Here is a 144,179-nt window from a genome sequence, read left to right as displayed (position 1 = left end):
AACATAGTGGAGGATGCAGCCAAATGGTAGTTGAATTTTCTAGATTCTCATTGTAGGTTTTCTATGCGCTTTAGGGTCTTCTTTCCTCCTGAGAACTTCATTGAGCGTGCAGATACTGTTGAGGAATTGCCTTGAAGAAGATTCAGACCAATTAGAAATTAATTTGTATTCCTATCTAAAGATAATGAGGAGCTTTCTGCACTACAAATGATCAGATTGAGTTCATTCCTCACAGAAATGAGTCTGGCAGCAGAATAAAGCACTGTCTCGAGGGGCAACAAAGTTGATGGTGGGAATGCTAGCAATCTTCCTTAAGCCTCATTGAAAAAAGGGAAAACTAACATTTGTACCACAGAAAAGGTCACTAAGGTTGAGGAATTTGTTTACTTATGTTACAATGTGAGATCATGCTTTTTAGCGTAGGGTGAATAATGGCTTTAGAAAGCTGTTGATCAACCCAGAGCCCCACAAATTAGGCGCCAATAGAGAAATTTAGAGTGAGGCCACTGATGTTCAATTGTGAGCGCCATGCTTTATTGAAGATTCAGATTTTCTGCATATAAGAAGAATATTTTTTTAGATGGAGACTAGGAACGTTTAATGTCCAGTTATGGAAAGTTGGTATATAGGTTCTGAATTAGGAATGAGGGAGATTATTTCAATGTAAACCTGAGTGTCATTGGCATATTGTATTGTTTTGGAGCGACCCTGGAAATGGCCACAAAGAGCTCCAATTTTAGTAAGCTCCTGGGACCTTATAGAGGTGTGAGATGTAGGATTGGGTCCATGAGTTTCAAAGACATGCTCCAAAAATGGTACAGTGCAGCACAATAAATATACATGAGGTGATGTGGAGATTGTGACAAGAGGCACTATTAGGAGTCCTGACTGCTCCACTAAGGTGCTCAGGGACTCCACTTTCAAGTTGAAAAATGTGGAATCTAGGATCAGATCCTGTGGGAAAACAAAAGTGAGCAGGACAATCTTTTTGCATCTTCTCACAGGCGGTGGCTCCTCTGGTAGCTTATCCTCAAAAGAATGTAGGTTAGTGAGAGGGTGCACCATTTAAAACTGAGGACAAATGATGAGTGAACAAATGGGTATATTGATGAACGAAAGGTGGCTTAAGCAACTAATGGTCATTTAGATGAGCAAATTATTGGTTACATAAATTAGTGGATGAGCAGCACAGCTGTGCAGGGAAAAAATAATGCTCTCATTTTGCCAGCTCCTATTGGAAGTCTCTTGTAGTTGGGGGGCCCTCCATCACCATACATTGCAGTATCAAATCAGACTCCTGGCGTGGGCATTCCTTCTGGGCTCACATCAATTTCTTAGCATGCATTCATGGATGGCTGGATGGATGGATTGAGAGGCAGATGGCTAGATGGATGAGTTGACAGCCAGTTAGATGAGTGAGCCCATGATTAAGTAAAGACATGGATTCATGAGGGGATGGTATACCAAATTAATGTGATTTTGTGTTCAGTGTGCTCAAATTTCTCCTTCAATCTTCAGATAATATTTCTTTTCCAGGGTTGTACTTTTTCTGCTGCACAGCCCCAGCAAGTCGATGATCATAAAGCCACAGACTACTATTGGGAAGATCTCATACCTAATCACCCAAAAGGTCCCTGAGAGCACATCCTCCAATCAGACGTGGTATCTGAATGTGGCACAGGGCTACCGGATAAAGCTCCACTTCACTTACTTTGATATTGGTAGAAATGAAGAAATGTGCCAAGACTTTGTAAAGGTGATTTTATAAAGACAATTTTTCCACCTTTATCTTGTGATTCTTTCTCATTCCTTCTCTCTGTCCATCTGTTCAAGATGGTTCCATCCAAAAATCAATTCCCTGTCAAGGTGACCTCTTGTCAGAACATTCTGCCTAGCCCCCAGGATTAGATTTCTCCTCATCAAATGATTCTCCTCATAATTTCATCAAGGTGATCTCCTTTCAGAACTTTCTCTTTTTCCATACCTTTGTATCTGTATCTCTCTCACTTCCAGAACCATTCCCCTTTCTCTAGTGTTAAGATGATTCCATATTTGAATATTCTCCATATCCTCTCCTTTTGTACTTCCGTCTTCTGCATCTGACTTCAGAATTCCTGAGACCAGGCTCAGCAAGGCCACTGCTGTGTGTACCAAAGACTCACCCAGTTGTAGTTATTGCTGTGACTGTGTAGTCACAACTGACATCAAGGTCCAAATCCTTCCCCTACTGCCTTCCCTCAAAATGATCTTCTCCAATGAACCAGTCATGTTGGCCCTTTTAATTCTCATTTAGAACATTCTTCTATCCCTTCCATAAAGAAGATGCCAATCTAGAATCTTCTCTCAATCACCTTTACGGGGAGATGTTACTGTCAATCCAGTGTTGTTAAAACAGGTATCATTTTTACAGTAACAAATACCCTGTGGGAAGATTTTTTTTTCCAGAAATTGTTTCTGCAGAAGAAATTACATCTAGAGATATTGAGGAGAAGTGGATCAATGTCTGCATCACATAGATGGTTGTGTAGCATGGCCCTCACTATCTTTCTCTCCTCATACAGGTGATGGATGGATGGAACCCGTCTATTATCATCTGCGGCAAGCAAAATGTGCCCTCTGGGCAGGAAAACCAGGCTCCTATGGTCTTCTTCTCTTCTTCTAATACAATGACAGTGGCTTTCCATTCAAGCAACCAACAGAGAGAACACCTGGGAGGTTTCTCTGCTCACTACACAGCAATCGGTACAATCCCTACTTTGAGATTCCTATTTTAGGCATTGAGTGGAGCACCTTTGATGTGGCATGTTGAGATTGATATTTCACCTTATAATCAATAGTGTTGCTTTCTTACTTCTATGTTATTCTTTATTATCTGTAAACATTTCACGTTCTATCTTTTCTTCAGTGGCATCAGACTTCAAATTTAAATACACATCTTCTTACTCTATAAATTGGTTACCCTCCTCGTAGCGCCTGATAAATTCCGCAGCAGGGTCATGTAAAGATCCTGTAGAGCTCAGTGAATGAAAACATCTGCTATTAGAGATTTTGTAATATGGCGGACACTGATTTAGCTTCCAGTGGGTTGTCAAAGACTTTCATCCTTCTGATGTCCATAAAATGAGTACCATTAAAATGGGTAATAATTAAAACTTGCTATCAATGCTTAAATAGTTGGCAAATTCTAGGGTGTGCTTTAAGAGTGTTATTGTTGCCAAAGGTTTCTAACAAAGAATTAGAGTTCTACCCTAGCACAGAATGTGCCAGCACGGTCAGCAATGAAGAAGAACCAAACTGTTTCAGAATCCTTCACTTTCCTCTGCAGTCGACTGAGGGTCTGTTTTAGAACTTGTCAGATGGGTTACTCCGTCACAACAGTAATGATGTCCCGTCTGACGAAATCTATACTAGGATTTAGATTTCAGAGAACGGGCTATTCGTCACCGTTGTGACAGAGTAACCTGTCTGCCTAAATCTAGATCAGGCCCTGAATTTTTTGAATAAAACCATTATTTGTTCTTCCCTGAGCTGTTCATAAACATGTAAGCTTTTTGCAGTCAGTAAAATGTTTTGATTGTACACGCATGCGCACTTAGGTTTCTCCAACAGCCAGGTTGGAGAAACTGCACAGATTGCCATGCAGTGTCTGAGCAGCAGACCAGGCCGCTCACATCAATCCCGGTGTTGCTGTCATGCTAGCTTCAGCATGAGTATAAAATATAAACCACAGAGGGTAACCCAAATAACCCCAGGTTGCTGGGTAGGAACTTGTTACAAAAACTACAATACCCCGATAGGAGACCAAATTAACAACAAAAACATTCCTTCACACTAACAAGCAGCATGGGTATATAATTAGAACACTTACTTTATTATTATATACACAAACAATAAAATCTAAATGACATAAAAAACACTCCAAAGGAAGCCCCTATCAAAACACCCCAAAACTGAAGGACAGAAAAAAGTTCAAAGATCAAGTGCTCGTGATCAGAAAAGGAACAAGGAGTTAATGAATCTCACAACAATCCATATACCATACACTAAAAAGCAGCCTGTTGGTTACTCTTTTTCTGCATTGAACCAATCTTAAATTCAAAAAGCATTACATTCCCATTTTAGTCCTTCATCAACACTACAAACAGTAACCAAATCCTGGCTGGAGCATCATCATCGACGTTTCGACCCCCTTTCCGCTCTTGGGACAATTCTAAGCTCCTCAACGGGTCTTCTTCAGGACTAACCAAAAAGGACCCCTAAAATAATCCAAAAGAATCAATCAGTCCAACTAAAAATCACACCACTAAGCTGCAACCAATCACCATACATACTTACCCATTATTTCAAATTAAATCATGTAACAACAATCTTCTCCAAAGTTACTCCAAATCAAACCAAATCTAAAAATACAATCAAGAACCAACTTAATTAGTCACCTCATCAACACAAAATAACCTTCAACAATATTTCCCTCAAACTCTTACCCACATTTATAAGATTACCTTTTCGCTCCTTAAATGTTAATCACACGAAAAACATCCCATGTATCACTCCTTCAAAATCGTTTTCTCCTTCAAACAAATATAAAATAAACCCATTGACTAAATCATGCTTCTCACCAAATAAGTTCCCCTCTCCTCTTATGGGTCTCAAAAAAACAACCCCCCCCCATCAGCTTTAGCATGAGAGCAGTGCCAGGGTTGCATGGGGATTCTGTGCTGGTGTCCCAGGGACTGCAGGGTCATCAGAAGGGAAGAGGGGCGAAGTGGCAGGTGGCGGCATCGAGAACTGTAAGTTTTAAAAAAACTTTTTTTTTTTTTTTTTACCCTGCACATCTCTGACCCCGTGCATTGAGTGGACAATCACTTATTTATCACCACTATTCAATTTACTTCAAACATAGTAACGCGTAAGATGTGCAGAGAGACATAGGTCTTTGTAAGCAAAATCCCTTTTCTACGTTTGTTCCGTGTAGACTTCTATATATGCATCACTTCTAACTAAATTATTTAATATCGTCATGCCAAAAAGGATTAGAAAGGGAATAACCAAGCTGAAGGAAAGCGGAAAGGTTAGAGGAAAAATAATTGGAAAAACCAATGTGAGTTGACTTTCAAGTGGTGATTCATGCAAACACAGACATGGCAAATGATCACCGACTGTGTCACTATGTAACCCCCTGAATGGCAGCGCACGCTTTTCCCAGGAGACGTAGGTGGCATAGAAAGAGGCAGGGCTATTGATTGTGGTATTGGTAGTTTCATTTTCTTGTGTGACATTCTGCAAATCAGGCGATTTCCGACCGCTAAAAAGCTTTGATCATCTGGCCTTTCAAACATGGCTGCCTTTGATGTCACATACTCTATGATAAAACAACAACACCTATTGATTTCGTTGATGCTACTTTGGCGTCATACTACCCCTAGGCTCCCGGCTTCTTATTCGCTGATGCTTCCCTCTTAACTCCTGAGGTTTATTCTATTTCCACCCCTGTAGATATTGATGAGTGCTCCCTGGGGAATGGCCATTGCAGTCAATTCTGCCACAATTACCCCGGAGGCTTCTCCTGCTCCTGTGACATTGGATATATTCTGAAGGAAGACAACAGGACCTGCGAGGTACAAGGTAAGTGCTTCTCTACTTAAAAACATACATCATTTCTTTAATGTGGACTTTGATGAATTAACCTCACAAAATGAGCCATTGGTGTTAGTTTGGTTACCAAAGCCAACTGTACAATTGTGGACCATTTTAAAAGAATAACATTCTCATCTTCCTGTTGAGACAGCAGCTAGTAGCCCACAGCTTGTGCAAAGAATTTGTCTCTCTTACACAGATTTTACAAAGCCTCAGCAGAGGAATCGAGAAGCCAGCCTTGGTGTGAAACCTATGTTGAAGGCACATTCTTGAGAAAATCATATTGTGAATACTTAGATTTGTATATGTGCTGATTTTAGAGTCCGGTTGGACTCATACTAGTGTTTGGTAATGACGTGTTCCCACCAGCCACTCCTTGAGGGCTGGTTTCCACACTCACTCCACACCTACGGTGACCCTGCTAATAAAAGAGGCCGGGCTCTCGTGCCCTGGGCCAGTCATAGCAACCATAATGCTGTGTCCGTGTGGCCATTCTTTAGGTGGCATGAGGGCCTAGGTCCCCCTACACGTCATTAATCATGTTCTACTATCTGCCCCATCATGATCTTAATTGTCATTTAACAATCTCTAGAGTTGAGAAGTTAATTCTTTCATACACAGTGCAGCTTTGTCAGCATAATGAGGCAAACTCTGGCCCCTGGAACAGAGAGGACAGTCAGTGGCCTAATCTAAATTAAGACAAGATGAAGGGGGAAACATAAACTCAATTGACAACATATCAAGATATTGAAAGGTGTTGAAATTCAATGCTGAGAAATTTAGGCAGTCATTGAAGCTTTAGCTCAAATGCCTTTGCATTCTGGGAATTGTAGCATTGCCTTCTCATCTTCTTCCTCATGCCAGTACTTACAAACATGTGGTTATCTTAGTGCACTTGAAATCCTCACAGCCATACCAAGCTTTTTACTCTTTCTAATAAACAGAAACCCCTCCTCATATACCCTGCTCCCCAAGAGCACTTCCTACACTTTTTGTTTTTATTTTTGTGTATCCCATCTTTCACAAGCAGCTTTAAGGATTGCTTGGGCACCCTTAATATTGCACTTTTTTTTTTTATTGTATTTTTTTAATGCCCGCTACAAAGAAACGCAAGCTTGCAGGTTCAGCATGTGGCCAGGGGTACACACAGTCAATTAATTCTGCATTCTTTAGACGGATGTAGTCAGTGCTTGTCTTAGCAGTGCTTGTGTTTGTTTTTTTAAATGAATTTCTATGTTTTTTAAAATTCTATTTCCTAACTGTAACATTCCTTTACCCTTTGTTTCTTCAGTGAATATATATACATACAATATATTAAAAACAGTGACAAATAAACTAGAAAAAAATATAAAACACATGCCAATTTATTTACACATAAAAAACAATATAAAATACATTTAATAAAAAATATATTACATATTACAAACACTAGTAATTAAATCAAATATAATTTCAAATACCTAAAAGAATAATAATAATATATCTTAACCATTATAACTCTTTATCGGATGTTGCCATGAGGGCATTATTCCTGGCCACATGTGGAGCTGTGATCCCTCTACTTATTATCAGTGCATCCTGCCCGATTTAAGGTACATTTTAATATTTCATTGTGAAATCTCACCAGTTTGTGCTCAGGCCACGCCCCCAGGACCTTGCTGAAAGAAGGATACTGACAGAGGAGAAAGACAAGTCGGTGTCCCTATATATCTCCTGTTTTGGTTGGCTGATATCTTGTTTATGTATTTCCCTATATTTAGACCCTTTTTCTGGGGGGGGGTATTGTTGGAATATTGTTTTTTTCCTTTTCTACTTGAAGTCAAGGTCAATAAACTTTATTCGGTCATAATAAATGTGAACCATAATTGTAATATAAACACATATACTGTCAATCACAAATTAATCATAAAACCCGCTAACACAATTGAATTTCATGTTGACATCCTTAAAAAAATAAAAGAAAGTTTAACCCCCCAGTAAAAAATTCTAAAGAACAAAGATCACAAAGTGCACAACTTTGAATGGCATTTAACTTGGGAGCCTGCCTCGCAATTTTCCAGCCTTGAACACTTGCCTTGAAGACATACACAGTCAACACAATTTCATCTAAGGCCAAGAATTACAAAAGTGCAGTGCTTCTGTACAATGATGCAGAGAATGTTTATCGGAAGGTGCTTGATAGTACAGAAACTATGATTACAATACAAAAGTACAAGAAAGACCTCAAATGGCATTCAGCTTGAGAGCCTCCCCAAACAAATTCTGTCCTGAATCCCCAGCCTCAGGAAGGTATATACTGTCAACACAATTTTATCTGAGGCCATGTACTGCAAAAAGTGCAGAGTTTCTGTGCAATGACGCAAGAAATGTTTTATCAAGAGGGGCTTAATGTGGTGTGGGATCTGCAGGAAGAATAAATATTGCAACACAATAACTATAAAGTACTCTGTACTGAATTCTGATTGAATGGACAGGGTAAAAGATCATGACCCTCATTACGAGACTGGCGGTGAGACCTCCAGTCTTGCGGTGGTGGTCAGGACCGCCGCTGCTATGGCGGTCCGACCGTCACATTAGGACCCTGGCAATTAGACTGCCAGCACCGCTGGGATCCATGATCCCGAAGGCCTAGAGGTGGTGGAGATCGCAATCAGCGACAGCGGCGCTGCATGGAGCGCCACCCTGCTGATTATGACCTCGTTCTTCGCCAGCCTTTGCATGGCGGTTTTACTGCCATGAAAAGGCTGGCGGAGGCCAGAGGCAGAGGGGCACGGGGGGGCCTGCACTGCCCATGCACTTGCCATGGGCAGTGCAAGGGTCCCCCTGTCCAGCAACATGTTCACCGTCTGCTGTGCACAATGGGTGTAACACATGGCTCAAAGTATCTTTTTACCCGTGGGATATGAGATGTAAATGGATCTTCAAACAAATCCCACCTGCCCAAAAGTAAAGCCATATCTCTAATTCCCCGCAACGAGGGAATCTCTTGAAGTCACTTTTCAGGTTGTTGGCCTTCCTTCAATTTTGTTTATGGTCCCCTTCGGGTTATGTAAGGCTCTTGGATCCAAGCGTTTTATCTTTTGTTGACTTAAGTGGAGTAGTCACGGGGGAAACACACTTAGAAGAGGCTTCATCCTTCTCTGCCACGTCTATTAGGAGAGATCCTCCTATGTGGGGTGAGAGGCCACTCCCAGGCTAATTTGCTTTCCTCTCCCGTGGCTGATAGGAGATTGCATGAGATGCTTTGCTCTCTTTCAAAGCCTTGTGACCGGTACAGAGGCACAGTAGTCTCTCCTCAATGTTTTTTTTTTCTTCTCCTTCCTCACAAGTTTCGGCCTCTTCTCCTTCCTCAATATCTTCCTAGGCATCGCTGGATTTTGAGGAGGATGATTGATATGGGGTTTCCTGACTGTTCTTCTTCTCCTGGAGTAAAATATTTATAAAAGGAGGAAATTAAACTCATTATTGCCTTCCTGTCTTCTAACCTACAATTGCCTGTGGATTAAAAGCAATCTTCTTCAAGGAGTGACTGGTTTCATCAATTTCAGAGGCCTTCAACTCATGTTTCCTGTTATTCCAGACCTAACAGTGTGACTGTTCCAAGGTTTATAGGCAGACTTTATTTGTTGGGTGAAAGGAAATCTTTAGTTGCCACAGACCTTTTCTATTGACCCTCTCTTGGCTAATTTATTGGCTCAGTCTTCTATTTTGAACCATATGATTGTGGTTGCTGATGCTGTTGATAAAAAGGCTGGAGGTGCTATGAAGAGAGAATATCGAGGTTCACGCCAGATTTGTTTAGGATGTGGTCTGTGATACTCTCAGATCCTTTGCCATGGCATCAGATAGGGTCGTGGCAGCCAGACGCCACCTGCATTTGAGGGGATGGAAGTTGAATCCTTACAAAAGACCTATTTTCTTTGCATGTCTTTTGCTGGTCAAAGTTGTTTGGGGAAGAATTGTAGGAAGACTTGTGAAAGCCTTCAGAAAATCCAAAACATGTCATTCTGATTCAGACATAAAGGGCCTTGTTACGAGTGTGGCGGTCTATAGCCAGTGCAGCAGTCTGACCGCCACATTACAACCATGTTGTAAAGCTGTAGCCTGTTTCCCGCTAGGCCATTGTGTGGAAACGTAGGTTTTGGCCCGCCGACCTAGCAGGAAACTCTTAATGACTGCGGCAGGGAGGTCGCCACTTAGCCAGCGGCCACCGTGTTGGGAGTTTGGTAGATGGAGTTTTCCGTCTGCCAAACTCATAAAGAGGCCCAAAGACTTTGATGAAGGGAAAAAGGGCTTTGACAAGAGCAAACATAGAAGATCTGGCTTTTACTTTAATAGATCTAGATTTCAGCCTAAAAATCGGGGGAATGACTCTTCTAAAGGAATTTCAGGGAGCAAGAATAATGCAAATCGGAGATCCTGACTATGCTGGGGAAGTTATCCCAGTATGGTGTTGTCTTCTTGTGTTTCAGGATCAATGGATTTCCAATATCTCAGACAAATGGATTGTGAGGGTTGTGTCTGCATGCAACACCATCATGTTTGCTTCTTTTCCCCCAGGGTACAGTTTTCCCCTAACTCCATTGCCAGTGAATCAGTTCAAGAGACAATAACTGATGGACTGAATTGCTTCTTTAGGGTTCAGTGACAGAATATCGAAACCACAAAAATCGTGATATTAAATTATCGAATCAAAAATATCGAACCCAAAAATATTGTTATTCCTATATTTATAATGTGAATGACAAAAATATTGAATAAAAAATTGTTATACACTAATATTGATACAAATAAGCAAAAATATTGTAATTTAAAATATATATATAATTAATAATAGTAAACATTAAATATATTAACATCAAACAGTAATTTAATGTAAATTAAATATATTTAAATAATAAAAAATATATATAAATATATATTTATTTTAGAAACACAAAGGTATATGTATATATTTATATTTATTTACATACACACATATAATTATATACAAACAACTATTTTTGTTTTGCTGATAACTTTGGCGCCATTTGATGAATCTTCACATAATTTCCCCCCAAAAACAGTGTTCACTTCAGCTGCTGTCTGAAATGTTTTGGGGTGATCCATCAAACGGTGGCCGAGAAAAAGAGGGGGCCCCTAAGCACTTTTTCCCCATTCCCTTTTCCACAGGGATTTTAAACAGTGATAGCGCCCGAACCACTGAATGAAATTACACCAAATTGGGCACAAAGATAGCTCTTGGTCCAGAAAGAGGCCGTTTTGTTATTTGGTATAAACCCATTCAGTGTTTTTTGAGGTATTAAAGAAAATTCAAATTTATATATATAGGGATGCGAAGGCTCCACAAACCCTCCCGATCTCATGCTGAGATCTGATTGGCCCTCGCCATGCACTTGTAATTACCCCACAAATTACGGCACTCATGACATCTTTGATAACATCACTGATAATATCAGTGTTATATTTGCAGTAAAGTTTTTGATGAAATAACATTGTATGGCGAGGCTACGGCTTATAGTTACCTTAGGGCACAAGTTATAGTTACTTGAGATAACTGTGACTCTAACAGGTGAATTTCTATAGTTTGGTACTTTTAAAATGTGTTTGTTTTTTTAAATGAATTTCTATGTTTTTTAACATTCTATTTCCTAACTGTAACATTCCTTTACCCTTTGTTTCTTCAGTGAATATATATACATACAATATATTAAAAACGGTGACAAATAAACTGGAAAAAAATATAAAACACATGCCAATTTATTTACACATAAAAAACAATATAAAATACATTTAATTAAAAATATATTACATATTACAAACACTAGTATTTAAATCAAATATAATTTCAAATACCTAAAAGAATAATAATAATATATTTTAACCATTATAAACAAAACATAAAAATTCTAAATATGATACATTTACTATTCCCACTCAAGCCTGTGCAGCAATAGGGAAAGCATTAGAATCGAAAGGGGTAAAATGTACTATTCCCACTCCAGTCTGTGCAAGAGTAGGGAAAACATTAGACTAAGGAGAGACAAAATGTAATATTCCCACTCCAGTCTGCGGAACAGTAAAGAAACTACTTCACTTCCAACACATACCTTATTTTAATACGATTAGTAATTTCATTTTTTTTTTTAAACTATTACAAATATATTAAATGCATACCTTAAAAAGCAATAAACAATTAAAATATTTTATAAATTTTTTAAATATTCAAAATAAAAAAAGTTATTTAAGGCATATTTCATTAGGTTATCACACTATAATCAAACATTTAACACACATGGAAATTAATACATTAACTTACTTACACAATTTACATTATTAATTATCAATTTACTAAATAGCAATCAAATAATTATTAATTTATCAAAAATAGTAATCAATAAATTATTTTATTTGATAAAATTCCCACCCTGTAAACCCAACAAACCACTCCTAAAATAAAACGTAAAAAATATTTACAAAATGTACATACTTAATGAAATAATTAATTAATTATAATTAATTTACATCCCACCCTGTATCGCTACAAACCTCGCCAGCCGATATGACACCATAAATTACTATTTTAAAATTGAATAAAAAATTTAAATAACTTTAAATTACAAGCTATATTTAAAAACATTAACAACGAGTACACAATAAAAGATATGCAATTAAAATTACATTCAAACACTTAAAGAAACTTTAAAAAACAATATTTCTTACCTTAAGATGACAATATTTCTGTCAGCGATATTTTTGCTTATGATATTTCTGTATCACTATATTAGAAACATGATATTTGTGCAACTCGATAATTTTGATTCAATGTTTTGTCCGAATACCCTTCTTAGTTCTAAAAAAGGCAATCATCCCAGTTCCAGTACTTTAAAGAGGATGCAGATGGTACTGAAGAGCTTTTCTGGTTCAAAACTCCTCTGGGGATTACTGAATGAATATAGACTTGAAGGATGAACTCCCTGCAGTAAGTAATTCCTTTGGGTGGCAGCTTCAGGATGGATTTGGGAAATGTTTTTCTTCTACCTCAGAGGCAAATTAAGTTATGACTCGATCTGAACCAGATTCTATAATGCAGCAGACTCCTGTTAGACAATGGACATGAGTCCAGTAGGATATGGTTATTATTTTTTATTCTCATAAATTCTGGCTTTGGTCTTTCTTGATATGTTTGTCAAGATGACAGTAAGTCCTGTGTTTTCTTCTTCTCTTTCCCTTTCTCGTAGGTAACAACAGTGTTTATCATACCTTGTAAAAAATGAATCATTACAAATATATGAAGCCATCCATTGTAATATTGGTCAACCATTCCTGAACAATGTCAAGCATATCAAGATGTGGGCGTCATTTTCACCTACCAGGAACACCAAAACTGGTTTTGTGGTAATTTATTCCACACACCCCAGTATGTCAGACTGGGTCCCCCAAATAATAATGGCACAGCCTGGCCCTTATTGGCCAGGTAAACATCTTTTCTAAATCTTAAATTTACAGGCTGTGAAGGTAATAAGCTTATTCAGTCAAACAGTGGCCCTATAAATGTGTGACTCAGAGAACATATACTGCAAAGCATTGCAGGCAGGGCAGTTCCAGTAGGATTTGTACCATAGGCACAGGTTGCCTATGAGTCCACAGTCTATCAACGCTATTATAGGTAAGGGTGCCTGTGAAACACAATGAAATTGCCTTCTGAATTGCTCGCAAGACCAGTTGGAAGCAGTCTATCCTGTACACAACACCCCAAGACAAGCATAGAATTCTGACTCACAACCTCATTTCTAATTGGCCACATGTGCAGTCATTTTTAACCAATTATTAATGGCACTTCATTTACGCTGTATTCAAAGAAAACCACATATTCAGAGAAAGATGTGATTTTCTGATTGTTCAATGAAATGGGCTAGTTTTGAAGAAAGTTTCTGCATCTAGCGATTGTTAAACCAAGTGCAAGTGTGCATGCTTTTATTTATTACGTTTTTTAAATATATCTTGGTAAGACGAGCCTTGCTTCTGTTCGTCCCTATATTTTGAGAGAGTATTTTGTGGTAGAGAATATGCCGAACCCATTAAAAGCTTATTAGGGCCGGGTTCCCAAATACCCTGTTAGGTACCATGAACATACTGCTCAAACTAAAGATACAAAGAAAAACTATTTTCTTTGACACATTTTGGTGCATATCCTTGTTATGTTTGGAGCTTGGAAGTCTGCTCAGCTGGTCCAGTGTGCAGTGGTTTACTAATTAAAAATATTTAAAACTCCTTCTATATATATTAACGTAGTATGTGTAGAAGCACAGCATCCCCTAAACAGCCATCTCCATCCTGGCGATGTTTTAATTGCTCTCCCTACCTTCTGCCACAAAAGGAGGATTGCATGAATAGAGGGTTGGATAAAAAAGTGCGGCACGAAACACACTTTTATTGCACCTTTCCCAAATTTCCACTCCACCACTGCGCAATTTAAATGAAGATTTTTCCACCTTTTGTGTGCTGCTGCAGATGGGGTTTGAATATGAGGGAAAAGTGCAAAGTCTGAAAGCTCTTTCTCTCATATTGTCCCCATTTGTATAGCACCTCAGCCAAGGATAAATGAGGCTGTCCGTGTTTTCCCCTTGGAAAGGTGAGGCCCATAGAGTGGTGGGGAAGTGTTTTTTGTTTATTTACACAGTTATGCATGTCACACCCTCATTAGCGGAACTACCGGATGCACTGAGACAAGTGCACAGTGAGCATGGAGCTGCACCTGGTGCTAGATCCAGGAATGACATTAATGGAAAAGTTTGAAACAGTTTACTCAATCATTCTGAGCAACATCCAGGGAGAAGCAGTGACGCTGAACGTACACCAGACACATGCAGCAGTCCCTCATCTGTTTCCCTCTGTCCTTACATCAGTTGTGCATCCAACACTTGAAACATTAGCAGCTATCCACTGGTACAACAATTTCTACATTGGTCCATATTTGTAATGGTTATTTCTCTGTCCTTATCACATTATTTGAGACCCTTACCACAGTCCTTCCAGGCATGGACTGCAGAAGATTCACTCATGCTCTACCTTCTGCACCCTAGATACAGTCTGGAGAGCAGGATCCTAGTACTGACTGTGGTAGGCAGACTACAGGCCTTATCCAAACCAATACCCAAACAGTAGACCTCTTCTTCACAACAGAGGACCCTGGGAAAAGTTGCGACTGAAATATACACCAAACCTCAGATAATAAGACTACTATCTCTGCCACCACATTGTTTCTGCTGTCTTACTTCATAAAAGAATTCAAGCATATGTCAACATTTCTCTGGCTTACAGTGGGCTTTCAAAAACAAAATCCCCCAAAAAAGACTTCTCCTTCTCAAGTTGATTGTTTGAAGATGTTCAAAGATCTTTCACCTTTATCCCAACAAGGAATCCTTCAACAGTCAGTGTTATGGACAGATTTGAATTGGGAAACTGACCTTAGATATTCCTTCCTGAAATACCCCTGTAGAATTTGTAAATATTATATAGAATCAATATGCTTGCATGTGTTTTCAGCTGCATCTGTCTATACTACAGGAATGTCAGTCAAATATGGAGAGATTGAGTCAATTTTAGGTACACTCTGTTGTGTATGCAAAAGAAGTGGAACTAATTTGTGCAGACTACCAAATAGATGACGGGCTGTGGAGCAGCAAGATTATACGTCTCACTGGTCCATATTTGCAATCCATCCCATTTAACCTGGCAAAATTGAATGATCACAGGTAAATAATTGCATCTCTCTGTGACCAAGATCCGCCATCAGCCAAAGTAGGTTGAAGATACTCCAGTATTGAATGCAATAGACTAGGCTGGCCTGAACTGCAATATGCATTATTAGTCAGCATGTTTTGCTGGTCTACTACTGTTCGAACATCCAAGAAAACAATCTTTAATGAGTTAAAATCATTACCAAGGTGTCCAGGCAACTAGGACACAGAAATGAAGGGTAGTATGTCTTATGTTTGTAATATGGAATGCGTTGTCTCTATTCACCTGTACTTGAAAGTACCACATAAAACCAACTCTCTTTTGCTCCTGTCCAAAGCGGCTCGTTGCCCACAGCCTGTCCCACTCGATGAGTTCAGCATCATCCAGCCTCTTGTTGCAGATTACCACTACCAGGACTCTATCATCGTGAACTGTCAAACTGGGTACAAGCTCATGGAGGTGAGTCATCATCAGAGTTGCCGCCCTGTCAAGTCACCCCTTCTTCTGGTCCAGCCTAATGTGGCTGTCTCATACCTGTGTTCTAGCTTCCTTCTTCATAACTTACATCAGAGATCGGTATTTCCCCGCTCTCTCTCTCCGGCCTCTTCTATTCATGTCTATCCTATTCATGTCTACTTTCACAGATTGTCATGCTTTTTGTATTGTCTCCTCCCTGCTGCTCTCAACCTTCCATCTCACCTCCTTTCATCTTTGAATCTATTATTTCTATTTTACCTGTTACTTTCTACCGCTGCATAATCCTTCTCTCTTTCTCAGTCAATTCTCCACCTTAATGAATTTATCTTCATCCTTCTATCCCCTCTCATCCTGACACTAAGGGGGTCATTCTGACCCCGGCGGTCTTAGACCGCCGGGGCCAGGGTCGGCGGGAGCACCGCCGACAGGCCGGCGGTGCCCCGCAGGGCATTCTGACCGCGGCGGTAAAGCAGCGGTCAGACCGGCAACACTGGCGGTCTCCCGCCAGTGTACCGCCGCCCTATTGAATCCTCCGAGGGGATTCCGACCCCCCCTACCGCCATCCAGTTCCCGGCGGTCCGCCCGCCGGGAACCGGATGGCGGTAGGGGGGGTCACGGGGCCCCTGGGGGCCCCTGCAGTGCCCATGCCACTGGCATGGGCACTGCAGGGGCCCCCGTAAGAGGGCCCCTACAAGTATTTCACTGTCTGCTTGGCAGACAGTGAAATACGTGACGGGTGCAACAGCACCCGTCGCACCTTCCCACTCCGCCGGCTCGATTACGAGCCGGCATCCTCGTGGGAAGGGAGTTTTTCCCTGGGCTGGCGGGCGGTCTTTTGGCGACCGCCCGCCAGCCCAGGGAAAAACTTAGAATACCCTCCGCGGTATTTCGACCGCGGAGCGGTATTTCGGAGGGGGAAGTCTGGCGGGCGGCCTCCGCCGCCCGCCAGACTTAGAATGACCCCCTAAGTTGTTCTTTAGTTTTCTTCTGATATCTTTCTCCCTAAGTGTCTCAATGTGAGTTTAGCGGTCCCAACATGGGACTGCCAAACTCACGGGGATGACACCACCGCCATGGCGGTGATGTTCCCCCAAGCGTATTACACTGTTGCCGTTCCTCACCGGCAAGAACATTGTAATAAGCATTCCGACCCTGCTGCCTGGAGGAAACATTGCTAGGATATTCGCCTAGTCTCCTTTATATCGTAGCACCCCAGCATCCTGGGAAAGTGCACTGTCTGCAAAGCAGACAGTGTGCATTCTGACGGTGCGCATTCCGACAGTGCTGAGCAGGGGTGCTCAGGCACTGGCTTTCTGCCAGCCTTTTCATGGCGGTGTCCCCTCCATAAAAAGGCTGGTGGAAAGTGGAGTTGTAATCAGCCAGGCGGCGCTGAGTTCTGGTTATAAACCCGACCGGCGTCACCCTGTTGGGATCTATGATCCTGGCGGGGACGGTGGTCTTTAGGCATGTCTGAAGGAAAGATGATGTTTTCAGGTTGTAAGGGGGCAGGAATGGATGGTATTTAGGAGTGGTGAGGGGTCAGTGAATTTAAAGCATCCACACACAAATTGTTCGACAATGTAAAAGATATAAATGGATATAAATGTCCTCTGAAGTAAAGCACTGAATTAAATACCTTAGATACAAATGTTTCTGAAAGTAAGACCTGAAACCATTGCAGTTTCACATTAAAAAATAAACACACAAAAGCAAATTTCAGAAATTAAAGACATTCTATGAGTTGGTTTCTATGAAATAGTAAATGCCATTCATCCTGCAAATTTCCATTAAACAGTTTAGGCAAAATGGTATCTCAGCAACGGTATTCAATGAAAGCGTTGTTTTTTAAAATCACATACGAACCATTTAAATTGATGTATTCAATAATCAACAGAAGGAGAAAGAAAAATTAGCCTATGTTTACAGAATGCAGCGCCCAATAAAAAACAGATACAATTAAGGATTTTTTTTTTGTTTGAGGGGAGCCGCGAATCATTGGAAGGTGTGCCAAAGGGTTTGAACAGATTGCTTACTACTGTATTATCTTCCTGGTAATTGAGAATATAAGGGCCATGATAAAAATCTAGGGTGATTCTCTTCAATATTGTGTTCACATTTCTGGCAAGTTGTTATTAGGTGTTCCTTCAATTTTCAAAGGAGTCTAGAAAAGCCTGTGAATTGTGGAAAAATTGCTGTTCCTCAACAGTGTAGATTTTACGATTCTGTATTGAAAATCACAGTATGTTTGACATCATTTATGAACTCCAATGGCGGCAAGCATTCACTCCATGGCTGTTTTGCATGTTCCATGTAAAGTTCCAAAATATTCTAGTACCATTCTAACAGTTCTTTTCTGGAAAGTGCATGAACTTAAGATATTTTTCCCATTCCTGTGCCAGGGTAATCTCTGGTAGGGTTTAATGGAATCAATCAAGGGTGGTAACTAGTGGCATTTAAACATAGAAAGAAAGTTGCACTTAGTTTAGAAAAGGCTTACTTGAAGTAGAGGGGACCATTTTCTGTAAGACCACCAACAGTTAAAAACCCTGATATTTTTAAGGGAAGATGAAGAGCAATGGATAAACAAAGTGGAGTTCCTGGCTACTCCTATATGAATTTAAACACGCCATAATAAGGGATCCTGGCAACCTTCCTGAGCTGTAAAGTAGTTCCACAGCCTAAATTAAAAAAAAATAATCTTATATATTACTTGAATAAGGAGCAATCTCTGGGCCTTGGTACAGGCATAAAGCAAGAGGTTTGAAATGCAAATCAAAATGTAGGGTGCAAAATGTGCAGCTGAGAGAGGTTCACTGACAAAGACACTAGCAGAAAGGGTAGACCCTGCAGTGCAATGGAGTGATAAACCTGTCCCTACATCTAAATTATTTCACCGCTGGCCACAGATAACCCCAATGTACACAGTTACAATTTTCTACCTGCATCTAATATATAAATTGCCAAATGTGATGAAGCATTACAAAGAACAATGATTTACTTAGAGGAAGTGTTAGCCAAAACTTTCTTGGCTATTAAAACACAGTAACAAAAATTGAATAACAAATATGCCAGTTATTCTATTCACTGTGTAAACGTTTCAATTATATACAAGAGACACCTGTATCATATTGTAGGTTCACCAACATACCTGTGAAGTGAAGGTGAATAGTGATAAATGTAAAAAGAATTGTGCTGAAGCTATACTCAAAGCTTATGTTCAATACTATGGGCTGACACCATTGCACATTGTTAGGATTATTATCGGTCCGTTATTCAATTGTTGATGTTTGAACCCTAGAGAAGTTATTTTAAAAAAGGCTCATCATTAGGTCAATAAATGTGATAGCAATCTGAAAAGAGAAAGAAAATGAGCAAAATGAATTAGCAGACAGCTTTAGACAATGGGTGTGAGGTCTGACAGAAGAATAGGGATGAAATCATACCAGTATTTGATGATGAAGCAAAGATGAATACAATGTTCATTAAGTCCAATGTTAAATTTTCGAAGGAGTCTAGAAAAGCCTGTGAACTGTGGAAAAATTGCTGTTCCTCAACAGTGTAGATTTTAGGATTCTGTATTGAAAATCACAGTATGTTTGACATCATTTATGAACTCCAATGGTGGCAAGCATTCACTCCATGGTTGTTTTGCATGTTCCATGTAAAGTTCCAAAATATTCTAGTACCATTCTAACAGTTCTTTTCTGGAATGTGCATGAACTTAAAATACTTTTCCCATTCCTGTGCAAGGGTAATCTCTGGTAGGGTTTAATGGAATCAATCAAGGGTGGTAACTAGAGGCATTTAAACATAGAAAGAAAGTTGCACCTAGTCTCTTGATGATGAAGCATAGATGAATACAATGTTCATTAAGTCCCCCTAGAGTCAGTACACTCTAGGGTTTTATCTGGAAGGGATAGAACTAAATGTTTATTTCAAAACTTAGTAGCAAACATTCATGCTAAATCAACTTTTGCGTCCTTTCTAGTTCATTAAAGAGGCGTTAGTATCTCTGTCCGGCAGGTTCCACCACCTACATTACCCCCATTTCTCCTTGCTGACAATGCTAGGCTAAATGCAGATTTGGATTTTTGTGGGAGTCCTGTCGGCCTCCTGTGTCAGCAGAGGCTATAACCTCCACTCCTGTGGCCTAAGACTTTCATATTTAAAGATACTCACCAAACAGGTGAGGATCTCTGCCCCTTCAGCAGAGTTCTAGTGGATCTGTCACGACTTCTGCTGCTTTAACCTGGAGTCCGCAGAACGAGTGGCGTGGATCTTGGTCTTGAATGTTCGGCCTTGGCCTGGATAGGGGCAACTCTTTCTGGTAGCCAAGGTGCTGCAGGCAATGGGTACGCCAAGAGCAGGCCGTGTCCCTCAGAAGTAGTGCCAGAGGGAAAAAAAACCTGAAAGGGGAAAAAAACTCCAAAAAGATCGATTCCTGCAACAGGAACAAAATGAATAGGTAACAGCAGGAGCAAAATACAGGAAAATACACTGGAACCAACGAGAACCAGCACAGGAATACGAGGAAGCAGGAGCGAAGACACCATCCAAACAGAAAGTGTTGCAGCGCAAGGAGAGAAAGAATCACAGCCCTTAAATACCAACAAACAAGAAGCGACCAACATGAAGTACAAGGACACCATCTTAGATAGGGAAAAACACATAGATCAGAATGGACTAGGAGCCATAGAGAGTAGGGAACAAGGAATGCTGGGAAGAGAAGGGTAATATGGGAAAGGGAGAAAAACATAAAGTAAGGCACAACAAGATGACAAGAAAAAGGAGAAGAAGAAAAGAACAGGTGAGTGGGGGGGGGTCAGACCTGCCTGGGAGCGCAGTGCGCTAAAAAAGAACGAGGCCCCAATTTGAGGCCTCGTAAGGTGCAGAGCAGGCTGGGGACACGGCGCGTCGTTAGACCGCGTGCCGTGGCCTGAGCCGAATGATTGGCTCGTGCTGTGCGCAGCGCCGCAACAGGATCTCCTGAAGACATGCCAATGGAAGGCCGACGGGCCGCAAAAACAAAATTTAGAAAACCTCTACATTCAACTTTCGCCCTGGAGAGAGGTCTTTCCGGAGAGTCCAATCCATCAGCAAACCCTTGGTATTGGACAGCAGTCAGCATGGAGAGGCCAGTCCCTCATCAAACCCTACTACACATAAACTTCCCCATGTACAGTAGTCTTTGTGGCAAAGCCAGTCCCTCACCGGACTGCCCTGTACACCGGTCTTCATGAAGAGCACACTTCCTCGCCAAACTCTACTACGCAAAGTACAGTGGACTTAGAGGAGAGGCCAAGCCCTCACCTAACCCTACCATGCACTGGCTTCACCCCTGCACAGTCGTTTTTGCAGATAGGCCAAGACTTCACCAACCTTACTCTCTACAGCAATGTCTGTGAAAAGGCATCCTCTCACCAGACCCTGTACAGCAGTCTTCATGGAGAGGTCAAACCTTCAACAAAACCTACTACACACAGACTTCTCACTGTTCAGTTGTCTTAATGGAGTGGCCAAGTCCTCACCAAACCCTACTACGCACAGACTACACCCTGTACAGCGGTCTTTGCAGAAAGGCCAAGCCCTCATCAAACCCTACCCATACATAATTTTTATCTTGTACAGCATTCTTTGCAAGAAGGCCAGTACCTCAATAAACACTACTACACACAGACTTCGATATGTACAGCAGTCCTTGTAGAGAGGCCACTCCCTCATACACCAAAGATACACACTTTGGCCCTCATTATGACATTGGCGGTGACTGTTAAAGTGGGGATAATACCACCAACAGGCTGGCGGTAATTATTGCCAAATTATGACCATGGCAGTGAAAACTCCTGTAGACAGCCAGTGTACCACACCATCCGCCAGGGCGTTAACGCCACTGACCATGACCGTATCCATCAACAGCCAGGCGGAAGACGAGGTACCACCCACCGTATTATGACACTGCAAACCGCAAGGATATCCAGGTTGGTACCAAAGGCATCAAAAGCCTGGGGGAAATACATCACAGAATACCAAAGACTCACCAACAGAGACACAGAGAAGACCAACGCAGCCATGGAACCAGATTTGCAAGTCTTCCCAATGCTCTTCTATGCCATGCTCCACCTGGAACACCAACTACGACGAAGACGACGACGGTGAGTACAGCCGCCTAGCACACAAGGGAGGGAGGGAGGAAAAGGAGAGTGAAACACACACACATGACGCACACCAGACACACACACACCATACACACAACCGGCTGCAGGCGTAAACCAATGGCACACGACGCATGGCATAATAATACAAGGACTATAGTTGGGAAGCACTGATTTTGTAATCGCAAGGCAACACCCATCTTATCAATCAATTTTAGAACAAAGATACATGAACAATTGTCCAGAAAGAGCCAATGCCCAGTTCAAAGTACATAAGGCCCACATGGCCACAGGGCACAGTCCAAGCCTCAACTCGATCCTGACGAATTCCGCACAACACTGTGCAGGGGCAACATCTCGGAAGTGGACAGGCACCTCAGAGGGAAGGGAGTTGGGGGCACCTCAGCTGAAGTCGGGATCTTGCCCACTGCTTCTGGAGGGGGCTCCGTGCCCATTTCACAATGCTGGGGAGTGCAAGGTCACAGTCTCTGAGGTGGGGAACTTGCCCACTGCTCCTCGAAGGGGTTCCATGTGCAACAGTCCCTGGAGGGTGTCCTATATGTCCTCTGCTGGAGGTGAGGGCTGCATTGTCTCTGCTGAGGGAGGTTTCTCCTGGGCAGCCTTTGCTGGAGGTGAGGGCTGCATTGCCTCTGCTGGGGGAGGTGTATCCTGGGCAGCCTCTGCTGGAGGTGAGGGCTTCTTGCCTGTCATTGGTGGTTGAGTGGGAACCTCTTCTGACATTGGTAGTTGAGTGGGAACCTCTTCTGACATTGGTTGTTGAGTGGGAACCTTTTCTGACATTGGTGGTTGAGTGGGAACCTCTTCTGACATTGGTGGTTGAGTGGGATTCTTCCCTTTCCTGGCTGGTGGAGTGGGATCCTTCCCTTTCCTGGCTGGTGGAGTGGGATCTTTCCCTTTCCTGTCTGGTGGAGTGGGATCCTTCCCTTTCCTGGCTGGTGGAGTGGGATACATCCCTTTCCTGGCTGGTGGAGTGTGAACCTTCACTGTCTTGCCTCCACGACCAGGAGGTGCCTCCACTGTCCACGTGGTCTGTTTGTCTGAGGTGCTGTGCCGTTGGGACCCTGCTCTTACGGGCAGGTTGGGGGTAGGAGGAAATAAGAGGTCAAGTATGGCGAGGAAAATCTTCTTAGGGATGGTAGGATGGGAACAGGGAGAAGGCATGGGAGTGGAGGTTGAGGGAATGGTTGTCGGAGGAGTACGTCTGCTGGACTTAGGTGCAGGTGCATGGGCAGTCTGCTGATATGCCGAGGATGGCTGTTGGGTGCCTGAGTGCCTGCATTTGTGCCCTTAAGGGGGGGACAGACAGGGTGGGAGAGGACACAGGGGACCCATGGATGGATGTTGTAGAGGTGTCTGCTAGTGAGGTGTGTGTGCTGCTTGGTGTTGTGATGCTGGTGGTGGCTGTTGAAGCAGTGCATGCAGGTGTGAATGTGGAGGTGACTGTGAGGGAGGTGGAGGATGAGGAGGGGAAGACATTGGAGGCAGTGGATGTGGATGTGTGTGCAACTGTCTGTTGTTTGTGTGAGTGCTTGTGGACTGAAGTGTGGTGCCTGTGTTTGACTGTGCCACTCTTTTTACAGCACCAACACCACAGTTGGCATACACAGCACCGTCATACACAGGTATCACGATTGAGTACTATGCATTGCACTGGCATTGAATTGGCTAGATGCCACAGCAAGATGAGGGACAAACACCACCAAGTGCACACCTCCTGGGACCCACAAAGCCCTGACTGACATGGCATGCAAACTAGCTAGGTTACCTGCATTTGCAATAAACCCATTACCCTTGAGCTTGACCACGCTGCAATGTCTGGCCTGGCATTAAGAGGCACCCACTAACTCACAACCACCACCCGGATCCCATGCCACCTCACAATTTTTGTAGTAAGGACCACTGTACTCACCCCCTTGTGGCTGCTGTGATGCCCTCAAGTGCCTATCCTGCTCTGGGTAGGCCACCGCAAGTGGACTATCAGGGGGGTCAGTTTCCGACAGGCACCCCTTCCTCGTTGGGAGGCCATCCCCAGCTGACCCTCCGCGGTCTTCAGTGCCCAGTGTCTCAGGTCCTCCCACCATTTCCTGCAGTGAGTGCTCCGCTTGTTGTAGACCCCCAGGGTCCGCACATCCTTGGCGATGTCACGCCACAATCACTTATTTTGATGGGCGCTAACCTGCAGAGGCAATACAGACAGGAGGACAGCATTACACATACAATCCAGATTGTCACACATATGGTCCACAAATCCCATTTCCAACTCCATTGGCACACACATCATCTGGCGCACACCATGTACACTACCACCAGACATACCACCCCACATATGACACGATGCCTGCACACACATCTCCATGGAACCGTCCCACATGCATCGTGGCCAAGGTGTACTCACCTGTTGGTCTGGAGGTCCGTACAGCTGTTCATACTGGGGCAGGAGCCCATCCACCAAGCGCTCCAACTCCATCGAAGTGAAGGCAGGGGCCCTTTCCCCGGTCACAGGGGCCATGGTATGTTCCAGACACAGATCACAGCAGAACATGCAGTGTTGGTGTTGTCCTGTGCAAAGTCAAGAATCAAGTGAGGTTCTAAACAGAAAATGGCGATCACGTCTGCGGCGGTATACACAGTCACCGCCAATGTTGATCCCCATTGGCCACTGTACTCCATAGAGACCCATGTTAGCCAATGAGGAATTGCATGGCGGTGTACGAGCACCTTCCACCATGATGCCCAACATCGGCGGAGTTACCTCACTTCCACCTGTCCATAGATACAGGACAGGCTGTCGCCATTTTATGGTGGTGGACTACATACAGATCTTCCATAACTGCGTAATTTATGGAAATCGCATATACATTGCCATTCCCACTGTCCCATCACATTAATGTTGTATGCACACTGAGGTGATGTTTCCATTGTACAAATTGTGACAGCCTACTCACTCTTATGACCCTTAAATACCTACCACTGCGGATGAATAGGAGGAGGAAACATGCCCCCATATACAGACCCTTTGTAGACTTGGCTACACTGAAGATAGGCACATTATACTCACCTATAGATTGGACTGCACCACAATCACAGGACTCTGTGCCCAATTGGAGCCTCACCTGATATCAGCTATCTGTCATCCCACTGGAATCCCCCCTCTGCAGGTTCTATCAGTGCTCCATTTCCTGGCAACTGGTTCTTTCCAAGTGACAGTGGGCTTGGCAGCAGGAATGTCACAGGCAATGTTCTCAATCCTGCTGGCAAGGGTATTGTCTGCCTTGGTAAAACACATGTGCAGCTATATTTCTTTCACCCAGGTGGAAGATTTGGCCACTGTGAAATCGGGATTCTTTGCAAAGGGACATATTCCAAATATTATTGGGGCTATTGATGGTACACATATTGCGTTTGTCCCCCCTCCCCTGCCAGAATGAACAGGTGTTCAGGAATCGGAAGAGTTTCCACACACTCAATGTGCAAATGGTATGCCATCTCTCACATTACTGCCAAGTATCCTGTGTTGGTGCATGACGCCTTCGTTCAGAGGAATATCAGTAACCAAATGTGATGGCGCAACTACAGAGGCACAGGGTATGGCTAATATGTGAGCCAGAGTCCCCATCCACTGTACGTCAGTGTATGCCTTAAAGTGTTATCCCCATAGCATTGTGTAAGGCTACATTTTGTCCCTCAGTACTTGCAGGTGACTCTGGCTACCCAAACCTATTGCAGCTCCTGACCCCTGTGAGGAATGCCAGGACAGGGGCTGAGAACCGTTATAATGATGCACATGGGTAAACCAGGAGAATAATCGAGAGGACCTTTGGCCTCCTGAAGGCCAGGTTCAGATGCCTATATCTGACAGGTGGATCCCTGTGCTACTCACCCGAGAAGGTCTGCCAGATAGTAGTGGCATGCTGCATGTTGCACAACCTGGCCCTCAGACAACATGTACCTTTTCTGCAGGAGAAGGGGACTGGAGATGACCTTGTGGCAGCAGTGGATCCTGAGGACAGTGAGGATGAGAAGCAGAGGAAGAGGATGAGGACAACAGAAAATAAGTTATATGACAATGCTTCCAATGACACACAGGTGAGACAGTGAAACTTACCATTGCTCTGAGTATTGATGTTTTCTGTGTGGCTGTAGCATGAAGGCTTTTCACTTCCTTTGCATCTCAAGTTACTGTCACCCCTGGCTTGTCCCTTTACAGATGTTGGTGATATGACAACAGTGTCCTGATGTGTTTACTGTAGACAGCTACAGGTCATTATCTGTATGCTATCACAGTGTTCAGATCATTTGCACTAGATGTGACTGTTTTAATAAATGCACATTTTCAACACATACAACAGTGTCACTCAAGTTGTGTTCAAGGGTGTTTATTGTAGCGCACATAATTGACTGAAAAGAGCAATGGAATGGGGTGATGGTAGACGAAAGTCCTGGGTATTGTTCCAGTCTGTTTGTGGCACAGGTCTAGTGTCCAAGGGGCCATTGGAAGGGGAGTAAAGGCAGTTCAAAATGGACAAATGACAGGGTGGGACACAAGGGGGACAATCAGGAGAATCTCATTTCCTGGCGGTTGTCTTGGTCTTGGCAAGTGTCTCTGGCTTCTGTCTGGGTGTTTGCGGGGTGGTTCACCTTCTGCAGGGGGAGGGGTGCTGGTGGCCTGTGGTTCTTGTGGCAGAAGTGGAGGGCTGGTCAATAGAATGGCTAGTGGTAGGAGCCTGCTGGTGTGCTGTCGATTCCATCATGATGTTGGTCATGTCTGCCAGCAACCCTGAGATCATGGTGGTGTTGAGAGCCTGCAAGTCCTCCCTGATCTCCTGATGGTGTTCCTCCTGCAGCCGCTTGTTCTCCTGCATGTTGTAAAGGATCTGGCCCATCGTGTCCTGGGATTGTTGGTAGGCCCCCAGGATCTTGGTGAGTGCCTCCTGAAGAGTCAGTTCCCTGGGCCTCTCCTCCCCTGGCGCACAGCGGTCCTCCCAGTGTTCCTGTTGCCCTGTGTCTCTGTCCCCTGAACGGTGTGCCCACTGCCACTGACCCCAGGTCCCTGATTGTCTTGGGGGTGAGGTGTGGACTGGGGTCCCTGTACAGATATGCAGACTGCTGATTGACGTGTCCTGGAGACAGAGGTGCTGGGAGGCTGGGTGGGTGCTGTGGTGTTGGATACTGAAGGGGGAGGCTCTGTGGTTGACTGGAAGTGGGCTGGGGTAACCGACTGACCAGTGGTCCCTTATTGGCCAGGTAGTTCATCCAGATCCAGACGTCCAGAGTTACTGTCATCACTGGGGGCATTTTCTGTTGGGGGACTGGTTTGTTGTGGCACCTCCTTTCTGCAGATATTGGCTGTGGCACCTGTGGGGATGTAAGTGGTGTATTATGCTTCACGTCTGTGACATGTTGTATATCCATAGCTTCCCCTCTATCGTTGCTGTTGCCCTGTCACCTTTGTTTGTGTATGGTGATGTATGTTGTGCTTGTTAGTTCTCCATGCTGTACATGGTTTTGTGATGGGTGTCCATGCAGGGCTGGGAGGGCTGTCCATGCATTGGTATTGCATGCAGGGCTTGCCATTGGGGTTAGTCATATCTGTAGGTGCAGTGTGTGGGATGGAGTGGGGGTGATAGTAGTGAGGGTGAGGGTGTGAGATGACACGCAGGTATGGGGGATGATAAGTAGTAAAAGTTGACTCACCAGTGTCCAGTCCTCTGTCAACTCCAGCGAGTCCCTCTGGATGCAGTAATGCCAAGACGTGCTCCTCCCATGCTGTGAGTTGCGGGGGAGGAGGTGGGGGTCCACCGCCAGTCCTATGGATGGCGAGCTGGTGCCTTGCTGCCACTGAACGCACCTTCCCCCGTAAGTCTTTCCACCTCTTCCTGATGTTCTTGGATGCTGTCCCATGGCTTTCACCCTGTCCATGATTCTTTGCTATAGCTCCATCTTCCTGGCAATGGATATTTGCTGTACCTGTGCTCCAAACAGCTGTGGCTCTACCCTGAATATTTCCTCCACCATGACTCGCAACTCCTCATCTGTGAAATGGGGATGCCTTTGTTGGGACATGGGTGTGGTGTGGTGTGGTGTGTGTGTGTATGTGGGTGTTTTGTACTGTGGTTGGGTGTGTGAAGTGGGTGTGTGAGGTATGTATGGGTGTATGTGGTGTGTGTGTGTGTGTCTAGTTGTCGCAGTGGTCTTGGTGTCAGTCTGGTGGTAATAATTTGTATTCATAAAGAGTTGTAGGTAATGTGGGTGTGTGTTTTATAGTGCTCTAGGGGTTGGTGGGTGTGGTGTGTGTATGAGTGCCAGGAGTGTGTTTTTGGTATTGGCCAATGTTGTGTAGTTTAGTATATGGGTGTCCATTTTGAGCACGCCGGTGTGTACTGCCAATGGTTTACCGCCATTGAATGTCTGCCATGGTGATTCGTGGGTCATTATTTGGAGGGCGTAGTTTTGTTGGCGTAACGGTATGGGTGTTGGTAACGCCACTTTAGCACTGACCTCTGGACTGGCAGATTTGTTTATGTGGCAGTATTCTGTCAGATTGGTGTGTGTGTCATAATTTGGTGAACGGATGTTCGCCTCTGCGGCGGTATGTTGGTGGCTGTCACCCCGGCGGTAAGTGGGATTTACCGCCAATGTCATAATGACGGCCTTTGTCTTGTACAGTGGTCTTTCAAGAAAGGTCAGGCCCTTAACATAATCAAGGTTCAAGGTGTTAGAATGATAAAAACTTAGTAATCATGTTAGAAATTTCCATTCTGTTGTTTGCTGATCATGGCATGTTTTGCTGCATTGCTTTTTCTTTCTGATTACTTAACTTTCATATTCTATGCACTAGATTAAGATTTTTAAATAAACAATTTAAAATACATATTAATTTCTATAATTCTATTTAGAGAGTGTTAGACATTTATGAAAGAGGGGTTGGAGTTTCACTGTGTCCCCAAATTCATCTTGGGGGACTGATCATTACCAGTCAACACTTCCTGCGCAGTATCTCTCAGTGGGTTGTGCATGGGTTGCAGTCCAACTAGATTTATGATTGGTATTGGTGTATTTACCAAGTCCTTGAGCCAGGGGGTTAGAAATCCGACCTCTGCAGCTCTGGGGAGACCAAGGTTGTATTGTTTTGACATCTTTATTGGGTACCAGATTATCTCAATCTTTAACTCGTTTTTTATGACACACTCACAAAATAATTATTACAAATATACTGCAAGGTTTCTTGCAATATTGGTTACCTCTTTCAGGTTAAATAGGAAGCCCCTGTTTCTATAGTTTTGTCAAGCTTGACTCTTAAAAGGTTATTCTCCACTCTGTTATTTCTTAATTTTGTATCTCATGTTGATTGAATGTGTTAAACAAATTGGTGCACCCTGTGCCTGTTCCAATAGGAGTAAAAGACAGAGCATAGAGGCATTCCTAAAATAGGGTGTGCAGTAACATCTGTTGAAAATGCACGTGCTGCATATGTCATTCATATGTTGTGCTCATGGATGGAATTTGATGTTGCATTTGCCATCACTGAGCATTTTCATGCTTATACATCTGCAGCAGTGCCTCAACATTATTAAGTTTATTATGACTTGGCAGCCCCTTTAACTTATCAGGAGCATCAAATTTGGTTTGGAGGTGAGTTGCCCCATACACCGCCGAATGTTAGACTGGGTCCCCTAAATAATATAGGGAACACTTGGCCTGTGTTGGCTGCGTTTACAACTTATCATAATCCAACAACTTTGCTGGTTGACGATATAGTAAGATTACTAAACCAGATAGTAGCCATCTACAGGCGACTCATACAATATGTGTTACAGATGACAGATTCCAGAGCAGATCCACTAGAACCTGTACCACAAGGTCAAGTTGCCACACAGATAACCAGTCCACTGACCATGAATGCCCATAAAATACAAACAAATGTAAGTCTAGGTTTCTCACAAGACAAACCAGTTTAAAGCTTTATATACCCACAAAACACCCCTAGACAAGCATATAATGTTGGCTATGTGTCTTCCCCTTTGGATGAGACCAACCATACAAGATTGCAACACTTGGGGAAGCACATTTACGAGTATCCATACTGCTACTAATGACACATCCTCATTTGTGTTCAAACACTATTAAAACAAATTCAAAATGAACATGGAACTGTATCTGCTCATGATTTAGTGATGATGAAATTAATGGGAAATGTTGAAACATTTCCTCAATCATTTTAGCAACATTTGCAGAGTGGCTGCAGCCTTGGCAGTATGCAAGAGGATTGCAATGGTTTCTGTTTAGGTTTGTGAGTGGGAGCTACTTAAGATAATTTCATTAACAGATGCCACTGTGGGCCGTGACAAATTGGGATCACAAGCTGTAAAACTACATCTCAAAACAAAAAGTGAGATTGAGGGTTCCGTCAAGGAAGATGCTGGGCCAGAGACCTGGAAGAAGCAAAGAATGAGACAGAAAAAAAGACTGGATATCCATTATCCCAGGAGTTCAGCTGGAGAGTTTAGAATTTGAGGGACCCTGGAAAAATAAAAAAGCTGGATCAGTATACTGATGGCCATTCTTCTTGTCCTTTTCAAGGAAAGGGGCAGGAAGGACTGGATGGACTAAGTATTGTAGAAAGGACAGCCATGTCAAGCAGAAAAGTGAATCAGGATGTGAAGCTGTAGTTAGTGTAAAGGAGGAATAGAAAGGTTCAGACTTTAAGTCACACTTTAAATAGAAGAAGTGGCCGGACTAACGTAAAAAAAAACATGGTCTGCAAACTACAGCTATTTCTACAGAACAGGACTTCGGCAGTAGTGCTTCTAGACAGTACAGCAAAATTAACTGTAGTTCACCAGACTCTCCAGAAGCATCTGGTGGGAAATCGAACTGATGTATGCATATAGGTTGAGACACAAGACGGACATGTAAACTCCTTAGTTAGAGTTTATAACGTAGAAATACAAATTGAGGAGGTTTCTATGCACAAATAAAGCAATATTCTTTTCACATTTATCTGATGTTGATGGCATTATTCCTGCAGACGATGACTCACAACCAATGATAGCATTTTCCAATAAGGTACCGGAAGACTGCAGGGAAAAGCGAGCATCCGGTACAGGCTTAACATACTATGAAGCCATAAGCAAAACGTAATATAAAAGCATTTTTAACTCAACTTCAATATCAAGGCATTAAGCACCTTGTAATTCTAAAATGAATACCCCTCTTTTCCCGGTTTTGAAAACTTGATAGATGATATTTAACAGTGTTAGACTATAGAAATTGTAACTTAAAGACCCATACTTATGCTATACAAAATGGTAATAGTATAGGGCTCATTACAAATTTGGTGCAGAAAAAGTGCAAGACAATGTAGGAATTCGCAAAGGGTCTTTCAGTCAGGACTTAGGGGGTCATTATGACCCTGGCGGTCCTGCCACGCCTTCCTAGCAGTGGCGCCCAGACCGCCGACAGCGTGGCAGTGCAGGACCGCCAAATTATGACCATTGCAGTGAATTGGCTACATCGCAGCCAGTTCACCGCCTGTTCCGCCAGGGGTGTGGGACTGCCTGGCCAAAGGTTGACCACCTTCAGCCCCGCGGTCCACCTAACACCACCCGTGGTATAATGAGTATCCTTACCACCGGGGATTCCTTGGCAGCAGCCCCGCCACAAAATCCCTGGCGGTAAGGATTCTGTCGACAGGAATACTAATTCCTGTTTCCACTACAGGACTTCCCAACCCCCCTTCACGTAGGAGCCCCCCCACCCCTGACCTCAGCAGGAGCCCCCCATCTTCCCAGGCAGTGATGTCCCCCCCCCTCCTGATCCCCGTACTGACTCTCAAGCCCCCGATCCCAGTGTTGGCCCCCCTACTCCATGCATGCACACACCACACATACAGACATACACACACACATTCACATATACACACATACACGCACACATCCACCCTCACTCATTTACACACACATGGCCACAACACTCCCCCCCTGCATACACGCATTCACACAAGCACACACATGCACACAAATGCACACAACACCCCTCCACCCCCACCATTCACACACACACACACACACACACACACCCATTCACGCACACAGTACTCAACACCCCCCTCCCCTGTCAGTCGATCACCTTACCTGGTGGTTGTCTGGGAGGGAACGGGGTCCATGGGGCCTGCTGTGCGGGCTCTGCCCCGTCACCACAACACAGCCACGCAAATTACAAAGTTGTAATACGGAAGGCGGTGTTGTGATGATATGGGGGTGCTAGCGGAGCAACCTCCACTAGACTGCCAACTGCCAGTATGGCTGCTGGCGGCTCTCTGCCCAATTTACGGCAGAGAGCTGCCAGGAGTCATAATATGGCGGTCTCAAGACTGCCATCACTGGCGGTCTCCTGGCGGGCGTGACTTCAGCGGTCAACTGTCTTGACCACTGAAGTCATAATGAGGGCCATAGTGCCTGAAAGAAAGTATTTAACAGCTCTCTCATTTGTTGGATTCCAGTTCTGTTTTAAATAACTGCCTGTGGGCTATAAGAATAGTCCAGGTTTATTTGCAGCATAGATCATGGGGATTTTACAAAAAGATTCTGAGGCACTATCCTATATTGATATTGAAATACATTATGGATGAAAATCTAAAGGAAGGCCTGATTAAGGTGAACTGGAAAATGCCAATGCTGAGCACACATGGCCATAAAAGTATCTTTAAAAAATCTAATATTGTTTACTTGACTGTGATTTTGTTTGGAAATGAGTTATCCAGTGAGGGTAAAGATCTGGCACAGGAGTTCCTGCAGAGGTGTGCCACCTTTCAGGCTCCAAATATGCTAAGGAATATGCTGGGCCTGATGGGTTTTTCACAACTTTGAGAGTATTTACTTGGGGCATTATGCTGAGTGAGTGATTTGATTTCTTCTAGATTTTCAGAAAAATAACACACACATATCCTAAATGGCCTGCAAGCCAACTTGTTAGAAACTAAATATATATAGCCCACGTACAACAAAACAAACCTAGTTATTAGAATTGTTTAGAGTTCTTCAGACTATACTTATGTAGTTTACAATGACCACTCCAGTAGCTTTCAAATCACATTTATATTCCTGGGCCAAATCACCTTAGAGTAAATTATTACTGCAGTGCAGACAGTCATATTGCAAAAGTGTTCTTTGGCACAGAGGAATATCATTATTATCATTGTTTCTCCAATTCCTACACTAGAAGCATCAACAAAAGCAAACATTTCTAATGCTCATGTTCTGCATCTAAATTGGGTGCAGTGGATAGCTTTGTTAAGTGCTGTTGATCTAAATCTGACTCGAATAAAATTTGACTCTCTGCACACAAGAATCATTACAATGCACAGAAAATATACCACAGATTTCTAGTATTTTACCCACTGAGGGCTACAAAGGTATGCTCTACATAGATGGCTCTGCACTGCCAGTGGTTGGTTCTAAACATAATTACTTGTGCTGCAATGCAGGATTTTTTTTAAGGCAGAGAATTTGAACTACTGTATACGCACACTAAAATTGTAGGTGATTGCAATGCATAGCCAGCAGAAATATATGCCTTGTTGCTTGCGCTACAGAAGTCTGATGCACCAGTTCCAGAACTGATAGTGTTAGGTAATCTATCTTTGTGCAAGGTTCATTGTTGACTTAAAGCAATGGCAATTGCACTGATTCAGAGATTCAAAATGGAAATCAATACAAAATTAACAACTGTGGGAAAAGTAGCTGTTTTACAAGAAATTCATCCATTAGTACATGTTGAACACACCATGACCCATAAGAGTGAAGGAATTCCTGTGAAAGGGAACTCTGCAGCCAACTGTCTGCTAAAAGCAGCGGTATATACCCCTAAGGGGCTGAGGTAACCGGATCTGAAACTATGATCAACACAAATATTTTGGAAGCAATTCAAGTAACAGCTAAGGGAAAGAAGCCTCCTGACAACTTTCCTTGTAAGTTCTCCCACCCACTTACCCATGATAACACTCCATTGGTATCTGTAGTCAGAGTGGGAAATTGACATGTTCCTAATTACCTGATTATATCAGATCAAATTATGTTAGCTCATGAAGGGTTACTATCTACTCAGGTTGCCTGAGTTCCTCAGTAGCCATGCTACACCAAGATGCTGATGGCCATATTCACATAAACAAACTAAGAACTATGTAAGGCAATCTAATATTTGCCAAAAACAAAAACATTCTACCATTTTAGACCAATGCTATCGCCAGTGGCTTGTTCGCAGTAACTTTCTCTGACCATATTGGCCCAGTCATCTCAATAAACCATACATATTGCTTACTGTTCATTAATGATCCAGATTCCTGTGGGTTTGACCAGAAAGAAATACTGATGTTGAATGATCATAAAAGACTTGCAGTGCTTAGTAGCAATGAGAGCAGTTCATACCTTTTATTCAGACAATAGTCCTGTATTTGCCACAAAGGCCTTTATGGATACTACTGGCCTGATTACGAGTTTGGGGGACGGTTTAGGCCGTCCCCCGAACTTCCGATGGGTAGGTTGCCACCATAGTGGCTACCTCCCCACTGGGCCCATTAACAGTTTCCCGCTAGGTCAGTGGGCGGAAACCTGAGTTTCCACCCGCTGGCCCAGCGGGAAACACCCTACAGCATTGTCTCTGGGTCATAATTGAGCCAGCTGCAATGCTGGGTGCACTAGCACCCTTAAAATGTTCACTGTCTGCAAATGTCAGCAAACAGTGAACATTGTGATGGTGCTGGCCAGGGGGACCCCTGGACTGCCCCTGCCAAGTCCATGGGCAGTAAAGGGCCCCCTGCACCTGTTCTCCACCAGCCTTTTCATCTCTGGCGGAGAACGAAGTTGTAATCCCCAGGGTAGCACTGCTTGCGGATTAGGACTGCTGCAGCCGTGCTGGCGGTCCGACCGCGGGATGACTGCCGTGGTCATAATATGGTGCTCGGACCTCCGTATTGGCAGCGGTCCAACCGCCTCCACGAGTCTGGTGGTCTAGTGATATCGGGCCCTACGTCTGTTCAGGGAACATATCTGCAATACTTGCGCCTACTTTGCCCTGAAAACAGGTTAATAGAGTGCCCCGATGGTATACTTACAGAAGCCTTGACTGTCATGGAATAACATAAAGATTGAGTTGGCTACATTCTCTGTATGGAGATTATAGAGCATTAAATAATTTGCCTATAGAAGTGTTAGGTGGTTGTGTTCCATATGTGATGCTGTGCATCTATGTATTTACCTGATCTTGCTAGTGCTAGAAAGGTTGCAGAAGAGACAAAGTTCGACACAGACAACCATTTATCTGTCTTACAGAACAATGAAGAATGCAGAGACAAGCTACATAACTTGAAGTATTCCAACTTCGCCATGAAAATAAGGTTATCTAAAACTGTTAAGGTGTGACGCCCCAAAGTGAGGGAGCTAGATAAAAACGCAAGTGTTTGGAATATCTTAAAAACTGCCTATTACAATTCTTAGGGTAGAAGGCACATGAACTGTAACGTTGCTTTGACAGTTTGGTTTGAAGAACAACAGGAAAGTGTCTTGTCACCATATTAAAAAGCGTTATGTCACCAATTCTGTTCAGCAGAAGACCCTTGCCTTCAGAGTGGCATCTCACACTCTCTACACTAGTCTGAATTAACTAACCCTAGAGGAATACAGTCACCAGAAGTCTTGCATCCCATTTAGAGAATCATATAGCATGCTGTGTCTTCAGCTTTATACCAAACACCAGTTTTCATGGAGTAACCTGATGCCGAGATTTGTTGTAGTGTATTATGAACCACCCCTGAGCCAACATCCATTGAGCTATTACCACTCCAAGAACTTACATTATATAAAAATGATTTTGCTTTAGATTTTGAAGTAGGTGACACACCACATCCACAGTTGTACAATACCACAAATAGCTTTTTATTTACTACTGGTCTAATACCACCAAAGCCCTATTCCCGGATTGCAGCTGTAATGCTTTTTACTCTTAATGTAGGTCATTATGCTGATTACAGGTTTGATGCACTACAGATTTCAAACCACCATCTATTCCAAAAGATAATTCAACCCCGTTTTCAAATTGGAAATGCTAAAACCATATTTTAGACAGAATTTTTAATTAAATGAGTCATAATGGTGGCTACAATTCATCCACATTGACTTCTGAAGGAATAGCTGTATGGCCAACTCTGCAAATGGTTCCTTGTTCAGTCTTGCTGGGCTCTTTTGCTGCCCCTTGTGGCTTTTTAGTGCTCTCCTTAATCCTTAACCACATTAACATTGGATTTTTTTACTTGTTTCTCTGTATACCCCTGGCCAATGGCTGTCAAATACCACACACCATCTTTGTTTTTCTGAGTGCCAGGCATATTAGTAGAACTCTTAACCATTAGTACAAGTTACCTTTTACCAGTTTTGTGGTTGTAACTTTTCATAAAACTTTTTCAATGCATACCACAGTCTTGCTACCAACCATGGGCAGTTAATTTTGCCTCTCCTCCAAATGTTCAGTACCATTTATAAATTCAACAGATTCTAGTATTTAAACTTTCTTATCAGTTAGTGACATTTGTTTTCTTACCAGATCATTTTACAACCATCTGATCACTTTACAGTGGTTTATTAGAGTTCTTAAGTTCACATACATCCCTGGGTGCTACCATATATTAACCATTGATTTCTCCTGGCTGCTCCTTCCTTGGCATTTAGTGAAAATTGTGGTTCCAAGTGGTCATGGTTGATACCATTGAGCCATGTTTTTATTATTTTTTGCTTTGCCTTTTTTGCAAATAACAGGATATATCTTGGGTGGGTCAGGCTCAGGTAGGTGTTGGAAATCCATGTATGAAGGCAGTGTTTAAGGTACTGGATGTCTAGAGCAGAGGAGACTTTCAAGAACGTTTGGTGTCTCGTGGCATATTGAGGAATCTTGATGAGCTTTCTATTAAGATAGCCCTCTTGTCTGCGTAAAGAGTAGTATGGATCCCTGGGGTACTATGCAGGTGATAGGGAATTGTTGGGCCCAGAGGTGTCCATTTAAACGAACTGTCATTGATTAGAAAGGTAGGTAGAAAACCAGTGAAGAACATTGAATCACACTGTGACTCCAGGATGTGGAAGAATGTTGGATTGTCAAATGTGTTGAAGGCGGTCGAGAGGTCCAGCAGTATCAGGAGACAGGGCTCTTCTTCATCTATGATTAGGAGGGCTTGGTCTACAATATGTAAGGTAGGAGGAGCCTTTAAGCTGCAGCGTGATCTGGTTAGCATTTATACGCTCTTTGAGTTAAACATGGACTGCTTTTTCTATTATTTTTCTGGTGAGGGGCAGACGAATGAATGGCCAGTGCTGGCAAGGTCATAAGAGTTTACTGTTGATTTCTTTAGCATTATCTGGCCTGTCTTGAAGTAAAGTCTCAGTAACTCTGCAGTAGGAACCATCTTTAATGAAGGGAGCACCATTAAGATTTATTTTTGTATGGCATTGCTTAGAAAAGATAGCTGTGATGACCTGCTGTGTTCTTTTGTTTTGATCCCTTTTGTATATACTGCATGACTGGTAGCGCGGCACTTTAAATGGTTTCTAGAGTACTAAGATAACTGCTGGGGACAAGACGTTGGCTTGTTTCTGAAGATCTCTCAAAATTCTTGTCAAGATTTCTTTTGGGTGAGAGAACTCTTTCGTCCATTGTCCAGATGAGACCTCTTTATGGCCTGCTCTCACATTTTGTCTAATAATTCCTCTCCTTTAGATGGTGTGTGTGAAATTAAGGCTGGACATCATAGAGTTAATCGTTTATGGATCATAGATCACCTATGGACATCCCATTTATAGACTAAAAAGACACATTTGTCTCACCAGTTGTGTGGTTGAATGCCAGATCTCCATTCTTTATGACCACTTTTGCTATTTCCCTCTTATTCCCCTAGGCAGCATTGACGTTAGCAACTGGTTTTGCTCAACACTTCCCATTTACAGGCAAACAAAATAGGTGAAACATTTAAAGCAGTGCCTGTGAGGAAGCGTGTTGCTCTCTTTCCTTGTAGCTGAAATCATTGTTCTTGTCATTTTCCTTGTCCATGTTACTGAAGCAAGGAGCCAGCGGTCAGAGTGCCTTGCAGTAACCACAGTTACACGGAATCTGGAGATGATTAACCAGCAAAGAACAAATGTGCATTTATAGAAGCTCTCTACTTCTTATGAACCTTTGAGCATCCATATCTCCCACATGATTTACTATTTAGTTGCCATTGATTCTCTTACTTTTCTTTTATGCCACAAAAAATGTTGTGGCTCTTTGTGGGTTCGAAACAAATTGTCTGCCTTATCCATTAGGTTGTGGAAGAAAGGTGCAGTGTTTGAAAGTGATACTCAAAGAAGTATTATTTTGTGCCTTTCATCATTGTGACACTCCTCCTCCTCATCTTGTGTGTGGTGATGATTATCATGTACAGCAGGTTCCTCTTTTCCATCTGCTCCTTTGCATTCTGGTCCTTGTTCATACTCTTTTCAACTTTCTTGCTTTAGTTACAGCTCCTTCAGTTTACTATTTTGTCCACCTCTCCTTCCCTGCTTTCTTCTACACCTTCTGATGCCTCTAATTCTTACCTCTCTTTTCCGCTTTCTCATCTCATACGTACCCACTCAATTCCCTCTTTCCACTTGCCCTATCTTAATTGTCTTTTCTTTTCTTTTTCATTTATTCTATGCTCTTTTTGCTCTCTTCATTCACATTCTTTTTTCTCTTGTTCTCACTCCATTACCTCTTCATCACTTTTGCTATTGATTTTCTTCAATGAGAAACTAGCCCCTTTCTCCTTCCCTATTTGTTGACCCATGTCACAGCTCCAATCTCTACTAACAAACCTGATGACAGGTGAAGAACACCTATGGCTCTAGACTCGTTGTTCGGGTTCGGCCATTGCTTCTTATGTACATTTTTCTTCTTCTAGAATGGTGTAGAGCTGATGTCCTTCACCACCATCTGCCAGCATGATGGAACATGGCAAAGGGCTCTCCCTCGATGTGAAAGTGAGTGTAAAGAAAATTATTCCTCCTCTTCCTCTTGCCTGTACCAAAATCAGTTCATTGCTAATGCAACAAGCCCCTCTGAGGTGGCCGAGACAGGGCAGGTTACGAACCGGAGTGCGCTCGACAAAACCCATATTCTAACCCGCATGTTTAGTGAGATCCCTGCTATAATTTGAGGGGTAAAGCTCTTGACCCAAACTGGGCTGTTTTTATGCCAAAAGTTGTGACATTTAGTATACTGCATATGTTTGGGCACCATTGATTAATCTCCTACATTGTTTCCCCAACACTTTGTAGATTAGGTAACTTTGGTCCTGATGAATTGCCTCTGATTGACAATGACTTATACGGCAACAAACATGTTGACCTATTGATACTGCTATACCTAGAGTTGGGACAAACTATTATCTCTGGTCCAAGCCGTTATCACTGCAGTTTTTTATCTATGCAAGAGGACCCCTAGCTTAAAATTGATAGGGTACCACTTAGCCTACTTTAACTCTCTCACCTATACACATACACCTTTACCACTTTTTTCACAAAACATAAAGAAAAGATCTCCATTAAAGAGATCCCATGTGGGGCCCGCTGGGCATTGCAGTGCCGGCCCAAAATGGAGCACGCCCGATGATGAAACATGACTCCCCTTCGGTTGTGTGAGTGCTCTTGCTCCTGATCCATCAGATGCCTCTTTCTTTTTTCTCAGTCTGTAATCGACCTGTTCACATTCAATATTCGTTTTCTAAAGGTTTCTAAAGGAACTGCTTACTCTAGTGTTGAAATATTAGATGCAATAAGCCAACAACAATTTTTTTAATTGACATAAATATCACAAGCAGACATGAGTGATATCTGTCAACAGTGAGTCGATTCTATATAACCACTTCTTACTCATGCATGCACCTTCTGCTTCACATGCAAGTCTCACAGGAACCTTTCTTATATATCTAAAAAGATCTGTGTGTGCCCCCTAAGCTCCATGATCCCATGAATCAAAGGAGTACTCATTTTCTATGAAGATCTTGTGTCTCTGTTACATGGTCTATATACATACATATTACAATGGTGGTGATAGAGCCAGTGTAGCAATGGTTAGGACAGTTTCCTTGAGGAAGACGTTTTTTGTTTTATTAAGCTTGGCGCCATTTGACATATCTGTACGAAATTTCCTAAAAATAAGTTTATCTTCTTTGGATTCTTTGTGTAACGTGTTGTGCTGATCAATCTAACAGGAGCAAACAAAAAGGGGAGAGGGTGACAAAAGTATGATTTGCCATTTTAATAGCCATGGGAAGGTTAGTTCTCTGGTACAGAAAATAAAGGCTGGATGGCATTACACTAAGTTACTACTTCACCCAATGACTGTGATTTTGTTGGTTTGGTGTTAATCTGTTCAATTGTTTTCGAGAAATCATATTTTAAACAGAAGCTCAGTTTGGGCATGAAGGGATAACCTTCAGCAAATGTTAGAGAAATATCAACAGATATATTGACAATTGTGGATGAGCCTTGATCCCCCAAAAATTAAAACCTATTGACCAATGGAGCTTTTCTCCCATTGACCATTTCAGATACCTGGATAAAATAATGATCCACAGATCTTAAAATGATCCGATTTCTTTTGCCACAACATTGAAAGAAAAAATTGTGTCAGCCATTACAGGACTCAGAGGACTTGGTTTCAGTCCTGAAAAAAAATTCAAAAGGCATATAACAGAGCACTTTGAGCACATGCTGACCCCAGGCCCATGTGGTAGGGTCTTAAAGGGAATCCCCCCACATTTGATTTTTTTTTTAAACCTAATTTGTGTTGCAAGATCTGCAGATCCATCACCTGGATTTGAGAATCCCAGTGAGGACCTCCAGTCAGATTTGAGGATACCCACTTGGGTTCAACAAATCTACAAATATTTTTTTTTTAAATTTAGAAGATGACCTCACCCTGCAGGCAACTGCCATTGCACAGGACAGTGCAGTGGGTTTGGCCGTAGGGAGGGCTAGTTCTGCCTACTCATAGACCACTTCCTGGTTCAGACTTCATTTACCCAAAAGGCATGTGACTGTAGAGGCACTAATGCCACTCACCCATTACACCACCACCCACAGGGTGCAACCTTTGCAGATTCAGGGCCCTGACTGTGGAGGGGTTAGTACCACCTACCTGGTACTCCACTTCCAGGTGCGAGATTTATAGACCAAAGGACCATGCTACAAAACTGCCAACAGGTAGATTCTCCAAGCTCACCCCACCAAGTTTAGGACAAGCTCTTCGGACAGAAGGAGAACAGCCTGGAGAACAGCCAAGCCCCCTCCAACCCAAGAACACCAGCCAAAGTCACCCACCACACTCCCCACTACTGCAAATCTCTAGGGCAAGAGCAAGCTTCCTGGACTGTAGGGTCCGGCACCCATAGCTGCCAAAAGGTGAAAAATCCCCATTTCCTCCTGTGCCACAGACCGTGAGCACTGAGGCGACTTTCATAGAATGAGTGGTTGTCAAGCCGTACCCTACCCGGAACACCACCCACTCCTTCATATCTTCAGGTCACCTCCAATATGCATCAAATAATCATTCCAATAGTATACTTGATGTAGTTTTCAAAAACAAATACAAGGTTGCGCTTCCCAAATAAATTTACTTTGATTTTTTCCACAGTATGCCCTTCATCTTCCTGAACTGGTGGTCAGTCAAATTGGTAAGCAATATATTTATTGCTTTACGAGCTGCTTGTCCCAGAACTACTGACACATTGATCACTTGTTTTTTAATACCCTCACAGAAGTTATTCCTAACTCAATGCATCTGTGCACACTTTATACCATGTAAAGTCTTTTCCACTAACAAACACCATACTTGTCAGAGTCACCAGATCCTCGGGGTCTGTGCACGTTCCCAACACGTCCACCACTGAATAGCTCCAAGACTCTGATAGAGAAATCACAGAGAATGAGAGAGTTCAAGAGGGGAAGAGGAGATTAGGAAGGGAACAGCTGGGAAGAAGACCTGTAGTAAGACAAAGGATAGAACACACAATAAGAAAATTATATCTCCTGAAATCAATACTAGACTATGATTCTAAGCCTAGTCACTCTGAAAACATGAACAATCTAAGAGTTAAGTTTAAAATGGCTAAGTTTCAAGATGGCAGGATGCCTGTAGGGGAATCAAGATTAATTAAATGAAAACTTTCTTATTTAAGTACTTTCCTTTACATGAGAATCAGAAAAACATTCTGATAAATTTTAAACCAGTTATATAAATCCAGTCTAGAGAATGCATACTAGGACCATACAATATCGCATCTAGAAACTCTGGCCTTCTGTGTACTCTTAAAATGTTTCAACACAAATTGCACATATTGCAGATATATATATATATATATATATATATATATATATATATATATATATATATATATATATATATATATATATCAAAACAAATCCCTTTCAGGGTTAGAGTGATGCATAAATTATGCAAAAAAGAGAATAGAGAACTCTGGGTAGTTCCCAAGTTTTAGGTGGAGAGCAGCTCTAGTAAGGAGCACCCTGCAACACCAGCGACACTCTAGATTTGCTCACCTCAAATGTCTGTTTATCTAGCAAAGTATTTAAGCATTGGATCAGCACAGTGCTATCCACGCCGAGCTAGATAGTGACAAAGTCTTTTGCCATTTATACAGCAAAGTCTTTAAGCGTAGGTTTGACACAGTATCAACCTTGCCGAGCTGTAAAATGACAAAAGCCATTTACCACTCCAGGCACAGTATTACAGCTTTGGACTGATAAAATACCATCCAAGCCAACCTGAAATGAGTAAAAGCAACCCCTGACACGTGTTTCGCTCTCATTAGAGCTCATCAGAGAGGTTTAGCTTTGTCCAGACACAAGGGAGCACCCAGTATAAATCAAAACAAATCCCTTTCAGGGTTAGAGTGATGCATAAATTATTCAAAAAAGAGAATAGAGAACTCTGGGTAGTTCCCAAGTTTTAGGTGGAGAGCAGCTCTAGTAAGGAGCACCCTGCAACACCAGCGACACTCTAGATTTGCTCACCTCAAATGTCTGTTTATCTAGCAAAGTATTTAAGCATTGGATCAGCACAGTGCTATCCACGCCGAGCTAGATAGTGACAAAGTCTTTTGCCATTTATACAGCAAAGTCTTTAAGCGTAGGTTTGACACAGTATCAACCTTGCCGAGCTGTAAAATGACAAAAGCCATTTACCACTCCAGGCACAGTATTACAGCTTTGGACTGATAAAATACCATCCAAGCCAACCTGAAATGAGTAAAAGCAACCCCTGACACGTGTTTCGCTCGCAAAAGACTTTGTCACTATCTAGCTCGGCGTGGATAGCACTGTGCTGATCCAATGCTTAAATACTTTGCTAGATAAACAGACATTTGAGGTGAGCAAATCTAGAGTGTCGCTGGTGTTGCAGGGTGCTCCTTACTATAGCTGCTCTCCACCTAAAACTTGGGAACTACCCAGAGTTCTCTTTTCTCTTTTTTGCATATATATATATATATATATATATTGTGCACCATGAATAACACAATATGGATTCAGGAAACAAATTACATAACTTGTCAACTCGAATATTATATAATAAATATCTTAGAATAGTGGCATACAATAAACAACATGGATTAAACTCGAGGAGAGAATCGTGCGTCTTGCCGATTTGAGTGTCACCATGTAAAATACCAAGAAATGGTAGCACTCAATGAATATCAAAGTCAAATCATCATTAATCGAATCGTGCATCTTGCTGATTCATAAAACACAATGTAAATGTCAAGAAATAACAGCTCACAATAAATTACAAGTTCAAAGTACAATGAAACGAATCGCGCTTCTTTTGCCGATTCTTAAGCCACCATGTAAATGTCAAGAAATGGTAGCGCACAATAAACAACAAAGTTAAATCCTTATGAAACGAGTTGCGTGTCTTGCCAATTCGTAAAACATCATGTAAATGTCAAGAAATAGTAGCGCGCAATGGACAACAATGTTTAAACACCATAAAACGAATTGCGCGTCTTGCCGATTCTTAAGCCACCATGCAAATGTCAAGAAATGGTAGCACGCAATGAATAACAAAGTCAGACCTTTATGAAACAAATTGCGCGTCTTGCCTATTTGTAAACTACCATATAAATGTCAAGAGATGGTAGCGCGCAAGTAATCTGTTACTCATTTAAGACTTAAACCAAGAATATGAAAATTCAAAATAACGGTGTCGGGATAGTCCAACCACCGTCTTACCGCCTGGAACAATGATCACCAATGAAGGATGAAGGGCAGAAGACTGAAGATCCAAATAGGCCGCCGGGACAGGAGCTCAGGAAGAAGCTGCTGCTCTGCACCGGGACCTCTGAATAGTGAGCACTGGGAGTTGGGCTGGCTCTCTTTTATAGAGTCTTGGCCCAACCCAGAACCACACCCAGGCATGTTGCAGGGAAAGTCTCTGGAAGGCCCTGGAAAGGGACCACACCCTAACACACTCTGAAAACCTGCAGCAATACATTGCAAAGGAACAGTATTTGTAAGCATATTAAAAATAAGTTTTCAGGATTGAACTCTGCAATGTAAAAGGTTAAATTATAACATATCAGCACAATGCATAAATTACGTTGTTTTGAGAGCGCTGGGTTTTTGCATTTTTGTTGCCAATAGAGCGCGTACTGCTCTGGTGTTGACAGTACTCCCCTCTCCCAGACGCGCTCTAGGGCCTGGTTTGCTTGGATTAAGATGATGAAAGCGTCTCACAAGTACTGGAGCATGAACATCGGCAGCGGAAACCCATGAGTTACTTTCAGGACCATGGCCTTTCCATGAGATTAAGTACCATAGATGACACCCTCTCAGTTTAGAATCCAACACCTTCTTGACTTCATATTCTTCTTCCCGTTGTACTAGAACAGGAGCTGGATGAGAGTGGACCTTTTGGACTGCCTTTTTCAAGAGGGAAGTGTGGAACACTGGATGAATCCGTAAGGATCTGGGCAATTGTAGTTTATAAGTCACCGGATTGATTTGCTGAAGGACAGCATAAGGACCTATGAATTTAGGGTTAAACATGTGCTTCTTCTTGAAGTCTATGGGGGTCATTCTGATCCCGCCGCCCGCCTGGCGGGAACCGCCGAATGACCGCACCGCGGTCAAAAGACCGCGGCGGCCATTCTGGCTTTCCCGCTGGGCCGGCGGGCGACCGACAGAAGGCCGCCCGCCGGCCCAGCGGGAAACCCCCTGCAACAATGAAGCCGGCTCCGAATGGAGCCGGCGGAGTAGTAGGGGTGCGACGGGTGCAGTGGCACCCGTCGCGATTTTCAGTGTCTGCAAAGCAGACACTGAAAATCTTTATGGGGCCCCCAGGGGCCCCACGACACCCGTTCCCGCCATCTGGAACAGGATGGCGGGAAGGGGGTCGGAATCCCCATGGCAGCGCTGCAAGCAGCACCGCCATGGAGGATTCCCTGGGCCAGGGGAAAACCGGCGGGAAACCGCTGGTTCCCCTTTTCTGACCGCGGCTTTACCGCCACGGTCAGAATGGCCCAGGAAGCACCGCCAGCCTGTTGGCGGTGCGTCCGCGGTGACCCCCTATATGTTTTGTGGAAAGCCACACTTTGTCACCTGGTTGATATTGCGGTCCCTCACAATGTTTCTTGTCATAATGCCTTTTATATTTTTGTTTGGCTTTTTCTAAATGTTGTTGAATCAATTTCTGGGTTTGATGTAAATGCTGAATGGTTTCTGACACAGCTGGAGTAAGAGAACTTTCTTGAGGAATTGTGATGGGCAAGGTGCCAGGATGATAGCCAAATAAACCAAAAAAGGGTGTAACACCAATAGAAGTGCGGAATGAGTTATTGTAAGCTAACTCAGCTATCCAGAGCATAGATGTCCAAGAATGAAGTGCCTTTTCAGCGTAGGCACGTAGGTATTGTTTCAAAGTCTGATTTAGTCTCTCCGTTTAACCATCTGTTTGAGGATGGTGACTAGTAGATAGCGTAGATGTCACTTGGAGTGTTTTACACCATGTCTTCCAGAAATTGGATGAAAATAAAATTGTGACCCCCAATCGGAGAGGATAACCTTTGGCAGTCCATGATAATGAACCACTCTGTTCAATAAAATAGTTGCCAATTCACTAGAAGTGGGCAATTTTTTACAGGCGATGAAATGTCCATATTTCGGGAGACTATCTACTACCACCAGAATTACTGAATGCTGTTGAACCACTGGCAGACCGGTAATAAAGTCTAAAGAAATGTGCTCCCATGGACGACTTGGGGTTGGAAGTGGATGTAACAACCCTTTTGGTTTTGAATGACTTGTTTTAATGCGAGCACAAACTTCACAGTTGTTTACCATTGCTTTTACATCTTTTGTTAGGGTAGGCCACCAAAAATAGCGTTGGATCAGTTCAAGAGTTTTAGGAGTACCTGGGTGACCTGCCGTAGGTATAACATGCAACCAATGAAACACTATCTTGCGAAGTTTGGTAGTGGGTACGAACAAACGAGAATCATGAAAGGGTATACCTTGCTTTATTGACCTTTTGGGATCTGCTTGGGCCCATGTTTGCCATTTTTCAACAGTGAAAGAGTTGCAAATTTCTTCAAAGAAATCTTCAGTTTTTATGATACATAGAACCTTGTCAGGAGCAATGATAGCTCTGGAGGCTTGAAATCCAGGCAACGTGGTAGACTCTTGATGGGACAAGGCGTCAGCCTTGCGATCATCTTTACCAGGCCGGAAGGTTACTACAAAATCAAATTCGGCAAAAAAAAGCATCCAGCGTAATTGCCGAGGGGTCAAAAGTCTGGCGGAACTCATGAATTGAAGATTATGATGATCAGTATATACTGTGACAGTGTATTTGGCACCCAACAAATGATGTCTCCATTCTTTAAAGGTGCCACGAATCGCCAGAAGTTCTTTTTCAGCAACGAAATAGTTCTGTTCCGCTTCATTCAACTTCCGAGACATATATGCTACAGGATGAAGTTGACCAGTGTCTTTATTTCGTCGTGATAAGACGGCTCCTATTGCTACATCTGAAGCATCAGCTTACACTATGAACGGTTGATTCGCATCAGGATGAGTCAAGACTGGGGCAGTGGAGAAAGCTTCCTTCAAAGTCGAGAAGGCTTGATCAGCTTCTGGGGACCATACAAACTTTTCTTTCTTTCTTAGTAGCTTAGTGATTGGAGCCACTGTCTGGGAGAAATGATTTATGAACCTCCGGTATAAATTTGCAAATCCCAGGAAACATTGTACATCCCAAACAGTCTTTGGGTGGGCCAATCAGATACGGCTTTTACTTTCTTTTCTGCCATCACCATACCTTGAGGGGGAAGAATAACCCCTAAAAACTCAACTGTGGTAACATGAAACTCACACTTGGTTAGTTTGCAGTATAAATGGTGTTTTCGAAAGGCTGCAAGAATTTTCTTGACATGTTGGACATGTTCATTTTCATTCTCTGAGTAGATCAAAATGTCATTGATGTAGACTATGGCAAATATGTCGAGGTACTAAGAACGTCATTCAGGAAAAATTTAAATGCTGCTGGAGAATTACACAGACCAAAAGGCATGACGGTGTATTAAAAAAGGCCATATCTTGTCTTGAACGCTGTTTTCCAATCGTCACCCTCTCTCTTTCTGACCAAATGATAAGCACCTCGAAGGTCAAGCTTCGTGTAGATTTTTGCTCTCTTTACTTGTTCCAATAAGACCAAAATTAGGGGTAAAGGATATTTATTCTTGATGGTGACTTTGTTCAAACCCCTATAGTCAATGCAAGTTCGAAGTTCTCCATTAGCTTTTGAAACAAAAAACAAAGGCGAAGCTGCAGGAGACTTAGAGGGGCGAATGAAGCCATTCTCCAAAAATTGATCTAGGTATTTTCGTAAATGTTGATTTTCATGTTCTGACAGGACATATACAGGACAGTTGGGAAGTATCGCACCTGGGGCTAGATCAATTTGACAGTCATAAGATCTATGAGGAGGTAGAGTCTCTGCTCCTTTCTCATCAAATACATCTTTGTAAGATGAATACTGTTTGGGCAGCTGAATTTCTTTCTCCGCGGCAGTAGCTATGTAAGAATGGCAAACTTTTGGTACTTGAATCTTTTGGAAACATTGTTCGTTACATAGCGCAGATGAGAACACATTTTTTTCGTTCTGCCCAATTGATCTCCGGATTGTGATGAGTTAACCATACATAGCAAGCCAAGGATAATCCCATATTGGGGAGCATGGAGCATGTCAAGGATGATTTTCTCTTTATGTTTCTTTCTTTGACTCTTATCTTCACACATCATCGACAAGGGGATAGTCTGAAGAGTTACCTGACCTCCAGTCAAGAGTTTTCCATCGACTGCCTGGATGATTTCTGGGGTCTTCTTTTTAATACATGGGATCCCCCATGCACAAACCAATTGGACATCAACAAAGTTCCCAGTAGCCCCAGAATTGACTAGAGCCTTTTTGAAATAGATATTTTTCTTGACCTGAACTCTTATTTCCAGTTTAAGATGTCTAGATTGTGAAGGGTCCATAGTGACAACCAAGAGCAACCCTTCTCTGCATCTTGGGTGTTTTAGTTTTCCAATTCGACTGGTGCACTGGCTGCGACCTTCTGAACTGGACCTTGCTTGTTCTTTGGTTTGATTGGACAATCTTTGGCAAATTGACCTTTTCGCCCAAAATAAAGACATTGTCCATTTTTTCTGCGTAGGTCCTTTTCATCTTTGGTCAAAGGTCTTCTGATGGTTCCAATTTCCATCGGTTCCGGCGTTCTTTCTTTCAGAGTTCTTGAGTCTCTGTTATCATGAATGCGCCATGAATATTTTGCAATTTTTTTGTGCGTTCCTTTACGTTCTGCTAAACGATGATCAAGTCTCAAGACAAGATTTATTAATTCTTGACAGTCTGTAGGTTGTGGGTCGATTTGCGCTAAGATATCTTTTAGTTCCTCTTTGAGTCCCTTGTAAAAACAAAAAAACGCTTGTTTTTCTTCAGGCCAGGATGTCTCGGCAACCAACCGGTTAAAGTTGGCTAAATACGACACAAGGCCTTGATTCCCTTGGCGTAAATCTAATAATTCACGATCTGCTGACTGTGTTACAGTTCTATGATCAAAAACTCTCTCAAATTCACGAATAAAATTTCTCCAGTTGTACAATAAGGGACTATTTTTACGCACAAGGGGAATTGCCCAGGTAGCTGCATCCCCAGACAGATATGATAACAAGAAAGCTACTTTGGACTGGGCATCAGGGGAATTATTTGGTCTGCAGGTGAAGTGTAGTTCCACTTGAACCAGGAAAGATTGCGCTTTCAAAGGGTCACCTGAGAAACGTTCTGGGGGAGCTTAAGGAATTGCAGAAGGAACATTTAGGGAAATCGGATTACTTACAGAAGCCTGAGGAGAAGTACCTGGCCAAGACACACCTGTGGGACTTTGTTCCTTCTTCTCTACCTTATCTTGCAACTGACTCACTCTCTCTGCTAAGCTAGTTGTCAATTCTTTGGATGATTCCACCTCTGCTTGGAGCTGGGTGATAGCCTTGACTAACTCGTCTAGCGTGGCCATGCTGAGAACATACACAAGCCAGGAGGATAATAATTTGTGGGCTCACTATTCTGTCAGAGTCACCAGATCCTCGGAGTCTGTGCACGTTCCCAACACGTCCACCACTGAACAGCTCCAAGACTCTGATAGATAAATCACAGAGACTGAGATAGTTCAAGAGGGGAAGAGGGGATTAGGAAGGGAACAGCTGGGAAGGAGACCTGTAGTAAGAAAAAGGTTAGAACACAAAATAAGAAAATTATATCTCCTGAAATCAATAGTAGACTATGATTCTAAGCCTAGTCACTCTGAAAACATGAGCAATCTAAGAGTTAAGTTGAAAATGACATAGTTCTGTTCGGCTTCGTTCAACTTCTGAGGCATATATGCTACAGGATGAAGTTGACCAGTGTCTTTATTTCATCGTGATAAGACGGCTCCTATTGCTACTTCTGAAGCATCAGCTTCCACTATGAAAGGTTGATTCGCATCGGGATGAGTCAAGACTGGGGCAGTGGAGAAAGCTTCCTTCAAAGTCGAGAAGGCTTGATCAGCTTCTGGGGACCATACAAACTTTTCTTTCTTTCTTAGTAGCTTAGTGATTGGAGCCACTGTCTGGGAGAAATGATTTATGAACCTCCGGTAAAAATTTGCAAATCCCAGGAAACAATGTACATCACAAACAGTCTTTGGGGTGGGCCAATCAGATACGGCTTTTACTTTCTTTTCTGCCATCACCATACCTTGAGGGGTAAGAATAACCCCTAAAAACTCAACTGTGGTAACATGAAACTCACACTTGGTTAGTTTGCAGTATAAATGGTGTTTTCGAAAGGCTGCAAGAATTTTCTTGACATGTTGGACATGTTCATTTTCATTGTCAGAGTAGATCAAAATGTCATCGATGTAGACTATGGCAAATATGTCGAGGTACTCTCTAAGAAAGTCATTCAGGAAAAATTGAAATGCTGCTGGAGAATTACAATGACCAAAAGGCATGACGGTGTATTAAAAAAGGCCATATCTTGTCTTGAACGCTGTTTTCAATTCGTCACCCTCTCTCATTCTGACCAAATGATAAGCACCTCGAAAGTCAAGCTTCGTGTAGATTTTTGCTCTCTTTACTTGTTCCAATAAGCCCGAAATTAGGGGTAAAGGATATTTATTCTTGATGGGGACTTTGTTAAAACCCCTATAGTCAATGCAAGTTCGAAGTTCTCTATTAGCTTTTGGAACAAAAAACAAAGGCGAAGAAGCAGGAGACTTAGAGGGGCGAATGAAGCCATTCTCCAAAAATTGATCTAGTTATTTTCGTAAATGTTGATTTTCATGTTCTGACAGGCCATATACACGACAGTTGGGAAGTATCGCACCTGGGGCTAGATCAATTTGACAGTCATAAGATCTATGAGGAGGTAGAGTCTCTGCTCCTTTCACATCAAATACATCTTTGTAAGATGAATACTGTTTGGGCAGCTGAATTTCTTTCTCTGCGGCAGTAGCTATGTAAGAGTGGCAAACTTTTGGTACTTGAATCTTTTGGAAACATTGTTCATTACATAGCGCAGATGAGAACACGTTTTTTCGTTCTGCCCAATTGATCTCCGGATTGTGATGAGTTAACCATAGCAAGCCGAGGATAATCCCATTTTGGGGAGCCTGGAGCATGTCAAGGATGATTTTCTCTTTATGTTTCTTTCTTTGATTCTTATCTTCACAAATCATCGACAAGGGGATAGTCTGAGTAGTTACCGGACCTCCAGTCAAGAGTTTTCCATCGACTGCCTGGATGATTTCTGCGATCTTCTTTTCAATACATGGGATCCCCCATGCACGAACCAATTGGACATCAACAAAGTTCCCAGTAGCCCCAGAATCGACTAGAGCCTTTTTGAAATAGATCTTTTTCTTGACCTGAACTCTTATTTCCAGTTTAAGATGTCTAGATTGTGAAGGGTCCATAGTTACACCCAAGAGCAACACTTCTCTGCATCTTGGGTGTTTTAGTTTTCCAACTCGACTGGTGCATTGGCTGCGACCTTCTGAACTGGACCTTGCTTGTTCTTTGGTTTGATTGGACAATCTTTGGCAAAATGACCTTTTCGCCCACAATAAAGACATTGTCCATTTTTTCTGCGTAGGTCCTTTTCATCTTTGGTCAAAGGTCTTCTGATGGTTCCAATTTCCATCGGTTCCGGCGTTCTTTCTTTCGGAGTTCTTGAGTCTCTGTTATCATGAATGCGCCATGAATATTTTTCAATTTTTTTGTGCGTTCCTTTACGTTCTGCTAAACGATGATCAAGTCTGAAGACAAGATTTATTAATTCTTGACAGTCTGTAGGTTGTGGGTCGATTTGCGCTAAGATATCTTTTAGTTCCTCTTTGAGTCACTTGTAAAACAAAACCGCTTGTTTTTCTTCAGGCCAGGACGTCTCGGCAACCAACCGGTTAAAGTTGGCTAAATACGATACTAGGTCTTGATTCCCTTGGCGTAAATCTAATAATTCACGATCTGCTGACTGTGTTACAGTTCTACGATCAAAAACTCGCTCAAATAAAATTTCTCCAGTTGTACAATAAGGGACTATTTTTACGCGCAAGGGGAATTGCCCAGGTAGCTGCATCCCCAGACAGATATGATAACAAGAAATCTACTTTGGACTGGGCATCAGGGAAAGTATTTGGTCTGCAGGTGAAATGTAGTTCCACTTGAACCAGGAAAGATTGCGCTTTCAAAGGGTCACCTGAGAAACGTTCTGGGGGAGCTAAAGGAATTGCAGAAGGAACATTTAGGGAAATCGAATTACTTCGAGAAGCCTGAGGAGAAGTACCTGGCCAAGACACACCTGTGGGACATTGTTCCTTCTACTCTACCTTATCTTGCAACTGACTCACTCTCTCTGCTAAGCTAGTTGTCAATTCTTTGGATGATTCCACCTCTGCTTGGAGCTGGGTGATAGCCTTGACTAACTCGTCTAGCGTGGCCATGCTGAGAACATACACAAGCCAGGAGGATAATAATTTGTGGGCTCACTATTCTGTCAGAGTCACCAGATCCTCGGGGTCTGTGCACGTTCCCAACACGTCCCCCACTGAACAGCTCCAAGACTCTGATAGATAAATCACAGAGACTGAGAGAGTTCAAGAGGGGAAGAGGGCATTAGGAAGGGAACAGCTGGGAAGGAGACCTGTAGTAAGAAAAAGGTTAGAACACACAATAAGAAAATTATATCTCCTGAAATCAATACTAGACTATGATTCTAAGAGTCACTCTGAAAACATGAACAATCTAAGAGTTAAGTTTAAAATGGCTAAGTTTCAAGATGGCAGGATACCTGTAGGGGAATCAAGATGAATTAAAAGAAAACTTTCTTATTCAAGTACTTTCCTTTACATAAGAATCAGAAAAACATTCTGGCGAAATTTTAAACCAGTTATATAAATCCTGTTTTGAGAATGTATACTAGGACCAATCAATATTGCATCTAGAAACTCTAGCCTTCTGTGTACTCTTAACATGTTTCAACACAAATTGCACATATTGCAGATATATATATATATATATATATATATAGTAAACACCATAAAAGGATTGTGCACCATGAATAACACAATATGGATTCAGGAAACAAATCACATAACTTGTCAACTCGAATATTATATAATAAATATCTTAGAATAGTGGCATACAATAAACAACATGAATTAAACTCGAGGAGAGAATCGTGCGTCTTACCGATTCGAGTGTCATCATGTAAAATACCAAGAAATGGTAGCACGCAATGAAATATCAAAGTCAAATCATCATTAATCAAATCGCGCGTCTTGCCGATTCGTAAAACACGATGTAAATGTCAAGAAATAACAGCTCACAATAAATTACAAGATCAAAGTACAATGAAACGAATTGTGCTTCTTTTGCCGATTCTTAAGCCACCATGTAAATGTCAAGAAATGGTAGCGCGCAATAAACAACAAAGTTAAATCCTCATGAAACGAGTTGCGCGTCTTGCCAATTCGTAAAGCATCATGTAAATGTCAAGAAATAGTAGCGTGCAATGGACAACAATGTTTAAACACCATAAAACGAATCATGCGTCTTGCCGATTCTTAAGCTACCATGCCAATGTCAAGAAATGGTAGCTAGCACGCAATGAATAACAAAGTCAGACATTTATGAAACAAATCGCGCGTCTTGTCTATTTGTAAACTACCATATAAATGTCAAGAAATTGTAACGCGCAAGTAATCTGTTACTCATTTAAGAATGAAACCAAGAATATGAAAATTCTAAATAACGGTGTCGGGATAGTCCAACCACCGTCTTACTGCCTAGAACAATGATCACCAATGAAGGATGAAGGGCAGAAGACTGGAAGATCCAAATAGGCTGCCGGAACAGGAGCTCAGGAAGAAGCTGCTGCTCTGCACCGGGACCTCTGAATAGTGAGCACTGGGAGTTGGGCTGGCTCTCTTTTATAGAGTCTTGGCCCAGCACAGAACCACGCCCAGGCATGTTGCAGGGAAAGTCTCTGGAAGGCCCTGGAAAGGGACCACACCCTAACACACTCTGAAAACCTGCAGCAATACATTGCAAAGGAACAGTATTTGTAAGCATATTAAAAATAAGTTTTCAGGATTGAACTCTGCAATGCAAAAGGTTAAACCACAACATATCAGCACAATGCATAAATTACGTTGTTTTGAGAGTGCTGGGTTTTTGCATTTTTGTAGCCAATAGAGCGCGTACTGCTCTGGTGTTGACAATACTACTTTTTCTGACCAGAGCTCTAACTCTACACCCGAAACAAATCTGAAGAGCCAACTAAAAGACTTTGTGTAATCTACCAAACGTTTACTGCCATTGGGATCACAGACTGGACTCTATCCAATGGATTAACGGTGCTGATAAAAAAAAATTGTTTTTTGGCCCAAGGGCGGGGGTCCTCTGCTTCAGGGCAGGAATCCCTACCCTGCTCCCTGATATGTCTTTATAACTTTTTTGTAGGACATTGAGCTATGTCCCAGGGTCCTGCTGCCACTTTTTTGTTGATGTGGTGACGGTCAATCAGATCATTTCGTTTGACCTGTCATATCCGCAAATCCACTTTGATGTGAAATACATAAATATTTTTTTAACCGTTATGTCTCAAACTTTACTGAACAAAATTACGCCACATCACAAAAGTTAACCTTTCTGACCAAGAGCTAGCTCTTTGCTAAATTTGGTGTAATTCCGTTCAGCAGTTTTTTGCGGTATTGCTGTTTAATAATCATATGGAAAAATGAATGGAGAAAATGCATTTTGGGACCCCCCCGCGCGTTTTCTCAGCCTGTGCTTGATGGATCATCCCAATACTTTCCAGCCTTTCCAGGAAGGAGGGATGAGAGTTTTTTTGGAACGTTTTGTGAAGGTTCACCAAAGGGCACTAAAGGTTTTACCGATACAAAAAAAAATTGCCATTGAAAAGTGGTACTAGCTGTTACTGCCATTGGGTAATATATTCACTGAAAAAACACATTTTAAAGTGACATTATAGTTAGGTGAAAATGCCTGTTAAAACATGCTAGTTTAAACTAGAAAAACTGAAATGACAGGTTATATTTTACTGACATAACTGTAACTTGTGCCACCGACATGTTCTGCTTACAACCTCACATATTACATCGCTTATGACATGCTTACTGCAATCATTGATTACATCAATGTTACATCTCAAATAACATAATTTGTGACATCAGTCAGTAGTTTTCTCTACAATTCACTCTACATCGGGCCCAAAGGCTCAGGCAAGTTCAATCTCATGGATGCCATGAGCTTTGAACTAGATGAGAACCCATCAAAGAGTGAGTAAAGATGCTGGGAGACCTCATCCATGGTGCACTGGTAGTCAAACCAGCCATCAACCACGCCTTTGTGAATATGATGTACTCAGAGGACAGTGGGGCAGAACACACTTTCGTCTGGATCATTGTGGGTATGTCCAAAGAAAAGAGAGTCTTTGTTGCACTGTGCAAGTAAAACTGAACCTGCTTTTTATGGCTCTTTTGCTAGCAGTACTATCCTCTTGTCTTATTAGTAGAGGGAGGTGATAAATTCTGCTCTGCTGACGGACTTTGAGGAGTTTGTTCACTCCGCATTATGCTTGTGGCGTGGAGTTCAAGCAAAACTCCACTAAATGCCATGTGGCAGAGATTTTTTCTTGCATACGTCTCACCAACGTTAAGTTGGTGAGCTAGAATTGGTATCCTCTTGCGTGATTTACGGGTGCTAGAATGGCCCCCAGTGAGGTTTTCTCAACGTGGATGGTTGCGGGCTATCCTGATCGTTCGCTGTGAGAAAGCTACTCGAGCAGCAGCAATGAGACAGGGCCCACTGGCCGCATTGTGCCGTTCAAGCTGATTTTGCAGCATGGAATGTGGTCAGAATGGGGTCTTATGCTTGTGAGTGTTCCCTTGATCCTGGCATACTGAAGGGAGTTCTTGCCTTGAAGAGACACCCAGGGCATAATTAGGGAAATAACATACCAGAGGCAGTTCTTCGCATGACAGGCACTGGTGACAAACTGCTAACAATGAGGAAATACTAAAGTTTGTACTTTTCATATTGGGCAATCCGTGATAAAATGCTGGCATTGGTATTCTGGGTGTAATTCTTGGCATATTGGCACTGGCATACCGTAGGAAATTCTTCGGATAGAGGGCACCCATGGCAAAATGTTAGCAATGACATATTGAAGGTAATTTTTGGCATAAGGGAGGACAACTGTGGTATATAGATGGGGGCAGTCATGACAAAATGCTGGCCATGTCATACTAGAAATAATTGTTGACATAAGTGCACCCATAGTTTATGGACAACACTAATGGCAAAATCCTGGCAGTGGTTTATTGTTTGTAATTCTTTGACTAAAGGGGCACCCATGGCACTTGTGGAGCATCCATCACAATCTGCTGAACCTGGACCAATGAAGGTCATTTTTGACATCTCCCTCATGCATTTTGGGAAGAAAGGGGTCAACTTCTGGGGAGCGCTATGTTAAACTTGCCTTGCACAACATAAAATAATTGAATAATTAATTATTGCTTTATCAGACGCAGTGACTTTTTAGAAAGTTTATGAGAAAACTGTGCTTTCATTTATCTGGTCCCATTTGTTCAAACTGTTCATGGGATGGGAGGCCACCCAGAACACTCCCTATAACTTGTCCGGCTCACTTGCTTCACTCGCTACAATTCAGAAGGTTTTATAGCCTACCACTTTCAAAAATAACCAGCTGCCACACCAAGAACAGAAGGTAAACAGTGTTTTGATGAGCACTGTTTACTTTCTGCAGCTTCTAATGGGACTTGGAATGGGGCATGACGTGTTTTGCACACAACTAATACATTCAACATTTGCACTTTTTTATTAAATAAAAAACAAGCATTTTTTAAAAGTTGTTGCATGTTCTATTATTTTGAATAGATGAGCAATTAACTGTCTGAATGACACCTTCACCACTGTGCTTCAGACGTGTGGTACAGCCTTGCAAAGGATTCTAAATCAAAATGAAGTAGCACAAAGGAATATTTTAGGCCAATAATATAGTTTGTGTTCAATATATGGTCTACATTAATTAACTCATATGGACTTAACTACTGTTGCTTGATTTAAGTCTCTTCCTCACTCAAATTAGTTATCAAGACATTTCTCACTGAAGTATACAGTAGTGGAACTATTAAATTATGATTGTTTGTGATGTAAATGATTTAGGGTCCCAGTGCTATTGTGTGTTTTGTTGCTCCCTATCCTCTTCAGGTGTACACATACATCTTTATGTAATGCTAAGAGAAACGAGTAATGAGCACCTTGCATATAATGTCACCACCCATTAATACAGGTGGTATCTAAACCACGCCAATGTCTATATTGTCTTATTTTATTAATCATGCATTTATTAAGGAACTTCAGCAATGTTAATTATCGTAATGTCATCAGGGTTAAGGTCATGTGACATCACTTTAGAGGATAGTTGAGGGTCAAAGTTCATATGGTGTCACTTCCTGTGATGCCGTTGAGGTCAAGAGTGTGTGAGGTCACTTCCGCTATCCCTGGCATTTTACTGAACTGACGCTGATGTTTGGCAGGAGTCTCCATCATTAAAATTCAAGTATAGTATTGTTTATTCTGTGTAAAGAGCAGAACACAGATTAACAGTGATTAGGTAGGTGTTTGTCATTGATGTAGCATCTGCTGTCTAAGCTACACTGTGTGGTGGGAAGAGCCTCACCGGACTATGGATCCATATCCTCTTGTTCACACCATGGACTGAGGACATGATGGAAGCATCATGTGTTCCACAGGCCTGTGTTATAATATACCAGGGTTCTGCAAAGTCGGCCCTGGAGAGCCGGGTCCATGTCAGATTTTTTGCATATCCACATTTAGAAAAATGTAGATTTCTGAAACATCTTTTATCTAAATGTGGATATGCTAAAAACCTGGCATGGATCCGGCTCTCCAGGACCGACTTTGCAGAACCCTGTATTATACCATTGGGACAAGTCTGATTCATGATGAGATCCTTTCTATCTTTATGGCATTTATCACATTATAAAAACAATTCATACACTTTATATTGACTACATCGTACTGTTTTGTATTAACACCGACTATAAAATTGTACTTAATGTCACAAAAAACTACTCATTTACCTATTCACCACCAATAAACAAAAACTCATTAGAAATTGATAAATGTTATGAACAAACTGTGTATGGCATATGAAACCACTCACCATAAAGCAAAGAGTAGATTTAATTGATTATAATAATACTATGTTAATATGCTATGGATGTCACTGTGGTCTGTTTCCTCTAAATGCTGATGTTGTGAAATCACAAGGCACTTGCTTAGACAAACAAATCCTTTTTCCTTTCAGTTGTGAGCTGCATGACACCTCATGAGTTGACCAATGGGGGGTACAAGTATCAGAAGACTCCAGGCGTCACCACTTACCAATCGGTGATTAAATACGAGTGTAATGAGCCATACTACAGGATGACGGCGCAGGGTGGGGACGGTAAGTGACTCTAGGGCACAGACATCTCTGGGGATCTTTGAACACAGCAGAATAATGAGACTCAAGAAAATGATCTGAAAGTCTGATTGGCAAATGAGATTCCTGAATGCAAGTTGACTGCAACTTAAAGTGGATGTAATATTGTAAATTTGTAGAATTGAAAGGATCAAAACAGGAACTAGTTTCAAAGTTCCCCCAATAATGATTGTCTCTCAAACTCCAAGCAGCGGGGGGAGTCACCCGGAACCCAAGCAGAGGGGGGATCACCCGGAACCCAAGCAGCAGGGGGGAGGCGTTCCTGGAACCCAAGCAGCAGGGATGAGGGAAACATTTATGAATTTTATGCTGGAGAATGGGAACTTTATCAGTTACCACAAGTTGTCAAATATTTAAGGATTTGGGCCTCTTTTAAAATATGGCAGACTGTACTCTGTTCTGCTCGGTGATCAGAGGGATGTACTCTGCTGCTGTTGTACAGCCAGTTTTTATACATTTGATATCAGAGCTCCACCCAGCAAGGAGAGATGTCTGCTCAGACTCCTCTGCTGTACTCTGCCACTGTAGATTGGCTTTGCTGAAGGATAAAGGCTATGTTTTAGGCACCCTTACAGCAAAGATGTTTGTTTCTCAAAAACAAACTGAGGTTGGAAGCTATTATTAAACAAAAATTGATGCCCCCAACCTACTGAGATTTTTTGCCAGCATGTTGGGGTTATTCATTCTAGTTCCCTGGTGATCCAGAATAAGAAAAAAACTGACGTCAGAAAGTCTGCGCAACTCTAAACAGAGCAGGGTAACTGTGATTTTCGAGAACATGGTGCTGTGCCAGTTTTAAGAAGGAGTACCTTGTTTGTCAATCACTTAGTTCAGTCTTTTGTTTCTTTTGGGATATTGTCTAATTTTCACATTTTTTACAAAATTTGTATTCATTTTTAGCACTAATACTTCATTAAAAATAACATTATCGTGGCTCTAATTTCAGTCCTCGCTGTTATCTCTCTAGTAAAGTTGAGTCATAGTATGAAATGACAACACTGGATCGCACTAATTTAATGTGTTTTTCTCTTTCTGGTCTTTTTCATCAGTGAATTGGATTACATTTATGTTCAGGTGAGAAGGGGAGCACACATAGTTCTTCACCAAAATCAGCTAGCAGAAGCTTAAATTTGTTCAAGTAGTATTTAAAATTATCTAATTCCATGGCAGGTCATGTCAATGAAATATCTATTTTCTCTAATTGCTATGAGCAACAGTAAGTGGTTCATTAAATTTGGACTGTTGAAAAGGCTCAATGACCTCTTCTCCATTCAGCTATTTTTTGCTTATTAATTCCAATGTTTAGTATTGGCACTGCTTTCTGGTGCACAGAGACTAACGGCCTGATTACAACTTTGGCGGTTGGATTGGGACAACTGCCAAAGCCGCGAGGTGGAGGCTGCCATCTTAACGGCGTAAACAGTGCTACAGCATTGGCCTTGGCTCCCTTAAAGGAGCCGAGGCTAATGCCATAGCACACCAGCACCCTTGCAATGCGCATTGTCTCCAGTGCAGACAGTGCCCATTCTGAGGGTGCCGGCAGGGGGACCCATGCACTGCCCACGACATGGGCATGGGCAGTGCAGTTGCCCTCCATTTGAGCCTCCCAGCACTGCCTTTCTGCTAGACTCTTCACTGCAGAAAGAGGACTTGTGATCAGAAAGGCAGCGCTCAACTCAGCACCGCTGTGGCAGACCACGACTAAGACTGCCATCATCCCACCAGGAACCAAGTTACTGGAGGTGGCAGCGGTTCCCTGATGGTCCGACCGCCAGAGTCATAATCTGGCAGTCGGATCACCAGGAGTGCGGCAGTCCAACCGCCACCTCAAGTCTTAAGATCTCAGACTCTTACTGAGGCCTTACATCTGAAAATCATTTTCAGGACTGAGGGGGATTGGCAAAGAAACACTGAGAGAGTAAGAACATAGATGAATCAGAACTGTGCATGTATCACTGAACAGTAGGGACATACACGACTGTGCAAGGATCACTGAGGGAGTAAGGACATAGATGACTCAGGACTGTGCAAGTATCACTGTGTGAGAAAGGGCATACTCAGACCTGTGCAAGTTTCACTTAGAGAGTAAGGACATAGATGGCTCAGGACTGTGCAAGTATCACTGACTGAAAGAGTAAGGACATAGCTAACTCAGGACGGTGCAAGTATCACTAAGGGAGCAAAGGACACAAATGGTTGAGGACTGTGCAAGTATCACTGAGAGAGTAAGGATACATGACACAGGACTGTGCAAGGATCACTGACAGAGTGAGGATATAGATGACTCAGACCTGTGCAAGTATCACTGACAGAGTAAGGACATAGATGACACAGACCAGTGCAAGTATTACTGAGGGAGTAAGGACAAACTGAGACCTATGCAAGTATCACTGAAAGAGTAAGGGCATAGATGGCTCAGGACTGTGCAAGTATTTCTGAGAGAGTAAGGACATAGATGACTCAGAACTGTGCAAGGATCACTGACTGAGAGAGTAAGGACATAGCTAATTCAGGCCTGCGAAAGTATCACTAAGGGAGTAAGGACATACTCAGATCTGTGCAAGTATCACTGAGAGTGTAAGGCTATAGATGGCTCAGGACTGTGCAAGGATCACTGAGAGAGTAACAACATAGATGTCTGAGGACTGTGAAAGTATCACTGTGAGTGTACGCACATACATGACACAGGACTGTGCAAGGATCACTGTGAGAGTAGGGACATAGATGACCGAGACTTGTGCAAGTCTCACTGCGAGAGAAAGGATATAGATGGCACAGGACTATGTAAGGATCACCGAAAGAGTAAGGACATAGATGGCTGAGGACTGTGCAAGGATCAGTGAGAGAGTAAGGACATCCATGACACAGGACTGTGCAAATATCACTGAGAGAGTAAGGAAATACAGGACACAGGACTGTGTAAGTATCACTCAGGAAGTAAGGACATACTCAAGCCTGCGCAAGTTTCACAGAGATAGTGAGGACATAGATGACTTATGACTGTGTAACTATCACTGATGGAGTAAGGACATACTGAAACCTGTGCAAATTTCACTGAGAGAGTAAGGACATAGTTGGCTCAGGACTGTGCAAGGATCACTGGGAGAGTAAGGACATACTTGACTCAGGACTGTGCAAGTATCACTGACAGAGTATGGACATACATGACTCAGGGCTGTGCAAGGATCATTTAGAGTGCGAGGACATAGATGACTCAAGACTGTGCAAGTATCACTGAGGGTGTAAGGACATACTCAGACCTGTGCAACTATCACTGAGAGAGTAGGACACAAATGGCTCATGACAGTGCAAGTATCACTGAGAGAGTAAAGACATACATGACTAAGGACTGAGCAAGTATCGCTCAGGTAGTAAGGACATACTAGGCCTGTGCAAGTTTCACTGCGAGAGTAAGGGCATATGTGACTAAGGATTGTGCAAGTATAACTGAGGGAGTAAGGACATACTCAGATCTGTACACGTATCACTGAAAGAGTAAGGGCATAGATAGCTCAGGACTGTGCAAGTATCACTGAGAGAGTAAGCACATAGATGATGCAGGACAGTGTAAGTGTCACTGATCATAAAAGGACATAGATGAATCAGGACTCTTCAAGTATCACTGAGAGAGTAAGGACATAGATGGCTCAGGACTGTGCAAGGATCACTGAGAGAGTAAGGGGATAGATGACTCAAGACTATGCAAGTACCACAGAAGGAGTAAGGACATACTCAGACCGGTGCAAATATCACTGAGAGAGTAAGGACATAGATTACTCAGGACTGTGCAGGTATCAGTGAGAGAGGAACAACATACATGACCCAGGATTGTGAAAGGATCATTGAGGGAGTAAGGCTATAGATGACTCAGGACTGTGCAAGTAGCACTTTGAGAGTAAGGACATAGGTGACCAAGGCTGTGCAAGTATCACTGAGGTAGTAAGGACCTACTCAGACCTGTGCAAGTTACACCGACAGAGTAAAGACATAGATGGCTCAGGACTGTGTAAGGATCACTGAGCGAGTAAGGGGATAGATGATTCAGGACTTCGCAAGTACCACTGAGGGAGTAAGGACATACTCAGACCTGTGCAAGTATCACTGAGAGAGTAAGGACATAGATGGCTCAGGACTGTGCAAGGATCACTGAGAGAGTAAGGACATAGATGTCTGACGACTGTGAGAGTAAGGACATACATGACACAGGACAGTGGAACGATCACTGTGAGAGTAAGTACATAGATGACTCAGACCTGTGCAAGTATCACTGAAAGAGTAAGGACATAGATGGCTGAGGACTGTGTAAATATCACTGAGAGAGTAAGAGCATATATGTCTGACGACTGTGCAAGTATCACTGTGAGAGTAAGGACATACATGACACAGGACTGTGCAACGAGCACTGTGAGAGTAAGGACATAGATGACTCAGACCTGTGCAAGTCTCACTGAGAGAGTAAGGATATAGGTAGCGCAGGTCTATGTAAGGATCACTGAAAGAGTAAGGACATAGATGGCTGAGGACTGTGCAAGTATCACAGAGAGAGAAAGGATATACATGACACAGGACTGTGCAAGGATCACTGAGACAGTAAGGACATAGATCACTCAGACCTCTGTAAGTATCACTGAGAGAGTAAGGACATAGATGACGCAAGACTGTGCAAGTATCACTGAGGGGGTAAGGACATACTCAGACCTGTGCTAGTATCTCTAAGAGAGTAAGGGCATAGATGGCTCAGGACTGTGCAAGTATCGCTAAGAGAGTAAAGACATACATGACTTAGGGCTGTGCAAGTATCACTCAGGAAGTAAGGACATACTCAGGCCTGTACAAGTTTCACTGAGAGACTAAGGGCATAGATTGCTCAGGACTGTGCAAGTATAATTGAGAGCGTAAAGACATATATGACTCAGGGCTGTGGAAGGATCACTGAGGGAGTAAGGACATACTCAGATCTGTGCAAGTATGACTGAGAGAGTAAGGGCATAGATGGCTCAGGACTGTGCAAGTGTCATTGAGAAAGTAAGGACATAAATGATGCAGGATAGTGCAAGTATCACTGATCATATAAGGACATAGATGACTCAGGACTGTGCAAGTATCACTGAGAGAGTAAGGACATAGATTACTCAGGACTGTGCAAGTATCTCTGAGAGAGGAAGAACATACATGACTCAGGATTGTGGAAGGATCACTGAGGGAGTACGGTTATAGATGACTCAGGACTGTGCAACTATCACTGAGGGAGTAAGGACATTCTCAGACCTGTTCAAGGATCACTGAGAGAGTAAGGACATAGATGACTCAGACCTGTGCAAGTAACACTGAGAGAGTAAGGACATAGTTGACTAAGGACTGTCCACGTATCACTGAGTGGGAAAGACCATACTCAGACCTGTGCAAGTATCGCTAAGAGAGTAAGGACATGGATGACTCAGGACTGTGCAAGTATCACTGAGAGAGGAAGGACATAGGTGTCTAAGGACTGTGCAAGGATCACTGAATAAGAGAGTAAGGACATATCTAACTCAGGACTGTGCAGGTGTCACTATGGGAGTAAAGACACAAATGTCTGAGGACTGTGCAAGTATCAATGAGAGAGTAAGGATACATGACACAGGACTGTGCAAGGATCACTGAGAAAGTAAGGACATAAATAACTCAGACCTGTGCAAGGATCACTGAATAAGAGAGTAAGGACATATCTAACTCAGGACTGTGCAGGTATCACTATGGGAGTAAAGACACAAATGTCTGAGGACTGTGCAAGTATCAATGAGAGAGTAAGGATACATGACACAGGACTGTGCAAGGATCACTGAGAAAGTAAGGACATAGATAACTCAGACCTGTGCAAGTATCACTGAGAGAGTAAGGACATAGATGACACAGACCTGTGAAAGTATCACTGAGATAGTAAAGACATAAATGACACAGGACTGTGCAAGTATCACTGAGGGAGTAAGGACAAACTGAAACATATGCAAGTATCGCTGAAAGAGTATGGGCATAGACGGCTCAGGACTGTGCAAGTATCACTGAGAGAGTGAGGAAATAGATGACTCAGAACTGTACAAGGATCACTGACAGAGAGAGTATCGACATAGCTAACTCAGGACTGTGCAAGTATCACTGAGGGAGTAAGGACATACTAAGATCTGTGCAAGTATCACTGAGAGAGTAAGGACATAGATGGCTCAGGACTGTGCACGGAGCATTGAGAGAGTAAGCACATAGATGTCTGAGGACTGAGCAAGTATCACTGTGCGAGTAAGCACATACATGACACAGGACTGTGCATGGATCACTGTCAGAGTAAGGACATAGATGACTCATACCTGTGCAAGTCTCACTGAGAGAGAGTAAGGATATAGATGGCTCAAGACTATGTAATGGTCACTGAAAGAGTAAGGACATAGATGGCCGAGGACTGTGCAAGGATCACTGAGAGAGTAAGAACATAGATGACTCAGGACTGTGCAAGGTTCACTGAGAGAGTCAGGACATAGATGACTCAGGACTGTGCAAGTATCACTGAGGGAGTAGGGGCATACTCAGACTTGTGAAAAAATATCCCTGAAAGAGTAAGGACATAGATGGCTCAGGGCTGTGCAAGGATCACTGGGAGAGTAAGGACATACATGACTTAGGACTGCACAAGTATCACTGAGAGAGTAAGGACATACATGACTCTGGAATGTGCAAGGATCACTGAGAGAGTAAGGACATAGATGACTCAAGACTGTGCAAGTATCACTGAGGGTGTAAGGAAATACTCAGACCTGTGCAAGTATCACTGCAAGAGTAAGGGCATAGATGGCTCAGGACTGTGCAAGTATCACTGAGAGACTAAAGGCATACATGACTCAGGACTGTGCAAGTATCAGTTAGGAAGTAAGGACGTACTCAGGCCTGTGCCAGTTTCACCAAGAAAGTAAGGGCATAGATGGCTCAGGACTGTGCAATATCACTCAGAGAGTAATGACATACATGATTAAGGACTGTGCAAGGATCACTGAGAGAGTAAGGAGATATCTAACTCAGGATTGTTCAAGTATCACTGAGGAATTAAGGACATACTCAGATCTGTGCAAGTATCACTGAGAGAGAAAGGGCATAGGTGGCTCAGGACTATGCAAGTATCACTTAGGGAGTAAGGAGATACTCAGACCTTTGCAAATATCACTGAGTGAGTAAGGACATAGATTACTCAGGACTGTGCAGGTATCATTGAGAGAAGAAGAACATACATGACTCAGGATTGTGGAAGGATCACTGAGGGAGTAAGGTTATAGATGAGTCAGGACTGTGCAAGTATCACTGAGAGAGTAAGGACATAGATGACTCAGGACTGTGCAAGTATCTCTGAGGGAGTAAGGACATATTCAGACCTGTGCAAGTTACACTGAGGTAGTAAGGACATAGATGGCTCAGGGCTGTGCAAGGATCACTGAGAGAGGAAGGGGATTGATGGCTCAGTACTTTGTAAGTACCACTGAGGGAGTAAGGACATTCTTAGACCTGTGCAAGTATCACTGAGAGTGTAAGGCCATATATGACTCAGTACTGTGCAAGGACCACTGAGAGAGTAAGGACATAGTCAGACCTTTGCCACTATCACTGAGAGAGTAAGGACATAGATGGCTCAGGACTGTGCAAGGATCACTAAGAGAGTAAGAACATAGATGACTCAGGACTGTGCACGTATCCCTGAGGGAGTAAGGACATACTCAGACCTGTGCAAGCTACTCTGAAAGAGTAAGAACATAGATTGCTCAGGACTGTGCAAGTATCACTGAGAGAGTAAGGACATGCATGACTCAGTACTGTGGAAATACACTGAGAGATTAAGAACATAGGTGACTCAAAACTGTGCAAGTATCAGTTGAGGGAGTATGGACATACTCAGATCCTGTGAAAATATCACTTTGAAAGAAAGAACATAGATGGAGCAGGACTGTGTAAGGATCACTGAGAGAGCAAGGACATAGATGACTCAGGACTGTGCTAGGATCACTGATCGTGAATGGACATGGATGACTCAGCATGTGCTAGTATCTCTGATGGAGTACGGGCATATATGACACAGGACTGCACATGTATCACTGAGAGAGAAAGTACATAGATGACACAGGACTGCACAAGTATCACCACACAGCTGCTGTGAGAACCTCTGATAGGCTCATATGCTCCTGACAGGTATTTTAGACCAGCTGCCTCTTCATTTGTTGTTCTGTGAATGCAGATGTAGCACTTCATCATTTGTTTTGGTTTCAGACACTATCTGCAGTCTCTTACATTAGTAGCCAGTGGCCTTTTTATCTGCAGTGGAGGTAGAACACTGTGCACACAAAGAAAAGTGCAAGCCTTATTTAGGGCCCATGTTGAAATGCGGAAGGTTTCAGTTTGGCAGTAATAAAGTTGTGAATTGTTTTAGTACGTTATTAGCTGTGCGGCCGGTTCATTTCAGGTATCCTCTGTAGCATAATTGTACAGTGGATGTTTTGAACTATAGTGTGGCTCTCAAACCTTCACAATACTTTATTGTAATGCCTAGTTTTCAGCTATGTTATCCTGCCTACTGGTCATTTCTAATATTAGTTTGAGCTACCCATGCATATATTTGGTATTTGGAAATACATTTCCACTATGGTGGTGGATAGTCATTTAGGCAACCATCTTGCTCAACATCTTCGAGAACCCCATAGCCTACTGGATTGTTTTTTTTTGTCCTCATTTATCATCATAATCTAACTCAAGAGAGGGGGAAGCCCTTCAAAAGCAGGGAGGCCACTTCCCACTCTATACCACTCTCCAGCGGGAGAGTTCTGTCTCGGGATAGAGCTGAGTTTATAAACGTGAGCTGCTGTGAGACCACAGAGAGAGCCCTAAGAGTCAGTAAGCAGTATAATGATAGGACAAAGCCATAGCTACTAACAAATGCCCGTTACCACATTGAAATCTATCCAGCCAACCTCTCAAAGGGGCCCAGAATTTCTGCACCCTCGTTCTCCTCTTAATATCCATATTTAAATTATCGAGAAGTGACTCTCTCCATTCCTGAATTATCGGGGGGCAAGGGCTTACCCATTTCTTACAGATTTCTCATCTGGCCAGCAAAATCATATAAAGAGTAATTTCGCAGCGTCCCTCTTAGTTGTCAACAGGTTCTGATTTTGCAATAACCCACAAACCACTAGGGAGGGGGTTACCTGACAAGCCGTAGAGAAAACTTCCTCTATTACCTCCTCCACCTTCTTCCAGAAACAGGTAATCTGGGGGCACCTCAAAAACATATGCAGGTCATCTTCCGTTCGGCAGCCCGCATTTCTTACACACCATTGTAGTTCCATGCCTGATCTTAGATAACTTAGCCAGAGTCCAGTAGGCCCTATAGATAGAAAACAGACGATTCCTTCTTAAAGATGCAGACTGAACTGTGTCATATAGAAGAGTGTTATATGCTTGCCATTGGTCTCTTATCCATTGTCCTGGCAAGTCAGCTACCCAAGTCTCCCCCGGAAGGGTGAGCTCTCCATCCACAACCTCTACCATCAGCCAGTATAATTTTGTAACCTACTTTCTTGGGGGGGACTTAGCTGTAAAAATTCCTCCAGGTCATTCGAGACCCCTACCCTCTCTTCTACATGTTGTAGCCAGTTAGTTATTTGAAGGTATTTAAACCTTGAGAGGTTGCCCCCCATTTCCTCACTGAGGGACACAAAAGTGATTCCCCACTCTTAAGTAAGCACCCCAATCCAAAAAAGCTGCCTCTCTCAACGGGAGAGCTAACTTATCTCTTATCCATTCAGGGGAGCCTGGAGAATTCCAGACAGGCACATTCTTACTATAGTATGGTAACTTAGTGGCTTTCCTCATGCTCCACCAGATTTTTACCAAGTCCGAGAGCATCTTAAATTTTATTTTTGGGAAAAAATTATCTCAGCTTGTAATTATCCAAAAACTTATCCAAAAATCCTTCCTGGGCTACATTGTTTATTTTCATCATTGCTTCAAAAATTTGACCTTTTCAGACTCCCTAGGCTCCTTCATTAACTCCCTTGAATTATTCAGAAAGAAGGCCCTCGCATAATACTGTATATCTGGTAGGGCCTCCCCGCCCTTTTCTCGCCTTCATCTCAACTTCTTCCACGCAATGCGGACCCTCTTTGAGGCCCAAATGAAGCTGCTAATTTCTCCTTGAAGTTTACCCAACCATTTTTTTTATAAAGCATAAAGGAATCGCATTAAAAATAAATAGGAATTTAGGCAGAATCACCATTTTGACCAAGTTAATTCGTCTTATCATAGTAAGATGGAGACTAACCCATTTCTCCATCAACTGGGTGGATTCTTTCGAAAACTTCTTTAAATTAGTTTCAGCAATTCTGCTCACATCCTGAGTTTTGGTGATCCCTAAATATTTCACCTCTTTCTTAACAGAGATCCCTTCTGCCCGGATATTCCATGCCATAACGTCAGATTTTTCGCTATTAACTGCAGACCCACTAATTCTCCCAAACTCCTTTGTGATTCTTCCAGTACTGTCAATGCTTTACCCACGTCTGCTGTGTAAACTAACAAGCCATCCGCATATATGGAAATCTTTTTACTCCAGTTCCCACACTGAAACAGGAGTATCCTCTGGTCATTACTAAGCTTACACGCCTGGGGCTTAATATAGATATTAAAGAGTAACGGGGACAAGGGGCAACCTTGCCTTGTTCCTCTTCTGCAACACCCCAAGAAAATTTCTACCCAATTTTAAAAACTCCCAGACCACCTTTAAGTAAACCCAATTAACACTATCAAATGCTTTAGTAGCGTCCACCTTTATTACCGCCATCAGATCCTGTAGCAAATAAATTAATTGGGCCAACCAAAGTGTGCGTCAGCTCCTGCATCAATCTGCCCTTCATAAAGCCCTTTTGATCTATATGAATGAGCTTACCTAGACCCCTGCTTAATCTGTTTGCCATGATCTTTGCAAACATTTTGTAGTCGATATTTAATAAGAAGATTGGTCTATATAAGTTACATGATCTTGGGTCTTTCCCTGGCTTCAAAATCACTGTAATACTTGCTTCTTCCCAGGATGGAGGCATCATACTTCTACCTTCTAAGATGTCATTGCACAGCCCCACAAAGAAGTTATTAACACTACTTCCCAGGGCCTTATATACTTCCAATGGGAGACAGTCTGGGCCTGGAGCCTTCCCTGCTTTTCAAACCTGATCCCATATCACCAACCCAACCTGCTCGTTAAGGCCGCTACACTCTTCCTCACTCAAGGAGCTCAGGCCTAACCCTTCTAGCCAAGTCTTTACGTCTCCTAGAGGTAACTCTAGACCCTCTGCATATAATTCTGAAAAAAAGACTTGGAATACTCGTAACTCTACCACCCTGTTCCTTTCTCTGTTAGCTTTTAATTTCCATGCCAACAATTTGCCACAATTCTCACCATACTCGAAATGGGCCAGCATGTTTGCCTCACATCTATTCTTAATCCTATTCTCAATCACAGCATTCAATTCAGACTGAAGCCTTCGATCTATCCTGCACAACCAATTCACTTCTTCTTCCTTAATACCGACATGTGTTAATTTTTCCTCTGTTTGTTGTATCTGTTTCCCTAAATAATCAATCTCTTCATTATCCAATTGTGATAAGGGTGAGCTCTCTTCAGAGAAGAAAGAGGTGAGAGCACATCGTAATAGCTTGAATAGGCTAAAAGTCACTCCCTCATTAAGAATATATTTTAGGGTGCTACCTAGGAGTCAAGTAGACGAACAGGTCCTCTTAGACCAAGCTGGGCAACGTGTTGCTGGTATAGAAATGTCTTCTGCCGGAGACGGTGAGAGTGCCGGGGAGCTCTGTACAACCCTCATGGGAGGTACTTCGAATAGATTCTTACCTCTGGCGGATAAGGAAAGGATGGAGGGGAATGAGGAAATCCCTGAGTGCTAGCGGGGAAGTGGACTCCAAACAATAATTCCCTGGAATTTACAGAGGAGGAATTAGCAGAGCTGGAGGGATCTCAAGAGCAAGAGGAAGCACCCCTGTCAGGCGAGCCCCTGGTTTCAGATGGTTCAGAGGAAAACCAGCATCAGAGAGAGGCAGATAGTCCTCTAAGTCTATCCATCTAAAGAAATGTTGATACATTTGGCGCTGGAAATTAAGGAGGGGTTTGAAACATCAGGTTCCAACCAACAGGAGATTAGAGGCTTATGCGAGACTCTGGGGGAAAAAAAACTATGATTTGGCAGACAGGACGGCTGTACTTGAAGAGGAAATAGGTGGCTTAAAGGTGGCTGTGAAGGAAAATAAGGAAGTTATCCAAAGTTTGAGAGCTGGAGATGAAAATGTTAGGAGCAAGTTGGAGATGTTGGAGTATCATCAAAGAAGGAACAATTTGAGGTTTCTAAAAGTTCCAGAAGGGGTAGAGGGTAGTGACTTGAAAGGCTTTGTGGTCCGTCTGATTAAACAAGGGTTACAGTTAGAGGAAGAAGAGGTTGTCATCATGAAGGATACAAAAAGAGTACACCAAGACCCCTTTAAAAAATCAGCAAATAGAGAGACTCTGAAGAAAATTCTGGTCTATTTCCTCACATACACAATGAAAGAAAAAATATTGATAGCAGCATTGAAAAAGAAAGTACTTAAGGCAGAAGGTGTTTCCTTTGAAATCAGGTCAGATCATTGAAGCACAACTTTAAGTAGGCAATGGGAGGTTGGCAAAAGAATTGACGCTCTCCTGAGATTAGGTGCTACAGCCCAGTTAAAATTTCCAGCCCTATTGAGAGTGATGGTGAACAATAAAATGTACAACTTTAAAGAGGCAAGAGAGTCGCCCTCTATATTTGGTCTTCCCCCCCAAATTTGCTCAGTTAAACATTTTTTCCTTGTTTGCAGATAGTTTTATATTCCCAGCAGGCCCCCCCCTGAGGCGTTATGCCTTGGAGAAGTAGTTTGGGGAGTTCTCCCAGAGTGGATTGGGGGGAAGGGAGAGGTAGAGAGGGGCAGGGAGGGGAACGGGGCACAGGGTGGGGAGCATGTGATAAAAAAAGGAAAACAAATTGTCCCCACAGTGATGATCGTTAGGGTAAGCTTAAGGGGAATAACAATTCTTCCACTAACAGGGGGTGGGCGATTGGGGCAAAAAGAATTGTGGTTGCTAACTTGGAATGTGAATGGTTTACTGGTGGTAAATAAACAAAGGAAGTTGCTGCAATACTTGAAAGATGTTAGAGCATATGTAGTAGTGTTGCAAGAGACCCATCTCTCTAAAAAGGAGAGTTTTGAGCTGTTTAGGTCATGTAGATGGGTGCAATAGATAATATGCTCAGGTCAGGTGGGAAGCAGCAAGGGGGGTGCGGTTCTCATCTTAATATCTCCCTTCAGGAGGAAGCAGTAGATAGGGCTGGAAGGCGGGTCATAGGAAAACTGGTTGCACTTAATAAGGCATTTACGCTGGTGAGTTATTATGGGCTCAATAAGAATGATATTGCGCCATTAGTGGAATTATTTCAGCACTTATTGCTTACGTCAGATCCTATTATTTGGATGGGGGATTTTTATGGGACATTAAATTATGATCTAGATAGGTCATCAGGGAGTAGATCTAAAATTAATGGGAAGACGAGTCGCCAGGTCCTGTTTATTATGTCCCAGTTGGGATGGGATTATATGGTATATGAAGAGAAAGGATCGGATTAACTCGGGGGTATACTTTAAACAACAAAAGAAACAGACATCAATCTAGGACTGATTACATTCTAATGGACAGGAACTTGGCATGAAGTGTGAAAGAGATAACTCATATGGGAGTTCATTTATCCGATCATTCTGCCATCTGGGGGAATATTGGTTTAACAGGGTATGGGGATCGCGGTAGGTGGACGCTTGATAGGACTTTGCTGTTAGATCACGGGGCTGTAGTAGAATTACAAGCTGAGGTAAAGGACTTCTTCACTCTCAATGTTGGTTCTACTTCTCAGGTGATAGTATGGGATGCCTTTAAGGCATTTTTATGTGGGAGGCTTAAGAATGGCCTCATTCAAGAGGTGATTGTATAACGAAGAGCCTACTGGCTTGTAAAAAAAAGTAGGACAATGGTTTAAAATGCACACACAGTTCTGGAAATTGGCCTCCCATTTAACTGGGTTGTGATAACAAAATTACTGGTATTGCCCATGTATGAAACAAGTGATTTCTCTTTGATACCCATTTTATTGCTGTTTGTTCTTGGCCTGACACAATTCAGCATCTGCAATTCTCAGATCAAAGACACAATGCAGTGTATCCTCAAATGTAAAGCACTTCCTCGCTTGAAAATCTGCATCAATTTCACTTGTGTCACTTCGTTTATGACATATATAGTGACGATGAGTCCAAAAGGGAGGGTGAAAGGCTTCAGGAATAGGACTAGGATTGTAACAAACACTATTGACAGATGGACTGAAACTAAGGCTCATATTTATACTTTTTGACGCAAAACTGCATAAATGCAGTTTTGCATCAAAACGTTTACTGCCGGCTTGAGCCAATCCTGAGTGCAAGCCGGGCGCCATATTTATGGAATGACGCAAGCCTCAGCAGTAAGGATTGGCTAGCATCAAAAGAAAAGACACTAGATGGGGGGGGGAACGGGAGGGGGAAATGGCATTAGGGCACCAGAAATTACGCTAGGCTGGTTAACGCAAATATATGTGTGGCGTTAACCAGCTGAGCATCTTTTCTTGACTCAATAGCACCTAGAAATGACTCCTGTCTTAGTAAAGAGAGGAGTTATGCTCACCACCCCAATGGCCAAGCCCAGGGGACCATTGGATCCTAGTGCCATTGGACCCTAGTGCCATGTGGCACAGACAAAAGAAAATTGTATACGTACCTATACTTACCCAGGATGGGATCCCACATCATCTGGTGTCCCTTTGGTGTTAGTGGGGGTTTTGCTGGGGTATGGGGTGGGCATCTGTGGGTCCATTCCATAGTGCTTAGCCATGGATATGGGTCCACAGCTACCCTGACACCTGGTCTGACCCAGGCGTTAAATAATGGTGCTAAGCAGGCTTAGTGGCATTATTTAGGTCCGCCTCCCACCTGTGTGCCATTTTTGCATGGGGTGATAAATTCTCATTGACGCAAGGTGGGTCCAATATTTTGACACTAGTTGTGTCTAGCGTCAAAATATAAATATGGAGTTAAGTTTGTGCTGTTTCATTGTCAAAATAAATGATGCTAAAATCGCACAGAGTATAAACATGCCCCTCAGACCCTGAGTTCTCCTCATGTAAGCACTCCTCAAACCCAAGCCTATCCCAATTTTACTATATTGGGAGACCTGCAGTCATTCCTTGACTCGGTTCAGGGCAAGGGTCAAGAAGACGTTTCAGAAGACGTTTCAGATGCTTCATTGGAAGCTTCCACCTTCTTGTCAATTTTCAGTGTTTCGTACACACAATAAGCTTGTAAAATGGCCAGTGAAGAAAGACACTGAAAGGAATGCAGGAATGCCGGCCCTTTTTGGCTACATCTCATTTAAAGGATACAGATTTTTAATGACCGCTTGATGATAAAGGTAGAAAGGAAATTCATTTTGAAGTATCTTCACAGGGCATGTTCACACTATAGGGGTCTTTATGAGTGAGGCGGTCTATAGTCCGCTACACTCGCGGTGGCGGTCTAGACTGCCGAATTAAAACCCTAGCGGGCTTGCCAGCTCCACCAGGATCTTTAATCCCGGCTGTGGTGAAGATCCTAATCCGCAAGGGCAGCGCTGCAAGCTGCGCTGCCCTGCGGATTATGACCTCATTCTCTGCCAGCCTTTTTCATGGTGGTAACACCGCCATGAAAAGGCTGGTGGAGAAAAGGTGCAGGGGGCCACAGGGGGTCCCCACACTGCCCATGCACTTTGCAAGGGCAGTGCAGGGCCCCCTGCCCAGCACCATGGTAATGTTCACTGTCTGCTTTGCAGACAGTGGACATTGAGAAGGTGCTGGTGAAAACTGCAGGGTACAGCATTGCCGCCGGCTCGATTAGGAGCCGGAGACAATGTAGTAGCTTGGGAAATTCTTAATGGGGATGGCGGAGGGGTAGCCTGTGTGATGGCAACCTCACTATCGGAAGTTCGGGGGACGGTGAAAGCCGTCTGCTGAACTCGTAATGAACCCCTATATCTAGTGATCTCTATAGAGAAGAATAAAACTTACTCACCCCACATTTTAATCAGGTTGAGTATTTCATATGCTCTTAGGGATTTTTTATGCCAAATGATAATAATACCTCAAATTATTGAGAAATTACCAAATTCTCTTCAAATCCAACCCAGGAACTGTTTGTAATGGGTCTTTTAATCTCCCCAAACTCCTAAGAAATACGAAACGGGAATTCAGTTCTGAGAGCACCTCCCCCTTTTGCTCCTTGGGAGAGTGGCCTTATTTAAAATTGTTGTGCCACGCTTCTTACATGTAATGCAACACTTTCCTTACCACATTCCAACCACGTGATATCAGGACCTGGAGCCCACCATTAGATGTTGCCGCTTGGCACTCTAAATCAACCTCTGATGTGGGCCTGGGCCTGGAGTATATTTGGTTGTCATTTTGGGCTTTGCAATTGCTGGTGATTAATGACGATTAAATGGAACTTTCCCTGCTGGGCCTAGACAATGTCCGCCATTTGCTCTACGGGGGGAGGGGTTCTCCCCCGTTTTCTCCTGGAGCCTGGCACTGAAATGATTGGGGTTGGAACAATGACTCACACAGCAGACCCCGGCGTCTCACCCAGGTGTCACGCCTTGGGGGCTTTAAAAAATGGGATAGGACTAGTATTACTTACCTTGGCGATGTGTTGAGTGGAAGGTCTATTATAACATTCTATGACTTGCAGGCACAGTTCTCACTTTCCACCAGACAGTTTCACAAGTATTTAGCTGTGGAACGCACTATACTCATATCAGGAGAAACTTCACAGTCTTCCTGAATAAAACCGGCTCAAGGCCAACCTGCTTTTGGGCCCCCTAGGCAAAGGTGGGATTTCACAAATATACAAATCATTGGTTTTTAATTCCCCCAACAAGTTTGATATCCTTAAACAAAAGTGGGAAGCATGGGTGAGACCCTTGAATGAGGCAGATTAGAGGAAAGCTCTTATGCCGCCCTCCCCAGATACTAACCATCTCTTCCAGCCTGAGGCTTATCCAGCTCCATTATTTCCAGCCCAGATACCTTGCTCCGACGCTCCTCTGGAAGGAGGGCAAAAGAGCACAGTAGTGGTTAGCTATAGGTGAGGTGTTGACAGAGGTGCTGGAGTGGCCAGTGGAACTTTCCTCTAAAGTGGGACTACCAGGAATCTTTGGAGAACTTGGAGGACCCAGAGGAGAGCGCACATTTGAGGGCATGGGCACATTGCATGCTAAGCAAGATATAGCACGTCATTGGAGCACCACTTGCCTCCCTGCCCAAGGAGTGGGACTGTCACTTGGCAACGGATTGGTGTTCTACACTAGAGAAGCTCATTTACCGGGCAAGGGGTGCCCGCATTAGCATTCCAGAATATGGGGTTGGTGGAAGACTTAGGGCCTGATTCAGATCTTGGCAGACAAGATACTCTGTCACAACGGTGATGGATATGTCGTCCACCAAAATGTAAATCCCATTATATCCTATGGGATTTAGATTTTGGCAGGTGAGAAATTTGTCACCGTTGTGACAGAGTAACTTGTCCGTCTATATCTAAATCAGGCCCTTGCTCTGGACTAATCAACGCTGTTGTTACTGGGTGAGGGAGCGTTCCTCGTATTGAAGTATTCATATTAGAGACCTTAGGTCGGAACCGGGAAGGGGTGCGCTTGTCTGTATTATTGTTATTACCAAATGATAATAAAATTTGGTCATAAAAAAGTCTGAAAACTGACCTGAGGTTTTTACCCCCAAAGCACATGGGTAGGTTGTCACCTCTTGCATCTTACCTAACCTTGCTTATTTCAATATGCTGTATGTGGGTCTTCTATAGAGTGCCCAGTCTCAACTACAATGGGTTAAAAAATACGCTGTTTGAATGGTACTGAGGCCTGAGGAAAGCAATCACATTGCTGCAGCTTGGGAAAGCTTGCACGGAATCACTTTAAAAAAAGAGGATTACATTTAGGTTTACAAGATGACTTGCATAGAGTCTTTTACGACATGGAATCCTCCCAACTATCGGTTTAGCCTCTGCAAGTACAGTGGGACAAGGAGCTGACCCTCTCAAAGCACTTTACTCTTTTTGAATTCCAGAATCCAAGGATCAAGGACTGGACATAGCTTGCTTCCTGTCTCTAGCCATAAGCTTTGTAATGCATTGCCAGAAGCCTGAAGGGTAGCCTACCTCATTCTAATTTTAGGAACACTCTCAGAACTTTCCTCTTCTGCTAAATGAGAATGAAGGTGATCTCATTTTTAGTAACAACCCAGTTTACTAGTTGAATACGTAGTCCTTCTTCTTCTTCTTCTGCTTCTTCCTTTTCTTCTTCTACTTCATCTTCTTCTGCTTCTGCATCTGCTTCATCTGTTTCTTCTTCTTCTTCTGCTTCTGGTTCTTTTTCTTCTAATGTACATTGACTAGCAGAAGATTGTTCATTCCCCTGTCTGCAAAAGTTCCTTAATCCACAGTAAACCACAGATACCTGAGAGCCAAAACATAGATAGATGCTTACTAAATCACTAAGGATATGAGCTAATGCGGAGAAACGTCACTGGACACACAGACAACTATTCACTGGTAAGAGTACAGTCTCTGACTTTTGGGAGCAGACAGTTGTGCACTGCACCACAGGAAGGATTGGATGAGTTGGAAGAGAAAGGCTCATAAAAGTTCATATTGTGGAGAATTTCACTTTCAGAATATCATTTGGTTAGGTGCTAAAATCAGAGTGTGCTCAGAAATATATCTGTGCATCTACAGAATATTTAACATTCATCTATCCTACTGTCCTCCTCTACTTTCCACAGGCCAATATACCTGCACCTCAGAGCGTCTCTGGAAGGACATCCATGGCTCAGAGGACATCCCGCAGTGTTTACCAGGTGAGTGTTGACTTTAATGAGTGAATATTAGTTAACACTGAGTATGAGGAGCTGTGAAAGGCATTGTCCATCTATGCACCCAGGATCTGGAATGACATCCTTGCAGCCATTAGGATCCATTCCTTTTACTATGTACAGTGCTCCAGTATCTTTTGGCTATGTTTCTGCTCCACAAAAACCACATCCATGTATACATATGGGCATACAAACATATATCATACCAAGGTAACCGAGGCTGTCCATCCATGCACCCTGGATCTGAAAACAAAGACCTATATCCATCAGGAATGCTCCAACTCTGCTGCAGTTCAAGAAAGAGCTGAAGACACACATCTCTGAAGAACTTTATATCACAATGAAGTAACAGTCGGAGTCTGCTCTCAGAACCCACCTTCTCCTTACAAACTCATTGGCTGGATTCTTGACTTTGACCCTGTTCAGCAATCCCCAGCCTTTTGGCTATGTTTGCACTATACAGATACTGGATACATACATAAATAAATAAATCAAAAGGACTTTAGCTCCAGGGGGCATGCGCCACATTCTTCAGAACCCTCCCTGTCATTTGTCAACTCTACAGTGAAAGGAGGGGTGACAATAACTGAATTTATGAAGAGCCAGAAGAGGCAAGGGCAGAATTGAGTTATTGGCTGCCAAGCGAAATAAGAGGTCAAGCAGGCTTCATTGTAATGCAGATTGTAATTACTTGAATGGGTTGTGTAGGAATGTATGAAACGAGACATAGCGAAAGAGGCAAAGAAAGAGAAAAAGAGTAAAATAGAGAGGGAGAGACAGCGACAAAAAGAAAAGAAGCAGAAGCTATGCCAAGTGAATTTGTGCCTTTCACAAGGAAAGAAAGTCCTCCTAACCTCCTCAACCCCTGTTTCTGCTGAAAAAAATCAGATATTCATTTTAAGAAAGGGAAAGCCACAATAAATGTGTCAAACCCTTGCAGTCAACTTGCTTTGTAGTCTTGCACCTTCAGATCCCTAATTCCTGCTGCAAGGGGAGTACTTAGGCAAAAGGTATATAGAGGCATTAGGGTCTTGCGTGTTGGCTGTCTTTGCCTTAAAATGAACACAATAGTTGATATCTCAACAATAAATATACTCAACTGCAAGGTTTGCTTTCACTTGTTTATCTACCAGGAGTTAATGTTGGCTTCCTCTCTAGAACTTGGCTGTGGCTCAGCCAATCACAGCAAGCTTTAAGCAGTTCTCCGCCGGTCTATGCTGCGACTTCTCAAACTCTGTACAAGTTACAAGTGCATCTATGCTATGCTTGTCCTAGGCACATAGGTGCAGAAAACCAGCTGCTGATAAGGTAAGAGATGACACAGGTGAAGTATAAGTTAGCGGGTGAAAGGTATCAAAAACAATGTTGCCTTTTTTATGTGTTTATGTTACTAAATCGTATTTGGTAGGCACATGGCCCTACATTAGGGGTAACCAGGGTTAGCAGTTGCTCCCGTGGGCTGGATCTTTATTTCTGGCTGTTTACTCACTACTTTCTTTCTTAGGGGTCAAGAGACAGGGGAAGAAAAAGGAAGGCAAACAGGGTTCCCAGACCATGTCTAATATTTATAAAATGTGCATGCTGGCTGTCCTCTCTCCCCACACCAGCAAAAAAGAGAACTGAAGCACTAAGGGTGGGACAAGGAGTGGACCCTTTGATCTTATAAATGGTTAAAAGGTCACTTCCACCATCTCTTGTATTCAGGTGAATCAACTTCCTCAGCAAAACCTCCTCACAGCAACTTTTCTGAATTGTGAGCCCCTTATTATATCTGAAGGCTTTAGATTCTAAGTTGGTCAGCATTCGAGTGCACTGTGATTGAGTGACTACAGCCTTTCTTGAGAAAATAGGGAGCATTAAGGGCACCATTGAGGCAATTAATACATTTAATGATGCTTCCTATTTTCCTAGGTCAGCCCTAGAAAGAAAACAGGCCCACATCCACAAAATATGATCTAACACCTCACCCTTAAATTAAAAAGGTCCCCTATAACTATGGGTCAATTGATGCCTTTACTCAGACATTTGAACCCACCACTCTGACATCTGGCAGTGCTCATTGCAGGTTAATTCACTCTTTCTATCATCTTTTCGCTGCCCGCTTATTTATCAATCAAACTCATCTTTGACACAGGGAATCATCCCAGATCCACCGAAACAAGCTATGTCTACACTTTGTCTAAAAAAACAACATATTTGGATCAGGACTATGTAGTAATACATAGACCTATTGCAGGTCTTTCAACAAAACACAGTGAGCCACTGGAAAATAATTTTACCCAAAGCTTTAAAGACCTCAGCTAACATTAATGCATTAGACAAACATCAGTCAAGAGTTCACTCCTGTTTTGGTGCTGAGGCTGTTATTATCAGTGGTCCAGGAGAGAGAGAGAGAGGGACGCACAATTAGTCATTGTTCTGAAAAAGCCAAATGGATAACCGAGTTTAGCAACTCACTCAATTACTACAAGTGACAACCTACTTATCAGAAACTGAAACATGATAGCATCCATGGTGTAACAAAGGCCCCGCAGCCCCTAAAGTGCTCCTTCCGCACACAGCTTCAGCGGCCACCTCAGCACAGTACACTGTGCATAGGCGACAGGCCCCTGACTGGGTCAAGGAAGGAGGGGCCCCTTACATGCACTTTGAAAGGGGGCACCTTAAGTTTGGTTACACCATAGGGTAGCATTGAAACTAATATCTTAAATGGATATAACAGAAGTCATAGGTGGTCATTACAACCCTGGCGGACGGTGTGAAAGCTGCGGTAATACTGCAAACAGGCCGGCGGACAAAAAAAGGGAATTACGACCCTGGCGGAAACAGACAGGCGGAAGACAATGTACCGCCCACACTATCTCAACACACCAATACGCCACCTTTTCCAGGGCGGATTAACCGTGAATAAAAAAACGGCGGGAATAGCTGCTGCAATGGGAAAACGCTCACCTTAACACATCCCACTAGGAACGAGGACCCCATGGAGCCCGAACTACAAATCTTACCTGCCCTTGTATTCCTGCTCATCTACGACCAACAGCGACGTTGGCGCAGAAGATACCGGGGAGTACTGCACCTACGACACGGGGGAGGGTGGAGGCAAAAGTTAGGGGGACACCCACCAAACACCCCCACCCCCACCCTCGCATTAGACAACATACACGCCAATGCAGTCACAAAAATCACAGTAACAACCCACAATCCCGCCGGAAGAATGCAAAGACAAAGCGAATTGCGGTCAAACTTTGTATTGTGAAAATATACTACTCATAAAAAAATATACTGATATATATCACGAAATCTGTCATAATTAAATATACAATACAAGAAGTAGTGCAGATATGTACACAACAATGTCCGTGCACCAACAGTCCAAAAATGCATGGGCAACGCCCATAATAGATACCTGACCAAAATTCGAGAGAACACTGCCGGGGCATCAGATAGAAACAGTGCAGGCACCTCAGGGGGAAAGGAAGGGGGGGCACCTTAGCCACATGAATGCGAAGCCAGATCCACGACGGGGCTCCATGCCCATGTATGCCATCCTGGGGCGTGCAAAGCCACAGTCTCACAAGTCTCTACAGTGGGTGGGTTGCCCACTGTACCATCCTGGGGAGTGCAAAGCCACAGTCTCTCAAGTCTTTACAGTGGGTGGCTTGCCCACTGTACCATCCCGGGGAGTGCAAAGCCACAGTCTCTCAAGTCTTTACAGTGGGTGGCTTGCCCACTGTTCAATCCTTTGGAGTGCAAAGCCACAGTCCCTCAAGTCTCTACAGTGGGTGGCTTGCCCACTGTACCATCCTGGGGAGTGCAAAGCCACAGTCTCTCAAGTCTTTACAGTGGGTGGCATGCCCACTGTACCATCCTGGGGAGTGCAAAGCCACAGTCTCTCAAGTCTTTACAGTGGGTGGCTTGCCCACTGTTCAATCCTGGGGAGTGCAAAGCCACAGTCTCTCAAGTCTCTACAGTGGGTGGCTTGCCCACTGTACCATCCTGGGGAGTGCAAAGCCACAGTCGCTCAAGTCTCTACAGTGGGTGGCTTGCCCACTGTTCAATCCTGGGGAGTGCAAAACTACAGTCTCTCAAGTCTCTACAGTGGGTGGCTTGCCCACTGTACCATCCTGGGGAGTGCAAAGACACATTTTTGCAAGTAGATGCAGTTCTCTACTGGTACTGGGTAGGACTGGTGCCCAGACTGGATGAGTCTCCCCGTAAAAGTACATGTCCTGTCACTGTCCCAGCTGCACATGGGAGAACGATGCCTGATGTGGCGGCCTATTCATACCCACACGGTGTCTGCCCTGTTCAGCGGTCTTCACCATGGCAGTCTTTGCCCTGTTCAGCGGTCTTCACCATGGCGGTCTTTGCCCTGTTCAGCGGTCTTCACCATGGCAGTCTTTGCCCTGTTCAGCGGTCTTCACCATGGCGGTCTTTGCTCTGTTCAGCGGTCTTCACCATGGCAGTCTTTGGCCTGTTCAGCGGTGCTTTGCCATGGCGGTCTTTGCTCTGTTCAGCGGTCTTCACCATGGCAGTCTTTGCTCTGTTCAGCGGTCTTCACCATGGCAGTCTTTGGCCTGTTCAGCGGTGCTTTGCCATGGCGGTCTTTGCCCTGTTCAGTGGTCTTCACCATGGCGGTCTTTGCTCTGTTCAGTGGTCTTCACCATGGCAGACTTGCTCTGTTCAGCGGTCTTCACCATGGCAGTCTTTGGCCTGTTCAGCTGTGCTTTGCCATGGCGGTTCTGGTACGGACATTGGTGTGTGGCATGACGAACTCCACACTGGACATTGGTGTGTGGCATGACGAACTCCACACTGGACATTGGTGTGTGGCATGACGAACTCCACACTGGCCATTGGTGTGTGGCATGACGAACTCCACACTGGACATTGGTGTGTGGCTTGACGTTCCATCATTGCCCACCAGGGCTGTGGGATCCTGGACCCTCCTAGGCTGTGACTCCGGCGGTGGCGGTGGTCTCTGGACCAGTAACGATACTTGAGCCCTCCTGGGCTGTGACTCCAGCGGTGGTGGTGGTCTCCTGACCAGTAACGATACTTGGGCCCTCCTGGGCTGTGACTCCGGCGGTGGTCTCCTGACCAGTAACGATACTTGAGCCCTCCTGGGCTGTGACTCCGGAGGTGGTCTCCTGACCAGTAACGATACTTGGGCCCTCCTGGGCTGTGACTCCGGCGGTGGTCTCCTGACCAGTAACGATATGTGAGCCCTCCTGGGCTGTGACTCCGGCGGTGGTGGTGGTCTCCTGACCAGTAACGATACTTGGGCCCTTCTGGGCTGTGACTCCGGCGGTGGTCTCCTGACCAGTAATGATACTTGAGCCCTCCGGGGCTGTGACTCCGGCGGTGGCGGTGGTCTCCTGACCAGTAACGATACTTGGGCCCTCCTGGGCTGTGACTCCAGCGGTGGTCTCCTGACCAGTAACGATACTTGAGCCCTCCTGGGCTGTGACTCCGGTGGTGGCGGTGGTCTCCTGACCAGTAATGATACTTGGGCCCTCCTGGGCTGTGCCTCCGGCGGTGGTCTCCTGACCAGTAACGATACTTGAGCCCTCCTGGGCTGTGACTCTGGCGGTGGTCTCCGGACCAGTAACAATACTTGGGCCCTCCTGGGCTGTGACTCTGGCGGTGGTCTCTGGACCAGTAACGACGGTGCTGGCAGTTGTGTCAGGACTGCCGGAAATGATGGCGCACTTCTCCGCCGTGACACTCACAACAGGTTGGGGAGACTTCCTCGGAACCTTCCCCACCTTCTTTGGAGTTACAGCTGACTCACCAATCGCCATGGATCCCATTTCTCTTTTTGTCCCACCAGGAGTCTTGACACGGTCCCGTCGTCCACTCTCCAATTTCAGAGCCTTTACAGTGGGTGGGCTGACAGTGCCTTGGCTCCGGGTCCTACTGCCTGCCCTGGTGGACGGGGCACTCCAAAAACCTGGAACACGCACCACTGGTACTGGAGGCTTTTTGGCTGAGGCGCTACGACTGGACTGATGAATTGGAGGGGGGGCAAAAAGGTCAATTTGACATAAGGACAGTTTCTGACGGACACTGGGATGGGTAGCTGTAGGAGGTCTGGGAGTGGAGGAAGAGGAGGTGGTTGTAGGAGGTGTCACTTTAGCTGTTTTGGGTGCAGGTACAGGAGGCTGTCGTATGGTGGATGGATGTTGGGTGAGTGATTGGCGGCATTTGTGTACTTTGGGAGGGGGCGTCACAGACACACTGGGAGAGGACACAGGGGACGTGTAAATGGCAGTGGAGGTGGTGAGTGCAGGTGAGCGGCTTGTGGTGCTGGGTGTCCTGGTGCGAGTCCTAGTGCCTGTAGATGTGGTGCATGCAGGTGTGTGTAGACGACACTGGGAGGGAGGAGGGAGAAGAGGAGGAGGGCGACACAGTGGAGGCAGTGGATGTTGCTGTCTCTGTATGGGTCTGATGTTTGTGTGAGTGCCTGTGGTGTGTGTGATGCCTATGTTTGCTTGAGCTACTTTTGGGTGTTGACTTGTTGGAGGGGGGAGGCTGGACACAGGGAAAATGGCTGCCATCAGTGCTGAGGCCAGAGATTGCAGGGTTCGCTGAAGGACAGCCTGACCAGAATGAATGCCTTCCAGGAATGCATTACCGTGTTTCAACTCTCGTTCTACACCTTGGATGGCATTCACAATGGTAGACTGCCCAACAATGAGTGACCTGAGGAGGTCAATGGCCTCCTCCTTGAGGGCAGCAGAGGTGACAGGGGCAGGGCCTGAGGTGCCTGGGGCGAAGGTGATGCCCACCCTCCTGGGTGAGCGGGCACGGGGCGAACGCTGAGGGGCTGCTTGGTGGGCGGTGCTGGTAGGGGAGGTGGCGGCTGTACCTGTAGAACTGGGGCGCACAGATGGTGCCGCCACCACAGGGGAGCTCCCATCGGCGGACGAGTCCGTGTCGCTGGTTGGTGATCCGGTAGCCGACGTGAAGCTCCCCTCGCCCTCCGTCCCACTTCCTTGGAGATGGCACGCCAAATGTCCCTCTTCTGGTGGGCGCTGACCTACATGACATGCACAAGGAAAGAGGAACAGTCATTACCTACTGCATCGTCAATGTGAGTGGCCCCCTCCCAACTCTGGCCATGTGGCGCATTCATCCCCATGCATTTCAGTTCTTAGAACTCTGCCCCCTTCCCTCTCCCACCCAGCCCTGTCCACCCAGGCCTAGCCCATCCAACGTGCTCCCTGTGTAGTCACCTGTTGGTCTGGAGGACCGTAGAGTAGCATGTACTGGGGGAGGACCCCATCCACAATTTTCTCCAACTCCTGTGCAGTGAAGGCAGGGGCCCTTTCCCCAGACGCAGCAGCCATCGTCGCTTCTAGACCGAGGTCACAGCAGCACTGGCAGTGTAGGTCCTCTCCTGTCGAAGGTCAGGTATCTAGTGATTAAAGAGATAGAAAATGGCGGTGACGTCCGCGGCGGTGACGTCCGCGGCGGTGCGCATCATCACCGGCGGCGCACCTGTTCATTGGCTCCTGGGACCCATAGGGTCCACAGTTAACCAATGCAGCATTGCGCCGCGGTCTACGACCACCTACCGCGACGGTGTCCAACGCCAGCACAGTTACCCCACAATTCCATTGTCCCAGTTTGGAGGTCAGGCAGCCGCCATTTCAGGGGCCCACATGGCTTCATTTACTACTGCGTCACACATACCGAGGCCTACACTCAAAACATATCCCGGAAGGCTTAATTGTCTGTTGTAGTCTTGTGTGTGACTGTGGGTACATACCTGGAGGAATGGTGACTGTTTCTTCGCTGTTGTCCTTCTTAGGCACCGTCAGTTGGAACATATGGGAAGATGGCGGAATCCGCCGGTGTACCGACCGCTGGTGGACCTGTTGACAATGGAAGAGAGACATTTGATTGTGACCTACCGGTTTGACAGTGCCACAATCCAGCAACTATGTACCCAGTTGGAGCCAGACCTGATGTCACCAATCCGCCATCCGACTGGAATCCCCCCTCTAGTGCAGGTGCTGTCAGTGCTCCATTTCCTTGCAAGTGGGTCTTTTCAGACAACAGGGGCCATGGCATCAGGGATGTCCCAACCTATGTTTTCCAACGTGTTGTCCAGAGTGTTGTCTGCCCTGCTGAAACACGTAAGGAGATACCTCATTTTCCCTGAGGTGGAGGATTTGCCTACAGTGAAAGGTGACTTATATGCCCTTGGACATATCCCCAACGTCATAGGTGCCATTGATGGGACCCATGTATCTCTGGTCCCCCCCTGCAGGAGTGAACAGGTGTACAGGAACAGGAAGAGTTATCATTCGATGAATGTCCAGATGGTCTGTTTGGCAGACCAGTACATCTCGCAGGTAAATGCTATGTTCCCTGGCTCTGTGCATGACGCCTACATCCTGCGGAATAGCAGCATCCCTGATATGATGGGTCAACTCCAGAGGCATCGTGTATGGCTATTGGGGGACTCTGGTTACCCCAACCTTTCCTGGCTATTGACCCCAGTGAGGAATCCCAGGACCAGGGCAGAGGAACGGTACAATGAGGCCCATGGGCGGACTAAGAGGGTTATCGAATGCACCTTCGGCCTCCTGAAGGCCAGGTTCAGGTGCCTACATGTGACAGGTGGGTCCCTATTCTACTCACCGAAGAAGGTGTGCGACATCATCATCGCCTGCTCCATGCTCCATAATTTAGCATTGCGACGCCAGGTGCCTTTTCTGTAGGAGGATGATCCAGATGACGGTGTTGTAGCAGCTGTGGAGCCTGTGGACAATGATGAGGATGAATCTGAGGAAGAAGAAAACGACAACAGGGAGTCAGTCATACAGCAATATTTCCAGTGACACACAGGTGAGAACATTTTCTGGTTTTACATTACATTAACTTTCACACATCTACCTCTATCCTGTACCTACATTTAACTGACTATTTGTTGACTGAGTTGTCCCCTTCCATTTCAGTTTCACAAATGTGGAAACCTACGTGTCAACAGCTTGCACCCTTGAAGGGCTTGTGATGTGTGACATTGGTATGTTGGCCTTCCAATGGGTAACCCTTTTTGACAATGTAATTGACAATACAAAGTTCAAAATCATAGACTGACTCCAGTATTATGAGTGTTTCAAGGGTGTTTATTGAAGTGCATAAAAATGTAGGGGGGTTGTGAAATGGGGATGGGTTACGGTGGAAGAATGTCCATGGCAGAGTCCAGTCTATTAGTCTCACAGGTACATTGCAAATCTGGCCATTGAAAGTGGAGCTGGGGCAGTTCCAATGTGGACAGGGTAACAAAGTGGGACAGTGGAAGGACAATCAGGGTAGTCTTATTTCCTGGCGGGGGTCTTGCCATCTTGCTCTGTCCTGTTCCTGGATCTCAGGGACCGCTTTCGTGGTGGTTCTCCGTCTGCAGGGGGTGGGGTGCTGGTGTGGTGGTCCTGTGGCGGGGTGTCCTGTCCACTAGCGGCGACGGAGGTGGTGGGCATTTCGTCATCCTGGCTAGTGTCAGGGGCCCCTTGGAGTGCCACAGTGTCCCTCAAGGTCTTTTGAATGTCCGTCAGCACCCCTACGATGGTGCCCAGGGCGGAACCGATGGTCCTGAGCTCCTCCCTGAACCCCAAATACTGTTCCTCCTGCAGACGCAGGGTCTCCTGCAACTTGTCCAGGACCGTTGCCATCGTCTCCTGGGAGTGTTGGTAGGCTCCCATGATGGAGGAGAGGGCCTCGTTGAGAGTAGGTTCCCTTGGCCTGTCTGCCCCCATCACACAGCAGCCCTCCCAGTTCCCCTGTGTTCCTGTGCCTCCGCCCCCTGGACCGTGTGCCCACTACCACTACCCCCAGGTCCCTGTTGTTGTTGGGGTGGCGGGTTAGCCTGGGTGCCCTGTAGTGGTGGACACACCGCTGATTGACCTGTCCTGGGTAGGGAGGTATGGGCCCGCTGGGTGGGTGCTGTGCTGGTGTTACCAGAGGGTGGCAGCTCGGTGTTGGGCTGTGGCTGGGCAAGGGGAACCGACTGTCCTGAGGCCCACGCTGGTCCGGGCTGGTCATCAAGATCCAGTAGGGCAGAGCTGCTGTCGTCACTGTGGGCCTCTTCTGGGGGTGGAGTGGTGTTGTCTGGACCCTCTGGTGTGGTGACGTTCCTTCGGGTTCCTGCGGGGGTTTAAGTACATGATTATTGCATGTGTGTGTTTCAGGGTGTGCAATGGTTGGGTGTGCGTGTACCCCAGTGCTAGCATTCCTGTGTGGGAGCTTGTGTGCTGATGGTTGGGGGTTGTTCTGGGTCTGTGCAGTGGGCATGCTTTAATGATGGGTATCCATGCTCAGCTGTGTCATACAGGTCTTGGGGTTGGGATGGGTGGTTGGTGTTATGGGTACATTAGTGAGGAGTTAGGGTGTTAGTGGAGGGTGTGAGGGTGGGGGTGTGTGATAGCATGCAGGTAGGTTGGGGGATAAGATAGTAAAAATTTGACTTACCAGTGTCCGTTCCTCCAACAACTCCTTCGAGGCCCTCAGGATGCAAGATGGACAAGACTTGCTCCTCCCATGTTGTTAGTTGTGGGGGAGGAGGTGGGGGTCCGCCGCCAGTCCGCTGTACCGCGATGTGGTGCCTGGATACCGTGGAACGCACCTTCCCCAGTAGGTCATTCCACCTCTTCCTGATGTCCTCCCTATTTCTTGGGTGCTGTCCCACGGCATTGACCCTTTCCACTATTCTTTGCCATAGCTTCATCTTCCTGGCTATGGATGTGTACTGTACCTGTGAGCCAAATAGCTGTGGCTCTACCCAGATGATTTCCTCCACCATGACCCTGAGCTCCTCCTCAGTGAAGCGGGGGTGTCTTTGGCGTGACATGGGGTGGTGTGTGTGAGGTGTGGGGTGGTGTATGTGTTGATGAGTGTGGTGAGTGTAGTGGTATGTGGTGTTTTGTGCGTGGATGTTGTGTGGGTGATGGTGTAGTGTGCCTCTGTGTGATGGGGTTCTCTATTCTGTGCTGTCTCGCTCTGGCCTTCATCTCTAATTTTTTGTCATAGGGGTTTGTGGGTGTGTGTTTTATATTGTGTTGGGTGTGTGGGAGTGGTGTTTGTATGTGTATCAGGTGTGTGTATTTGGATTTGTCCAATGTGGCGGTGTTTTGGAGCTGTGTGTGTATTTTGAGAGCGGCGGTGTGTACCGCCAATTGAATACCGCGGTTGAAAGACCACCGCGTGGATTCGTGGGTCTTAATAGCATGGGCGTGTTTCTGTTGGCGTGGAGGTGGAGGATTTGTTTCCGCATATTTATCGCTGACCTTTGGTGTGGCGGTATTGTGTGGGTGTCTGAATATCGGCGGATACCGTAATGTGTCTCATAATAGCTGTGGCGGTCTCCCGCCGCAGTGTATTGGCGGTCTTCTTCACGGCGGTAAGTGGCTTTTACCGCCAATGTTGTAATGACCCCCATAGTCTTTGGAGGCAAAACAGGTATTAGCAGCCACAGGGCTCTGTATTCCCTTCCCTTGGCTAAATAGCTCATCTGACCAATAAAGTCATTTTTATTAGCCGCAGAGGGATTAAAGGCGGAGGGGCACTACTGGGATTTGAGCTATTTGAACCATGAGGCCAAACACAGAACCCTGGAGTAGATGCTTTAGTCCACTGAGACACCAGCCCCCATTACGATCTGTTTCCCTTTACGAATGCTCCAACTCTGCTGCAGTTCAAGAAAGAGCTGAAGACACACATCTCTGGAGAACTTTACATTACAATGAAGTAAAAGTCGCAGTCTACTCTCAGAACCCACCTTCTCCTTACAAACTCATTGGCTGGATTCTTGACTTTGACCCTGTTCAGCAATCCCCAGCCTTTTGGCTATGTTTGCACTATACAGATACTGGATACATACATAAATAAATAAATCAAAGGGACTTCAGCTCCAGGGGGCATGCACCATATTCTACAGAACTCTCCGTCATTTGTCAACTCCACAGTGAAAGGAGGGGTGACATAAACAATAACTGAATTTAGGAAGAGCCACAAGAGGCAAGGGCAGAATTGAGTTATAGGCTGCCAAGCGAAATAAGAGGTCAAGTAGGCTCCATTGTAATGCAGGTTGTAAGTACTTGAATGGGTTGTGTAGGAATGTATGAAACGGGACAGAGCGAGAGAGGCAAAGAAAGAGAAAAAGAGTAAAATAGAGAGGGAGAGACAGCGACGAAAAGAAAAGAAGCAGAAAGTTTGAGAATATGTATTGAGGAGATGTAATCAGTGCTTAATTTGTAAATAAAAAGGTGCCAGTGCCCAAAGCCCTCCTCTTAAACACACGGCTGCTGCAATTAAATGCGCGAACACGGAATACTGAGGCAGCGTAATCCTGAAGCCGTCTGAGGCCTCTTCTATCCATTTAAAGCCACTCCCTGCCCTTCACCTCACTCTTGCAGATTTCTGCTTTCTCCCTTTGTGACGCATTTTTCGTTTTTCTCTTCCACCGTCTTTCCCATACGTGTCTTTGCTCGCAGCAAATGCTTGAGGCTGAAGAATATGCCCCGGTCCTCAAAAATAAGTGCCGGTGCTCAGCACCGGAAACAACAAGCACAAATTAAGCACTGGATGTAATGTTTTGTGCTCTTGAGTTGTGCTCATTCCACCAGCCGCCTAAATCCTGCCTGGGAAATAAGGGAAGAAAGATATCCTGGAACAGACAGGAAGGGAGCTGGGAAAGATCATGTATTTCCCCTTATTTTATAGTGTGTGGGAAGCCGAAGCACCCTGTGCAGCGAATTGGAAGAAATATTGGTGGGGACATTTTTCGTGGCAGGTGTACCTGAGGACAAGGGGCCCAGGTGGTGGTGCATTGATCAGTGACCGCTGGATTCTCACCACTGCTCATATGTTCGTCTTCAAAGAGGACAGAGATACAGAGAAAACAGTGACTAATGTGAGTGACATAGAGGTCTACATGGGAGATATTGATGTGCTCAAGCAGATTGAACTGGGGCCGTACCCTGTTGAAAATATATTAGTTCACCCTGGATACATGCCTGTGGACCATAACTTTGATAATGACATTGCCCTGATCAAGCTGAGCAAAAGTGTGACCATGAGCACTGACATCATGCCCATCTGCCTGCCCTGGAAAAACAGCAGCCAGACCTTATATGAAGAGGGCCACCTGGGCTACATCAGTGGATTCGGTGTCACTGAGAAAAACAGTCTACCTAGCCACCTCAGATATGTCAGACTTCCAACAGTCAGCCGTGACAACTGCAAGGACTTCCTCAGAGGCAAGGTGATAGATGATCAACCACTTGTGTTCTCTGATAACATGTTCTGTGCAGGTTTATCTCCGAATGAGAAGAAGCAGAAGGACTCATGCCAGGGCGACAGCGGAGGAGCCTTCACTGTCTTGGACGAGGAAGCAGGACGCTGGGTGGCCACAGGGATTATGTCCTGGGGTATCGGCTGTGGCCGTGGCTACGGCTTCTACACCAAAGTTATCAACTACAGGCACTGGATGGAGGAGGTGATGAAGGAGGCGCCTCCAGTCCTCTTATTCCACTGATGGTGTTATAGCCAAAACCAGTAAGGAATGGAGATTTTCTCCATCAGCTCATTCCACCCCACTTTCGGGTCTTTGGGCCAAGCCACATCTTATTCCATTCCTGAAGGAGAAGCTATGCCAGGTGAATTTGTGCCTTTTACAAGTAAAGAAAGTCCTCCTAACCTCCTCAACCCCTGTTTCTGCTGAAAAAAATCAGATATTCATTTTAAGAAAGGGGAAGCCACAACAAATGTGTCAAACCCTTGCAGTCAACTTGCTTTGTAGTCTTGCACCTTCAGATCCCTAATTCCTGCTGCAAGGGGAGTACTTAGGCAAAAAGGTATATAGAGGCATTAGGGTCTTGTGTGCTGGCTGTCTTTGCCTTAAAATGAACACAATAGTTGATATCTCAACAATAAATATACTCAACTACAAGGTTTGCTTTCACTTGTTTATCTACCAGGAGTTAATGTTGGCTTCCTCTCTAGAACTTGGCTGTGGCTCAGCCAATCACAGCAAGCTTTAAGCAGTTCTCCGCCGGTCTATGCTGCGACTTCACAAACTCTGTACAAGTTACAAGTGCATCTATGCTATGCTTGTCCTAGGCACATAGGTGCAGAAAACCAGCTGCTGATAAGGTAAGAGATGACACAGGTGAAGTATAAGTTAGCAGGTGAAAGGTATCAAAAACAATGTTGCCTTTTTTATGTGTTTATGTTACTAAATCGTATTCGGTAGGCACATGGCCCTACATTAGGGGTAACCAGGGTTAGCAGTTGCTCCCGTGGGCTGGATCTTTATTCCTGGCTGTTTACTCACTACTTTCTTTCTTAGGGGTCAAGAGACAGGGGAAGAAAAAGGAAGGCAAACAGGGTTCCCAGAGCATGTCTAATATTTATAAAATGTGCATGCTGGCTTTCCTCTCTCCCCACACCAGCAAAAAAGAGAACTGGAGCACTAAGGGTGGGACAAGGAGTGGACCCTTTGATCTTATCAATGGTTAAAAGGTCACTTCCACCATCTCTTGTATTCAGGTGAATCAACTTCCTCAGCAAAACCTCCTCACAGCAACATTTCTGAATTGTGAGCCCCTTATTATATCTGAAGGCTTTAGATTCTAAGTTGGTCAGCATTCGAGTGCTCTGTGATTGGGTGACTACAGCCTTTCCTGAGAAAATAGGGAGCATTAAGGGAACCATTGAGGCAATTAATACATTTAATGATGCTTCCCATTTTCCTAGGTCAGCCCTAGAAAGAAAACAGGCCCAGATCCACAAAATATGATCTAACACCTCACCCTTAAATAAAAAATGTCCCCTATAACTATGGGTCAATTGATGCCTTTACTCAGACATTTGAACCCACCACTCTGACATCTGGCAGTGCTCATTGCAGGTTAATTCACTCTTTCTATCATCTTTTCGCTGCCCGCTTATTTATCATTCAAATTCATCTTTGACACAGGGAATCATCCCAGATCCACCAAAACAAGCTATGACTACACTTTGTCTAAAAAAACACATATTTGGATGAGGACTATATAGTGAAACATAGACCTATTGCAGGTCTTTCAACAAAACACAGTGAGCCACTGGAAAATAATTTTAGCCAAAGCTTTAAAGACCTCAGCTAACATTAGTGCATTAGACAAACATCAGTCAACAGTTCACTCCTGTTTTGGTGCTGAGGCTATTATTATCAATGGTCCAGGAGAGAGCGAGAGACGCAAAATTTGTCATTGTTCTGAAAAAGCCAAATGGATAACCGAGTTTAGCAACTCACTCAATTACTTCAAGTGACAACCTACTTATCAGAAAATGAAACATGATAGCATCCATGGTGTAACAAAGGCCCCGCAGCCCCTACAGTGCTCCCCCCCGCACACAGCTTCAGCGGCCCCCGCATCTCAGTACACTGTGCATGGGCGACAGGCCCCTGACTGGGTCAAGGAAGGAGGGGCCCCTTACGTGCACTTTGGAAGGGGGCACCATAAGTTTGGTTACACCACTGGGTAGCATGGAAACTAAGGGCCAGATGTAGCAACTTTGCAAATTGCGAGTTGCAATTTGCGAGTCCGAGCGACTCGCAAATTGCAACTCGCAATTTGCAATGAAGAACGGTGTCTCAAACACCGTCTGCGAGTCGCTATGGGGTCGCAAAGACCCACCTCATTAATATTAATGAGGTGGGTCGCAAATTGCGGCCCCATAGCGACTATGGGCACTCACGGGTATGGTGGCCTGCTGGGACCAGCAGACCTCCATGTCCGTGACTGCTTTGAAATAAAGCAGTTTTTTTTTTTTTTCAAGTGTAGCCCGTTTTCCTTAAAGGAAAACGAGCTGCACTTAAAAAAAAAACGAAACCTTTAGTTTCGGATTTTTTCAGGGCAGGTAGTGGTCCCTTGGACCACTGCTTACTCTGAAAAAATATTGGTGGGTCCACTCACAAAAGGGAAGGGGTCCCATTCCAATTTGCGAGTGGGTTACCATCCACTTGAAGTGGATGGTAACTGCGACTCCATTTGCGACCGCGTACACGGTCGCAAATGGAATTGCATACCACTGCGAGTCGCAAATGGGAAGGGAACACCCCTTCCTATTTGCGACTTTGAAATGCATTTTGCGAGTCGGTCCCGACTCGCAAAATGCATTTCTGCATAGCAAACTCTGGTTTGCGACTCGCAAACGGCAATTTTTGCCGTTTGCGAGTCGCAAACTGGTTGCTACATCTGGCCCTAATATCTTAAATGGATATAACAGAAGTCATAGTCTTTGGAGGCAAAACAGGTATTAGCATGCACAGGGCTCTGTATTCCCTTCCCTCGGTTAAATATCTCATCTGACCAATAAAGTCATTTTTATTAGCCGCAGAGGGATTAAAGGCGAAGGGGCACTGCTGGGATTTGAGCTATTTGAACCATGAGGCCAAACACAGATCCCTGGAGTAGATGCTTTAGTCCACTGAGACACCAGCCCCCATTACGATCTGTTCCCATTACGAATGCTCCAACTCTGCTGCAGTTCAAGAAAGAGCTGAAGACACACATCTCTGGAGAACTTTACATCACAATGAAGTAACAGTCGGAGTCTACTCTCAGAACCCACCTTCTCCTTACAAACTCATTGGCTGGATTCTTGACTTTGACCCTGTTCAGCAATCCCCAGCCTTCTGGCTATGTTTGCACTATACAGATACTGGATACATACATAAATACATAAATCAAGGGGCCTTTAACTCCAGGGGGCATGCACCATATTCTACAGAACCCTCCCTGTCATTTGTCAACTCCACAGTGAAAGGAGGGGTGACATCAACAATAACTGAATTTAGGGAGAGCCACAAGAGGCAAGGGCAGAATTGAGTTATAGGCTGCCAAGCGAAATAAGAGGTCAAGTAGGCTCCATTGTAATGCAGATTGTAAGTACTTGAATGGGTTGTGTAGGAATGTATGAAACGCGACAGAGCGAGAGAGGCAAAGAAAGAGAAAAAGAGTAAAATAGAGAGGGAGAGACAGCGATGAAAAGAAAAGAAGCAGAAAGTTTGAGAATATGTATTGAGGACATGGAATCAGTGCTTAATTTGTAAATAAAAAGGTGCCAGTGCCCAAAGCCCTGCTCTTAAACATGCGGCTGCTGCAATTAAATGTGTGAACACGGAATACTGAGGCAGCATAATCCTGAAGCCACCTGAGGCCTCTTCTATCCATTTAAAGCCACTCCCTGCCCCTTCAGCTCACTCTTGCAGCTTTCTGCTTTCTCCCTCTGTGACACTTTTTTCGTTTTTCTCTTCCTCCGTCTTCCCCATATGTGTCTTTTGCTCGCAACAAATGCTTGAGGCTGAAGAATAAGCCCCGGCCTTCAAAAATTAGTGCCGGTGCTCCGCACCGGAAACAACAAGCACAAATTAAGCACTCAATGTAATATTTTGCGCTCTTGAGTTGTGATCATTCCACCAGCCTGAATCCTGCCTGGGAAATGAGCGAAGAAAGATATCCTGGAACAGACAGGAAGGGAGCTGGGAAAGATCATGTATTTCTCCTTATTTCATAGTGTGTGGGAAGCCGAAGCACCCTGTGCAGCAAATCAGAAGAATTATTGGTGGGGACAAAGCAGAGGCTGGACATTTTTCGTGGCTGGTGTACCTGAAGACAAGGGGCCCAGGTGGTGGTGCATTGATCAGTGACCGCTGGATTCTCACCACTGCTCATATGTTCGTCTTCAAAGAGGACAGTGATACAAAGAAACCAGTGACTAATGTGAGTGACGTGGAGGTCTACATGGGAGATATTGATTTGCGCAAGCAGATTGAACTGGGACTGTACCCTGTTGAAAATATATTCGTTCACCCTGAATTCATGCGTGTGGACCATAACTTTGATAATGACATTGCCCTGATCAAGCTGAGCAAAAGTGTGACCATGAGCACTGACATCATGCCCATCTGCCTGCCCTGGAAAAACAGCAGCCAGACCTTATATGAAGAGGGCCACCTGGGCTACATCAGTGGATTCGGTGTAACTGAGAAAAACAGTCTACATAGCCACCTCAGATATGTCAGACTTCCAACAGTCAGCCGTGACAACTGCAAGGACTTCCTCAGAGGCAAGGTGATAGATGATCAACCACCTGTGTTCTCTGATAACATGTTCTGTGCAGGTTTATCTCAGACTGAGAAGAAGCAGAAGGACTCATGCCAGGGCGACAGTGGAGGAGCCTTCACTGTCTTGGATGAGGAAGCAGAACGATGGGTGGCCACAGGGATTGTGTCCTGGGGTATCGGCTGTGGCCGTGGCTACGGCTTCTACACCAAAGTTATCAACTACAGGCACTGGATGGAGGAGGTGATGAAGGAGGCACCTCCAGTCCTCTGATTCCACTGATGGTGTTGTAGCCAAAACCAGTAAGGAATGGAGGTTTTCCGTATCAGCTCACTCCACCCCATTTCCGGTTGTTTGGGACAAGCCACATCTTATTCCATTCCTGAAGGAGAAGCTATGCAAGGTGCCTTTCACAAGGAAAGAAAGTCCTCCTAACCTCCTCAACCCCTGTTTCTGCTGAAAAAATCAGATATTCATTTTAAGAAAGGGGAAGCCACAACAAATGTGTCAAACCCTTGCAGTCAACTTGCTTTGTAGTCTTGCACCTTCAGATCCCTAATTCCTGCTGCAAGGGGAGTACTTAGGCAAAAAGGTATATAGAGGCATTAGGGTTTTGCGTGTTGGCTGTCCTTGCCTTAAAATGAACACAATAGTTGATATCTCAACAATAAAAATACTGCACTACAAGGTTTGCTTTCACTTGTTTATCTACCAGGAGTTAATGTTGGCTTCCTCTCTAGAACGTGGCTGTGGCTCAGCCAATCACAGCAAGCTTTAAACAGTTCTCTCCGGACCATGCTGCGACTTCACAAACTCTGTACAAGTTACAAGTGCATCTATGCTATGCTTGTCCTAGGTACATAGGTGCAGAAAACCAGCTGCTGATAAGGTAAGAGATGACACAGGTGAAGTGTAAGTTAGCAGGTGAAAGGTATCAAAAACAATTTTGCCTTTATTATGTGTTTATTATACTAAATCGTATTCAGTAGGCACATGGCCTTTAATTAGGGGAACCAGGGCTAGCGATTGCTCCCCTGGGCTGGATCTTTATTCCTGGCTGTTTACTCACTACATTGTTTCTTAGGGATCAAGAGACAGGGGTAGAAAAAGAAAGGTAAACAGGGCTCCCAGAGCATGTCTAATTTTAATAAAATGTGCATGTTGGCTGTCCTCTCCCCCCACACCAGCAAAAAAGAGAACTGAAGCACTAAGGGTGGGAGAAGGAGTGGACCCTTTGATCTTATCAATGGATAAAAGGTCACTTCCACCATCTCTTGTATTCAGGTGAATCAAATTCCTCAGCAAAACCTCCTCACAGCAACTTTTCTGAATTGTGAGCCCCTCATTATATCTGAAGGCTTTAGATTCTAAGTTGGTCAGCATTCGAGTGCTCTGTGATTGGGTGACTACAGCCTTTCCTGAGAAAATAGGGAGTATTAAGGGCACCATTGAGGCAATTAATACATTTAATGATGCTTCCTATTTTCCTAGGTCAGCCCTAGAAAGAAAACAGGCCCAGATCCACAAAATATGATCTAACACCTCACCCTTAAATTAACAATTTCCCCTATAACTATGGGTCAAATGATGCCTTTACTCAGACATTTGAACCCACCACTCTGACATCTGGCAGTGCTCATTGCAGGATAATTCACTCTTTCTATCATCTTTTTGCTGTCCGCTCATTTATCAATCAAAGTCATCTTTGACACAGGGAATCATCCCAGATCCACCAAAACAAGCTATGGCTGCACTTAGTCTAAAAAAAACATATTTGGATCAGGACTACATAGTGAAACATAGACCTATTGCAGGTCTTTCAACAAAACACAGTGAGCCACTGGAAAATAATCTTACCCAAAGCTTTAAAGACCTCAGCTAACATTAATGCATTAAACAAACATCAGTCAAGAGTTTACTCCTGTTTTAGTGCTGAGGCTATTATTATCAGTGGTCCAGGAAAGAGAGAGAGACGCAAAATGAATCATTGTTCTGAAAAAGCCAAATGGATATCCGAGTTTAGCAACTCACTCAATCACTACAAGTGACAACCTACTTATCAGAAAATGAAACATGATAGCATCCGTGGTGTAACAAAGGCCTGCAGCCCCTACAGTATGCCCCCCACCACAGTTTCAGCGGACCACTCAGCACAGTACACTGTGCATGGGCGACAGGCCCCTGACTGGGTCAAGGAAGGAGGGGGCCCCTTACATGCACTTTGGAAGGGGGCCACTTAAGTTTGGTTACACCACTGGGTAGCATTAAACCTAATATCTTAAATGGATATGACAGAAGTCATAGTCTTTGGAGGCAAAACAGGTATTAGCAGCCACAGGGCTCTGTATTCCCTTCCCTTGGCCAAATATCTAATCTGACCAATAAAGTTATATTTATTAGCCGCAGAGGGAATAAAGGTGAATGGGCACTACTGGGATTTGAGCTATTTGAACCATGAGGCCAAACACAGATCCCTGGAGTAGATGCTTTAGTCCACTGAGACACCAGCCCCCAGTACGATCCGTTCCCCTTTACGAATGCTCCAACTGTGCTGCAGTTCAAGAAAGAGCTGAAGACACACATCTCTGAAGAACTTTATATCACAATGAAGTAACAGTCGCAGTCTACTCTCAGAACCCACCTTCTCCTTAAAAACTCATTGGCTGTATTCTTGACTTTGACCCTGTTCAGCAATCCCAAGCCTTTTGGCTATGTTTGCACTATACAGATACTGGATACATACATAAATACATAAATCAAGGGGCCTTTAACTCCAGGGGGCATGCACCGTATTCTTCAGAACCCTCCCTGTCATTTGTCAACTCCACAGTGAAAGGAGGGGTGACATCAACAATAACTGAATTTAGGAAGAGCCAGAAGAGGCAAGGGCAGAATTGAGTTATTGACTGCCAAGCGAAATAAGAGGTCAAGTAGGCTCCATTGTAATGCAGATTGTAAGTACTTGAAGGGGTTGAGTAGGAATGTATGAAACGGGACAGAGCGAGAGAGGCAAAGAAAGAGAAAAAGAGTAAAATGGAGAGGGAGAGACAGCAACGAAAAGAAAAGAAGCAGAAAGTTTGAGAATATGTATTGAGGAGATGTAATCAGTGCTTAATTTGCAAATAAAAAGGTGCCAGTGCCCAAAGCCCTCGTCTCAAACACGCGGCTGCTGCAATTAAATGTGCGAGCACAGAATACTGAGGCAGCGTAATCCTGAAGCCATCTGAGGCCTCTGCTATCCATTTAAAGCCACTGCCTGCCCCTCCAGCTCACCATTGCAGCTTTCTGCTTTCTCCCTTTGTGACGCTTTTTCGTTTTTCTCTTCCTCCGTATTTCCCATATGTGTCTTTTGCTCGCAACAAATGCTTGAGGCTGAAGAATAAGCCCCGGGCCTAAAAAATAAGTGCCGGTGCTCAGCACCGGAAGCAACAAGCACAAATTAAGCACTGGATGTAATGTTTTGCGTTCTTGAGTTATGCCCATTCCACCAGCCTGAATCCTGCCTGGGAAATGAGGGAAGAAAGATATCCTGGAACAGACAGGAAGGGAGATGGGAAAGATAATGTATTTCTCCTTATTTTATAGTGTGTGGGAAGCCGAAGCACCCTGTGCAGCAAATCGGAAGAATTATTGGTGGGGACAAAGCGGAGGCTGGAAATTTTCCGTGGCAGGTGTACCTCAAGACATCGGGCCCAGGTAATGGTGCATTGATCAGTGACCGCTGGATTCTCACCACTGCTCATATGTTCGTCTACAGAGGGGACAGTGATACAGAGAAAACAGTGACTGATGTGACTGATGTGGAGGTCTACCTGGGAGACATTGATGTGGGCAAGCAGATTGATCTGGGACCGTTCCCTGTTGAAAATATATTTGTTCACCCTGAATTCATGCCTGTGGACCATAACTTTGATAATGACATTGCCCTGATCAAGCTGAGCAAAAGTGTTACCATGAGCACTGACATCATGCCCATCTGCCTGCCCTGGAAAAACAGCAGCCAGACCTTATATGAAGATGGACACCTGGGCTACATCAGTGGATTCGGTTTCACTGAGAAAAACAGTCTACCTAGCCACCTCAGATATGTCAGACTTCCATCAGTCAGCCGTGACAACTGTAAGGACTTCCTCAGAGGCAAGGTGATAGCTGGTCAACCACCTGTGTTCTCTGATAACATGTTCTGTGGAGGTTTATCTCCGACTGAGAAGAAGCGGAAGGACTCATGCGTGGGCGACACCGGTGGAGCCTTCACTGTCTGGGACGAGGAAGCAGGACGCTGGGTGGCCACAGGGATTGTGTCCTGGGGTATCGGCTGTGGTCGTGGCTATAGCTTCTACACCAAAGTTATCAACTACAGGCACTGGATGGAGGAGGTGATGAAGGAGGCACCTCCAGTCCTCTGATTCCACTGATGGTGTTGTAGCCAAAACCAGGAAGGAGTGGAGGTTTTCCGTATCAGCTCACTCCACCCCATTTCCGGTTGTTTGGGACAAGCCACATCTTATTCCATTCCTGAAGGAGAAGCTATGCAAGGTGCATTTGTGCCTTTCACAAGGAAAGAAAGTCCTCCTAACCTCCTCAACCCCTGTTTCTGCTGAAAAAATCAGATATTAATTTTAAGAAAGGGGAAGCCACAACAAATGTGTCAAACCCTTGCAGTCAACTTGCTTTGTAGTCTTGCACCTTCAGATCCCTAATTCCTGCTGCAAGGGGAGTACTTAGGTAAAAAGGTTTATAGATGCATTAGGGACTTGCGTGTTGGCTGTCTTTGCCTTAAAATGAACACAGCAGTTGCTTTCTCAACAATAAAAATACTGCACTACAAGGTTTGCTTTCACTTGTTTATCTACCAAGAGTTAATGTTGGCTTCCTCTCTAGAACGTGGCTGTGGCTCAGCCAATCACAGCAAGCTTTAAACAGTTCTCCACCGGACCATGCTTTGACTTCACAAACTCTGTACAAGTTACAAGTGCATCTATGCCATGCTTGTCCTAGGTACATAGGTGCAGAAAACCAGCTGCTGATAAGGTAAGAGATGACCCGGGTGAAGTATAAGTTAGCAGGTGAAAGGTATCAAAAACAATGTTGCCTTTTTTTATGAGTTTATGTTACTAAATCTTATTCGGTAGGCACATGGCCCTCAATTAGGGGTAACCATGGCTAGTAGTTGCTCCCCTGGGCTGGATCTTTATTCCTGGCTGTTTACTCTCTACTTTCTTTCTTAGGTGTCAAGAGACAGGGGAAGAAATAGGAAGGAAAACAGGGCTCCCAGAGCATGTCTAATATTTATAAAATGTGCATGTTGACTGTCCTCTCCCCCACACCAGCAAAAAAGAGTACTGAAGCACTAAGGGTGGGACAAGGAGTGGACCCTTTGATCTAATCAATGGTTAAAAGGTCACTTCCACCATCTCTTGTATTCAGGTGAATCAACTTCCTCAGAAAAACCTCCTCACAGCAACTTTTCTGAATTGTGAGCCCCTCATTATATCAGAAGGCTTTAGATTCTAAGTTGGTCAGCATTCAAGTGCTCTGTGATTGGGTGACTACAGCCTTTCCTGCGAAAATAGGGAACATTAAGGGCACCATTGAGGCAATTAATACATTTAATGATGCTTCCCATTTTCCTAGGTCAGCCCTAGAAAGAAAACAGGCCCAGATCCACAAAATATGATCTAACACCTCACCCTTAAATTAACAATTTCCCCTATAACTATGGGTCAATTGATGCCTTTACTCAGACATTTGAACCCACCACTCTGACATCTGGCAGTGCTCATTGCAGATTAATTCACTCTTTCTATCATCTTTTTGCTGCCTGCTTATTTATCAATTAAAGTCATCTTTGACACAGGGAATCATCCCAGATCCACCAAACAAGCTATGACTACACTTTGTCTAAAAAAACATATTTGGATCAGGACTACATAGTGAAACATAGACCTACTGCAGGTCTTTCAACAAAACACAGTGAGCCACTGGAAAATAATCTTACCCAAAGCTTTAAAGACCTCAGCTAACATTAATGCATTAGACAAACATCAGTCAAGAGTTCACTCCTGTTTTAGTGCTGAGGCTATTATTATCAGTGGTCCAGGAAAGAGAGAGACACAAATTTGTCATTGTTCTGAAAAAGCCCAATGGATAACCGAGTTTAGTAACTCACTCAGCTACTACAAGTGACAACCTACTTATCAGAAAATGAAACATGATAGCATCTGTGGTGTAATAAAGGCCCCGCAGCCCCTACAGTGTGCCCCCCCAGCTTCAGCGGCCCCCTCAGCACAGTACACTGTGCATGGGTGACAGGCCCCCGACTGGGTCAAGGAAGGAGGGGGCCCCTTACATGCACTTTGGAAGGGGGCCCCTTAAGTTTTGTTACAGCACTGAGTAGCACTGAAACTAATATCTTAAATGGATATGACAGAAGTCATAGGGGGTCATTTTGACCCTGGCGGTACGAGATGGCCAGGGCTAAAATGACGGGAGCACCGCCAACAGGCTGGCGGTGCTTCCAGGCGTATTTCTACTGTGGCGGAAGCGCCGCGGTCGCACCGCCGTGGCCGGCGGTATTCTGCCACTTTTGCCCCGGCGGTGATAATCCGCCTGGGCAGCGCTGCCCAGGGGATTACGAGTCCCCGACCGCCAGCCTTTTTCTGGCGGTTTGCACCGCCAGGAAAAGGCTGTCGGTACGGGGAGTCGTGGGGCATCATGCAGCTATTCACTGTCTGCTATGCAGACAGTGAAAAGCGAGACGGGTACAACTGCTCCCGTCGCACGGCTGCAACACCGCCGGCTCCATTTGGAGCCGGATCCTATGTTGCGGCAGTGATCCCTGCTGGGCCGGCGGGCGGAAACCAGGTTTCAGCCCGCCGGCCCAGCAGGGATCTCCTAATGACCGCGGGGGGCTGTGGGCGCATTGGCGGCCGCACGGCGGTCAGATCTTGGCGGGCGGCTGTAGCCACCTGCCAAGGTCATAATGAGGGCCTCAGTCTTTGGAGGCAAAACAGGTATTAGCAGCCACAGGGCTCTGTATTCCCTTCCCTTGGCTAAATATTTCATATGACCAATAAAGTCATTTTTATTACCCGGAGAAGGATTAAAGGCGAAGGGGCACTACTGGGATTTGAGCTATTTGAACCATGAGGCCAAACACACATCCCTGGAGTAGATGCTTTGGTCCACTGAGACACCAGCCTCCATTACGATCTGTTCCCCATCACGAATGCTCCAACTCTGCTGCAGTTCAAGAAAGAGCTGAAGACACACATCTCTGGAGAACTTTACATCACAATGAAGTAACAGTCGGAGTCTACTCTCAGAACCCACCTTCTCCTTACAAACTCATTGGCTGGATTCTTGACTTTGACCCTGTTCAGCAATCCCCAGCCTTCTGGCTATGTTTGCACTATACAGATACTGGATACATACATAAATAAATAAATAAATCAAAGGGACTTCAGCTCCAGGGGGCATGCACCATATTCTACAGAACCCTCCCTGTCATTTGTCAACTCCACAGTGAAAGGAGGGGTGACATCAGCAATAACTGAATTTAGGAAGAGCCAGAAGAGGCAAGGGCAGAATTGAGTTATTGGCTGCCAAGCGAAATAAGAGGTCAAGTAGGCTCCATTGTAATGCAGATTGTAAGTACTTGAATGGGTTGTGTAGGAATGTATGAAACGGGACAGAGCCAGAGAGGAAAAGAAAGAGAAAAAGAGTAAAATGGAGAGGGAGAGACAGCGACGAAAAGAAAAGAAGCAGAAAGTTTGAGAATATGTATTGAGGATATGTAATCAGTGCTTAATTTGCAAATCAAAAGGTGCCACTGCCCAAAGCCCTCCTCTTAAACACACGGCTGCTGCAATTAAATCTGCGAACACGGAAAACTGAGGCAGCGTAATCCTGAAACCATCTGAGGCCTCTTCTATCCATTTAAAGCCACTCCCTGCCCCTTCAGCTCACTCTTGCAGCTTTCTGCTTTCTCCCTTTGTGATGCTTTTTTAGTTTTTCTCTTCCTCCGTCTTTCCCATATGTGTCTTTTGCTCGCAGCAAATGCTTGAGGCTGAAGAATATGCCCCGGCCCTCAAAAATAAGTGCCGTGCTCAGCACCGGAAACAACAAGCACAAATTAAGCACTGGATATAATGTTTTGTGCTCTTCAGTTGTGCTCATTCCACTAGCTGCCTAAATCCTGCCTGGGAAATGAGGGAAGAAAGATATCCTGGACCAGACAGGAAGGGAGCTGGGAAAGATCATGTATTTCTCCTTATTTTAGTGTGTGGGAAGCCGAAGCACCCTGTGCAGCAAATCGGAAGAGGAATTATTGGTGGGGACAAAGCAGAGGCTGGACATTTTCCGTGGCTGGTGTACCTGAAGACAAGGGGCCCAGGTGGTGATGCATTGATCAGTGACCGCTGGATTCTCACCACTGCTCATATGTTCGTCTTCAAAGAGGACAGTGATACAGAGAAACCAATGACTAATGTGAGTGAGGTGGAGGTCTACATGGGAGATATTAATGTGGACAAGCAGATTGAACTGGGACCGTACCCTGTTGAAAATATATTCGTTCACCCTGGATACATGCCTGTGGACCATAACTTTGATAATGACATTTCCCTGATCAAGCTGAGCAGAAGTGTGACCATGAGCACTGACATCATGCCCATCTGCCTGCCCTGGAAAAACAGCAGCCAGACCTTATATGAAGAGGGCCACCTGGGCTACATCAGTGGATTCGGTGTAACTGAGAAAAACAGACTACCTAGCCACCTCAGATATGTCAGACTTCCAACAGTCAGCCGTGACAACTGCAAGGACTTCCTCAGAGGCAAGGTGATAGCTGGTCAACAACCTGTGTTCTCTGATAACATGTTCTGTGCAGGTTTATCTCTGAATGAGAAGAAGCAGAAGGACTCATGCCAGGGTGATGGTGGAGGAGCCTTCACTGTCTTGGACGAGGAAGCAGAACGCTGGGTGGCCACAGGGATTGTGTCCTGGGGTATCAGCTGTGGCCGTGGCTACGGCTTCTACACCAAAGTTATCAACTACAGGCACTGGATGGAGGAGGTGATGAAGGAGGCACCTCCAGTCCTCTGATTCCACTGATGGTGTTATAGCCAACACCAGGAAGGAATGGAGATTGTCTCTATCAGCTCATTCCACCCCATTTCCGGTTCTTTGGGCCAAGCCACATCTTATTCCATCCCTGAAGGAGAAGCTATGCCAGGTGCATTTGTGCCTTTCACAAGGAAAGAACGTTCTCCTAACCTCCTCAACCCCTGTTTCTGCTGAAAAAATCAGATATTCATTTTAAGAAAGGGGAAGCCACAACAAATGTGTCAAACCCTTGCAGTCAACTTGCTTTGTAGTCTTGCACCTTCAGATCCCTAATTCCTGCTGCAAGGGGAGTACTTAGGCAAAAAGGTATATAGAGGCATTAGGGTTTTGCGTGTTGGCTGTCCTTGCCTTAAAATGAACACAATAGTTGCTTTCTCAACAATAAAAATACTGCACTACAATGTTTGCTTTCACTTGTTTATCTACCAGGAGTTAATGATGGCTTCCTCTCTAGAACTTGGCTTTGGCTCAGCCAATCACAGCAAGCTTTAAACAGTTCTCCGCCGGACCATGCTGCGACTTCACAAACTCTGTACAAGTTACAAGTGCATCTATGCTATGCTTGTCCTAGGTACACAGGTGGAGAAAACCAGCTGCTGATAAGGTAAGAGATGACACAGGTGAAGTATAAGTTAGCAGGTGAAAGGTATCAAAAACAATGTTGCCCTTTTTTAATGTGTTTATGTTACTAAATCTTATTCGGTAGGCACATGGCCCTCAATTAGGGGTAACCAGAGATAGCAGTTGCTCCCCTGGGCTGGATCTTTATTCCTGGCTGTTTACTCACTACTTCCTTTCTTAGGGGTCAAGAGACAGGGGTAGAAAAAGGAAGGCAAACAGGGCTCCCAGAGCATGTCTAATTTTTAGAAGATTTGCATATTGGCTGTCCTCTCCCCCCACACCAGCAAAAAAGAGAACTGAAGCACTAAGGGTGGGACAAGGAGTGGACCCTTTGATCTTATCAATGGTTAAAAGGTCACTTCCACCATCTCTTGCATTCAGGTGAATCAACTTCCTCAGCATAAACTCTTCAGAGCAACCTTTCTGAATTGTGAGCCCCTTATTTTATCTGAAGGCTTTAGATTCTAAGTTGGTCAGCATTCAAGTGCTCTGTTATTGGGTGACTACAGCCTTGCCTGAGAAAATAGGGAACATTAAGGGCACCATTGAGGCAATTAATACATTTAATGATGCTTCCTATTTTCCGTGGTCAGCCTTAGAAAAAAAACAGGCCCAGATCCACAAAATATGATCTAACACCTCACCCTTAAATTAACAATTTCCCCTATAACTATGAGTAAATTGATACCTTTACTCAGACATTTGAACCCACCACTCTGACATCTGGCAGTGCTCATTGCAGGTTAATTCACTCTTTCTATCATCTTTTCGCGCCCGGCTTATTTATCAATCAAAGTCATCTTTGACACAGGGAATCATCCCAGATCCACCGAAACAAGATATGACTACACTTTGTCTAAAAAACAACATATTTGGATCAGGACCACATAGTGAAACATAGACCTATTGCAGGTCTTTCAACAAAACACAATGAACCACTGGAAAAGAATCTTACCCAAAGCTTTAAAGACCTCAGCTAACATTAATGCATTAGACAAACATCAGTCAAGAGTTCACTCCTGTTTTAGTGCTGAGGCTATTATTATCAGTGGGCCAGGAGAGAGAGACGCAAAATTAGTCATTGTTCTGAAAAAGCCCAATGGATAACTGAGTTTTGTAACTCACTCAACTACTACAAGTGACAACCTACTTATGAGAAAATGAAACATGATAGCATCCGTGGTGTAACAAAGGCCCCGCAGCCCCTATAGTGTGCCCTCCCCCAGCTTCAGCGGCCCCCTCAGCACAGTACACTGTGCATGGGCGGCAGGCTCTTGACTGGGTCAAGGAAGGAGGGGGCCCCTTACACGCACTTTGGAAGGGGGTCCCTTAAGTTTGGTTACACCACTGGGTAGCATTGAAACTAATATCTTAAATGGATATGACAGAAGTCATAGTCTTTGGAGGCAAAACAGGTATTAGCAGCCACGGGGCTCTGTATTCCCTTCCCTCGGCTAAATATTTCATCTGACCAATAAACTCATTTTTATTAGCCGCAGAGGGATTAAAGGCGAAGGGGCACTGCTGGGACTTGAGGTATTTGAACCATGAGGCCAAACACAGATCCCTGGAGTAGATGCTTTAGTCCACTGAGACACCAGCCCCCATTACGATCTGTTCCCCTTTACGAATGCTCCAACTCTGCTGCAGTTCAAGAAAGAGCTGAAGACACACATCTCTGGAGAACTTTACATCACAATGAAGTAACAGTCGGAGTCTACTCTCAGAACCCACCTTCTCCTTACAAACTCATTGGCTGGATTCTTGACTTTGACCCTGTTCAGCAATCCCCAGCCTTTTGGCTATGTTTGCACTATACAGATACTGGATACATACATAAATACATAAATCAAAGGGACTTCAGCTCCAGGGGGCATGCACCATATTCTACAGAACCCTCCCTGTCATTTGTCAACTCCACAGTGAAAGGAGGGGTGACATCAACAATAACTGAATTTAGGAAGATCCACAAGAGGCAAGGGCAGAATTGAGTTATAGGCTGCCAAGCGAAATAAGAGGTCAAGTAGGCTCCATTGTAATGCAGATTGTAAGTACTTGAATGGGTTGTGTAGGAATGTATGAAACGCGACAGAGCGAGAGAGGAAAAGAAAGAGAAAAAGAGTAAAATAGAGAGGGAGAGACAGCAACGAAAAGAAAAGAAGCAGAAAGTTTGAGAATATGTATTGAGGAGATGTAATCAGTGCTTAATTTGCAAATAAAAAGGTGCCAGTTCCCAAAGCCCTCCTCTTAAACATATGGCTGCTGCAATTAAATGTGCGAACACGGAATACTGAGGCAGCGTAATCCTGAAGCCATCTGAGGCCTCTTCTATCCATTTAAAGCCACTCCCTGCCCCTCCAGCTCACTCTTGCAGCTTTCTGCTTTCTCCCTTTGTGACGCTTGTTTCATTTTTCTCTTCCTCCGTCTTTCCCATATGTGTCTTTTGCTTGCAGCAAATGCTTGAGGCTGAAGAATATGCCCGGGCTCTCAAAAATAAGTGCCGGTTCTCAGCACAGGAAACAATAAGCACAAATTAAGCACTGGATGTAATGTTTTGCGTTCTTGAGTTGTGCTCATTCCACCAGCCGCCTAAATCCTGCCTGGCAAATGAGGGAAGAAAGATATCCTGGAACAGACAGGAAGGGAGCTGGGAAAGATCATGTATTTCTCCTTATTTTATAGTGTGTGGGAAGCCGAAGCACCCTGTGCAGCAAATTGGAAGAATTATTTGTGGGGACAAAGCGGAGGCTGGACATTTTCTGTGGCAGGTGTACCTGAACCCACGGGGCCCAGGTGGTGGTGCATTGATCAGTGACCGCTGGATTCTCACCACTGCTCATATGTTTGTCTTCAAAGAGGACAGTGATACAGAGAAACCAATGACTAATGTGAGTGAGGTGGAGGTCTACATGGGAGATATTAATGTGGACAAGCAGATTGAACTGGGACCGTGCCCTGTTGAAAATATAGTCGTTCACCCTGGATACATGCCTGTGGACCATAACTTTGATAATGACATTGCCCTGATCAAGCTGAGCAAAAGTGTGACCATGAGCACTGACATCATGCCCATCTGCCTGCCCTGGAAAAGCAGCAGCCAGACATTATATGAAGAGGGCCACCTGGGCTACATCAGTGGATTCGGTGTCACTGAGAAAAACAGTCTACCTAGCCACCTCAGATATGTCAGACTTCCAACAGTCAGCCGTGACAACTGCAAGGACTTCCTCAGAGGCAAGGTGATAGATGATCAACCATTTCTCTGATAACATGTTCTGTGCAGGTTTATCTCCGAATGAGAAGAAGCGGAAGGACTCATGCGTGGGCGACACCGGTGGAGCCTTCACTGTCCGGGACGAGGAAGCAGGACGCTGGGTGGCCACAGGGATTGTGTCCTGGGGTATCAGCTGTGGCCGTGGCTACGGCTTCTACACCAAAGTTATCAACAACAGGCACTGGATGGAGGAGGTGATGAAGGAGGCACCTCAGGTCCCCTGATTCCACGGTGTTATAGCCAAAACCAAGGGCGAATGGAGGTTTTCCGTATAAGCTCATTCCACCCCATTTCCGGTTGTTTGGGACAAGCCACATCTTATTCCATTCCTGAAGGAGAAGCTATGCAAGGTGCATTTGTGCCTTTCACAAGGAAAGAAAGTCCTCCTAACCTCCTCAACCCCTGTTTCTGCTGAAAAAATCAGATATTCATTTTAAGAAAGGGGAAGCCACAACAAATGTGTCAAACCCTGTAGGCAACTTGCTTTGTAGTCTTGCACCTTCAGATCCCTATTTCCTGCTGCAAGGGGAGTACTGAGGCAAAAAGGGTATATAGAAGCATTAGGGTCTTGCGTGTTGGCTATCCTTGCCTTGGAATGAATACAACAGTTGCTATCTCAACAATAAAAATACTGCACTACAATGTTTGCTTTCACTTGTTTATCTACCAGGAGTTAATGTTGGCTTCCTCTCTAGAACTTGGCTGTGGCTCAGCCAATCACAGCAAGCTTTAAACAGTTCTCCGCCGGACCATGCTGTGACTTCGCAAACTCTGTACAAGTTACAAGTGCATCTATGCTATTCTTTTGCTAGGTACACAGGTGCAGAAAAGCAGCTGCTGATAAGTTAAGAGATGACACAGGTGAAGTATAAGTTAGCAGGTGAAAGTTATCAAAAACAATTTTGACTTTATTATGTGTTTATTGCGAATCTTATTCGGTAGGCACATGGCCTTTAATTAGGGGTAACCAGGGCTAGTGGTTGCTTCCCTGGGCTGGCTCTTTATTCCTGGCTGTTTACTCACTTCTTTCTTTCTTAGCGGTCAAGAGACGGGGTACAAAAAGAAAGGCAAATAGGGCTCCTAGAGCATGTCTAATTTTTATAAGATTTGCATATTGGCTGTCCTCTCCCCCCACACCAGAAAAAAAGGGAACTGAAGCACTAAGGGTGGCACAAGGAGTGGACCCTTTGATCTTCTCAATGGTTAAAAGGTCACTTCCACCATCTCTTGCATTCAGGTGAATCAACTTCCTCAGCAAAACCTCCTCAGAGCAACTTTTCTGAATTGTGAGCCCCTTTTTACATCTGAAGGCTTTAGATTCTAAGTTGGTCAGCATTCAAGTGCTCTGTGATTGGGTGACTACAGCCTTTCCTGCGAAAATAGGGAACATTAAGGGCACCATTGAGGCAATTAATACATTTAATGATGCTTCCTATTTTCCTGGGTCAGCCCTAGAAAGAAAACAGGCCCAGATCCACAAAATATGATCTAACACCTCACCCTTAAATTAACAATTTCCCCTATAACTATGGGTCAATTGATGCCTTTACTCAGACATTTGAACCCACCACTCTGACATCTGGCAGTGCTCATTGCAGGTTAATTCACTCTTTCTATCATCTTTTCGCTGCCCGCTTATTTCTCAATCAAAGTCATCTTTGACAGAGGGAATCATCCCAGATCCACCGAAACAAGCTATGACTACACTTTGTCTAAAAAAAACATATTTGGATCAGGACAATATAGTGAAACATAGACCTATTGCAGGTCTTTCAACAAAGAACAGTGAACCACTGGAAAATAATCTTACCCAAAGCTTTAAAGACCTCAGCTAACATTAGTGCATTAGACAAACATCAGTCAACAGTTCACTCCTGTTTTGGTGCTGAGGCTATTATTATCAGTGGTCCAGGAGAGAGAGAGAGAGACGCAAAATTAGTCATTGTTCTGAAAAAGCCAAATGGATAACCGAGTTTAGTAACTCACTCAATTACTACAAGTGACAACCTACTTATCAGAAAATGAAACATGATAGCATCCGTGGTGTAACAAAGGCCCCGCAACCCCTACAGTGTGCCCCCTCCAGCTTCAGCAGCCCCCTCAGCACAGTACACTGTGCATGGGCGACAGGCCCCTGACTGGGTCAAGGAGGGAGGGGGCCCCTTACACGCACTTTGGAAGGGGGCCCCTTAAGTTTTGTTACACCACTGGGTAGCATTGAAACTAATATCTTATATGGATATGACAGAAGTCATAGTCTTTGGAGGCAAAACAGGTATTAGCAGCCACAGGGCTCTGTATTCCCTTCCCTTGGCTAAATATTTCATCTGACCAATAATGTAATTTTTATTAACCACAGAGGGATTAAAGGCGGAGGGGCACTACTGGGATTTGAGCTATTTGAACCATGAGGCCAAACACAGTTCCCTGGAGTAGATGCTTTAGTCCACTGAGACACCAGCCCCCATTACGATCTGTAAGATAGCAGTGGTAGTCAAAAAATACCATTTCTATGGTTCCACTAAAGAGAAATTATGTATGTGTCGATTCAAATTTAGGTTCATTTGTAATCGGCCCAACGGTTAGCCTTAGCCTTGACTACAACAAAGGTCTCAATCTGAGGGTCACCAAGAATCCTCTGCATAGATTACAAGTAACAGAATTCTGGGTAAGACTCACAGAGAATTGAACAGACAAGATTACATTTCTGCCAAATATAATATTTACTGCTTGCACCATACCGGTTCAAATTTGCAAACAGTAGTTTTGTGACCAGTGAACACATTTCTGAATGACCTATGTAAAATAGGGTGGTTTGGAAAATTCAGATTTGGTGGGTCACAAATTCCGAGTCACTCATGTTGGAGGCCATCACTGGGATGGTTGCCTGCTCGTGCCAGCAAATCACCATGTCTGTAATTGCCTTTCAATAAAGTAAACTTTTTTAATTTTAATACTGCCCTTTTCCTTGAAGGAAAAGGGTCTGTGTTTAAAAAGAAACGTTTACTTTTTTCAAATATTTGTTTGAGAGTTGGCAGTGGTCCTGTAGACCACTGTTTACTCGCCAACAATACACACAAAGAGAAAATGTTTCCAGGGGAGTGTCTTCCGTTTTTTTTAATGGGTTACCATTCCAACTTGGGGGCTGGTAATATTCAGGAAAGGGGAAGGAGTTGCAAGGGGAACCTTTCCTTTTCGTGAATGAGTTACCACTCTGTGAGAAACTGGGCTATATTGTTTGAGTGGGGTGGAAACTCCACTCCGACAACAACCACAATCCTTGTCTGGGTGACCCACAAAAGACAATAAATTAACCTGTTCTTAACCTTCTGGTAGCTTGGCACAAAAGCAGTCAAGCTTAACTTAAAGGCACTGTGTTAAGTATGTATACAACACACAAACAGTAAAACGTGAAAGCACAATACAAGAAGATCCCACACTGTTAGAAATGAGGTCTTTGGTTGGCATTCAGGTTACCCCCTGTCCAAGCAAGGACCCTCACTCTAGTCAGGGTAAAAGAGAATCACCCTCAGCTAACCCCCGCTCACCTCCTTGGTAGCTTGGCACGAGCAGGCAGGCTTAACTTCAGAGTGCTGGGAGTAAAGTATTTGCACCAACACTCACAGTAACTTAATGAAAACACTACAAAATGACACAACACAGGTTTAGAAAAATAGAAAATATTTTATCTAAACAAAACAAGACCAAAACGACAAAAATCCAACCTACACAAGTCAACTTATTAATTAAAATGTAAAAAGAGTCTTCATGTTCTTTTAAACACAACGCTAACGTGGTTAGCGTGAAAATGTACCTGGGCCACATCTAAATAACCCGCACGGTCAAGTGTGTGTCGAAAAAAGGTAAGCGATGTGTCTATTTCTCACCCGCAAGCAAGGTCGTGCGTCATTTCTCCTTCTCCAGTCCGATCGGCCTGCATCGTTTCTTTCCTTGCAGGAGAGAGATGCGTCGATCCGGACAAAACACCTCAGGTCTGGGCGGGCTTGCGTTATTTTTCCGCACCCATCGCTGTTGAGCCGTTGCAGCCTCCATCAGCGATGCCGAGTGTCATTTCTCCAGCCGTGTGCGTTGATTTCACAGCCGCGCTTGAAGCACTGTGTCGATTTCAGCCTCAGAGCAGGTGGCGCATCGTTTCTTTAGCCGCACTCAGAGGTTTCGTCAGAAATTTCCCCGCACGGCAATCTGTGCATGGATTTCCAACCTTGGTCCACCAGCTTCACCTGTCAAGGCCCCAGGAACTGGATAGGGCACCACTTGGCAGGGCAGGAGTCTCAGCAGAGAGTCCAGGTGCTGGCAGAGAGAAGTCTTTGCTGTCCCTGAGACTTCAACAACAGGAGGCAAGCTCAGTTTCAAGCTCTTGGACAGTTCTTCAGAAGCAGGAGGGCACACAAAGTCCAGTCTTTGTCCTTTTGCACAGGCAAAGGCAGCTGCTGCAGGATAGCTCCACAAAGCACAGTCACAGGCAGGGCAGCTCTTCTTCCTCAGTTCTTCAGCTCTTCTCCAGGCAGAGGTACCTCTTGATTTCCAGAAGTGATCTAAAGTCTGTGGTTTTGGGTGCCCTTCTTATACCCATTTTGCCCTTTGAAGTAGGCTTACTTCAAAGAAAAGTCTCTCTTGTTTGTGAAATCCTGCCTTGCCCAGGCCAGGCCCCAGACATACACCGGGGGGTTGGAGACAGCATTGTGTGAGGGCAGACACAGCCCTTTCAGGTGTGAGTGACCACTCCTCCCCCCCTCCTATCACAGATGGCTCATCAGGATATGCAGGCTACACCCCAGCTCCCTTTGTGTCACTTTCTAGAGAGAGGTGTAAACAGCCCAACTGTCAAACTGACCCAGACAGAGAATGCACAAACAGGCAGAGTCACAGAATGGTTTAAGCAAGAAAATGCTCACTTTCTAAAAGTGGCATTTTCAAACACACAATCTTAAAATCAACTTTACTAAAAGATGTATTTTTAAATTGCGAGCTCAGAGACCCTAAATTCCACATGTCCATCCACTCCCAAAGGGAATCTACACTTTAATCATATTTAAAGGCAGCCCCCATGTTAACCTGTGAGAGGGATAGGCCTTGCAACAGTGAAAACCAAATTTAGCAATATTTCACTGTTAGGACATATAAAAACATATTAGTATATGTCCTACCTTAAACATACACTGCACCCTGCCCATGGGGCTACCTAGGGCCTACCTTTGGGGTGTCTTACATGTAAGAAAAAGGAAGGTTTAGGCCTGGCAAGTGGGTACACTTGTCAAGTCGAATTGGCAGTTTAGAACTGCACACACAGACACTGCAGTGGCAAGTCTGAGCCATGTTTACAGAGCTACTAATGTCGGTGGCACAACCAGTGCTCCAGGCCCACTAGTAGAATTTGATTTAGAGGCCTGGGCACCTCCAGTGCACTGTACTAGGGACTTACCAGTAAATCAACTATGCCAGTCATGGATGAACACATTACATACACATTTTGTGTAGGAGCAATTGCACTTTAGCACTGGATAGCAGTGGTAAAGTGCCCAGAGTAACAAAAACAGCAAAAACAGAGTCCAGCACACATGAACAACCTGGGAAACAGAGGCAAAAAGTTAAGGGAGACCATGCCAAAGATGAAAAGTCTAACACGTGTACCCCCCAGCTGAAAGTGGGGAGTAACTACCCAAACTCATGGGAGTTCTCATCACTACGGCGGAAGAAACTGGACAGTTCATCAGCATTGGCGTCTTCTGTACCAGGGCGGTGTTCCACTGTGAAGTCCATCCCCTGTAGGGAAATGGACTACCTCAACAGTTTTGGAATTTCACCCCTCATCTGCATTAACCATCTGAGGGGCCTGTGGTCGGTCTGAACCCAGAAGTGAGCCACAAACAAGTAGGGTCTTAGCTTCTTCATCGCCCAGACCACAGTGAACGCTTCACGTTCTATGGCACTCCACCTACGTTCCCTGGGAAGTAACCTCCTGCTAATGAAGGCTACGGGTTGATCTAGGCCCTCTTCATTAAGCTGTGAGAGTACTGCTCCAATACCATGCTCTGAGGCGTCTGTTTGCACAACAAACTCCTTGGAGTAGTCAGGTGCCTTCAGCACAGGTGCTGTGCACATGGCAGCCTTCAGGGCATCAAAAGTGGTCTGGCAAGCCTCTGTCTAGATCACCTTCTTGGGTTGCTTCTTAGAAGTCAACTCAGTCAAGGGGGTAACAATGGTACCATATCCCTTGACAAACCTCCTTTTTAGGTGAAGACCTAAAAAGACTCTCACCTCAGTCTGGGTTTTGGGAGGCCCCCAAGCCAGAATGGTGTCAATTTTTGGCTGTAGGGGTGCCACCTGGCCACTCCCTACCTGGTGTCCCAAGTACACCACAGGACCCTGCCCTATTTGGCACTTGCTTTTCTTAATAGTGAGGCCTGCCTTCTGCAGGGCCTCCAACACTCTGCAGAGGCGTTGCAGATGTTCCTCCCATGTGGAACTAAACACAGCAATATCATCCAGGTAGGCGGCACTGAGCTCATCCAGCCTAGCCAACACCTGGTTGACCAACCTCTGAAAGGTGGCAGGGGCATTCTTCATCCCAAATAGCATCACTTTAAATTGAAAGTGCCTATCTGGGGTAGAAAATGCAGACCTCTCCTTGGCCCCCACATTCAAGACCATCTGCCAATACCCAGTCGTTAAGTCAAACATGCTGAGGTAGGTGGCAGCTCCCAACCGGTCAATGAGCTCATCAGCTTGGGGGATGGGGTGTGCATCAGTCTTGCTGACTGTATTGAGTCCCCGATAGTCCACACAGAACCTGAGTTCTGGAGTGGCACCAGGTGCAGCAGCCTTTGGGACCAATACCACTGTGCTGGCCCAGGGACTGCTGGAATGCTCAATAACCCCTAGGATTAACATTTTGGATACCTCATCCTTAATGCTAGCCATGACCCTGTGAGTCACCCTGTAAACTTTCTGTTTAATGGGTGGACTGTCCCCAGTGTCCACATCATGTGTGCACAAGTGTGTGACCCCTGCGAACAGGAAAACAGTGATGGCGAACTGTCCGAACACCTGGCAACAGTCCCTCTGCTGCTCTGCAGTCAGGGAGGGGGAGAGGATCACTCCCTCCAGAGAACCATCTTTTTCTCCAGCAGACTGGAGGTCAGGAAGAGGCTCACTTTCCTCCTCCACCCCATCATCTGTTGCAAGGATCATGGACAGTTCAGTCTCCTCAAAGTGGAGTTTGAGGCGGTTAACATGCAAGACCCTTAAAGGGTTCCTGGGAGTCTGCAAGTCAACCAGATAGGTGACTTCACTCTTGCGCTCCACCACCTCATAAGGCCCAGTCCACTTGTCTTGGAGCACCTAAGCTCCACTGGTGCCATCACCCACACTTTTTGACCAGGTTGAAACTCGATCAGAGTGGCATTCCGGTCATACCACCGTTTCATAGCCTCCTGGCTTGCTTCCAGGTTCTCCTGTGCGAGACTCCTGAATCGGTCAGTCTGGTCTCTCAGAGCCAGCATGTAGCTAAATACGTCCTGGGGGGGTTTACTCAGAGCTTTTTCCAAAGCCTCCTTCACCAGAATGAGAGGTCCCCTCACAGGGTGGCCATAGATCAGCTCAAAGGGACTAAACCCAAGTCCCTTGTGAGGCGCCTCCCTGTAAGCGAAAAGAAGGCATGGCAAGAGGATGTACCACTTCCACCTCAAGGGCTCTGTCATGCCCATAATCATGCCTTTCAAGGTGCAGTTGAATCTCTCAACCAGACCATTACTTTGGGGGTCCTCAGGGGTGGTGAACTTGTAGGTTACCCCACACTCCTTCCACAGAGACTTCATATACATGGTTATGAAGTTGGTACCTCTATCAGATACCACTTCCTTTTACCCCATGCAGGTAAAAACCCCCATCAAAGCACGACCCACGACAGGGGAAGTGATTGATCTCAGAGTAATGGCTTCTGGGTACCGGGTGGCATGGTCCACCAAGGCCAGGATGAACCTGTTGTCTATGGCTGTCTTGGGATCCAGAGGCTCCACAATGTCAATACCAACCCTTTCAAAGGGGTTATTAACAACAAGAAAAGGTTGGAGGGGAGCCTTACATTTTCCCCCACTCTTGCCACTTGCCTGACAAGTTTGGCAAGACCTGTAATGTGCATCTGAGTGCCTGCACATTAGGGGCCAGTGAAAGTCGATGAGAAGCCTATCAAAGGTCTTGTCCCGCCCCAAATGTCCAGCTAAAGGCACATCATGAGCCATCCCCAGCAGGAAGGCGATGAAGCGCTGGGGTACCACCAGCACACAGGCTGACCCAGGCTCAGGAACCTTAGGCTCACTATACAGGAGGCCGTCCTCCCAGTAGATCAGGTGAGATCCTGGCTTCTTGCTAGCCATCTGGTCTGCAGCCTTCTGCTGCAAACCCTTCAGAGTGGGGCATGTCTTCTGTGCTGCACAGAATGCTTCCCTGGTGGGACCCTCTTCCTGCTGCCACTGCGACAGCTCAGGGACCTCCCCCAGTTCAGTCACCTGTTCCCCTGTATGCTCCTGGGCGTCACCCTCAGGCTCCTCCTCCTCCCGGACCGTAGGAACTTATGGGCCGGTTTACCGCGCTCCCTGCCTTTTCTCTTTTTGGCATTCCCCTGGGCCACTGTTTCAGGCTCCAGGGGCTCTTGATCACCTTGATGGGCTGCCATTGACCTAGTAGATACGCATACCCACCCAGGCAGACCCAACATCTCCAAGTGTGACCTGTGTTGCACCTCCTTCCAAGGCTAATCCTCCAGGTCATTGCCAAGCAAACAATCTACAGGCATGGTTGGACTCACAGCTACCTTCAAGGAACTTGATACTCCACCCCCCCATTCAAAGGGAACCTGTGCCACTCTGCACAGGCACTCTGAGTTGTCCACTGCAATTACTTGGTGAAGTACCCGGGGATCAATCTGCTCTTCAGACACCAGGTGACTCCTCACTGTAGTCGCACTGGCTCCTGTGTCTCTCAGATCCTCCACCCTCTGTCCATTGATGGTCACCCACTGCCTGTACTTTTTAGTGTTTTCAGGCACAAGGGTTCTCTGGACCATCTCACTGTCCCCTAGTGAGACAAGGGTCATCTAAGCTGGCTCCCACTCACCTGGAACCAACTCCTCTCCAAGCGCTACACTAGCCAAACCCTGGGACTGTGCACCAGTGGGTGCCAGTGTACTCTTGGGGCATTTGGGGTCTCCCCTCACATGACCCACTTGGTCACATGCATAACACTTATGTGGGGGACCCCCTGCCACTTGCTTCCCTTTGGAGAACCAGGGCTTCTTCTCACTGGGGGGCTGGGAATCTTTACCCTAGGAATCTGTTTGGGGCCCTTTAGTGAACTTCCCCTGTTTACCCTTACCCCCCTTTCTTCTGAGCGGGACCATGTCCACCCTTGCATGGTCTCCCCCATAACTCTTTTGGACCCTGGTGCTCTCCCAGTGGTCCGCTTCCTGCACAAGCTTCCTGGGATCAGTCAGCTTGCTGTCAATTAAGTGCTGGTGCAGCTCTGGAAAACAGAAACTGTACAAGTGCACCCAAGCAATCAAATTGTAAAGCCCCTCAGACGTTGTTACCTTACTGCCCTTCACCCAACCATCCAGTGACCTGCAAAAAGAAGCAACACTTTCCAACCATATTTGGGATTCCTTCCTCTTATAGGACATGAACTTTTCCTTACACTGCTCAGGGGTGAGACCATATCTCTCATGACAGGGTAGGTGAGCTCTTGAGAATCCCCTAAGGCTGTCAGGGTATCCCTCCCCTCTACCTCAAAATGCTTCCACAGAGCTGCCCCCCAATGAACTTCACGGACCACATTCATTTGGAGAGCAGACTCATACCCCTTGAACCACAGGTATATGTCATCCTCCTTCTTGTAATCTTTCACAAGGTCTTTTGGAATGTGTACCTTTCTCTCAGGCTGCACTATGCTGTTGCTGCTACCATCTCTACTGGACTGGATCCTGTGATCTAACTCCTTTAAGACAAGCTCATGAGCCAGCAGTATCTTCCTTTCCTCAATGGCCATCCTTCTCTCTTCCATCTCTAGACTGAGCTTCTTCAACTCCAATTGGTATTCTCTCTCTGCCTGTCTGTCCTGTAACTCTTCAGGTGTCAGGCCCTTGGAGGACACACTCCTACTTGACCTGGAGACTCTCTCCCTGGACATAACATGTCCACCTACTATATCATTGTGAGTGACTAGCACCCCTTCATCCCCTTCCTAGTCCTCCTCTGTGTGCCCCTCAGCTTCTTTGTCTGTCACCCAGGCCCTCAGCGCCTTTTGCAGCTCCTCCTTCTTGGATAAGCTCTTAATGGGACAGGCAAAATATTTACGGAACTGCTTCAACTGAGCCACTGTATAGCTCTCCAATTTCTCTATGTCAAAAGCAGCTCCAGCTGATGCATCTCCAGATTGAGACATGATGAAGTGCAAAGTTCCAAAGGCAGAAAAACAAATTCCCAAATGAAGTTTTAAAAAAAAGTCAATCAAGGGATCAGCAAGAAGTAGAACAAAAAGTCCCAAAGAGAAAAGCAAAAATCACAAGATAAGCAGTATGTGGTCACATAGTGGCCTGCACTGAAAACAGTAGTGTACATTTATTCACTGTATGTTAAGTACAAATACAAGTCCAATCCCAATCGCTGGTCACCAATGTTAGAAATGTGGTCTTTGGTTGGCAGTCAGGTTACCCCCTTTCCAAGCAAAGACCCTCACTCTAGTCCAGGTAAAAGAGAATCACCCTCAGCTAACCTCCGCTCACCCCTTGGGTAACTTGGCACTTGCAGGCAGGCTTAACTTCAGAGTGCTGGGAGTAAAGCATTTGTACCAACACACACAGTAACTTAATGAAAACACTACAAAATGACACAACACAGGTTTAGAAAAATAGAAAATATTTATCCAAACAAAACAAGACCAAAACAACAAAAATCCACCATACACAAGTCAAGTTAAAAATTAAAATGTAAAAAGAGTCTTCATGTTCTTTTAAACACAACGCTAACGCTGTTAGCGTGAAAATGTACCTGGGCCACGTCAAAATAACCCGCACAGGCAAGTGTGTGTCAAAAAAGGTAAGCGGTGCGTCGATTTCTCACCCGCAAGCAAAGTCGTGCGTCATTTCTCCTTCTCCGGTCGGATCGGCGTGCATCGTTTCTTTCCCCAAAGGAGAGAGATGCGTCGATCCGGACAAAACACCTCGGGTCCGGGCAGGCTTAGGTTGTTTTTCCACACCCAGCGATGTTGCGTCATTGCAGCCTCCGTCAGCGATGCCGAGTGTCATTTCTCCAGCCACGTGCATCGATTTCACAGCCGCACTTCAAGCACTGCGTTGATTTCAGCCGCAGAGCAGGTGGCGCATCGTTTCTTTAGCCGCACTCGGAGGTTGCGTCGGATATTTCCCCGCACGGCGATCTGTGTGTGGATTTCCAACCTTGGTCCTCCAGCTTCACCTGTCAAGGCCCCAGGAACTGGATAGGACACCACTTGGCAGGGCAGGAGTCTCAGCAGAGAGTCCAGGTACTGGCAGAGAGAAGTCTTTGCTGTCCCTGAGACTTCAACAACAGAAGGCAAGCTCAGTTTCAACCCCTTAGAGAGTTCTTCAGAAGCAGGAGGGCACACAAAGTCCAGTCTTTGTCCTCTTGCACAGGCAGAAGCAGCAACTGCAGGATAGCTCCACAAATCACAGTCACAGACAGGGCAGCTCTTCTTCCTCAGCTCTTCAGCTCTTCTCCAGGCAGAGGTACCTCTTGATTTTCAGAGGTGATCTGTGTCTTCGCTTCTTCAGCACACAGACCACAGTGAACGCTTCACGTTCTATGGCACTCCACCTACGCTCCCTGGGAAGTAACCTCCTGTGGTTTTGGGTGCCCTTCTTATACCCATTTTGCCCTTTGAAGTAGGCTTACTTCAAAGAAAAGTCTCTCTTGTTTGTGAAATCCAGTCTTGCCCAGGCCAGGCCCCAGACACACACCAGGGGGTTGGAGACTGCATTGTGTGAGGGCAGGCACAGTTCTTTCAGGTGTGAGTGACCACTCCTCCCCTCCCTCCTAGCACAGATGGCTCATTGGGATATGCAGGCTACACCCCAGCTCCCTTTGTGTCACTGTCTAGAAAGAGGTGCAAACAGCCCAACTGTCAAATTGACCCAGACAGGGAATCCAAAAACAGGCAGAGTCACAGAATGGTTTAAGCAAGAAAATGCTCTGGATAGCAGTGATAAAGTGCCCAGAGTAACACAAACAGCAAAAACAGAGTCCAGCACACATCTGCAACCTGGGAAACAGAGGCAAAAAGTTAAGGGAGACCACGCCAAGGATTAAAAGTCTAACACAAACCAATTCAGAAAAATACAGTAACATGTAAGAATTTGAGGCCAAAATGACAAAAATCCGATCAGTGGCAATGGAGTTGTGATTTTGTAAACTTTTTAGTAAAAAATAATGCCTAAAAGATCAAGGTAGCAACCACAGACATCTAGTCATACAAGACGGGCACCAAGTCGAAAGGAGTGGCTGAATGCGATGGAGCATGGTTCGGTTCCAAGAAGCGGATTGGGCCCATTCTTGGCTTAACTTCAGACTTAGAAGAAATTTTGCAGGAAAATGTCTGAGAAGGCAATGGTCATTGGGTTAAGGCAGTCGGTGGTTTTCTAGGTGGAGGAAGCATCATCATCAGGGTGCTGCTGGATAAAGTCTCAGTGAAGAATTCTACTTTTGGACTTTGTCACTTTTTTGTAAGTCAAAAATCTCCAGCAAGATGAAGCTGCAAACTATACCCAAGAGGGCTGAGAACAGCAGAGGGTCCCTCCAAAAATACATTTCAGGCTGGCAATACCAGGGGAAACTAACTATGAAAATAACAACAGACATGCTACCCAACTATTTCACAGTAGTGTAATTCATTCAAACATAATATATGCATTAATAGTTTGAGCAAAAAAATAATGAAAAACAGACATTTATTAAATACATCACTTTTATATTCTTCAGCAATGATATCTATACGCTGTGGATTCCAGCGCAACTTACAAGTTATACAGTTACTTCAACTTAATATAAAATAATAACATAGGAAAATACCATACCTTACACTTGATAATGAAATAAACTCCCCATTCACAACATATTCATATGTCAACACACTAGCAATTTACAACATCATCAGTCATACTGTATCCATTCAATCCACAGCACTCACAAAAAAGTGTATTCTCCTAAGACTAAGAAAAACACTTCTCAATATTTCAGAAGATTCAATCTGCGAAACATAATTTCCATCCGGTTATGTATTCTAATCACAATACTTAGGTAAGTACACAACAAAAAACAGTCTATTTTACAATAAACACAAAGCTGTGTATTCATACAGAATGATAATTCTTTCATTAGAATTCAAAGAGGTACACATTATCGAGCTCTTCATTTATATTTGGGCAGTGTGGTTTACTGGTCTTCATTCCATACCAAAAGTGCTCCGACTCGCGTTGCGGTATACCCCAATTGCGGTGCCATCTTCATCATAAGAGAGACTATCTTCACCATCCAACCCAATAGTCAATGACACCCCTTCTACACCATGACCCGGCATCTCCACTCCGCTGACCTCGCCCTCGCAACCATCCCACGCGTCTGCAGAACTACAACCAGTGGTAGATCGTTCGCGCACCTCTCCGCCAAAACGTGGAACACTCTTCCCACCCACCTCCGCCAGACCAAAGACCTCCTTACCTTCAGGAAACTTCTCAAAACCTAGCTGTTCCAGCAGTAGCAGCACTCCCCCCCCCCCCTCCCCTTCTCAGTGCCTTGAGACCCTCACGGGGGAATAGTGAGCTTTACAAATTCCTTATTGATTGATGGATTGAATAACACCACAGCTGTGTGTACCCGAGTGCGTAGAGAAGCTTCTGCTTTGAGTGCCCTATACAAGTGTGCTACTTTTTTACATATTCACACCACTAGACCATCTATTTTATATATGTGCTTGTGGCAAAGCCAGATTGCTGGAGACTGAAATTCCACAGTTAAAACCCATGGATGTTATTTAGGTGTTGCCAGGGGGTCACAGCTGTGACTGCTGCCTTGCGACTCCTGGCACTAACTTTGCGACCCCTGGCCTCAGATGTGGCAAAATCAGTGCCAATAACACATGAGTGAATCCACACTCTTTATTCTTTGTCCATTTTTCGTTACACTAATAGTGACTAATATTGCAATATTTACTATTAGTGTAATAACTATGGCATACTAGTAGCTGTAATGGAACCTTGTGTCAACTAAGGTCTACAAAAAATGCTTTGTAATGCATGTTGTATATGCTTGTGGTTGAGAGCGTGTTTATGTGAGACGTGTGCTGTATGTGTAAACGCATCAGTGTGTAAGATATTTAGTGACAGGTAGTGAGTGGGAATACGTGAGTATCAGTAATTCTGAGTGAGTCATAATGGCTGAAAATGAGCGAATGCAACTGAGTGATAATGAATATGAGTCAGTGTAAGGGAGGGTTAGAGAGAGTGTGAGTGAGAATGAATAAATGAGAGGGATTAAGTATGCGTGTGTCAATGTGGTGTTATGCTGGCAAGTCTGTTGGTCCTGGCCTACTGAAGGTAACAATTTTTATATAGAAACACTGACTGTAAAATACGGGCCCTAGCATTCTTGCTGCATTTCTTAGCATGACAGACACGTGTGGCATAATACTGGCACAGGAGAGGTAATTCTTGACATAGGTGACACCCATGGTAAAATACAGGTAAAGGCATACTAGAGATAATAATGGATACAATTCACCATTTGACCAAATTCTATGCATAATTTCTCTGGGGGATGTGGGGGTGGGGCTAGTAGTGGCCTGGCTTTCTCGCTTCACTCTCTCACAAGAATTCAGAGGAGATGTTACATCACACAACTTTCAAAGATCAGGATAGCAGAATAATATAGACGATACCTAAACTAGACCTTTGTGTGCGTTCTTATTTTAATCATGCAGGTATAGTGGAGCTTCCGTGATGCCAATTATTGTGATCCCATCCTGTGACATGGCTTCCTGGAACAAAACCATGGTCAAGTGTCACTTCCTGCGATGTGATTAAGGTTAAAGAGTGTGTGATGTCACTTCCGCTACCCATGCTACTTAGGTGAATTGGTGCCCCGTTAAAACCTATAGGTATCCAGTCCATTGTCCAGTTAAAATCTCTGGTTTCTTTACCCCTCTTCGCTCGCTTCACTCCATGCACATTATCAGTGCCCAGCTGGCACTTATATGCATATTTTGTTCGCACTTCCTCTATGGCTTGTCTATTTTCAAGATATTTTCTAATGCTTGTTGCATGCACTCTGCTGCGGTCTTGGAAGTGTTCGCAATTGAGTCTTACAAGCAGCTACTAAATAAATAAATACAAGTAACTCTGATACTGAGAGTGTAACTGACTTGTAGGCAGAGGTCAGAGGGGTGGATGTGGCTCACCGTGTGTGGGAGGGAATCCTATGAGCATCTAGCAGTGCACTGTTGATTCAAGCAGAGGTATGCATGCTTAAATACAAAATAAACATAGCTTTTGATTGGTAAACTCAAGATGAGATAAATGACCTGATTCAGTTGAATGAAACACCAGTCTCTGAATGAAAGAAGATCATTGCCGACGTAAACAAAAATGAACTGGCCTGATACATTTGAAAGACTTAACATTATTGAAACAAATCACCTGTGAGATACACAAAAGACAAGTAAAAACAAAACAAATACAACCCCCTGGAGAACTACGTAATATTTGCTTGGAGTAGGAATAATTTCACCGCCCCTGAAAGAGCAAGAGATAAACAAATCCACAGAGTACAATATTACAAAACCAACGGACATTTTGTTAAACCAAGGTTACAAGAAGCATGACACACAAACACAACAGAGGAACGTCAATCACATTACAGATGTAAGAAAACGTGCACCTAGCCACACATCTGACACACTGAGCAGATGTTCACCCAGATACTTATAATGGCCCAGAAAGCAGAAAAGACAATTCGAGTGTGGGTATGGTGCATTGTATAGACTGATATGGGAAACTCCGAGATAGAGCATCCTTCCAGTTAGGATGTTCTGATTTTACTAAACGAGAGAAATCCCAGGTTCACAAACGCAACTCTCGTAATCAAACAAATAGAGCAAGCCTTGAACAATTTATCTTCCAAGAAAAGGAGGGCTTACATCTTGAAGGATGGGGAGAAAAACATATAAGATTTTAGAAACATAATTCACAGGAATTTCGTAAAATAAAGGACTTTGAATGAAGTGCAAAAAAACTGCTTCATGGAAATAACCTTGAGATAGGACCTTTCAAATATAGATTTAATATGATGAAAGATACAAAAAACCCTTGGAGGTTACTGTATTTTTCTCAATTTCACGAACATTCACTTGTAGGTATTTTTTTTCTGTATGTAATAGTCTATTAAATAACTGAATAGACAGTGAGCTACTACCAAATATTTTGTCTGGCCATGCTTTTGTTATCCCAAGTGTAGACACAGAAAGGAAACGTGTACACTGTAATTGATGGAGATTTCATGCTTCTTTCTTGAAATACCAAGATTGCTCTCTTCAACCGCAATGCTAAAGATTTCTAATAGTACAAAATGGGATGCTTTTCAAAATAATCTCTTGTAAAAGGTAATTGCCTAAGTACCTTAAAAAAATACGGGGTGAACATTTTTACTTAAAATACTATGATTAGAAATAAAGGAATTTGAACACTTAATTAACAAAAAAGAGAATTGACAAAGCAAGGTAAAACTGGAATTCAATACATGTTGCACTGTGCCAGTGCAGTGATCACTTAGGAAGTATAAATCTAATTTTGACTTCCATGCTAACAAAACTGGTATATTGCTACCTAACTATTGGAAAATCATTTGAAAACAATATACTAGGATGTTTCTTTGAGATAAACTTTGTTTTGCTGGTAAATATATTATGGAAATTGTAACATTTAAGTAAACAAGAGTTTACTTAAATCAAAATTAGATTACAAAATAAGATCCTCAGGGCTTTTTGTCAGATATTTCTCATCAGAAGAAAAACAAAGGAGACATGACCTTAAAAGATCAATAACGCATCATAGAAATATATTTAGTCATACATGGCTTGAAAAAGACTTAGGCCCAGATTTATACTTTTTCACGCAAAACTGCGTTAGCGTAGTTTTGTGTGAAAAAGTATAGCGCTGGCTAGCGCCTTTCCAAGACGCTGGCCGGGCTCCATATTTATGGAATGGCGCAAGCCAGCGCTAATGCCCTGTTAACGTCCTTGTAAAGGATGCAAACAGGGTGGGGGAAGCATAGGGGAAACTGGAGACTTTGCGCTGAATTAGGGCTCTACACTGTTTGGAGGCAAAAAAATGCCTCTAAGCAGTGTAGCTCCATTTTCTGGCGCACAATGCCTCTAAGCAGTGTAGGTCCATTTTCTGGCGCACAACCCCCATGGACATGGCTCCTGTCTTAGTAAAGACAGGAGCCATGCCCACCACCCCATTAGGGCCAGCGCCATGCAGGGGGCCCCAAGTCAGGGCCCCCGGGCGTGAAAAAAAATACATATATATATATATATATATATACTTACCGGGACTTACCTGGAATGGGTCCCCCATCCTGTGGTGTCCCTGTGGTGTCCCTCTGGTGTGGGTGGGGCAGTCCCTAGGGCCAGGGACCATGGAAATATGCCTAGAGGTCCCCTAACACCTGCCCATACCCAGGCGTTAAATAATGGCGCTAAGCTTGTGCCCCCATCCCCGTGCTGGATTTTAGTACGGGGCATAAATATGGCGCTAAGGCCATATCGTCCTTTTCTGCACGGGGACACTTACCTTGCATCTCATTGACGCAAGGTAGGTTTTCACATCCAGAAAACAACGTTAACTCCATTATTTTGGCGCTAGATGTGTCTAGCGCCAAAGTATAAATATGGAGTTAGGTTTGCGCTGAATTAGCGTTAACAAAAATGACGCTAATTCAATGCAAACCGAGTATAAATATGGGCCCAAGGGCCTAATTTAGAGTTTGACGAAGAGTTTGGCAAATGGGTTATTGCTCTATCAGGGCTATGGAGTAAAGTATTCTGACGCCCTAAGGGAGTAAACATCAGTGAAATTTTGAGATGTCCGCCGGCCCAGCTGACATCTCTTGCACTGACAGCATCTGCGGTCACAGTGGTTCTTGTCAAAATTTGAAGGTTTGACCTATGGCTCTGTCTTCCATGGTGTAGAGGTCATTGAAAGTTGACACTGTCCATTCCCACAACTTTTTACCTGGCCGTGACGGACAGTGAAAAAATGCAATTTTTACACTCATTCTAATTTGGATGAGACAAATGGCAAAAGCTCAGACAACCCACCGGGGCTTTATGTGAATGGCAGAGACATAGTAGCCTCTGCTGCTGACATAGTCAAGGTCTGCTTCTGTTTAACTGTCCCAGGCAGACTGCTGCTTTCACAAAGTGGGCTTTCATTGTAACAGAGAACCGAAATCAGGCCCCAAATCTCCTTTTCCTGGTGTAGTAGCTGCTGAATTTTCAAATCAGTTTCAGAGATTACTTACAGCAAAATTCTATACTGTATTTTCGATCAAACAATTAATGGGTAAATATACTTTTATGGAAGTGATGATAATTTATTCGTGAATCCTGGCACTCGGCCATATATATAAAGCAATTTACATGACACAAACCTTGCGATTTGCTAAATCACATGGTTTGCAATCACTAAATAGCTTTTTAGAATGTATTAAACTCATTTTGTGATTCGGTAAGTGCTTACTGAATCACAAATTGGAATCAGAAATGAATTGCCAACTACAAATTTGTAGGGGGGTATTTAAGCCGTCCCTTCCGAATTGCAATTCAGAATACCATGTAGCAATGGTTTGCTTCCAGAATTACAGTTGCAAACCAGTGATAGGTTACTGACCTCTCATTTATAATTTAGAGATGGCTTAAAGTTTGCTGTGACCTAGAGGCAACTACTAATGTACCTTACAAACCTAGCATTCACAATCAAAAAGATTATGGTGGTCATTATGACCCTGGTGGTCCGCCACGGTTAACTTGGAGGTATCACCGCCAACAGGCTGGCAGTAATGAACGCCAAATAATGACCATCATGGTGATCCCTCCCATAGAGAGCCGATGTACCACACCAACCACCAGCGTGGTACGAACACCAAACACGGCGGTAGCCACCTACAGCCCACTATATCATGACATAGCACACTGCCATGATTTCCGGGGCGGTAGCAACGACACCAAAAGCCTGTCATAAGCAGATCTTTTAAAAGGAGACACTCACCTCCAGGGACACACAGGAGTCCGCGTCCGCCATGGAACCTGAACTGCAAGTGTTCCCGATGCTGTACCACACCATGGCCGTCCTGGAGCACCAACGCTGACAAAGACGATGACGGTGAGTATAGCTGCCTAGCACATAAGGGTGAGAGGTGGGGAAGTGACACACACAACTCATACCATACACACCACACACCCAGTTACACATGCACGAGAATAAACAGCCAAAGAACCCTGGAATTAATAAAAGCAGGGCATATACACAATTCCAACCACTGTATTCTTTTTGTATGAATATGGAAAATGCAAAAACATTCACACCTGCAGTAATAAAGAAAGGTCCAAAGTCACTGATGCCCACAGGGCAAAGTCCAAGCCCCAACTTGACTCCTGATAACATCGGGCTCCACTGTTCAGGGGCATCATGTTGGAAATAGGTAGGCACCTCAGGGGGTGGGCTGGTGGGGTGGGTGGGGATTGCAACTCATTGTGAGGGGACTCCTATCCCACTGGTTCTAGAGGGGGCTGGCTGCCCACAGGATGAGGAGGGGGCTGCCTGCCCACAGGATGAGGAGGGGGCTGGCTGTCCACTGGTTCTGGAGGGTGCTGGCTGCCCACAGGATGAGGAGGGGGCTGCTTGCCCACTGGTTCTGGAGGGGGATGGCAGCCCACAGGATGAGGAGGGGGCTGGCTGCCCACTGGTTACTGATCGTGCCCCTTGGCCTCTGGTTCCTGATGCTGTTCCTTGGACTCTCGTTCCGGATGCTGCTCCATGGCCACTATATTGTGGGCCTCCTGGCCAGGGATATCTGTGGGGCTTCCTTATCCAGGGATACATGGGGCTCCTCCTCATCCAGGGATTCATGTGGGGCCTCCTTATCCAGAAATGTTGGGGCTCCTCCTTGGCCTTGGATGTCTGGGGGGGCCTCCTTGGCCTTTGATTTCTTGGGCTCCTTCTTGGCTTTGGATTTCTTGGGCTCCTCCTTGGCCTTTGATTTTTGTGGGGCCTCGTGGGACTTTGATTTCTCGGGCTCCTCCTTGGCCTTTGATTTTTGTGGGGCCTCCTTGGGTATGGATTACGTTGGGGCCTGCTTGGGCTTGGGTTTTGGAAGCGGCCCCATGGTCTTGTCAGTCTGTTTGGGAGTGGGTGGCACTTTAGCCCTTGTTTTGGGGGGGGGGGAGTCTCCTTGGTGTGGGGGAGCCGGCTGCCGGCTTCACACGCATGTGCCCCTTAGTGGCAGCTGGAAACTTTAGGGGTGGAGCTGTGTCAGACTGGGTGCTTGAGGTACTGGGCTGAGGTGGTGTGACCTTCCTCTTATGGGCAGGACGGGGGAGAGGGGGATGGAAGAGGTCAAGGTGGATAAGGAAAACCTTCTTAGGAACAATGGGGTGGGGTGTGGTAGGAGGGTTGGGAGTGGAGGTGGAGGGAGTGGTTGTAGGAAAAGGAGGTGTGCTGGAGTTGGGTGCATGTGCATGGACAGTATGTGTGTTTGTGAGGTGGATGGCTGTTGGGGGTCTGAGTGTGAGCATTTGTGTGTTACTGGAGCGGGGGCAGACAGGGTGGGGGAGGACAAACATGACGTGTGGATGGATGCTGTGGTGGTGTCTGCAAGTGAGGTGGGTATGCTGCATGTGGTGGTGGTGGTGACTGCGCATGTGGTGTTTGGGGTGCATGTATACGGGGGTGCTGTTGCGGTGATTGTGGGCAAGGCTGTGCAGGTGGCAGGATCTGGCAAAGTTGATGCAGTGCATGCAGGTGTGAGTGAGGATGTGTCTGTGAGGGAGGAGGGGGAGGCAGTGGAGGCAGTGGATGATGTTGTGTGAGCATCTGCGTGTTGGCTGTGTGAGTGCTTGTGGACTGAAGTGTGCTGCCTCTGTTTGTCTGTGCAAGTCTTGTGTGTTGTTCTGGGTGCATGCTTGTCAAAATGTGTGCGTGGGTTAGGTTGGGGGTAAGGAGACTGGGACTGGGTAGTTGTAGTAGGAGGGGGTGGATGAAACAGGGACACTGGAGGCCATCAGTGAAGAGGTCAGAGCCCGAAACGATCTCTGTGGGGCCACTAGCCCACTGTGGATGTCCTCCAGAAAGGCATTACATTGCTGCACCTGAGATGCCATCCCCTGGATGGCATTCACAATGGTTGACTGCCCTACAGAGATGGATTTTAGGAGGTCACTAGCCTCCTCACTGAGGGCAGCAGGACTGACTGGGGCAGGGCCTCAGGTGCCTGGGGTGAAGGAGATGCCCACCCTCCTGGGTGAGCGGGCCCGGACAACTCTGTGGGGGGCTACTGGGAGGGCGGTGCTGTTATGGGGGTGGCGGTAGAACATGTAGCTGGGGTGATCCCAGAGGGGTCCGCCACCACCATGGAGCTCCCGTTGGAGGACAATTCAGAGTCAGTGGTGTCACCTCCTGTCCCCGTCATGGTGCTCCCCTCACCCTCCGTCCCACTGGTCCGGTCAGTGGACTCTGCCTCCTGGGTCCCGTGGACTGCAGCTCCCTCACTCATCAGTGCCCCTGCTCCTTCGCCAGATGATGCTAATGCACACATGGGCAGTATGGTAGAAGGAGAGAGAGGTGGGAGAGAGAAAGGGAGCACACCGTCAATCTCAGCACCAACAGCACAGATGGCAGACACATCACTGTCACACACTGAGACTGAGAATGGGCAGGATGGACCACATTGGCATACCATTGGCTAAATACCATAGCAGGAAGGAGCCAAACACTGCCACCCACACACCAACTGGGACCAGCTAAGCCCTGCCAGACATGGGACATCACCTTCCTAGCTATCTAATACATGCTTTCAACATTATTATCCGGAGCTGGACCATGAAGCGATATCTGAAGTGACATAGTGGGGCATCCACTGACTAGTACCTTGCACCCAAATCCCATGCCAAGCAACAGAGTTGGTTGATATACACACTGTACTCACCCCCTTGTGGCTGCTGTGATGTCCTCAAGCACCCATCCAGCTCTGGGTAGGCTACCGCCAGTATGAGGGCCATCAGAGCGGTCAGGTTCCGACGGGCAACCCTCCCTCGTTGGGAACCCATCGCCAGCTGGGCCTCCATGGTCTTCCGGTGCCCAGCGTCTCAGGCCCTCCCACCGTTTCCTACAGTGGGTGCTCCGCCTGCTATAGACCCCCAGGGTTGGCCCATCCTTGGCAATGGCACCCCACAATCCCTTCTTCTAATGTGCGCTGACCTGCAGAGGAAACACAGAAGGCGGGACACCATGAACCTGACAATCCAGTCTGTCACACATATGGCCCACAAAAATCACTTCCCTCAACAGGCACATACATGACCTCATTCCCCCCACCTGACACACTGCCAGCACACACACACACACATGCCCATGCAGTCATGTCGCATTCAACGTACCCATGGTGTACTCGCCCATACAACTGGCCTTAGTGGGGTAGGACCCCGTCCACGAGGCACTCCAACTCCTCCGACGTGAAGGCTGGGGCCCTTTCCCCTGTAGTACGAGCTATGGCAGGTTCCAGACACAGGTCACAGCAGCACACGCAGTGGAGATGTATTTCTGTGGAAAGTCAGGAATCAAGTGACGTGATAGAAAGGAAATGTCGGTCACATTCGCAGCTGTGAACACCATCACTATCGGTGTTGATCATCATTGGTTCCCATACCCCATGAAGGGCCAAGTTAGCCAATGAGAAATTGTACGGCGGTGCAGACCGCCTTCCGCCATGATGCCAACGCCACTGGTGTGAGGTCACTTCCACCTGAATACAGGTCAGGCAGGTGCCATTTTCTAATGCTGGTACACATATACAGATTAGTAAGTGCGTCATTGTAGTTGAATGTACTCACCTACACAGTTCCAGTGTCCAAAATACAAACATGCTCTGTGTACACTGCTGTAGTGTGGTCATGGTTCCTGTTGACACTCCTTTTCTACATTTGGGTCCCTTAGGTACCTACCACTGTGGAGGAGTACGAGGAGGCAATCCCCGGTGTACAGACCCCTTGTGGACATGGCTACATTGGAGGACCGGCACATCATACTCACCTATCGTCTGGACAGGGCCACAATCACAGAGCTGTGTGCACAATTGGAGCCTGATCTGCTACCTGCTATCCGTAGCACCACAGCAATCCCCCTCTTGTTCAGGTACTCTCAGTGCTCCATTTCCTAGCAACAGACTCCTTCCAGGTGACAGTGGGCTTGGCTGCAGGGATGTCACAGCCATTGTTCTCTATTGTGCTTGCAAGGGTTTTGTCTGCCTTGCTCAAACACATGTGAAACTACATCTCATTCCCCCAGGTTGATGACTTACCCACTGTGAAGACTGTGAAGGCTGGATTCTATGCAATAGGACATGTACCTCATCTTATTGGGGACATCGACGGCACCCATATTGCCTTAGTCCCCCTCCGGGCCAAAGAACAGGTGTACAGGAATCGAAAGAGTTTCCACTCACTCAATGTCCAGATGATGTGCCTGGCTAACCAGTCCATCTCCCACGTCACTGACAAGTATCCAGGGTCGTTGCATGATGCCTTTGTCCTGAGGAATAGCAGTGTCCCACAGCTGATAGCACAACTACAGAGGCACAGAGTGTGGCTCATAGGTGAGCCTGAGTCCCCAACCAATGTATGTCAGTGTATGCCTTGTGGAGTAATCCCCCTTGCCAATGTGCAAGACTAATGCGTGTCCCTCACTTCTTGCAGGTGATTCCAGCTACCCAAACCTGTCCTGGCATATTACCCCTGTTAGGAATCCGAGAACAGGGGCCGAAAATAGGTATAATGATGCCCATGGGTGTACCAGGACGATTGTCGAAAGGACCCTCGGTATCCTGAACGCTAGGTTCAGGTGCCTCCATCTGACAGGTGGATCCCTATGCTACTCGCCTGAGAAGGTCTGCAGAATCCTTGTTGTGTGCTGCATGTTGCACAGACAGCATGTGCCCTATCTGCAGGAGGAGGGGTGACAATGCAGCTGTGGCATCAGTGGACACTGAGGTCAGTGAGGAGGAGGAAGAGGAGGAGGATGTGGACAAAATGTCCCATTTGATACAGCAGTACTTCCAATGACACTCAGGTAAGACTGTTGAACTAAGCAAGACTACATTTTAGGGTTGTACTGTGTGACTGCAGCATGATGCCAGTCATTCCCTTTGCATCCCAACTGACTGTCACCAATATCTTCCCTTATTGCAGATGTTGGTGTTGTGATGTGTACAGACTGCTGAGACACATTTGTTTGATGGGTCAACATGTTACTGGACATTTACACAGGAGCATGCAGTTCATTACAGTTTGTTACATTGCACATTACCTGTAGATAAAGCACTATTACACAATTTTTGTCCAAGGGTGTTTATTGAAAATAGGTCTACAATGGGATGTCCAATAGAGTGGGGTGATGGTAGAGAATAGTCCAGGGTATTGGTTCAGTCTGTTTGTAGCAGAGGTCCAGTGTCCAAGGGGCCATGGGAAGGGGAGCAATGGCAGTTCAGAGTGGACAAGGTGGCACAGTGGAACACAAGGGGGGCATTCAGGAAGGTCTCATTTCTTGGCGGTGGTCTTGTTTTGACAGGTGTCGCTGGTTTCTCTCTGGGTCGCAGGGAACTTTTGCGGAGTGGCTCACCTTCTGAAGGAGAAGGGGTGCTGGTGGCCTGTGGGTCCTGTGTCAAGGCCTCCTGTCCACTAGCTGCAGCAAATGTGGAGGGCTGGTCAGTTGACTGGCTAGTGGAAGGGGGCCTGGTGGTGTGATGTGTTCTCCCTTATGATGTTGGCCATGTCACCCAGCACCCCTGCTGTGGAGACCATGGTGGTGTTGGGGGCCTGCAATTCTTTCTTGATCTCCTGGTGGTTTTCCTCCTGCAGCTGCTGGTTCTCCTGCCTGATGTCTATCACCTGACCCACCTTGTCCTGGGATTGTTGGTAAGCCCCCAAGACATTGGTGAGTGCCTCCTGGACAGTCGGTTCCCTGGCGCACAGCTGTCCTCCAAGTCTCCCTGGCCCCCTGTGCCTGAATCCCCTGAACGGTGTGGCCACTGCCACTGGCCCCAGAACCCTCATTGTCTTGTCTGTGAGGTGTGGACTGGGGTCCCGGTACAGGTGGACACACTGCTGATTGACGTGTCCTGGGGACAGAGGTCTGGGGACGTTGGGTGGCTGCTCTGGTGTTGGATACTGAGGGGGGAGGCTCTGTGGTGGAGTGGGTGTGGCTGGGGTATCCGACTGACCAGTAGTCCCTGATGGGCCAGGGAGTTCATCCAGACCCAGAAGTCCAGAGTTGCTGTCATCACTGTGGGCATCTTCTGGTGGGGGACTGGGTAGCCGTGGCATCCGCTCCCCACTGGCAGTGGCTGGGGCACCTGTGGGTATGTAAGTGGTGTATTATGCTACATGTCTGTGACATATTCTGCATCCATATATCATTGCTGTAGCCCTGCCACCTTGGTTTGTGTATGTTAATGTACTGTGGGATTGTTAGTTCTCCATGCAGTGCGTGCATTGGTGATGGGTGTACATGCAGGGCTTGAAGGGATGTGCATGCAGTGGGTATGGCATGCAGGGCTTAGCATTTGGGTTAGTAAATTGTGGTTGTGCACGGTGCGGGATGGAGCGGCGTGATGTGTTTCTGGGTGAGGAGTGGTGGTGGTGGCATGCAGGTATAGGGGGGTGATAGGTATTAAATATGACTCACTAGTGTCCAGTCCTCCGGCAACTCCAGAAAGTCCCTCAGGATGCAGGATTGCCAAGACTTGCTCCTCCCATGCAGTCCTCTGGATGGCGAGCTGGTGCCTTGCTGCTATGGAACATACCTTTCCCCGTAGGTCGTTTCACCTCTTCCTGATGTCATCCCTTGTTCGTGGATGCTGTCCCACGGCGTTCACCTGGTACATGATCCTCCACCATAGCTCATTCTTCCTAGCAATGGAGATCTGCTGAATCTGTGCTCCAAACAGCTGTGGCTCTACCCTGACTATTTCCTCAACCATGACCCGCAACTCCTCATCAGTGAAATGGGGGTGCCTTTGTGGGGACATGGGTGTCGTGTGGTGTGTGTTGTGCAGAGGGTAATGTGGTGGGGTGTGGGGTATGGGGAGTGTGGTGCATGACAGATGAATGGGTGGTTGTGGTATGTGTGTGAAGTTATCTCTGTGTTTTGTGTGGCTAGCTATTGCGTTCTTGTTGCGCTAGCAAAGGATTGTGGGTAATGTGGGTGTGTGTTTTATAATGCTGTTGATGGGTGTGTGTGGTGGGTGTTTTTGTGCCAGGTGTGGGTTTTTAGTTCTGGCCAATGTTGTCTTGTTTTGTCTTTGGGTGGCCTTATCCGCTGCGGCGGTGTTCACCGCCAATGGTTTTCCGTCATTGAATGTCCGCTGTGGTGATTGGTGGGTCATTATTTGGAGGGTGTAGTGTTGGTGGTGTAGTGGTATGGGTGGTAGTACCAACAGTTTATCACGTTCAGTGGGTCTGGCAGATTTGTAGTTGTGGCTGTTTTCTGTCGGCTTTGGATGTATATATCTTAATGTGGCGGAAGGCTGTCCGCCTCCACTGCAGTATGTTGGCGGCAGTCAGCAGGGCGGTATTCAGTTTTTACCGCCAATGTCATAATGAGGGCCTATGTCCAATACTTAGGCATATATTTGAGAGATCTATTAGGGATTCTTTGCCTATGAATCACAACACATTGCTTGGTGAAATGACATCTCTGTTAGAATCCTGTTCAACATCAAATCTGTCATGACTGATTACAATCAAATCAAAAGCTGGTGACTAAAGGTGAAACAGACCCAAAGTACACAACCTTTAAGCCCACAGGCTTCCACAAAGCATAACAAAAAGCAACAGTACTGATTCCGTTAATCTAAAGAAAACAATGGTTTGCAATGCTTCAATTGCTTTTATTGAAGATGCTTTGATTCCAATATTCAAAATTCCTATAGAAAACTGCTTCACACTTATTTCAGAATTCATCTTGAAATAACTACTTCTTTCGTTAGGAAACATGGGCATCATTTTTTTGCTTGTGGTTAGCAGTCTGTAATACAGACGTCTGTCCAGGGGGGTAATGTGGGAGTGCTGTTGAAGGCCCTCCAGAGTAAGAAAAGTGCCTTGAAGATGTAGGTCTTGAGGTTAAGTTTCCGCAACTGAGCCTGTGCTACCTTTTCAGACATAGCAGAGAAAAGTGGTTGCCTGACCAACAGCACAAGAGGGTGTAAGGTGGTGTAGCGTTAGCCTTCCTTCTCAGCGGGCGCAATACCATTTTCAACAGTGAGGTGAGCCATGTACTTGGGGGGGGCATTGAAATTGAAAATGTGTGTAGTGTGCCTGGGCACATAGGTAATATAGCTCCATATTGGGAATGGTGAGCCTGCTTCTGTGGTACTGTAGTGTGAGGTTAATTCAGGTCCATGATTTCCTAAGTGTTTAATCGGAGCACTCGGGGGGTTATTCCAAACTGAATCTAGTTTTACTCTCCGTCAGCAGGATAAGGGCAAATTTGTGCCAGTTTATTGTCAGTCCAGAGAGACCTGAGAATCTGACAAGCTCCCTCAAAATGGGGTCGAGATTGATGTGTCGTCCTAGACATATAGGGTAAGATCATCCGCATAGATCGATATTAATAAAGGTCGATCAATGAATTGCAGCATTCTGCTCATGTGATGCTGCCCCAGCTTGGCAGCTAGCGGCTCCACCACCAGGGAAAATGGTGCAGGTGGCAGGGGGCACCCCTGCAGGGTTCCCCAGCTACCTCAAATGGCGAAGACAGGCCACCATTTATATAGAGTCTTGACGACAGGAGTGTGTACAACAACCTTTCGGTACCAGAACCTCTGGGTGAATGCACATGTGGCCTTCACGGTCATCAAAAAGCACAATTCCAGTGCATCAAATGCTGTAGTGTTGTTGAGTACTACTGCTACTGCCTGGTGTTTGGATTAATTTTGTTTAGCACAGCAAACATGGTCTCCAGATTATGCATGATGGATCTGAATAAAAGAATAAACTTGGCATTTGTAAAGTGCAACAACCACCTCGAAAGGAATCTCGGTGCTAACAACACTGAAGCAAAAGAAAGAAACCTGTCCCTCCAGAAAATAAATACTTCAGATTGAGTCATAATTTCAGAACCTTTCTGAAAGTAGCATGGTTAGCAGATTGCTTTAGAGCGAGCAGAAGATTGTTCCTTGCCTTAGCCCCGAGAACAGATACAGAGTTGCCTCCCCCTCTCCTTCCCCTCCCAATCCTCTCCCAGTTTGTAACTTGAACTTCAGTATAGCTAGAGCATTATTACAGGTGGATTGCAACATTCTCATCAGCTGATAAGGAACAAAACAATCAGAGAGGAATTTGGGACCAGTTTGATATTAAGCACCATACACAAAAGTGATTTTTTTTTAAATAATCAGTTTGCCGTCTAGTAATCAATGGAGCTCCTGCAAGCCCTCTGTGATGGAGCTTGGATGATGGAGTTGAATTATCAGCCTCGCTGCAGCATTTTGTACTACATTTAGCTTTTGGACTAGATAATTAGGCAGACCCAAGAGGAGAATATTGCAATAGTCAAACCTTGAGGTGATCAGGACATGAACAATCGACTTCCTTGCTGAAAAAGGTAGAAAGTCAGCAAACTTTCTTAGAGACTTAATCCCAGAAAAAACATACCCTGACAAGGTATTTTCATGGAGGTAAAAAAGCAAATCATTATCTAACATGACTCCCAAGTTCTTCTCCATCTTAGTTGGCAGTGGGGGCTACCATTATTGTCTGGCCACCAATCCGCGACAGAGAATGGATGTTCTTCCCAAAAGGTACATTTTCTGTTTTATCGGACGTGCTCTTTAGGAAATTTCCATTCATCCATTAAATGGCTTCTAAAAAGCAGTTTTAAACAATGAAAATCTATGACAGGAGAATACTGAGGTGGCTGTGCAGCTGCCTACTGTAAGCCATGTGTCTAAACTTGTTGACTGAAACCAGGATGGCTGTCTTATTACGTAGGTGTGCAGTTACTCACAACCGCCACACAACTTTCCCTAGGGCACTCTCAGTCTAACCTAGAAAGTGGCAGTCTCACCTTTACAGTGCAGCCTTTTTGCACTGTGTTATCCTGTGAATAGCAGTATACACTTAGGCGGTCATTACAACATTGGAGGTAAATGCCACTTACCGCCGTGCAGAAGACCGCCAACACACCGTCGCAGCTGCGGAATTCCGCCACAGCTATTACGACCCACAGCTCGGAAACCGCCAAAATCCAGACACCCACACAAGTCCGCCACACCAAAGGTCAGTGATAAACTAGCGATAACAAAACCTCCACCGTCACACCAACAGGAATACGCCAACACTATCACGACCCACGAATCCACACGGCGGTCTTTCAACCGCGGTATTCCATTTGCGGTACACACCGCCGCGGCCAAAATACACACACATTTACAAAACACAACAACATTCGACAAATCGAAATACACACACCTAATACACATACACACACCACTCCCACACACCTAATACAATATAAAACACACACTCACATCACCCACAAACCTGTACGACAAAAATTGAGAACGAAGCACAGAAAGAGACACCACCATCAACAAACTAGCATCCACAGGAACACAACATCATCACTCACACAACATCCACGCACCTGACACAACACACACAAACACCTCCCCTCACACATCACAACACACACCACCTCAAACATCACCCACACCACCCAATGGCACCGCAAAGACACCCCAGGTTCTCTGAGGAGGAGCTCAGGGTCATGGTGGATAAAATCATCTGGGTTGAGCCACAGCTATTCGGATCACAGGTGCAGCACACCACCATAGCTAGGAAGATGGAGCTATGGCGCAGAATCGTCGACAGGGTCAACGCAGTGGGACAACACCCAAGAGCACGGGATGACATCAGGAAGAGGTGGAACGACCTACGGGGGAAGGTACGTTCCGTGGTCTCAAGACACCAGATTGCAGTTCAGAGGACTGGCGCCGGACCCCCACCTCCTCCCCCAGAACTAACAACATGGCAGGAGCAGGTCTTGGCTATACTGCATCCTGAGGGCCTCGCAGGAGTAGCTGGAGGAATGGACTCTGGTAAGTCAAATCTTTAACTACTTCATCCCCCACCCTCCCTGCATGCAATCACATATCCCCAACCTCGCCCTCACCCCCATCACTCCAACTCCTCACATATGTCCCACTTTCACAAACCACACATCCCAACACCAAGCCCTGCATGCAACAATAAAGCATGGACACCCATCACCAATGCATAGCCACTGCACATACCCACACACACCCCTAAACAATTATCACACAAGGTCCTACACAAGAATGCAAGCACTGGGGGACAGGGTCACCCACCCATTGCATACCATGGCACACACAGATGCATTAATCATGCCTTTACACCCCTGCAGGACCCCTACCCAACGTCACCGGACAGGAGGTTCCAGACATGTCAACTCCCCCCACAGAAGAGGCCCACAGTGATGACAGCAGCTCTGTCCAACTGGATCTAGATGACCAGCCCCATCTGTGACCTCGGGACAGTCAGTTCCCCTCACACTGGCACAAGCCACAACAGAGCCTCCCCCCTCTGGAAACACCAGCACAGCACCCACCCAGCGGGCCCATACCTCTGTCCCCAGAACACGTCAAGCAGCAGTGTGTCCACCACTACAGGGAACCCAGACTAACCCACCACCCCAACAACAGCAGGGACCTGGGTGCAGTAGCAGTGGGCACACGGTTCAGGGGACAGAGGCCCTGGAACACAGGGGAACTGGGAGGGCTGCTGTGCGACAGGGGGAGGACAGGCCCAGGGAACCCACTCTCCACGAGGCCCTCTCCAACATCATGGGAGCCTACCACCATTCACAGGAGATGATGGAAATGGTACTGGCCAAGTTTCAGGAGACCCAGCGGATGCAGGAGGAAGAGTATTTGGGGATCAGGGAGGAACTCAAAACCATCAATACCACCATGGGCATCCTTGTAGGGGTGCTGAAGGAACTCGTCAACACCAGGAGGGACACTGTGGCACAACAAGGGGCACCTGACACTAGCCTGGATGATGAACTGCCCACCACCTCTGCTGGCGCTAGTGGACAGGAGGCACCGCCACAGGACCACAACACCAGCACCCCACCCCTGCAGATGGAGATCCACCCCGCAAACGGTCCCTGAGATCCAGGACAAAGACATAGAACAATGCCAAGACCCCCGCCAAGAAATGAGACCACCCTGATTGTCATCCTTTTGTCCCACTTTGTCACCCTCTCCATCCATCAACTGCCCCAGCTCCACTTCCTATGCTCCTTTGGACAATGCACCTGTGAGACTAATAGACTGGACTCCGCCATGGACATTCCTCTACCATCACCCCTGACCATTTTACAACCCCTCCACTATTTAGCACTTAAATAAACACCCGTAAATCACAAAACTATCTGAAGTCAGTCTGTGCTTTCGAAAATGTGTATTTGCAATAACTGTGGAAAAATGCTATATCCATTGTATTGTCAACATACCTATGTCACACAGCTGTAGTCCATGAGGAAACAAAGCAGATGTCACACAGTGAGACCCACATCTGTGAAATTGAAAGGGAAAGTGACAACTCAGGGTCCATACACTGGGTGAAAGTGACAGACAGATGAGAGGTAGAACAAATGTATCAGATGTAGCAGGCAATGATGTCTTCTTATCAGTGTCTCACTGGAAGTATTGATGAATCACTGTGTTTCTGTTGTCGATATCCTTCTGCTTGCCCGTCTTCACTGTCTACAGGCTCCACAGCTGCCACAAGACCTCCAGCTGGACCATCCTCCTGCAGAACAGGCACCTGTCGTCGCAAAGCCAAGTTGTGAAGCATACAGCAGGCTACAGTGATCTGGCACACCTTCTTTGGTGAGTAGAATAGGGAACCACCTGTCATTTGGAGGCACCTGAACCTGGCCTTCAGGAAGCTGAAGGTCCTCTCTATAACACTCCTAGTTCGCTCATGGGCCTCATTGTAACGTTCCTCTGCCCTTGCCCTGGGATTCCTCACTGGGGTCAGTAGCCATGACAGGTTGGGGTAACCAGAGTCACCTGCAAATGTCGAGGGGCAACTGTTAGACACACACTAACTCTTAGGGACAACCCCAGACCCAGACACCTAGTCACACTGTATAGGGTCCATGTCCTCACCTAATAGCCACACACAGTGCCTCTGGAGTTGCCCCATCACTTAAGGGATGCTGCTATTCCTCAGAATGTAAGTGTCATGCACTGAGCCAGGAAACTTGGCATTCACATGGGAGATGTACTAGTCGGCCAAACACACCATCAGCACAATCATCGAATGGTAACTCCTCCTGTTTCTGTACACCTGTTCACTCTTGCGGTGGGGGTACCAAGGCCACATGTGTCGCCATCAATGGCACCTATGATGTTGGGGATATGTCCCAGGGCATAGAAGTCACCTTTGACTGCAGGCAAATCCTCCACCTGAGGGAACACGATGTAGCTGCACATGTGTTTCAGCAGGGCAGATAACACTCTGGACAACACGTTGGAGAACATAGGCTGGAACATACCTCATGCTATGGCCCCTGTTGTCTGCAAAGACCCACTTGCCAGGAAATGGAGTACTGACATCACCTGCACTAGAGGGGGGATACCTGTGGGATGGCGGATAGCTGACATCGGGTCCGGCTCCAACTGGGCACACAGTTCATGGATTGTGGCATGGTCCAGTCTGTAGGTGACAATTACATGTTGCTCTTCCATTGTCGACAGGTCCACCAGCGGTCTGTACACCGGAGGATGCAGCCATCTCCTCACCTGCCCCAGCGGACGTGCTTTATGGAGGAGAACAGCGAGCAGAGAGTCAGCCAACACTGAGGTACGAAAACACAACTTTAGTCCACAAATTTTTAAATCCGCTATGTGCCTGTCTTAGTGTTTATTCAAGGCCTAGATATGTGTGGCACATTTAAAATTAATGCCATGTGGCCCTCTGAAATGGCGGCTGCCTGACCTGTAATGTGGGACAAGGGGAGATGATGTAACTGCGCTGGCGTTGTACACCGTCGCGGTAGGCGGTCGAAGACCGTGGCGCAATCCTGCATTGGTTAACATTGGACCCTATGGGTCCCAGGAGCCAATGATGATGTACGCCGGCGGTGACAGTACGCACCGCCGCGGATGTGACCACCATTTTCTCTCTGTTCACTCACTTGATACCTGATGTTCGACAGGAGAGGACCTACACTGCAAGTGCTGCTGTGACCTCAGTCTGGAAGAGACAAATGCTGATGTGTCTGGGGATAGGGCCCCTGCATTCAGCACAGAGGAGTTGGAGAAACTAGTGGATGGGGTCCTCCCCCAGTACACGCTACTATACGGTCCTCCAGACAAACTGGTAAGTACACTGTGAGCATGCTGTATGGGCGATGCCTGTGTGGAGTTTTGTGGATGGAAGATGGGGGGAGAATGAGGCGTGCAGGAAACAACGGTGAGTGGATGTGCGTCATGGCAAGGGTAGGGAGGCGAGCCAATGACTGTGACGGTCCGGATGGTTATATCTTCTCCTTTTCCCCTGTACTATTCCTGTAGGTCAGCGCCCACAAGAAGAAGGATATATGGCGTGCCATCACCAAGGAAGTCCGGACCCTGGGGGTTCACCACAGACGGAGCACCCACTGCAGTGAAAGATGGGAGGTCATTCGCCGCTGGAGCAAGAAGACAGCGGAGGCCCAGCTGGGTATGTCCTCCCAACGTGGGAGTGGTGCATGTCGCACCATGACCCCCCTGATGTTCCGGATCCTGGCGGTGACGTATCCGGAGTTGGATGAGCACTTGAGGGCATCCCAGCAGCCACAAGGGGGTGAGTACACTCTCATTCAGCTGATTGGGGGTGTCTGGGTGGGGGAGGTGGGCTGTGGGTTCCCCTAGGCTATGGCGAGTTTAGTAGGCAAGGTCCCTTTGTAAGGCAGGCCATGTGGCACCCCACCCCACCAGTGTTCAGAGCCAACTACACCTAGTCAGGCTCCTGTGACTTCCATGTGTGCAGCAATTGGGCATAGGCCTTGTACCCCATGTCATGTCCCTGTGATTAATTAGGGAACTCAAAGTGCACGGCGTAGTGCAGAGGGCTTCTGTGTCTGTAGTGTCCGCTAAAGGTAGCGGTATTGCATGCACTGAACATGTCTTTCTTCTGTCTCTCCCCCCCCCACCCTTTTTGTGGTCTCCCTGTTCTTGTGTGCAATAGCATCATCAGGCGGAGGAGCAGTGGCACCGGAGCAGGAGGGAGCTGCATCCCACATGGCCCTGGAGGGCAAGACAACGGAGTCTGAAGCCACCAGTGGGACGGAGGGCGAGGGAAGCTCCATGGCGGGGACAGGAGCTGAAACCTGTGACACGGACTCCTCCTCTGATGGGAGCTCCCTTGCGGTGGCGGACCCCTCTGTGCCCCCCGCATCTACAGGTACAGCCGCCACTCCCCTACCAGCACCGCCCTCCCAGCAGCCCCTCAGCGTGTGCCCCGTGGCCGCTCACCCAGGAGGGTGGGCATCTCCTTTGCCCCAGGCACCTCAGCCCCTGCCAGCCCTGCTGCGCTCAGTGAGGAGGCCATTGTCCTCCTCAGATCCCTCACTGTTGGGCAGTCTACCATTCTGAATGCCATCCAAGGTATAGAGAGGCAGTTGCAACAGACCAATGCATGCCTGGAGGGCATTCATTCTGGTCAGGCAGCCCAACAGCAAGCTTTTCAGACTCTGGCCTCAGCACTGATGGCAGCCATTGTCCCTGTGTCCAGCCTC

General features: G+C 45.3%; 3 protein-coding genes and 2 pseudogenes across 3 annotated transcripts; all 5 read left to right on the top strand.

Moving 5' to 3' along the window:
• The first annotated feature begins 62,932 nt into the window (after positions 1-62,932).
• Positions 62,933-96,246, top strand: LOC138246837 (complement C1r subcomponent-like). The gene is made up of 3 exons (XM_069201592.1): positions 62,933-62,996; positions 77,762-77,836; positions 95,426-96,246. The coding sequence occupies exons 1-3, from the start codon at positions 62,933-62,935 to the stop codon at positions 96,244-96,246; spliced, it is 960 nt and encodes a 319-aa protein (XP_069057693.1).
• LOC138245624 (complement C1r subcomponent-like) lies at positions 90,726-91,397 on the top strand. Its single transcript, XM_069199354.1, has one exon. It carries the CDS (start codon positions 90,726-90,728, stop codon positions 91,395-91,397), a length of 672 nt encoding a protein of 223 aa, XP_069055455.1.
• A 522-nt stretch (positions 96,247-96,768) lies between the features above and the next one.
• On the top strand, positions 96,769-100,379 carry LOC138246836 (complement C1r subcomponent-like). The gene is made up of 2 exons (XM_069201591.1): positions 96,769-96,829; positions 99,559-100,379. Exons 1-2 carry the CDS (start codon positions 96,769-96,771, stop codon positions 100,377-100,379), a joined length of 882 nt encoding a protein of 293 aa, XP_069057692.1.
• Positions 100,380-104,181: 3,802 nt separating this feature from the next.
• LOC138246835 (complement C1r subcomponent pseudogene) lies at positions 104,182-105,078 on the top strand (annotated as a pseudogene).
• A 3,191-nt stretch (positions 105,079-108,269) lies between these two features.
• On the top strand, positions 108,270-109,218 carry LOC138246834 (complement C1r subcomponent pseudogene; annotated as a pseudogene).
• Positions 109,219-144,179: the final 34,961 nt, after the last annotated feature.

The sequence above is a fragment of the Pleurodeles waltl genome, chromosome 7 (assembly GCF_031143425.1).
Source record: "Pleurodeles waltl isolate 20211129_DDA chromosome 7, aPleWal1.hap1.20221129, whole genome shotgun sequence".
NCBI lineage: Eukaryota > Metazoa > Chordata > Amphibia > Caudata > Salamandridae > Pleurodeles > Pleurodeles waltl.
The sequence above is the reverse complement of the archived record's forward strand: the minus strand, read 5'-3'. Positions and strand labels throughout refer to the sequence as shown.

Excerpts from the sequence above, each read along its gene's own strand:
- LOC138245624 (XM_069199354.1), top strand. The coding sequence starts at position 90,726 with ATGTTCGTCTTCAAAGAGGACAGAGATACAGAGAAAACAGTGACTAAT.
- LOC138246837 (XM_069201592.1), top strand. The coding sequence starts at position 62,933 with ATGTCTGACGACTGTGAGAGTAAGGACATACATGACACAGGACAGTGG. Across the intron at positions 62,997-77,761 it reads GTGGAACGATCACTGTGAGA|GCCAATATACCTGCACCTCA; the intron begins GTAAGTACATAG and ends TACTTTCCACAG. Across the intron at positions 77,837-95,425 it reads CATCCCGCAGTGTTTACCAG|TGTGTGGGAAGCCGAAGCAC; the intron begins GTGAGTGTTGAC and ends CTTATTTCATAG.
- LOC138246836 (XM_069201591.1), top strand. The coding sequence starts at position 96,769 with ATGCTGCGACTTCACAAACTCTGTACAAGTTACAAGTGCATCTATGCT. Across the intron at positions 96,830-99,558 it reads CTATGCTATGCTTGTCCTAG|TGTGTGGGAAGCCGAAGCAC; the intron begins GTACATAGGTGC and ends CTTATTTTATAG.